General features: G+C 39.1%; 10 protein-coding genes and 1 long non-coding RNA gene across 23 annotated transcripts in view; 6 read left to right on the forward strand and 5 right to left on the reverse strand.

Annotated features, from left to right (window-relative positions):
* rlf (RLF zinc finger) overlaps nt 1-1,240 on the reverse strand; it is a 19,883-nt gene extending 18,643 nt beyond the window's left edge. Inside the window, exon 1 of the mRNA XM_034859212.1 lies at nt 987-1,240. Within this exon, the coding sequence (XP_034715103.1) occupies nt 987-1,166 (180 nt within the window). The 5' untranslated portion in view covers nt 1,167-1,240. The remainder of the gene's footprint in view (nt 1-986) is intronic.
* Nucleotides 1,241-2,155: 915 nt separating this feature from the next.
* Nucleotides 2,156-4,187, forward strand: znf593 (zinc finger protein 593). Its single transcript, XM_034859288.1, has 4 exons — nt 2,156-2,226; nt 2,432-2,639; nt 3,605-3,667; nt 3,797-4,187. The coding sequence occupies exons 2-4, from the start codon at nt 2,440-2,442 to the stop codon at nt 3,921-3,923; spliced, it is 390 nt and encodes a 129-aa protein (XP_034715179.1). The 5' UTR covers nt 2,156-2,226; nt 2,432-2,439; the 3' UTR covers nt 3,924-4,187.
* Nucleotides 4,188-6,181: 1,994 nt separating this feature from the next.
* Nucleotides 6,182-12,829, forward strand: selenon (selenoprotein N). The gene is made up of 12 exons (XM_034859245.1): nt 6,182-6,579; nt 7,277-7,394; nt 7,555-7,685; nt 8,127-8,339; nt 8,424-8,548; nt 9,237-9,374; nt 9,466-9,547; nt 10,070-10,258; nt 10,366-10,471; nt 10,818-10,930; nt 11,013-11,114; nt 11,514-12,829. The coding sequence occupies exons 1-12, from the start codon at nt 6,397-6,399 to the stop codon at nt 11,679-11,681; spliced, it is 1,668 nt and encodes a 555-aa protein (XP_034715136.1). The 5' UTR covers nt 6,182-6,396; the 3' UTR covers nt 11,682-12,829.
* Nucleotides 7,328-7,562, reverse strand: LOC117936370. The gene is made up of 2 exons (XR_004654932.1): nt 7,494-7,562; nt 7,328-7,462 (listed from the first exon to the last, which is right to left on the reverse strand). It is a non-coding gene; the product is annotated as an uncharacterized LOC117936370 (long non-coding RNA).
* Nucleotides 12,405-25,909, reverse strand: si:ch211-15d5.11 (oxidation resistance protein 1). 4 transcript variants are annotated; one of them, XM_034859239.1, is made up of 16 exons: nt 25,783-25,909; nt 24,776-24,992; nt 22,508-22,704; nt 22,157-22,236; nt 20,820-20,960; nt 20,169-20,339; nt 18,637-18,768; nt 18,365-18,549; nt 17,895-18,268; nt 17,649-17,808; nt 16,001-16,190; nt 15,725-15,841; nt 14,564-14,716; nt 14,373-14,468; nt 14,073-14,146; nt 12,405-13,944 (listed from the first exon to the last, which is right to left on the reverse strand). In XM_034859239.1, exons 2-16 carry the CDS (start codon nt 24,874-24,876, stop codon nt 13,809-13,811), a joined length of 2,307 nt encoding a protein of 768 aa, XP_034715130.1. In that variant the 5' UTR covers nt 24,877-24,992; nt 25,783-25,909; the 3' UTR covers nt 12,405-13,808. The 4 variants fall into 4 exon arrangements, with proteins under 4 accessions (XP_034715130.1, XP_034715129.1, XP_034715131.1 ...); XM_034859238.1 differs by having other exon boundaries at nt 20,169-20,342; XM_034859240.1 differs by lacking the exon at nt 20,169-20,339.
* A 606-nt stretch (nt 25,910-26,515) lies between these two features.
* Nucleotides 26,516-32,669, forward strand: mtfr1l (mitochondrial fission regulator 1-like). 6 transcript variants are annotated; one of them, XM_034859274.1, is made up of 8 exons: nt 26,516-26,652; nt 27,479-27,636; nt 27,814-27,921; nt 28,034-28,143; nt 28,593-28,804; nt 30,050-30,431; nt 30,702-30,863; nt 31,018-32,669. In XM_034859274.1, exons 2-7 carry the CDS (start codon nt 27,622-27,624, stop codon nt 30,817-30,819), a joined length of 945 nt encoding a protein of 314 aa, XP_034715165.1. In that variant the 5' UTR covers nt 26,516-26,652; nt 27,479-27,621; the 3' UTR covers nt 30,820-30,863; nt 31,018-32,669. The 6 variants fall into 6 exon arrangements, with proteins under 6 accessions (XP_034715165.1, XP_034715164.1, XP_034715168.1 ...); XM_034859273.1 differs by having other exon boundaries at nt 30,702-32,585; XM_034859277.1 differs by having other exon boundaries at nt 27,835-27,921; nt 30,702-32,585.
* A 12,071-nt stretch (nt 32,670-44,740) lies between these two features.
* On the forward strand, nt 44,741-75,804 carry stac (SH3 and cysteine rich domain). Of its 2 annotated transcripts, XM_034859255.1 has the most exons (12): nt 44,741-45,238; nt 46,441-46,473; nt 48,182-48,515; nt 56,579-56,712; nt 61,298-61,379; nt 61,601-61,707; nt 62,418-62,499; nt 63,411-63,478; nt 67,884-67,981; nt 71,207-71,258; nt 71,950-72,087; nt 74,206-75,804. In XM_034859255.1, exons 1-12 carry the CDS (start codon nt 45,125-45,127, stop codon nt 74,302-74,304), a joined length of 1,341 nt encoding a protein of 446 aa, XP_034715146.1. In that variant the 5' UTR covers nt 44,741-45,124; the 3' UTR covers nt 74,305-75,804. The 2 variants fall into 2 exon arrangements, with proteins under 2 accessions (XP_034715146.1, XP_034715147.1); XM_034859256.1 differs by lacking the exon at nt 46,441-46,473 and having other exon boundaries at nt 44,742-45,238.
* Nucleotides 75,805-79,817: 4,013 nt separating this feature from the next.
* Nucleotides 79,818-81,613, forward strand: LOC117936357. The gene is made up of 5 exons (XM_034859286.1): nt 79,818-79,927; nt 80,028-80,113; nt 80,573-80,650; nt 80,751-80,905; nt 81,446-81,613. Exons 1-5 carry the CDS (start codon nt 79,879-79,881, stop codon nt 81,519-81,521), a joined length of 444 nt encoding a protein of 147 aa, XP_034715177.1. The 5' UTR covers nt 79,818-79,878; the 3' UTR covers nt 81,522-81,613.
* A 957-nt stretch (nt 81,614-82,570) lies between these two features.
* Nucleotides 82,571-96,140, reverse strand: tonsl (tonsoku-like, DNA repair protein). The gene is made up of 28 exons (XM_034859219.1): nt 95,803-96,140; nt 95,620-95,715; nt 94,583-94,725; nt 94,248-94,431; nt 94,000-94,129; nt 93,647-93,818; nt 93,405-93,519; nt 93,135-93,286; nt 92,863-93,015; nt 92,466-92,591; nt 91,509-91,704; nt 91,362-91,417; nt 91,162-91,251; nt 90,658-90,730; nt 90,407-90,570; nt 89,443-89,566; nt 89,102-89,343; nt 87,824-88,307; nt 87,532-87,734; nt 86,893-86,999; nt 86,634-86,790; nt 86,454-86,532; nt 86,054-86,361; nt 85,120-85,291; nt 84,490-84,665; nt 84,273-84,346; nt 83,972-84,105; nt 82,571-83,163 (listed from the first exon to the last, which is right to left on the reverse strand). The coding sequence occupies exons 1-28, from the start codon at nt 95,825-95,827 to the stop codon at nt 82,964-82,966; spliced, it is 4,335 nt and encodes a 1,444-aa protein (XP_034715110.1). The 5' UTR covers nt 95,828-96,140; the 3' UTR covers nt 82,571-82,963.
* Nucleotides 96,141-98,879: 2,739 nt separating this feature from the next.
* On the forward strand, nt 98,880-111,866 carry LOC117936342 (gamma-aminobutyric acid receptor subunit rho-1-like). Of its 2 annotated transcripts, none has more exons than XM_034859250.1 (10): nt 98,880-98,998; nt 104,136-104,186; nt 104,304-104,410; nt 105,335-105,402; nt 105,975-106,198; nt 106,303-106,385; nt 106,984-107,124; nt 107,569-107,721; nt 108,258-108,454; nt 109,910-111,866. In XM_034859250.1, the coding sequence occupies exons 1-10, from the start codon at nt 98,889-98,891 to the stop codon at nt 110,210-110,212; spliced, it is 1,437 nt and encodes a 478-aa protein (XP_034715141.1). In that variant the 5' UTR covers nt 98,880-98,888; the 3' UTR covers nt 110,213-111,866. The 2 variants fall into 2 exon arrangements, with proteins under 2 accessions (XP_034715141.1, XP_034715143.1); XM_034859252.1 differs by lacking the exon at nt 98,880-98,998 and adding an exon at nt 99,128-99,315 and having other exon boundaries at nt 109,910-110,212.
* Nucleotides 108,368-117,388, reverse strand: LOC117936347 (peptidase M20 domain-containing protein 2-like). 3 transcript variants are annotated; one of them, XM_034859262.1, is made up of 8 exons: nt 116,889-117,388; nt 116,287-116,435; nt 115,852-115,994; nt 114,518-114,672; nt 114,059-114,185; nt 113,769-113,876; nt 113,506-113,596; nt 108,368-108,442 (listed from the first exon to the last, which is right to left on the reverse strand). In XM_034859262.1, the coding sequence occupies exons 1-8, from the start codon at nt 117,291-117,293 to the stop codon at nt 108,406-108,408; spliced, it is 1,215 nt and encodes a 404-aa protein (XP_034715153.1). In that variant the 5' UTR covers nt 117,294-117,388; the 3' UTR covers nt 108,368-108,405. The 3 variants fall into 3 exon arrangements, with proteins under 3 accessions (XP_034715153.1, XP_034715152.1, XP_034715149.1); XM_034859261.1 differs by lacking the exon at nt 108,368-108,442 and adding an exon at nt 113,071-113,408 and having other exon boundaries at nt 113,454-113,596; XM_034859258.1 differs by lacking the exon at nt 108,368-108,442 and having other exon boundaries at nt 113,071-113,596.
* Nucleotides 117,389-134,213: the final 16,825 nt, after the last annotated feature.

Raw genomic sequence — 134,213 nt, forward strand, 5'->3', positions numbered from 1 at the left:
ATATATGGTGCCTTCTCAAATGGAGCCAAGAATAGGGTATCAACCCTGGAGACACATAACAATAGACAGTTAAAGAAAGGTACTACCTACATTTAAACTACTTCCGACTTCAGCAGAAAACTTTTTTGTTTAATATCGACACACAAAAAAGCATTACATTTAAACAGAGTGGAAGTTAAAAGTAAATGACCACATGTATCTGCAAGTGTTTAAATACGAAGTTCTGTACATTTACTTAATTATTTCTGTAATCTGATATTAGAAATCAGGATTATCAGAAAAGAGCGCCTCTCCTTTAGCCAGTTAATAAGTGAAAACAATACAACACGGCACATCCGCAACATTGCCATTCCATTTTAATGTAAAAGGGAGCTTGGCTGCGGAGGATTCGACACTATAACCTGAGATACAGTAGCTAGAAACCCAAATCTTGATTAGTTGAATGTCATAACTCTCAAAAATGACCAAAATTACATTTCGCAGTCGCCACTGGACACAAATGAGTAAATTCGGATAAACATAACACGATGCTGCCCCGCCCAGCACACAAGCAAATATGCATATGTGTAAACGGAGGTAATGTCATGTGGATACATATGTTAGGTTTTCCGTTTTGCCCATATGTTTTGAAACAAGACAGAGCTAAACGAGCTGTATGAATTATCTTACTGTAACAACTTGAATCAGCAAACAGGAACATACATCTGCCACTGTATATTAGCATTAGCCCCATTATACTACAGTTAAGTTGAATTGTTTAAGAGTGAAATTATATACATACGTCAATATGACTACAAAATACATAATGTTTATTAGCTCCCTGGTTATAAAAAAAACAACTAAACTTGACCAGGTAGCTAGCAGGCCAGCCGCCGTCGCAGATTAGCTAGCTAGCTAGTTAGTTAGCTTGCAGCCTACAAGGAAAACAACCCTCGGTGAGCTCACGTTAAGCTAACGGTATTTTCGATAATGCATGTACACAGTACCTGACAGAAGTTGTCACAGTACTCCGTGGAAGATGCTATGGATATTTCTTGTTGCCTGAGTACGTCTTCAAAGGCTCTCAGTGTGGCCAACAGGGTTTCCATTGCAACAAGAGTGTCTTCGGCCGTGTCCAGGGCCCGGTCGCTCCAGTACTGCTCTGGTTCGACATTATTCTCCGCCATCTTCGCTCTCCGCCACGGCGCGTATGCAGTGTGGACTGACGCCGCCTTCAAGTGCTGTCGGAATGTTTTTAGATGTCAAAAAACTTAACACATTGCGACTTGTAGAAATGTGATCGGTGTGATTATTTGTAGGCTGTTGTTGTTAGTAACCTAATTCCTTACTTAATGCAACCCTTGGTTCCTAAGTTAGTGTGAACATTAATTGAATTAGCCTCCAGAATGTTAATGAATTATATGCGTTTTCTGTATGCGACTTCTTCTTCCTGTCCTGATATTTCATCATTCATGTAAAGGAACTACATAAATACACATGTGTTACAGGTTGTACTTTTTTAATTGTATACAGCCTTTTGATTCTAATCAACATATTGGCATTTGACCGTTCGAGGAGCACGGGAAGGTAACATGGCTGCAACTGACAAAAATTTACCTGAACTCAGCCACAGAGATTCGGCTCCACTTTGAAAATAAATAATCAAGAATCCCTTTATTAATCCTTTAAAATGGAATCAGGACAGTAAACAAATTTCACTAAGCAAACGTGTGCAAATAAGTTTGAGCAAAACGATTAAACTGTGAAATATTGTTGGGAAATTAATGCTTTTCACTTTTTTGTACTGCTGAAGTAGGCTTCCGATTTACAGTTTCCGATTCGGCAGTTAAGAGGAAATTCAAGGGAAACTTGTAGACCTTGTAGGAGAATTGCCAGATTCTTTTTCATATGTAGACCACAAACGACACATAAAAATAATTGAATTATTCCTATATTGTATTTTTACAAATAGAATAAGGTTTTCACAAATGTAGAACTTTGTTTAAGAATCTTTATCCTCTCTGTGATAATATGGTCCATATTTGACAAGACAGTGGTTTGGGAAATGGACCTCTTCTAATGTAATCTACAAGTTGCCCTTAAATTCCCCCCTAACTGCCAAATCGGAAGCGGTGAATCGTCAAATCTTGCAAAAATAATGGTGTTTAACGCCCTCTACAGGTGAGTAGATATATCCTTTCTTGACCCGGAAATGCAATTCATCCCTCTCTGCTGCACGTGGGGAAGGTAGGTAAAGCTAACTTGATAAGGGTATATAAATGTTTTTTTGAAATAAATACGCTACATCACTGTTTTTCTTGAGTTGAGAATTTCGGATAGGCACACATTTTATTTCACAGGACCCGATTTGGTGACACAAATTAGCAATTTTGGTTTTAAAACGTCTACGTTGGCAAATATGTGTTTTCTGTGTTGTACGTAACGTTACCAGGATCAACCATGGGGAAATCCAAACAAGTAGGAAACCACAAAAGTGACAAGAAAAAGCACATTTCAAAGACATGGAAGACAAAGCGCAGGACTAAAGACCTGGACCAGATCCACACAGACATGAAGCCTGACACGGCAACCAAGCTGCTAAACCAGGACGTGGACTACGATGTGACAGGATGTGCACAACACTACTGCTTACACTGCGCGTAAGTCATCAAATGATCAAAATAAGTCCTGCTAGTGGGCATATGTATGTAGAATTTAAAAATGGAGCGCTGACTGATGAGCTGAACGGGCCAGTGGTGGAAGAAGTACTCACGTCTTTCAAAGAATCAATATCACAGTGTAAATTCATACTGTTAACAAATAAAAAGCACAGCTTCAAAAACTTACTTTAGTATAAATACACAAGTATTGGCATTCAAATATAATTAAAGTAAAAGTACTCATAATGCAGAATAGCACACTTCAGAATAATATGGGTTAGATTCCAATTAGTGATGCATTAAATGTGAAAGCATTACTAATGCAGCTGGTAAAAGTGGTACTAATCTTAACTGCTTTATATACTCCTATGTATCTTAATCATAGACTTAACGGTCTTTGATCTTAATCTACAATGATACAGTATCATTCATTTGAATTTATATTTTGTATTTATAATTTTTGTTGTTGTTGAAAATATGTTTATTGATTTTCAAGAGAGAGAATAAGGAAAGAGGAGAAAGAAAAATAATAACAAAGAACATTAAATGTACTGAACATATAGAACACAGCACATCTTGGATTACAACAATATTCCATGGTCGTAGTAAGGATTGATACTATAAACAAAAACATCTTAATGTTGTATTCATAATTTTAAGTCTGCAAAGTAACAATAATGTAATAACCGCAGCAGATATATCGGACACTGGAATTTACAGAATGTTATGCAAATCCTGAAAGTCTCATCCCATTAGGTGAAATGCAACTTTTAATTTTGGACCTTTGCAGCAATGTATTGTTTCTGTGTTTTGTTGTGTGTCAAATCTCCAATCTTATTTCTTCTGCTGTACTCAAGTTTCTCTTTCAAAAGAGAGCTTGGTCTAACTGAGATCACTTGATTAATTAAAGGTTATAATAAAACAGGTTGTTGCAAGTATGCTTTACACTTTGGCATGTCTTGCAGGAGATATTTCATGGATATGAGATCCTTAAAAGAGCACTTCAAAACTAAAGGACACAAGAAACGGTAAGGCACCATGTGTTTCTATATTATACACTCATATTTATTGGCTGATAATAAATTACCAATTTGTGTCCCCTACAACCATATAGTGGCCAAGTATCAGAGCTTACCTCTTCTTCTTTCTCCATCCAGGTTGAAACTGCTCAGAGAGGAACCCTACACACAGGCAGAGGCAGAGAGAGCAGCAGGTATGGGCTCATACATCGCTCCAAAAACAGTGGAAGTGAAGACACAGACAGTGGAAGAGGACATGGACTGATGAACAGAATTTTACTTTTACAAAATGAATAATGCTTCTAATATTCTTTTGCTGTCACAAATGTTTATGAGTGCTTTGTGAAATGCTTTTCATGTGACACACCTAATTTGTCCGACTCGGTACAGCTGTTAGACTTCTGGCTATTGCCAGAATCAGGACAGCCTTACCTGTTATACTGGGTAATGTAATGCAACATGTACCAATGCAAATATTGAGTATGTGTACAACTGTGTGTACTGCTAATAAACTGTAACATCGAGTGGATTTAGATTGCGGATGGCATTCATAGTGAACTGGACACTGGTTAAGTTTCTAGGGTTGAGACCCCACGACTAGACCTCAAGATAAGCCTAGATGTTTTAGGGAATCAAATTCTGGCACCTGATTTATTTATTTATTTATTTTTTTTGTGAAAACTGGACACTTATACCTAGCCTAGTCATTGAACTAAATTGTCATTTCCTTCTCACTGCATATGTTGACATTGATTGAGAGGTTTGTAACCATCCTAATGTCTTAGATGAAACAATTATAACGAAGAAACACTCTTTAGTTGAATTTTGCACCACTCCTGTCCTATAGTCATACCCTGAAATAAGGGGTCACACGCATAGACTTGATTTTGAAATAAAGGTCAGTTGGAGACCATAGATCCATGTCTCGTTATAGGCAACATCTAATTTATGGAAATAATTGATTCAGTGATTTCTCTGGCGTTGTAAAGGTCTAACACAGAAGGTGTGAATTAGGCTGGAGCCAGCCCCTTTTGTTTTTGCCCATATATTTCCTCTATATGCAGAATGTAGACCTCTAAAAAGGTATAATTGAAATTGATGTATTGTCATTGTAAGATATAACCTTGGCCTCATTGTGGCCATGTTGAAGCCTTAACTTCCAAAAGTAGACCTAAACCTAAGAAGGTAAACCTACAAAAAATGTAGCAATGTGCCTTGGCAGAGAACTACATAATTAAGGCCTGTTAGCAGACATTCCTGGGATGAATGAGGCAACACAAAAAAAAAGATTTACAAAGGCAACAACATACAATACTGTGGTTGGGGAAAGGGATAGGCATACGTATATACAAAACAAATGTCAATGTAAGAAATAATTACCTGAGTACAAGAAACAAAAAACTAAAAGGGGGAGAAACTTAGAAATACAGAAAGGCTAGAGAAAATAAAAGTAACATATATAGCAGCACAAAGGAGAGAGTAATCAAAACCGTAGTTTCCTAGATACAGTATGTTACTACACGTTTGTCATGCAATTTTACTTGACCTGATCTTTTTCAACAAGGAAAAAACAATTTAAAATCATTTATAAATCAAGCAAAGGAAGGCTTCATCTCCACTTACTGAAATGAATATGATATTTAGCCATAAGAATAATCAAATTGACTAAATCTAATTCTAACAAATCTGTAGTATCCATATAAAAGAGGATGTGTGGCAAGGTGAGAGTAGGGATATTACCAGTCCTAAGAGACAGCCAATTATACATACAAATATCTATCGGACCAGAAGCCACAGGATAAAAAAAGAATGTGTCTCATCAGCCACCTCACGAAATACACAAGGGTCTACATCAAATTTAAATATCCTAAGAAAGTCGGCAACCGGATTTTATAAATTATTTTGAAGTGAGTCTCTCTAACTTTTGGGGAAATGGGCCAGATAATGAATTCAAAATGTGTTTTTCCTATGGACAATCCATCCTTATCCGGAACCTGTACACGCAAACCTCTGTTATAATAAAAAAATTAATTCGATTCTTTTTTTTTCTTTCTATTTAAGTGTTGATGATTGTTTACTTGTCCTAATAGCTATCTGTTTAACTTTGAATTTAAACCATTCACTCAGAAAGGAGATTTCCAATTCACCTATTTCTCTAACCAGTTGTTTAACTACACTATCAAAAACTCAGCATCTTCCAAAAAGGTATTGGTAAACTTCCATGTGGAGTTCATGTAATTCTCTCCTCCAATCGGAGAAAGTGTCAAGGATATTAAACAGTGATCAGTCAGGGGTGTTGCTAAAATTTCATATCTGCTTATCTCATTAACTACATTGTCTGAGATTAACCAATAATACAACATTGTGCATTGGCCAGATGAAATGACATGACTGATATGTATAACAGGCAAAAACACGTTTTAATATTCCCCTAAACCGATTTCATCAGGGAAATTGCCATTTAACCGTTTAGGACTTTATTTTGAAAGTAATAACCGGATGTTAAAGGAATATATGACTAACTAGAGAGCTAGTTAAACTACATCACACAGCGGTTGCCAGTAACAGCAGTAGCATCTATGCGCGGTCCCAGGCTACAGGATAACAGAACTGACGCTATATTTGAAACACTTTAAGGAAAGAAAGAAAGTATTCTAGTGATATTTCTGTTGGTTTCGTTTTTGGGACGTTATTCGACGACTATGTCCTCGTCTAAATAGCTGTGCTGGAGTTCGAGGATGGCCGCAGACGTGGATAAAAAAGAGGATAATGGTCAACATTCGCAGCAGAATGGGCACCCGAGTCCGAGCTATGGGTCCAGGATCTGCAGAGGGATCTGGACTCTGCTTATAGTCGTTGCTGTCCCTCTTTTCGCCTTTTGGATCAAGTATTACCAAGATGTCCAGCTCCTCAAGCGTCATGTGAGATCCACATAATACCCTTACACACGTCTCAAAATTTAGCTGTGAACCTAACTTAGTCGTTTTATCTTAAAAACAACTTAAGAACATACAGATGTGTGGTCATGTCACGGTCAGAAAATGCTAATTTAATGTAAGATGCTGTGTTTTATTAAAGTTTGAATTAACTATTCTGGTACATTTTACTGGACCTACACTGTACCGTAACTGTAAGCACATTTTGTTGGACATCATTCGCCACAATACACCACATCTGCAGTTTTTCCCACCCCATGGTATTGTATGGGGGGGGGGGGGTGCATCTGTGTCACAGCTGGTAAAACTAAACCTCTTGTGTAAATCCACTGTTGTTTGACCACAGAGGGTGTATCCAACCTCCCCCCCTGCCTCCATTGTACAGGCGATTAAAGGCACGCATCAGTCTGACAACACATGCTAGGAATCTGTGGCCATGGGGGGGATCTTTATCCAGACAGGGTGGCTGAGGTTGAATAAATGCTATTGCATCAAAGACAAAATACTATATTAACATGAATTTGATTGAATATGAGTTGTGTGCCATTTAAAAAAAACAACATTGGTGTTTCATGTGATCAGACAGCTCCCTGTCCTAGTTTTGATGCTGCATTGACAATCCCTGAAGCGTGTGAAATGACAGTAAGGATCCGTCTAACTAATGCATGTGCCCCTCCAATAGGAAGAGAGTGTTCGAACTCTAGGTGCCGAGGGGCTTTTTCTCTTCTCCTCCTTAGATACCGACCATGACCTTTATCTCAGTCCGGAGGAGTTCAAACCTATTGCTGAGAAACTCACAGGTACATCCATTTTATCTTTCTCTCGGAATGTCCCATTTATTCAATACCTTGTCGTCTCTCAGTAAAACCTCTGTCTCACTGGTCGTCTCTCAGTAAAACCTCTGTCTCACTGGTCACGTCTGACCCCATATTGACTGCTATCCCTATGGCTTCCTCATAGGAATTACACCCCCAGTAGATTTTGAGGAGGAGGTGATCCATGACCCCAACGGAGAGACTTTGACGTTGGAGGCTAAAATGCAGCCTCTGCTGCTCGACTCCATGACAAAAAGCAAGGATGGTTTCCTCGGGGTGAGGAAAGACCACGCTGTAGGAGGTTTATTGTTCTCTGTCTCTCGACTACTGGATACTAAACAAAGAAAATCCACAATCAAGGGTTTTACATATAGTTACACATTTACTGTGATTTCTGAAAGGCTAAACAGTTTTTTTAATTTATTTATAATCATCACAGCTAGACACTTGAGACTATTGGAATGAATGCAATTACCATTCATACATTTTGCAATACCAGTCTCTGTCTGAGTCCGCTCTTTGTCAACGCAGTTCATTGAAAATGTGTAAGCAATGAAGAATTGAATCAATAAAATAGCAAAAAACGTACTCATAATTTTCTTAGACTGACCAAATTGTAACATGCATTTTTGAGGAAGCACATGTTCTAGTTTTGAAGAGTATACTAATGATAGTAAATTGATTTCCTCTTTGGTTATCTGCCTCCTGCTCGTGCAGGTGTCTCACAGCTCTCTGAGTGGGCTGCGCTCATGGAAGAGCCCAGCAGTGCCTTCTTCTTCCTTCCCTGCCAGCCAATTCAGGGCCTTCTTGCCCCCGAAGAACAAGGTGACAGTGGGAGACACGTGGTGGATGATTCCTAGCGAGCTCAACATCTTCACCGGGTATCTGCCCAACAATCGTTACCACCCACCCTCACCAAAGGGCAAAGAGGTATTCTAAAAACTCCTCAATATTTAGTGTTAGGGGTTGTGATCATCACGCTGTATATTAATACCTGTTCTTATCCTGCTTCAGGTTCTCATCCACACTTTGTTGAGTATGTTCCACCCGCGGCCCTTCATCAAATCACGCTTTGCTCCTCAGGGCGCAGTCGCCTGCATTCGTGCCAGCAACGACTTTTATTATGACATTGTGTTCAGGTGAGGAGCAATTCAGGGGGAGACATAAACAACCATAGTGGTGCTTTTTCTTCTTTTAGCTAATTACCTATAGCATTATATATACTTTACATTAGTGGTACCTAATATCAAGCACATACTATGCATTTTAATGTTCTCCCTGGCAGGCAGCCATTGGTTTCAGTGTTTAGTTCAGAAGCAGAGCCTGAGTCCACATTAGTTTGTTGTCAATGTTACATTAGTATTGCAAATTATTGCAGTTTCCTTTTTTGAGTCCGCTGCTGGAGAGAAACTTTTAAATGCAAGAAACTGCCAAATACATACAACATTCTGCGTTTTGATGTTTGACTTTCTTGTCAAGTCTTGCTATGATTTTTAGCAGAAGCCTCCAATACCAGATGTCAGAGTCAGAGCCGTTTTAAAACCTCACTCACATCTGCATCTCCATGTGACATTAATGTAACAGTAGCAAATAGAAAGCTGTCTTAAAGCATAAAACTACCTGGAATCTTTGGGATCCATCAATGACTGATGGTTTGCTTTGGAAAATTGTCGGCAGTAGCGTTAAGTTTAACATTATATAAACACACCACTGCTGGTTTGGTCTTTTAAAAGGTTACACCATCGTCTTGCTGTTACTTATTGACAGAGAACATTTTGATCAAGTCTTTTGATCAAACTCACCTCCTCATTCTGGTCACCTCGACAGGATTCACGCAGAATTCCAGCTCAATGCTGTTCCAGACTTTCCCTTCTGGTTCACCCCGGGGAAGTTCACCGGCAACATTGTTCTCTCTAAAGATGCATCTCATGTCCGCCACTTTCACCTCTACGTTCCCAATGACCGGTAAATCAGTTAAACACCCCGTCACCTTTGTGCACACAGTCCCCACTCAGTGTGTTGTAGTTGTAGTGTAACGTATGCTGTTGTGTGTCAGGTCTCTTAATGTGGACATGGAGTGGCTGTATGGGGCCAGTGAGAGCAGCAACATGGAGGTGGACATCGGATACCTGCCACAGGTAGAGCTGCAAGGACACTTGAGAAAGTCTCTATTTCTTTATTTATGTAATACTCCAGCACTTCCTGATTTACTTCTAGGTCATTAAGGCCGTTCATTAAGGCCAAATTTAACTCATTCAGTAGAATTATTTTCCAATTTAATGTCTTTTTTTCAGGGTTAAATGTTTCCTGTCACTGTTTTGACTTACTGTTCTCACAACATTATGTCCCAATGTAATGTTGGAGCGCAACTCCTCGAGTTAGGGGCATTAAGCTTTGGACCCATTCACTTTTAACTTCAATTAGTCCTCTACATATTTAAAAATGTTCCTAGGCTTTTTTCAGGCATTATGTTTCATTGTGCCTCATTGAGCCATTTTCACTTTTTCTGTGTGTACAGACAGTTCACTGATGACTAATTTCCCCAGAAATATGTCAAAGATCACAAAATAATTTTCCTCAGGAAAAAAAAGTCACATGTTTAAGTTTTTTTTAAATGAGAAGATGCCTTATATAAAAAAAACGTATGAATGTGTTTACAGTTAGAGCTGCAGTCCACGGGCCCATCTACTCCCTCCATCATCATGGATGAGGAGGGCAACATCATTGACAGTCGAGATGGCGGCGGCGAGCCGATCCAGTTTGTCTTTGAGGACATCCACTGGACCTCAGAGATAAGTCAGCAAGAAGCCACCCGACGCCTGGAGGTCACTTTCTACCCCTTTAAGAAGGTAACCACCTGAGAAGCATTTATTCAACACATTTATTCAACACACTGTTGGCTTGCATGCTGTGAGTTTCACAACAATTTTATTGTTGTTATCATACTTCTTCCCAGGTGTCCTACCTGCCTTTCTCGGAAGCCTTCGACCGAGCTGCAGCAGAGAACAAACTGGTGCACTCCATTTTGCTTTGGGGAGCATTAGACGACCAGTCCTGCTGAGGTGAGATCATTTACATGTGGCTGATTTCCCAGCATTGTAGCATTGTACACTGCTATTGATATCTGAGAACATATTTAATTAAAGGCTAACTATCACATTCAAAAGCAATAAAACACACACTTGTTTAGTTTAATACACTCAGCAGCTTTGCAGCTACAGCCTTATTTGGTCTTGTGTGGCTAGTAGCCTGTGTTGGCTAATATTAGAAAACATACTTATTTAGGAAATACTGCTGTTAACATTAACTCACTACTGACTAACTTTGCGGATTTCTCCATGTGTGCTACTGTTACATTAGGTAAGTGTTTTAGTAAAAAAACTTTAAACTTTTTAAACACCTCTGTAGGTTCGGGGCGAACTCTTCGGGAGACAGTCCTGGAAAGTTCGCCCGTCCTGGCCCTGCTCAACCAGAGCTTCATAAGCAGCTGGTCTCTGGTCAAAGAGCTGGAGAACATGCAGGTGAGCAGTCAGGGCAGTGCAAGGTCTAAGAAACTCAGACAGTGATTAGTTGACTGTTTTTAAATATTCTTCTCTTTAACAGGCTGATAAGCAGAACCCTGTGTTGAGTGAAAAGGCCCGATTACACCTGGAGAAGTACAACTTCCCTGTGGAGATGATGTTGGCGCTGCCCAATGGAACTATTGTAAATATTTTACTTTCATATCAGCCTGCAATTTATAAAACATTCAGGACAGTTTTTTTTTTTTAACAAATCATGTTTAGAAGCCCTACTAATCAATACCAGTATTCCGTTTTATTTTAATTAAATAGAATCATTGTTTTCATGGCTATTTTATTAATTTAATTTAAAAACGTATTTATAGGGGAGAAGCTCACAAGAACTCAGTATTAAGTTGATTACTTAACTTTCTTACTTACTTAAACACTTAAAGTATTTCCCACTGTCATGACATGTGATATTAATTCATGTTCATAATCTTTCATTTAAAAGAAGGAAGCTCTTTCCGTTGGTAATAGCAACATTGGTATGGAAAAAAAGTCAGACTAAAGGCTTTCATCTTCTTCCTGCATATGGCTTCAGGTCCACCACATCAATGCCAACTTCTTCCTGGACCAGACAGCCATGAAACCAGAGGAGGAAGTAGCAACTTTCAGCTTCTCTGGTGGGTTTGAGGACCCCTCCACATCCACTTACATCAGCTTCCTCAAGGAGGGTCTGGAGAAAGCCAAGGAGCACATGGCACAGTAATTTGCATGCCCGATAGAGACTGCAAGACTAAACAGGAGGAAATGATTATCATTCCGAGTAATGATCCAAGATAAGGAAAACCCTCCAACAGTCATGTAGACAAGCTTTCTCCTCAGTGTTGGCAGCTGAAAAACGTTTTGGCCTTCTGTCCTCTGTTACTATTTATTTTGGTGTCTCTACTGGTTAGAACGTTTTTATAAACAGCTTTTATATTGCGACAAACAGTACAGGGAAATATTGCTACTCAAACCTAATGTTACTGTCAATATGGTATATTTTAATGAGATGAAAAGCAGTGACAGATATGTAAACACATTTAGATCTGCTCTCTCTGTTTGTAGCTGCTGATTAAAGGTGTTATAAAATGTAGACAGAGACCAACACACCAAAACATCCTCATATATTTCTTCTTTTATATCCCGATGCCGCACGTGCAATATTTAACGACCGAGCGAGTGTGTCTTCCTGCTGCTGTGTGTAGCCAGAGACGGTGGGCTGGTGCAGCTGTTGCCTTTAGTTGTGCTTCAGCAGTTTGTGAAGACGTTGCCCGAAAGCTCTCTCCGGGCGGGGTGACATCTGATGTTATTGCTAAAGCTGCTGGAGGGAACACCCCTCTCCGACTCAGGGGACAAAAGCAGCAGGAAGCGCTAAGCTGTGGCACATAAAGTATTTAATCTGAGTTTGAAACCAAATGTTGAATATTTTGCAGAGTTTCTGTTTTTTAAGATGTTGTGACCACACCAAAGATTTGAAATATGTACAGCAGCTGGATTGCAGCTTGAACAGCTGTTAAGGTTCATATGTACGTAACTTAATGGAACCAATTGGTCATACGTTTGAAAGTAGGCACTTACTACATATACAGCTGATTTCCTCTTTTAGGGTTCCAGTCAAAACAATGTTTTTGCTGGTAATTTTAGCAAAACGACTGGAAATAAAATTTTAAATAGTTACAGTGAAATTTTGAAAAAGGAGATTAACATTAAGTGACTTTGCGAAAGTATTGCACTTGCATGGTCAGCAAGGTTCTCTCCATGTAAAACCTTGAACTAATCGGGGGTAACTTAAGGGGGAAAACAATCTTATTCTGTAACCTACCAGTGCCAACTTTTCCACAGAGGTGAAATAATAAAAACATTTTTTTTTTTTTATACAAACTGAATTGTGTGCTTTTTGGCAACATCTACCACCCACTGCACAGTTTAACAATCAGTCATATAAATGTTTTTAGAGATTAAACGCTCACTTTGTGCTGATTTTTATTAACTAATCTACAATACCGTACAACTTAAGCAAAGTAGATTGAGCTTTCAGAATGAGAGCAAGTTATGGATACAGTTCATGTTCAGGAACTGCAGTGTTGCATGAGACAGCATTTGAAATGTAAAGAGTTCAGAATAGTAACGCATGACAATGAAATCCATTGCAAGTGTTGATGATCTTCAATTGAGAAGCTTTTCTCACAGTGGAGCTCTAAGTGGTCAGTGTTATCTTATGCTGTCTATGACAATAACAATAATAATGAAAACCCATAAAAATGAATTGGTGTTCCAATGACGGGAGTATGTATTTGTTGGACTTCGGGCTGTGTGTGTGTAGTTTGGTTTTCAAAAGAGAAATCTATTCATAAGAAGACTAACATGTTTCAAACTTTCAACTTTAAACTGAACACAGTTATATGAAAGTGGGGACATGCATTACCTTTAAACACAGATGTACCATCATGTTCATACGCTAAATAATGACATATCCTGAAGTTATTGATTCACATTAAAAGTAAAGTGCAGTCTCAGACATGTAACTCACTCCATTCAAAAAGGAGGAATGGAAGTATACAGTTCAACTCAGTTCACAGTTTGGCTGCCAAACCCACAGGAATGAGTCAACTGTATAACAGTCCACCATTAAACCCTGACTCCAAGACATCGAGCTGTTCAAGATCAGCCTCGTTTGGTTCATTTCAGTTCACTTAAACCCACAGCACTTAATCACACTGAAAAATCCAGCAGTTTGTGGTAGATTTTTTTTTACATGGATGCTACCATGAAATGAATGAACGGCTAAATTTGTCTTGATAGTGCTGATCGGCAGGAACCAGGCGACCTAAAGAGAAACCCAGCAGCATCTTCAGGTGAATGTCCACACCTCCAGCTCCATGACTCGGAAGTCATCTGTTTGTGAGAGGCAACAGTTGTTGAAAGTATAGCAGGGGCTGCTGCGACCCAGATACAGATTCTCATCCACCCACAGACCAAAGTGACCACTGCAGAAAAAGAGACAAAGAAAAAAAAATACTTTAGAATTTGGTAATTTTTTTTCCACATATGCTGAATAGACAGACAAAACACAGTTAATTACATTGAACTTGAGGAAGTTGGAAAAACACATTACCTGCCTCCACCAATAGCAAAGGAGTCCAAATCTCCTTTAATAAAGAAGGAGTTCTCTCCAGTCCATTTGAAGCACTGCAAAGCAAATCACCACAAAACAGTTTTTTGTGCCACTTCTCAAACATATAGTAAGAAACAAAAAAGTGCTTCCTTTTGGCACCATGAATTCAGGAAGTGTATTAATTAGAGCATTTTAAGGAAATGTCTTAATGACTTCCGGACATTCTGCGGAAATTTACAAATTGGCTGAACTAACAGAACTGCAGTAACACCCTGTCCGGACGGTTGTTAGGCGTCTCACCTTGAAACGAGGATGCAACATGAAGAGGAATGTTTCTCCTGTGCCGTAGAACGTCTCACTGGGCCGTAGAGGGTGAGAGAGGAAGGCCCCGAATGTCTGATGAAGAAAAAGTCACAGTTAAACCCAATTAAAAATAACAGACACTACAACATCTATAATTAAAATTAGAGCTAACGTATATTGTGTGTTACCTCATTAAGCTCATCCTTGATTACAATGAGCACAGGGGAGTCTGTTGCACTGAGTTTTCTGTAGAGGGACTTGAGGCTAGCGCCGTGACGGGATGTGCTGTAAGCCAGCTGCCAGCTGCGGGCAATTGTCCTCGGAGGAAGCTCCTTACACAGCTGACAGAGAAATAAAGGAGGGGAGACATTTTTTAATTAACAAAAGTGAGGAAGGGAGGAGTGGGAGTACAAACATGTCCAGAGCCTGACATCTAAATCTTTGCAGCAAGCAGCGTGCTTTTCTACTCTGGTCCTTCTGAATTCAACTTAGTGTAGTTGTAGGACAAGTATTTGACTAAATGGAGATGTTCCCCCCCTTTAAAACAGAGCCTCACCCCATAAACTAAGTCTTACATAGAGATTAGTTGTCAAATATTTACACCTGCTAACTCCCAGATCTAGCTAACTGTTAACTGAATAGCTGATGGAACTAACAGGCCATACTAGTTTGCTAATTTATAAACTGTACTATAGAGTGAAAGGTATAACATTTCCTATAGATTATAGTCAAGTAAAGTTTCACAAAGGAAAACTCAACAAAGAAAAATCCTAATCCCCGACAGAAAAGAATCAAAAATAACCTTAATTAACCAACATCATCCCAGATGGTATGTCATTTGAATATGACTAGAATGTTCAAGAAACAGGAAATATGTATCTTTAGAATTCATGAAAAGCACGATATATCTTAAATGCATTAAGTATTTAATTCTGTACAACTATTTTTAAACACATATGTTTCCCCATGAATACCACTACATTTACAACAATGGGCAGTTGAGTTTAATATATCACTTGGCTCCCTAAAATGTTATGGTACAGCCGATGTCACAGTGACTTCCTGTTTACATACATAGTACTTTTGATTGAAAAGCACTGCAGATGTGTCCTAGCAACGGATGTATTCATTTCTAAATTCTCAAAGTCCCGCTGAAATCCCACTTAGTCATCCCGTTTGCAGTCAAAAATCTTTGGAGAAATATCAGAAATGTTCGTTTAAGTTTTAATGGTGCAACATGATTTCGAAAATCACTACTTTGAAACTAGCTAGTAGTTACTAAGACACCCACATGATGGCTTTACAACGAGCTGGTGCATGTGTTGAAGAGTGTGTGCATTGTCACCCACCTCACTGACGTGTGAAGCTTCTAAAATCTGGCTGATTGCCACGATATTACTGAGTCCGTCAGGGTGGCTGTCGATCACCTGGGTTGGCTTGAGCCCACTCTCCTCCATCAACACCATCTGCAAAAAACATAAATAAATGTAAAAACAAACAAGCCAGTGGGTTCTAGAACATTGGTAGGCATAATAACTCATTTCTGTCTTCATATTCCATTTGTTTTGACCCTCCACTTGAAGCAACTTTGTTCACAAACAACAGACTGAAATGAGCCCACTCACCTCCCAGTCGTCCCCTGTGCTGCGGTGCCTCTGGAAAACCTCCTCGTGCTCCTCCTCTTCTTCTTCCTCTTTGTCCGAGATGAGTACAAACTCTTCTTCGTGATGATCTGCCTCCCCCTCCTCCTCCCCTCCATCAAGCATACACAAGTCTGGTCGACTGTGTGAAAGGTAGGCGTACAGCTCGTCCGAACTGCAGGGGGAGAATAAAGCAGTCACCCATGTCACATGGGAAAGACAAACACCCCTAAAAGCTGAGTCAACATGGCCAGAGACATTAGCAGGTATAGCTTTTGAATGTAATGTAGGCCTCAAATGTACTTCAAATGAATACATTCCAAAATTAGTAATTGTAATAACTTTAACTGAGGTGGAGTTTTGGATGAAGTGTTGTGCTCAACAGCTTTTAGGAGGAGTCTGAGATTCTGGAGAAAACTTATTTAATAACTTTTTAATATTGGAGCTCATCACCCAAACATATAGACCCATCAGCCCATCCCATCCCATCAGCGCTCCCTTGGAACGTTAGAATGTCCCAGATTAATCATCCCTTTGCTCACACCGCCTTTCTGTTTATACATCCATGGCATTTCCCCTGTCCTGTGCACGAGCACGAACAGAATAGTGTTGTGTGGCTCTGCCCCAGCCACTTTGTTTGTTTTCAATTTACAGAGCCAGCACTGTGCACAAATGAACCATAGACTGAATAAAATAGATATGAACACATTAGATTTTCTTTCTCCGCACACCACACACGGGACAGTCAGTGGACCATGAGGAGACTGAAGTTGACAAAATGTGTATTGGATTAGAATCGCAGACTCTACCATTAAGTAAAATAGTAATACGACATTATAAAAATACTCCATTACAAGTTACAAGTTCCTGCATTCAAAATTTTTGTTCAGTAACATATAGAAGTATTGGCAAAATGTACTCTTGATATAGTATGGACCCTGTCACTGATATAATTATTTTTGATGTACTAACATGGAAGCAGTAATTTAATATTGGAGCTGGTCGGATGTTAACTGCTCCATACTGTCGGGTGGTTTAATGAAAAAAAATGCATTATTTTTGGAAAAACTTATGTATTGTTGTTAAAAAAAAATCTTACTTTAAAAATCTGAGTGAATCCTTTTAAAAATATAGTGTAATAGTATTAGCTACTAGTATTAGGTATCATACAATATAAATATTGAATACTCAAGTATGGAATATGCAAAACTAAATAGCACTCAGGTATAGTACTTAAGGAACTGTATTTAGTATCCCAACACTGTTAAATAGTTACTCTTTGAATGCCTTTTACAGTGATTCAGTATAACTGATTGTTGATTTATTTTCCAAAAAACTGTCTTTGTACTTTTTGTGTAATGTTTACGGAGTGACGAGATTGGTGGACAGAGGAAGTAAACTAAAGTGATCAATTTGAGCATCACAAGTAGATGGAGCATGTTACTATTGGAGAAAAAAAAAACAAGACTAGGTTCAAACTTTGTACAAGGCTGGACCTTGTATGTGCATGTAGCTTCAGTTTACCATACTTAAAATTGGTCTCTTGATAAGCTACCGACTGCAATTCTAAATTCTTGAAGTACCCCTTTGAATCTCTGGTCTGTGTACATTTCTCTGCTATTCGTTACTGTACCTCTCTTGTGAAAGGGCGAGCCAGGCATCCCTTCTTGGTAAAGTTTTGACCAACCCCAGCAGAAGACCTCCTGCACTCTGATTCTTTCCCGCAGATGGCTGAACCCGCAGTCGCACAAACATCAGACTCCCAGGACTTTCTGCTGATGACCTCCGAGGCACTGAAAGTAAAAAGAGAACAAGGGTAAGGAACATTTAAACAGGAACATCAATCATCTTTAAGACAGATCGTGATTCACATCCTCACCTGCAGTCTGACTCTTCACAGAGGACTTCCCTTTTTCATCAGTGTGCAGCAGCTCCGTCTTCTCTTTACCGGGCACCTCTTGACCTCCACAGCAGAAGGTGGCAGCACTGCTCAGGACAGCCACTCCCAGGCTGTCTACAGACGCCTCTGACAGCACCTCCAGAGGGCTGCTATCAAGCTCCCCCTCAGCCTCCGCCATGTCTCTGCTCTCTGCCTCCTCCTCCCCAGAAACCTCTGTGGTCAGGCTTAGAGCCAGACTGGACAAATCTAATGGAGGCAGCGCAGTTGGGACCGACTCCTCCTTTTGGATTGGGAAGCTGCTTGCTTGGCTTCTGGCTGTTTTCAACTTCTGGAGAAATGTCTTTCCTTTTCTCCTGGAAAAAAGGAAGTGTATTGAATTTTCATGTAATTTGAATCTCTGTCTCTCTGTGTGTGTGTACGTAGTTTAGAAAAAGTGAATCATTGCTGACCTTTGCTGGGACGTGTTGAAGTGAACATGTGAGATGTCAGAGAAGAAGGCGACAGATGCCAGATTATCAACAGAGCACGACAGGAGGTATTCTTCACAGCCATGTTCCTTCACCAGAGCATGTGTCTTACACGGGTCAAAGAATATCTTATTTGGCGTAACCAACAGGATACCTGAAACTACACCCTAAAAGAGACAGAACGTGTTGATGTGAGCCTACAAATGTCTACTGGTGTTGAAATCTGAGACCAGACAGAAGTACTGTACACCCACCTTACGGTCTGTGATGTTGCGGCAGAAAAGTTTAAGGTACCGCATGGCCTCTGGTCCCTCCCCCTGACAGCACTCTGGTGGCAGAGCCAATAAGCAGAGCTGTCCATCAGGCATCGGCACCGTCTCCACATCCTGTCAGCATCACATATTCCATTTCAGCGTAAACAACCAAACGGCCCGTTGTGATAAAATGACGAGTCAACAACAGTTTTCAAAGTTGATTAAACTTTCAAAACTGTTAATTAAGTTCAAATTCAGAATATTTATAGGTTTCCAGCTGATTTTTTTCATCATAGTAAACACAATATATTTGGGTTTTGGACTGTTATTTGGACAAAAAAAAGCTTTTTAAAATAAGTTAACTTGGGAAATTGTGATTGCCATTTTTTTAACTATTTCCTGACATAATCCAAAATAATCAAATTCACTCAAAATCAAGTATCTAATATTCTAAACTTCCTTCTCCATTCACAAAAGGAGCTCAATAATTCCATGTGTATGTGCAGAAAAGACATGAAACTGAAGCTAAACTCAACTTCAGTACATTTTATGTACATTTAGTCCAGTACATACAATTTTGAGAGAGAGAGAGAGAGAGAGAGAGAGAGAGACAGAGAGAGACAGAGAGAGAGAGAGAGAGAGAGAGAGAGAGAGAGAGTTTGATGCTTGCTCACTGTCTACATAGTTTTGGAAACAAAAGGATTTATTTAGGTAAATTCAGTTTGCACTCAGTGCTGTCATGTTTTGATGAACGTATTTTGTTTTGTTGCTTGGAGCCAAGGTAACGTGTTAATCTAATCCATTATTAAAATCTCCCAGCTCATTTTTCTTCACCGCAGCTAATAACTGACTAATAAGATGAACAGACACTAATGGGGTTCAATCTGTATAGCTAAAAATGCATCCCTTTTTTGGTCTATTGATTCTTCCTTTTTCAATTCAAAACATACTGTCAAAATGATCTTACTTAATGTAATTAGTTTTACTTAATATGGGGATTACTTATTGCTGAATTGTGTGTCAAGTGTCACTGTCAAAAGTCATGTCATACACGGTAACCTCGGTACCCACAGACTATACAAACACTTTTATCTTCCTTTTCCACTTTCATTATCCTAGTCTTCAACAGTAATGGAAGAAGTACACAGATCGTTTAGATAAGTAAAAATACCAATACCAATAATAAAGTATTATCAACTAAATCCACCCAAAGTATCACAGAAAAAGGACTTGTTGCAGTAAAATGCCCCATCTCTGATATATTACATATGGCTAGATTGTTTATATTGATGCAAAAATGCATTTTATTGTTGTAGCTGGTTGAAGTGCTAGTTTGGTCAACGTTATCTACAGTCAGGTAGGTTTAGTCTACTCGTTCCCAACCTAGGGGTCAAGCCCCTCCAAAAAGTGATAATATGAGGGGCCGTCAGATATTTAATGGGGTAGAAAAGAAGAAAAAACAATCTTCTGCTACACATATTTGTGGTTTCGAAATTGCAGAATGTGCAACTAAAGAAGTTGTTTTTTCTTACCAGTAGTTTGTCATATTCTGCCTCTGGTGAGGGGGGCTGAGGTTGAGCAGTGAGTGTTTCCAAAGAGTCTGGAACAGCCTTTGCCTCTCGCTTCAGTTTAGGATCAGAGTTCGGTTCTGGTTGAGAGGAGCCTTGACCGGTGGAAGAGTTTTTTTCCTTCGGCACAAACAGCTGCTTCAGAATAGAAGTCATGATAAGAATAGCTATGACACTGAATTAGATACAACCCAGTAACAGCAGTGACTACTTCCTCTTTCTATAGGCCTGCATTTCCCTACTTCTCTTTGTAGTCACATCTTAGCTCCATATTACACATAAGGGTTGTGGATGAGGGGCTAGAGGCATGTTTACAGCTAAAATAAATCAAGTTATGCCATTAAAATGAATAAAGAGTACACATTACATGTTATCAGTCTGACTTTCCTAGAATAGAGTTCTAGGTGGAGGTATTGATTGCCTGAATTGGTCAAAGACGGAGGAACACACTTCCTGCAGCTGAAGTCATAAGACAGACAGGGAACGTGTTTTGTTTTGCAAATCCAGGCAGCAGCAGGCAAATAAACTATTTCCATTCCTTTACACGCATTATATTGACACTTAAAAACTGTGTCACGTGTCAGGTGCCATCATGTGCTTACAGTTGACTCTTACCTCTCTTGGGATGAGGGTAGCAGAAGAGGAGGGTAAATTTGAAGAGCAAATGGAAGGACGATGAGCCATTTTTCCGTCTTCTGCTGTGGTTGTACCGATAAACTGAGATGAGACGCTAAACACCGTGTCCCCAGGGAGACCCTGGAACACAAATGCAAGTAAATGTTCAATAGCAGCTCAAATCTGATCACACAACCGTTCCAAAGAACTTTGTATTTGTTAATAAGGCAGTTTTGCTTCCATCTTCATGCATCTGGCAGTCTATGTGTGGAAGAAATCTTTCAGTTGTACAGGAGCAAATAATATTGAAGAGCTCTACTAACAGCTACTATATCAAATTACTGACAAAAAATACCCACTGCAATTTGTTGTGCAGATCCCACTGCGTTCTTCCTCTCTAAATCAGTTCACACCTATACCAATCAGATCAGATTGGATTTGAACTTGTGAATCAAATGTAGTTTGTGAGTTGAAACAGGAAATTAAGAATCAGTTCCCTAACTGTCATCCACTGACAGATGGTTCCATTGACCTAAATTAGATTACTTGCGCCTGACAGACTATGTGACTTGTGGTTGTGAGTTTGTGGATGTGTTTGAACCTTCGTGTGCGATTGTGTAGGTATAAACTACGTGTGTGTTTGTTTGTACATACAGTATACTCTATATATTTTTTTAACATGCACAACTTACATGACAAACACAAGCTGCTCAAGAGTTAAAATCTACTAATCTACGGTTTACTCTCAGTTTAGTGTGTATACAGTAAATTTGGCAACTGAATATATGGGCTTCCTGTTCAACTCAAAGGTGAACTAACAACAGAAACAATTGCAAAAAAGTTACTGACTTTAAGGAGGAGAAATCAGACTTTAGCACTAAGTAATACAGAGAATATCACTGGCAGATGGAAACAAATGTTTATTGATATTTTACAGTTTAGAAGCATAACCAAACAACCAGCTGAAAATTACCTTTGAATAAACGTCTGGATATGCATTCCTGCGGCTGTATTTGTTGTAGAGGCTCTGAAACACACTCTGTTTTCCCATGGCGTTCGGGAACAGCTCTGACAGCTCTGACACTCTTCTTTGAACTTTGAACGCTCTTTATCAAACTCTTTTATGACCATAATTGTGAAAGAAATTACCAGCCATTTAATGCTTGCTCAACCATACCTCATTAGATGATATATAGATGCAGCAATGAATACATCATCTGTATGTCGCTTCGCAACTTCCCAAATTTGGCTTACTTATCCCCACAAGCTGTGTTCCTCAATGCACACAACAAGTCCAATAACGTCTGAAAAGTCAAAAATAAAAACATGTGACTTACCCTGCTGCGTGTACTGTCATCGGACGGTCCACTCATAGGCTCTTGCTTCACTTCAGTATTGTTAAGTTCACATAAAGTCCCTGTGGGGAAAAATAAAAATCAATATGTCCCACCTCATGAAAAAACATCCAGAGCAAGCGCTTCCTAAAAGGATTTATTCACTTAAGCTCCTTTTCCTGCCATTCCTCTCTGTATGGAAACAACTATATGCAAAGGCATGATGTTGCCAACAGGGTCAGCATGATTATGACAATTATAAAATATAAATTCAAGCTAGAGTTTATCCTGCAGTCTGCCTCTACTTAAACAGCCTGCTCCCTGCCCAGGAGATGTCAAACACTGCAGGAGCACCTTGCAGGTAGTACTGCCGCAGTTTGGGGTTTCTGATGTGGGGGGTGTGGTTAAGAGGCCGGCCCACTGCGGGTTGGTGCTGATGCTGGCTGTGGGCTGCGGGCTCTGTCATTACTTGGGCTTGAGATTGAGTCTCCCAGAGCCGCTTAGCGAACTGCGGAGGCTGAGAGACACCAGGAGGAAGCTTGGAACCCAGCCTAAGAGAGAGCAGAAAAATTTACATTTAAGTAGGTTACACATCTGCTAGTCTCGCATTGCCAGACCTACAGTATCTCCCCAACAGTAAAAATTCACCCTCAAACTAAATTTGGGTTGCAACTATTGTTTTCATTAATGATTAGTCCGTCCATCATATATATTTAATCAATCCCTTAAACATGTAATCCAAAAAAGACCATTATATAATAAAAGTGCCCTTTGCAAATCCCCTGAATCCAAAGGGATGTCTTTAAATGTCTTGTTTTAGATCAGATAACAGAGAAAAGCAGCCCGTCTGCACACTAGAGAAACTGATAGAGATAGGTGTATGTTATGTTGTTGTTAACCGCTATTCAACTGAAATGAAATCATATATTTCTTTTGACCCCAAAAACATAACAGATTGACATTTTAGCATGACTAAATGCTATCATTGTCTGGATGTTTTTTTCAGCTTAATGCTGATAAAAAACTTTACAGTCAGATATTTTGGTGTCACATCTGACCAGGCGCTATCTTTTGAAAAGCATGTGGAGTGTTTGATTTGTTCCTGCTGAACTCTGATTAAGGTTGCTAATATTTTACCATATTTTTAATTTTTTTATCTTATGTCGTGTAACTGAATGTTATTAACAATATACATCAAGAGATTGGAATTGTTTTTGGATATGTGAAAACTAAGCTATAATTATTTTTTACTTTATTACTTCATGTATTCTTGTGTTTTGTTGAAAAAATATTGTGAGTTGGGTTTATTTCAATTATTTTTTTACTCCGATGTTAACTTCTTTTTTTAAAGATTATTTTGCTAGCATTTTTTGCTTTTATTTTGTATAGGACAGCTAAAGACATGAAAGGAAACAGGGAAGGGGGAATTACATACTATAAAGGGCTCCAGGTCGGAGTCGAACCTACGACCACTACGTTGAGGACTAAACCTCTATATATGGCAGTGTGCTCTACCAGGTGCGCAACCCAGGCGCCCCAATGTAGACTTCTTTACACAGCTTCTTAAAATATAGACTTTACTCACTTACTTATGTACTGTAAGTTAATGATGTCATCAGGTGGCATTAGATATTACATCCAAATAGGTTTTATTGTTTGTAGCACATAGCCTTAAATCATTAAGAGAACTCCCTATATGATTTTGCTGAAACCACAAGACAGTAGTACCATAGGATTTATGCCTTTAGTCACAATTTATTTATTGATGACATGATCTCCACAGTCTCTGCTACAAGTTCAAACTCCTGAATGGACACTATTTTCTCAAACCATCGAGTATTTATTAGTCAATGAAATAAAGTTACAAAATAGTGAAAAATGTCTATAACAACATAGTGAAAACCTAAGGTAGCATGCACACACCGGTTACAAATTGCTTGTCTTGTATAACAAACAGTAAAACCCCCAAAGATATTCACAACATAAAAGACAGAGAACAGCCAATCAAACACACATTGCGAATGCTGGCATATTATTTATTAAGGTTCCCGTATTAGCATTTGTTGCTTTCAAACACATATACAGTCTTCATTCAGATTTGATTAACTAAGTTTAAATTATTTCTATACATATACTGCTCCTTAAGGTCAAGACTGAATGCCCATACTTAGAGATAAATTCTATTTCAGGGTGGATTTTTTCACTTTAATAGCAGTAATTCATGGATTAATAGTTTAGAGTATTTGAAGTGTGAATAAATGTACAGAGTAGCAATCATAATCAGAGTTATTTTTAGGGGAAGTGGGCTGCACTCTGGATGGATAGTTGTAGCTCTCACACACATGATGCTCTTTGATGGAATGTGGAGTCCTCCAGTGACAATGAATGAAACCAGCTAATGAAAATGTGCATTTTGTGCCAACAAAACATGTTGATTTGTACTGCACTCTGGCATGGCACATGCTTAGTGGTAATCTGGACATGTTACCCTGAAAATAAAGAAAGACTGAATTGTAGTTTGCTTAAATCTGAAATGCAAATGCCAGCCAAACTCGTCACATGTCTGCTTTGAGCTTTGCCCTGTGTTTTATTTCCAGTAATCCAAGTATTTAGAGGCCTGACCTGGTCTTGACGTTGCCAAAGTAGCTGGTCCTGGTCTTGTCCCTCTGGGGATTGTGGTCCATGGCTCCCATAGTCTTGGGCCTCTTCACAGACTGAGCCATCTTCTGTCTTTCTTTAGGCTGAAGCTGGCAGCGGTAGCAGTGGCAGAAAGATAAGAAGCTCAGCTGGCATCCTTCCTTCTTTTATTCCCCATGCCTACCTTTTGCCCCAGTTACACCTACACAAGACAGTAATTTATAAATTGTGGGCTGGTTTTACAAATTGTACAAAATCTAGGCTGAGGGAGGGAGAAGGGAAGGCAGAACGCCTCGCTGCAGCCACCTGACCCTATAAGGAAGTGAGCTAATTTCCCATAGTGGGACCAATAAAGGATACATTAGACACTTAGCAGAGTCATAGAGCCAGGTTTACAATTCAATTAAACTGTCATTCAATAATGTGTCTAAGCTCCTGGTCCAAGGTTGATGTTGACAGTTTGCACGTATTAATATCTTAATATTTCTATAATACTGTTAAGAAGAATAGTATTACATCTCAATATGTTGCTTCTTAAATAGATCAGATATTGTGTTGTAGTCCTTTGCAGTGCACAGCTGTATTTAGACATGACTATTTTCTTATCATGACATTTAAATGCACCTGGCTACATCATGCAAACACCTAATTTAGGCAACTTATACGGCATTACAAGGCTTAACGTTACACACCTTTGGGTGGTGAAATGTGTGTTTTCTCAAATGCATACAGGGTTAGCCTAGCGTTGTCCTGCATTCTCCAAGAGATCCTAAGATTGCTCACATGGTCATATGATTAAAAGAATGATCACAATTTGCTTCCTGTGAATGCAGGGGGTGAGATAACCACCGTGGAGGAAGTACGCCTTTAGGCGACATTACAGAATGGTCGAGACTGCTGCTATATGGCAGGAACAAAATATGACAACAGAAACTCAAAAGAGATAAAGAATGCATGAAGCATAATGTAAACTGAACCTTATCTTTACTGACCTATGTCTTGCCCAGGGATGGAGACGGGTCGCGGTCATATGAGCGCGTCCTCATATTGCAGTGTTATGATATCACCGCAGACGACAATTACAAGTTCAATATTCAAGCTCCGCCCAGGGCTTAAAGGACCGGCTGACGGCAGCGAAGGCGGAAGTAGTTTGGAGTGATACATCTTGTGTTTTAACTGTCAGGTGTTTTCAGAGAGCTCACGAAGAATTTGTGAAAACAAACAGGGAATTTTAATCCGTTTTTTTGTTGTTGCTCTCAATGTCAAATACATACACAGAAATACACGGCAAAAAAGAAGAACGACAAAGCTATACGTTTGACTGAAGGCCTGTCTGTTTAAAAATTGTATCGGCTATATACATGCCTACTGTAGGCCTACATACACACATGTGACAGACAGCTCTTTGAGGATTGTAAACACTAAGACAGTAGTACAATGGAAAAGTGCAAGTGGTGCTGTAATAAATTATTGCTGGATGGTGTTGATCCACATATGGACCGGTGTTCAGCGTTACGGTCAGCCTGTGGGAAGAAGTCCTTATGTATGTTGCCTTTTTGTTCGTTTATACGCCATTATGCGTACAGATTATTATTTTTTTTTAAAACTTAAAAAATAAAAAAAGTCCAACTTTTTATCCTGCATTTAGCGCTGCTCGCCTCCACCTCTAGAGGGCGCTCTCGTCTCTAGGTTCTGATGAAGCAAGCTCATGGAGCTCCAGCCAATCAAATCCCAGGGAAGGGAGGCGCAGGTTTCCGGCCTAATGAGCAAAAACACAACTCCAGTCTGAAAGACGATGAACAGACGCTGCGTCTTGTAAATAATTCCACGGATAGCTTTCTCAGATACAGCCCTAATCTACTGTAAGTTGCGCTCTTGCAGCATTGATTGCATTTTATGAGGGGCAGGCGAAACACGGTAAAAATGGGGGTGTTAGTTTACTGTTGAGGGTCAACCAGGGGGCCGGTGTTGGTGCTGCTAACGCTAACTGACGGTCACTGTGTACGTTTGTGTTTGATACCCGTAGCTACCGACTAATGATGGAATGAGAGCCATTCACAAATCCCTGCATTAAAGCTGTCTTTCTGTCGTTCATCATATTCAATCAACGATAACGGTAGTGAAATCAGCCTGTGGCGGTACCGTCAACTAAATTAAATGAAGCTAGCTGTTTTAAGTTACCTAACGTTAGCTAAATTGGCACTGATGATTCTTACCCTTTCCTTCATGTGTTGATGTAACGGTTAGAAAAAGTAGCACTGACATTAGCTAGCGTTAGATTGCCGAACCCTTTTAATAGTTTTAATTTAATAACCTTTTTTTTATTGTATGACTCCTTTTTTTTATTGTACAGCGCATGACGTCAAAGATTCTAAGTGCACATTGTCTACTTATTGTAAGATTGTCTACTTATTGTACAAAACCCACATATGTTTCTAATGCTTATGTATGTATTGTCTTGCGTGTGACAGGCTGTGATTTTAACCATTTCTTCTGCAGTAACGTTACTCAGGCCTCTCTTGCAAATATAATTCTGATTTAGCCAGCTCTACCTAACACAAAATAACATTATATCAATTATGATTATACATAATAGCGAAAACTAAGCTAATGTTACAAAATCAGAAGCTGGACTTTGTGTTAGTGGGTGTAATAATGCAGTGTCCTCCTGCTTGTGTCTCCCGACAGGTGCTCTAACAAATCCCTAATTTATATTCCAAGGGGTCACACTGACATGGCCTCTGTCCACTGAACTACTCTCTCTTTAGCCACTGCATGCACAAAGCATTGGTGTTAAACTTTCCAGCGGATGAGACTGACCTACCATCACCATGGAAACAGACACAGTACGTATGTTTCCTTGCAGTTAATGATGTCTTTAACTTGATGTCTTTAACTTAACACTACCTTTCTCCTGGTATTCATGCACATGATGTGCAGGAATGAAAATTCTAGACTAAGCACTAACGTTAAAGTATTATACTCTGTGTAGAGACTGTGTTTTTTTAACATATGCTCCACAGGAAGTTATTCCTATCTGGCAGAATAAGCCTCATGGCTCCACCCGTAGTGTTGTGAGAAGAATAGGTTCCACTCTTCCACTTAGGGCTCCACAAAGGGCATGTTTCGAGGTAAATATCAGATCTATAAATCCTGCACATAATCTTCTTTGTCTATTAATCACATTTCCCCATTGCACTAAAAATATTTGTGTATACAACATTTAACTTATGCATATTTCAGGAACTACCGGGCCTTCCCCGTCATCGACCTATGGATGGCCCTATGGTTCCTACGTTGGCAGACATAGCCTGGATTGTTGCAGATGAAGAAGAGACATATGCCAGAGTGCGGTAAATATCCAGCCAAGCCATAAGAGACAACCACTAAGGTTATGGAGTAGTGCCAAGTCACTAATCTATGACTGCATTATTCCAGACTCTCTAAGCTTTCATCTTATTAGGTGTACATGTGCAGCCAAAAACGTTGCAGTACATTGTTAGAAATCAGGTTTTTGTAATGTTCAGCTCTATGCTGATTTTTGCAGCCGTATGAGGCGGTGAATACAGAACATTATCAATTTAAAGAAGGATTTATTGTAGTGCCATTGGATTGTAATGTACCTATAATACACCGCTGATGCAGTATTGATGAGCACTAAGGCATTTTCGGATGAGTAGATACAGTAAAAGAGAAACATCAGATGAAAGCATACTTCAAAAGCTGGACTCAACCCCCTGATGTTCTGCTATAGTAAAGTTTTCTGTTCAGTAACACTGATAACCCACTCTTCTGTTTTCAGGAGTGACACTCGTCCTCTGAAACACGAATGGCGACCCACGCCTCTCCTGGTACTCCACAGGAACTCATCTGTACCCAACTTTCGCCGTGAGTGCAAAAGGGTGGAAGGGCTAAGGAAGCCTGGGGTGACGGCGATGAATCGTACTACCGCCCTGCAGGATGAGCTCAGCAGACTCCGTGCACAGATAGCCAAGATTGTGGCTAGTGATTCTGGTAGGTAGCTAAATCAAAGTGTACACAATATACATTGTAGATCTTGAACTTGGAATTGGACTTGAGAACTGGTAACATTCCTAACTTGAAACTCTCTTTTACTTCAGACCATGATTCATTAAGCTTCTCAGAGCAAGGTCGATTTAAAATTGCTTTAATGAGCCTGTGTTTCATCACAGGGTTATTGTCTTCGTTTGACTGTGAATCTTTTGTTGCCAAGTTGAATGCCCTGATTCACCTGAAGCTCTTTGGTACTATAGTTCTGTGTGTCACTTGGGAAAATTTAATTTAAACTTATTTTCTGATGTTATCTGAAAAGTACCATACAAGGAACTTCAGCTATCAGATTAAAGCACTATTGTCAACTGAGCCTGCTTCCTAAACTGTTCATTTTCAAGCAATTGCTCATGCAGTTAAGCTGTTAGGTAGGTATTGTGATCCTAGAAGCATTTGCGATTTCAGGGGAGGTTTACACCCATAAATGCTTGTCTCATGAAGAAATCACATACTGCTAAAAGAAAATTTGATTGATTGGAATGTAGACTCTCCTACAGCACACCATTTAAGGCATATTGCCTCTTGGGAGGAGAGGTACTTAAGACAACAATAGCATACCTATACGCAAGCTAGAAATTCACATTAGAAATGGCATTCGAACTCCACATTGACATTAAGGGGCTTATTCTAATGATCTAAACACACGGCATGAATCGAATGGCGCAGGTGCATTTAAGGCATGTCCAAATCCACTTTTGTTAGTTTGTTGGCGGAAAAAAGGATCATCTCACCAGGTGCACAGAATTGTCCCATTCCTTGAAAAGCCAGGCCTCGTTGTACCTAGGCGCATTGCTTTTTATGATGGTTGATTTGCACCATAATATTTTTATTTGTAATCTTTTGCATGTTTGTGTTTTGCTGCGCTTCACTGTGTGTGTTGCAAGCATAGTGTGCGCACGCTGTGCATTAGCCTACGTGCATTTTACTAATGCGCTGTTAAAATAACAATGAAATGCTCCGCCGGTTTTCTTGGTGCGTTACATTCTATTTTACTTCTATTGCTAATGTAACAGCGTTGTGAGCTGGACGGAAAATTGACTGCGTTGGTCTTAAACTAGCAAAGACACTTGGGCCAGGTGCAAGATAGGGCCCTAAGAGTTGTCCTGTTTATTCCTCTCAACACTGTCCAACTTTACTGAATAATTAAAAACTCATTTCTCTACCCTGCTCCTCTTTTTTTTCTTTCAGGCTCAAACCCCCTGACCCCTGACCTGCTCTCTCCTGACGACACAAGTATGAGCTTCTCCATGGCACCGTTCGAGACGGCGCCCTACCAGCCGGCTGCCACGGCAGCTGCTTCCTTTGTCATCAGTGATGTCACGGAGGAGGAAGAAGAGGAAGAGGAGGAGGAGCAAGAAGAGGAAGATGTGGTGTCTGTGGTGTCGGAGCTTGTCCCTGACCCTCTGCCGCCTGTTTCCATGACGGCATCAGCGACCTTTGACCTGGACAGACCCAGCATGGACTTCCGCGAGGCAGAGGAGGATACAGTGTCGCTATCAAAGTCCACCAGCTTTGCTGATGTTATGGACATCCTGAAGGACATGAACCGCATGAAGATGAGCAAGGACAGGTAAGAGTTGTCAGCAGGCCGATAGCTACAAAGCTCAATCTGAATTTTCTTATTTTCTGATAAAGTCATACAGACACGAGAGTATCGTTGGTATCGTTCTTCTTCTCTAACTCTCGGCAAGAAAGCAAATTAGTGTATTAACCCAAATGCTGAACTCTTCCTTTAAAGAAAATTCTTTATTTACGGTACTATTTCTTTATGAAGTTAAAATAACATTATACCCTCTCATACAGTACATGGTTGTTGTTTTTTTGGTGGTCGTCTCTGCAGGTACAACAGAGGCTGTACGTCCCTTAGAGAGGAGGACTCAGCCTCTCTAATTTCAGAAGCTCTGAGGAAAAAGTTTGTCTTGAAGGAAGAAGATACTGACGCTGTGAAACGGAAGTAGCCTGATCACGCGTTTATCGTCAATACCCAATCCTGCGGCTCCATGTAAGTCAGGACAGGAGTTTTTTTTTTAAATATTTTCTATAATTATGAGCCCTTGAAGGAATGCTGTCGGTCATCATTGTCAATGTTTTACAGTTTTAGGTCTCTTGTGGGTTCTTAGCAGTTGTTGTTTTTTTTTCTCCCTCATAATTTGTAGGCCTTTGCCTGTGAAATATGTACCCAAGGATCAACAACCTTGCTCCTCAAACCCGAGGCAATAGCTGTCTGCTAGAGCTAGAACAAAGAAATAATTTCGTCTCGGACATAACCATAAACCATATGTGAACCTCACAGTGCTGTTGCTGTGTGACGGGGAACAAGCAATTCTTGATAACAATAATCACATATTGCATCCAGTTTATTTCTCTATTTATAAAAAAAAAAAAAAAAAAAAGTTTTTATGTTTAAATGTATTTTGAAAAAGGACTCAACAGACTGTTGTCTGGAAACTTACTCTGTGTCCAGACTGATTTAATTTTAGATGCAATTTATTTTGATTGTGTTATAGAACCTTGGGGAGGGGCTGACATGCAAACATTTATAACACAGACTTTGGACTTAAAGTCAGAATTGTCTCTTTTAAAAAGCATATCCATCATGCTAGAAAAAGTGTTTTTTCTCCAGAAACATTGCAAATTCTTTGTCTTCTTTAAGTGACATACTTGTGACATACTTGAACATATTTTATGTACAAATAGAACAGATCTAGTGTACACGTGCAGAGATGTACTGTATCTTATCACAGCGTGTGTGGGAAATAGAACTCGAGATGGTTGCTGTTAATATTTGCATTACACGTCTGAGTTTGGAAATGCAGTGCCATGCATCGTGTACCGTATGTTGCTTGCTCCACTGCAACCTTATGCCTGTCCTCTTGTTGGTGATTAACATATAGAATGATAGTCACTGAACCACAAGGTACTGATTTTGACGCCCCAAGTGAAAGGAGCATTATGATGCAGTTTGAAAAGTCAACTCTGTGGTGTAAAAATCTAAGGAAGTGTGTAAGTAAAATGTGCACCCATCATTGTTTGTTTTTAGTAAGGCAGTGACCAATACAATCTTGTACAGGTTTTTTTGAACACACATCTCCACCCTGTGTAGATTGTTCTAATTACTAGCTGAAACCACCTTTAATGACGCAATATTAAATAGGTGTTCTCAGTTTGGGTAGAGACAACTGATCTATGTGTAAGAGTGCTTTTACATCATTTGGTATGCAGTTTTGACAAAGCCACGGGTAAAATGCTTGTGAGTCCCAATGATAACGACGGATATTCTTGTTAATGCCTTACCACAGATCTATTGCCTGTTCCGAAGCCTGATTTTATTACCATATTAATTGAAGTGCCATGGGTTTGTTGTACTCTGCCCACCGCTCTTTGCATGTCCTTTCCTGAATCTGCCCTCCATCCTCTTTATTAAGAGCCCCATGTTTTTAATCTAACAAACATAACGGTTGTGTGTGTGTGGTAATGCTGAATGTTTGTTCAAAATAACCCGTCACAAGAAAAGACTTGCTGTCATGACACTTTTCTCTCCAAACATGTCACTCCTACTTTGTTTTCATCTGTCATGTGTATGCCTACATGGCTAGGAGTCCCTTGGTCTCGTTTTACAGTGTAAAATATACTTCTATGTTTATCTTTTTGGATTGAAACAAGATTGTGCCCATATGTGTGTCGCTGTATGCAGTGGAATTAGTGGGGTTTTTTTCTTGCTAGATTGGCCCTTGACTTGTCTTTGGGGATTTCTCAATACTAAATCTCCTCATTAGACAGAGTGATGAAGTAGAAACCCACTATCTAAGAAAAACTACTATATGCCAGTTTAAATATATTCACTGAGCGTCTCTACTTAAGATGTTGAACCTTACGCAGCATTCTCTTCCAAATGCATCCCTAGTCCTGATAATAAGTTAGGAGGACAATTTACTTAAGGCTTTTCCACAGAGAATTGAATGAGTTTGTTTCTCTTGTAGAGTTTATGGGTTTCTCACCATTGTACATCTGTTTTGGGTCGTGCCCACCACCACTACCTGTATGTTTAGTTTTTTTTGTGTCATATTGTGACTTAAATAAAGATTGTCTGATGTTTTGAAATTGACTATATTGTTTAAAGCGTGGAAGTCTGTGGAAAGTTTCATTTGTGTTTGCGGTGTCAAGTATCACCACATGGGGGCAGTGCAAGCGGACAAAAATAACATTTGGTTACTGAGCAACTTTTTGCACCCTAAAACTTTGCCATTTTTTACCACACAAATGTTACTCAGACTATTCTACAGATGCATCGGATTTCACCAGTCAAACAATAGCAGTGTTTTCTGTCAATAGTTGGGATTATTAGCTGTAGAGAAAGTGAGATGGGATTGCAGGCCTTACATTCAGCATAATATCAACCAGTGGTGAAAGAACTATTGAGATATTATGCTAAAATGTAAAAGCAATTCCACACTATAAAGTATTACTTTACACATACAAGTCAATATTGTATTTGTCTCCAGCAAAATGGACTACATTATTAAATGTAAAAATGCTTATTATGCAGAATGACACCATTTAGACTGAGTTATTGATATATTATGTTTTGATGGAATACTCAAGTGAAGTACAAGTAGGCCTAATGCAAAATAGTACTTAAGTACTGTACTGTACTTCCGTCACTTATGCTAACATTTTCCCATTTAAGTTGGCCTTATAATGATGTTCCTAGATAAGGTTTATTTGCTTGGAATATAAACTTGCATCACTTTTTTACAGTAACTGTGTGAAAAACATGTAGCACATCTTCACTTAGTCACACCACGGGGGGGACTGCACTTGGGGTACGAGTCCCGTACGCCCGTAATTTCAAGGATTATTGTTAACCCACATTATTTCCCATTTCCTGTTCTTTCCCATGATGATCTGGCCCCTCAGTGAGTCACAGTCTATTTTCTGTGAGAGTCCTTGGCCTACTTTGTCCCTCTTCACCTTCCACAATGGACTTCCTACCTATTTTGGATCCATCTCTGTGGAGAGCTCAATTAATAGGGCTCCATGTCAAAATGAGGCTCTAATAAACCTATAAATACAAGCCTTTAGTTTAAAGGGACATTGACACATTTTCATCATTACAAGACTTGTGAAAAAATTTCAAAGCAGGTAATGGACATAGTGCACTAAGGAAGCCTCTCCATTCTTTGTACTACTCTACTACAATGCTCATTTGATTGGGAATGTCCATTCCGCTCTCATTCTATTTCTATGGTTCGGATTTTTAAACTTGACTCATCAATATTTGAGACTTGTACTTGAGAGAAAACATGTCTCTTTATGCGTTTCCTCTGTAGTTTGCCGAACTCCACACTCACCACATGGGGAAGTAGCCCTAGCTAAGCTCTGTGATGAGTGCCATTGAAGCAGCAAACCTGCCATGTCCCTGAGCCTCAGAGCTTTTTTTTAACAATGTCTCCCTTTGTTGCTGGAAGCTCTTCATAAAAAAAGACCTGTCACTTGAAACAGAAACTTCACTCCAATGTACTCCATGTTTCCTAATGCCACCCAGAGGCACTCAGGTTTCAAGCCCATTTGTTACTTCCAGGAACATTATCATCAGAATCAGAATCAGAAATACTTTATCGATCCCCGAAGAGAAATGCAGTGTTACAGTTACAGAGTAGAAATATAAATAAAAGAAATATAACGAGTGTGGATATGTATGGTATTTACGTGAATCTACACTGACGCCTGACACATACAACAAACAAATTCAAAGCGCTTGTTATTCTTTAATTCTTTAAAGTAACCTTGCCCCTTATGAGGTCAGAAGTTACCTCTAATTTCTCTGCTTTGCCTACCCAGAGAATTTGGTCCACCCGAGAAAGAGAGACATCATGGCTTTCAAACGAGCAAAGTGGCTGTAATTATGCACCAAGGCTGTATAAAAGCGTCAAGAGAGCACCATATCATGTCTTGGGACCTTTAAAATCAGATTTTTACTCATACTGGCAATGAATGAATACAGATTCCCACCCACACCCATTATCTAAAAGCGTATCAGGGATTAAACTTTAGTTGATATGGATGTACTGAATTTTTTTTTGTTACACTCATTAACTGTAAGAAAACACACCTTTTCATGATTTATTTTATTTGTACATTTTGACAACATGATTTTTGCCATTTCCTTCCAAATACAACTTAAATAGGAATGAATTAAAGATGCATGTGCATGCATCACAGTGAAGGAGTGCTTTATTTACCACCCGTTCCTAAAATGGTATTATTTTGGCAGTACTGTTCACTGAGACAATGATTAAATGTTGGAAACATGTTTGCCCCTCAAATAGATTTATTTTCAACATTTAATTAACCACACAGCAGCCTTTCTGACCTTTTCACAATGCTAAATGAATACATTTTGCTATTTGGGTACAAGTACATTTAACTCAAGAGTTTAGTGGGTTTATAAAATGTACCCCTGTTTTAAAATAGAAATGACATGTTTTGGAAAACACCAGAGGAAATACCAGAAGCACCGTGAGGTTCATGATGGTCAAAACAGCTCCCAAACTCTGTCTTCCTCATTATGTGTGAGTGTTTTAGCCAAATGATCCTAGTTCGACTCCAAACCAACTTGACGTGGACAAGGTATTTCAATAGTTTCAGAAATAAAAAACAAATCCCAGAATTGATAAAAATACTACAGCTTTATAGTGTTTGTCTGCGTGTTGAGTTTGAGTGTCATCTCAAATGTTGTATCATAGCAACAACCAGCTGAATGAAGCCAACTGAGAGGATATGAAGGGTCTGGGGGAACACAGCAGCTGCTGCTACCAAGTGCCCACCCAATCCTCCCCCAGTGTCACCCACGCATCTGCCAGCGTCATCAAGACACAAAACTAACACTTATGACTCAGGAACAGCTCCACAAGAGCATGTGGAACTCCATTGTATTCACCATGTTGTTTCTATTTTTAGGCCTCGGTAGTGTTTCTGTCTTATAAGTGGGTTTGCCCTCTAAACATGATTGTTTTGTGATGCAAAGTAAATTGCGTCCATAAGTGGAACTGTTAATGGCACTGTTGATGACGCCATAACGCCGCTGTCATCAACAGCGAATCAAATGTGACACTGCTTTTTTTGGTATTGTGTTTGACAGATGAACATGTTTCCTGTTAAGCAGATTGAAATATCTGTAATTCTATCAAACATCAGACATGAAATTAACTCTTTGCTTAATCTGCCGTTTATTTTGTGCTAAATTCCTCTTACGGAAACTATTTTCCTAACACTACAACATAAGGAAATACAATAGTTTCACATTTAAGGAAATACGCTTATTATTGCTTTCTTGCTGAGAAAAGAGTTTGACGAGCAGATTCATACTATTCGTAAGACTTACCTACAGAAAGTAGGAAGTTACATTCAGCAGCAGGTTATCTTAGCTTAGAATAAAGATTGGACATTGAAACGGCAAGCCCTGCTATGTCCAAAGTAACAAAATCCACCCACCCGCATATTTTGTTTAGAAACCAAAGTGTAACATATTGTAGTTTTAAATGGGGCTATATCTTTACTGGGAGAAATAATTGGGCCACCTGTTTTCAGTTTTTAAGCTAAGCTAAGCTCAAGCTTCTTTTGTTTCTTGTTTTTAGCCATTTGTCTATTTTTGTGTATGTACTTTAAGATCAACAAAGAGCCGGAGTCAATTTATTTTGTATGTGTTCACACTTACTTGGCCATTAAGATTCTGGTTCTGATTTGGAATCCTCATATTTAAAATGACAAATATGAGTGTTGTATTAATATTTCATCCAGCATCCAAAAATGTGAGCAAGAATTGTTCTCCCAAATGTCAAAATATCTTTTAACCGTGACCTCCAACATATGAAAGTAAAAGGTGAAAAAGCTGTGGTATCTGTATCAGGAGAGCACAGCAACCACATATCTGGGGTGTGTTCTTATCCATCATTGTACTCCGTTAATTGGAGCAAGTCATCATATTGGCCTTGTTCCAGACTGCCAGCTCCTCACGGGGGACAATTAGCATTAATCAGCTACCTTGGAAGCAAAATGTATCAAAAGTATCTAAAGGAAATGACAGTCTTGTAAAAAAAGAAAAGGCCCCTAACAGGATTTAAAAAAGCAAATTAGGCAAATCGATGAAAGATGAGCCCAGGTTCATGACTGTTTAAGAAATGTTGTAATAATGCCAATGACGGGGACATATATGCCCATTTTCTTTTCTCCTCTTTCTGTTGTCCCTCAACTCAGAGTAATAAGCTATGTGATAAGAAATTGATGGGGGCTGGTTTGTAAGTCCCAGATGGTACCTCGGTATCAGGGCCTATGTGGCTTCCATTCATAAATGATGGAGTTTCTGTAGAAAAAAACGAAATGACCGAAGCAAATATGCTCTCCATGTACTGTACATATATTTGTGACAAACTATTAATGCATTTAAAGTGATTGTATTACATTGTGGAGATATAAAACACTGGTCATCTTTCATTGCCACAGATGGACGAATAAACAACTACAAGACGTTTGTTACGAAATTGTAATGGCATGGAAATTGTTTTTGGCTGATGATTTTAAAGCTGATGAGCTTTCTGTTCATAGTTTATTGAAACATCTTGACCTGTGTTATTTTGACCCATTCACCCAAATATGGCAAACAAATGTAGTACACATGAGAGATCTTTAATGTCCCCAGGGCTAGATTAACCTGCTGGAGTCTCCGGCGAAGAAATGAGCTCAAGATGCACCCCACACAAACACAACAGTTCAGTTTTTATTGTGCTTTAGTTATTAATTTTACCAAAATATTGACCTTTTTTGAGTGAGATACATATATGATCAGTAAATTATAATAATGCAGGCATGGTTGATCGGGTATAGAAAGGAAACCATATTGGGAGGTTATTGCTTTTCAGATTATTGTTTAATTGGTTGAAGATAATTTTGTTTTCATTCATTTCTATGTTACTGGGAGAATTTGCACGTAGCTCAAAACAAGAGTTGGATCATCTTATTTTACAATTCCAGCTGGAGGAAAAGATAGAAAGCCTGATACAGTGATTGATCAGATGGTGGCAAAGAGGCACAAAGCTGTCACCGCGAGTAAAAAAAAAGTGGGTCAAAAATGCACATTTATACCATACGTACATTTTTCAAAGGGTTAAAAATGAACAAGTCATTCTGTGTGTTCTCAGAGAAAGAACTGTGTAATATGCATTAATCCAAGACAGAAGAGAAGCAGAAAGACTACTGTGCTCCCTTGTTACTACAGAAACTGACGTAACAACCAATAAACCCCCTCTAGCCTTGTTTTATAGGGATTATCAGCACTGTTGGATCCAGTATTTAATAAATCAGTTTGCTTGGCTGAACCACCACGTGGCATAAATAAATCATTTCACTTTAGGCAAAGCGTGTGAAAAAAACACTGGTGGTTACATGAGTCGCATGTTTGATGAAGTCTGCAGCCAGTGAACACACTTTAGTTAAAATAAAGTCAGATGATCTTTGTGTAGCATATTGTAATTCATACATTCCTCTTTGCAACTGTCATGGGACCAGAAAATGACATAGTATGTGTGACATATTCTTCTGTCAACAAATCCAATTTAAAAAAACTCAAGAACAAGAATTAATTGATGCTGTGTTTCTTATTTCTCTGTGCCTCTATCGTTGTCCAAAAACTCAAAAATACATCAATTAGACACTCCTTCGCACCATGAGCTGTAGTTTGGTTTGAGAATGTGTTGAAAATACAAACATTTTCCAATACATTTAATATACATCTTATTTATAGAGTAGATGAGTAGAACAGTGTAGATTGATTAGATTAAAGAGAAAATCGAGGGACATCAAAGCTTTGATACGGATGTGAAAGAGGGTTTGAGTCCTTCACATATGTATTATTTGCTCTTGCATTTGCTGAAAATTACAGTGCCCAATTGTTTTTAGTAAATAAATTTGCCTTTTTCAGAAATAAAAACCATACATTTGTGAGCTGTTTCTAGAGATTAACTTATTCAATTGGAGTCAAAGGCCTTGTGGCAGTGAACCCCAGATAGGAAACTACGTCAGAAAGTATTGCGAGATGGACTAACTCATTTTTGCTTTTGGGCTTCTTATGGGATTTGTAAACAGCAATAGAAAAACACAACATGGAATTACTTCAGCCCTATTCTTTAAACTTTTGTTAATATTTTTTATTGTGCAAATTGACACAATTTCAAGTTTTTTCCAATTCCTCTGGTCACGTTTCTCTGACTGTTTCTTTTTAAAACTATGGATGTATTTTTAGTATGACTATAAGAATTCTTACATGAGACTATAAAGTAAATTCGTAGTGATTTATCCACATAACTCAGTAAACGTCTCCTGGTATACCTGGTACAGGTTCCCAGCAAACTTGGTTTATTTGGGAAAATATGTGGTGACCACAAACAACATTCGATCAACCTGCCTGAGATACCATGCTCTCAGCGAGCCAGAAGGTCAGCTGCTGTTTTTAGTCTCTGCTGTCTCATTTGCTCTGACCAGCTGGACACCAGTTAGGGGGTCAAGCAGTGCGTCACTGGAGCAAATACAGTGATGAAAGAACAATGCTCGAACTTGAACATTACAAAGCTCCCCAGCTTCCTTTTACACTTTTAAAGCGCTGAGGATTCATGAATCCGTAGAGACATGTTGAGACAAAGTCAGCATATTAAAACATTCAATGTTAATATCAACCTGTTCACACACATTTCAAATTTGGTGGCTTTGGGAAATAAACGTATCTGGATACCTTTAAAGAGTTGGATGAGAAGATTAATACCACTCTCTACCAGGGTTTGTGTTCTCATCTTCACTGTCAGATGTCCAATAAAGGCAAAAGAGCCAAAATGTGATCTTAAATTTCAAGAAAAACTTAAAATGTCCCGTAACTCGCACAAAGAGGTTTGTGCCCTGACTTAGAGGTCAACGGTTTGAGGGTGACCTTTGATGATTTCCTGCATGTCTTCCCCCTTCCTCAACTAGCTGTCCTGTCCCTTTAAGGCAAAACTGACCAAAAAATAACGTTAAAAAATATTTGTTTATTTAGGAAGTTACAGTTCTTATATAATCAAAATCTCTCTCTCTCTCTCTCTCTCTCTCTCTCTCTCTCTCTCTCTCTATATATATATATATATATATATATATATATATATATATATATATGTATATGTTTATGTATATATATATATTTATATATTTATGTATATATATCACTTGTCATGTACCCTGCAGAGACTATTCCTAGGATGGCTCATAATAAGACGGGCTAATTAGCTTCGGTTCTTAGGGAATACATTGCTCATTACTGCAACACACGCTGGGACGTGTGTGTGTGCGTGTATGTGTGTGTGTGTGTGTGTGTGTGGGGGGGGGGGGGACGACATTATTAATTGCTAACATTTAACTTTTTTGCTTCAAGATGAGGACACAGAGAATATATTGACTGTTTACACTTTTAGATGACAGGTGTCAAAGGGTTATTTCAACCACATGATATCATTTTATCTCTACGTGCCTCCATTGATTTGCAGTAAATATGATCAAATTGAAGTTTTCATTATTACACTTTACATATTTGCTCTGAAATTATTACTATTAGAAGTTAATATTAATCACTGACAGAACTTTACAGAACTGCTTTGCAATGCCATTTTTGTCATGATCCATATGAATTAAAGAACTGCTGCTGTGTTAAATTAGAAAACAGTCACGGTACAGAAGCTCCACTGATCAAATCGTAATAATAATAACCTCCCAAACTAGAAAGTCACCTTCTCGTACCTTTTTCACGGTGTTGTCTAAAAGTAACTATTGTAATAAATCTGAAAATGAACAATAATTATAAAAAATGGATAGATCATTACTTAGGATTACTACAATCACGTGTTAGCTGATCATGTCTTCTTGGCACCAGAAAACTAATGCAAACACCATGTGTGTGAGCAGGAAACTTCACTCCAAGAATAGCTGGCTTACACATTGAGTGAGTAGCTGAGAACCAATCAGAAAAAGGCACAACTAAGTGTGAAAAAGCTTGATATGGGACTTCATAACCTCATGAGACACACTGAGCAGAAATGGCATGTCTGTGTAGTGTTCCCAAGAAAAAGTAACATCTTCTAACCTGTATGTTGTGGTTTATTTACAAGCAAAAGATCAGTACACAGAAATTGTGGAATGTATTATGGCTTGAACTTTGGAGGTGCAGATCATATTAACAGAAACCATCATGATTTAACAACAAATCATCTTCACTCACAACCACTATCATAACTTGTGTTTGTTTTTCCTAAAGTATTGTGTGACATTTACTGTATAAGGTCATGCCCTTTGTGTTAATAATTTATAATAATTATTATAATAATTATAAAAATGTAACGATGAAATATAAATATTCACTTTTGTTTTAGGGGACCTTCTGTCTTTGTGTTTGGTTGGTGGTGGTTTATAATGAAATACCTTCAAAACTTTATTCCCATTAACCTTAACTCTGTGTTTATGACTAATGAGCTAATGTAAGCATGCTAAAACATTACATTCATTTTTATTTAGTTTTATTTACCAATCCAAGCAAAACACCCTTTCAAACCTTGATTTTGCTTGTATTTTTTAGAGAGAGAAAATAAATTGTTACCGTAAAAACAAAAGGTCACATTAAATGTAAATGAGTATCTTGCTAGGTATTAGATGGACTAAGCGGAAAGTGTTTTTATTTTTTAAATGAATACAACCAGTAACTGTAGCTGGAGATCTCTCTAATCTTCCAAAGGCAGAGATAAGCTGCATATTTGTTCTAACCATTGCAACAGATTTCCATGTGAAGTAAATACTTATGCAGCAAGGTACTCACACAACCAATTACAACTCAGTGGATGTACACACAATACACATCCCCATCAACAAGACTGCCACGCACGTGTAAACAGCACCTTAGACAGCATCTTCAACAGTCTGCACTCAATTCCAATGATGAAGACGTATTAAAGTCTTTTTGGTGTGACATTTCTGCGCCAATCAGACTTTAAAACAGAAGAATAACCATAGCCAGTTATAAAAATAAAACTGAAAACTGTGTCTGGAAGGTCTGACCGTAATTGTCCAAATGGAACTGTCTGATGGGATAAAATGGACTTTCTGATATAATCTGTAGAACAAATTATATGGATATTTTTACAGGCTTTCTCAACTGGTTTCAGGTAAACAAAAGGAAATACCTCAAGATTAGAACAAATGGCAGAGGTCTTTCTGTAGTCTATTAATAATGTGTTGTTTTTACATGATAAAATTGTAAGAAACAAAAAAAAAAGAAAAAAAGCCACTGTGAGCCATGAAATTGCACAACTTCACATTGCCTCGCTGAAACCTCCCATTTGGAATAATGAACCCCTATCGCTCCAGTCCTTTGTGCTGTCTCCTCCATTGCTCCGTCTTCTTCTCTCATCTTATCACGCGCTCCTTCCACTGCGATGGTCCAGCAGCTGAGATAGGAAATTATCATGTTCTCTCTGTGTCTCTCATTCCCTCTTTAACACTTTGCTTTCTCCTCTGGCTTCCTGGCACAACTGGTCATGCCTTTGTCTTTTTCTGCTGACGTGATTCACAGTAACCACACAACCACAAACCACACATCTACAGCTGACCAAGAGGGGTACTGATCCTTTCATCCAACTATCGGCAAGAACGCAAATAAGCGTATTTTTCCAAAATGTCAACTTATTCTGTAAAGCATGTGAAGTCAACTTGTCATTCTTGACTTGGACAGTAGTTGGACTAAAGATTCCCAACTCAGAACAGTTCACATGTTCATGAGAACTAAACAAACTCCATTTGCTCATGAAGACCTTATAAAGCAAATTTCAACAAAGCAGAAAAGTGAGTAAGATTACCTTAAACTGGAATTGTCAAATTGCAACAATGGATTTACTCATGTTCCACTTGTCTATAGATATGTGGGAGATAATTTCCTAAATCAAAGATTCACCACCCCATTCTTTGCTGTCACGTTGGTGTAAATGTTGTTTTTGTTTCCCAGAATTCCCCCAGTTTAGGTGATCCTGTTAGCGAGGCCTACTTCATAAGTTAAATGGGTACAAGGACAGGAGGTATAAACAACTGTCCTCAGTTATTGATCTCTCTCAGAATACATCTAAATTTATAGATGTATTTGGCTTTCGTAGCTTCTTTGGAAGTTATACCCTAAACCTGTCAACTTTGCATTAATAACACCGGGGTATGCACATTCTAAACTAACGTAGCGCAGGAAAAACAACCTGTAGCTTAAACTCTATCACATATGAGACTGTAGACACATGTACATGCATGCCATTACCCAGACAACTATTAGCAGTCATCGCCTCTGTGCTTCATCCACTCTGCAGTGCTTTCTCTTATGTATGACTCTTTAACACTAAATGCATCATCGCCCCCTGATTACTTCATCAGATGATGCTTTTTGATTATGCTGTAAATTGTAGGGAGCTTGTTTATCAGAAGTGGCAGAGGAGTGTCAAAATAACAAATCCACAGTTGTTTAGTAAAGTGTAATCTGATAAAATGATAACTAGCCTCACAAAACAAAAAAGCTCAGTTAATTATTCTTAACATTCAACCAGATTCAAGTCTCATTTCAGAGCATGAAGCTGGGTTTTTTAAGGAGGGAATCCTGTCTGATCTCTAGCAGAAACTGTAATCTCACTCCTTGGGATTGTGGTGGTGTTTGCATTCCTGTCAGTGTGAGCAGGCTGCAGTCTGGCGCCTGCCTCCTTCATCCCACTGTAGGTTATAACTTCAAGGACATCACATCACAGGGAGCCTGAAGGGAGGTAGCGTGATGTATCACTACAGCGAGCACAACGGGTGAGTCTCCTCATATTTCACAGCAAAAGCTTAAGTGTCATAATGTTGTTCAATCCCTAAAGAAAGGCTCATTAATGTTTTAATATATAACAGTGCCATTGTTTTCTTGGTTGCTTCTTGAGTGTGTTCTTTCAGAAAGGATAGGTTTGACAGAGCCAGCAGCTAGCTAGCTGTTTCCCAAAGTCTTTATACTAAACTAATCTAAGGAAAGGATAATGCCTGAAGAGGTGTTTATTATCAGGAATTAATGGACGACTGAGAGGCCAGAACCGTCCGATGTGCAGTGAAGGACGGTTGCCTCTCCCAGTCCATAAACTCCTGATTATGCCTACAGTTGTGAGCTGAAAAGCACTGTGATACAAAGTCTCATAAGTTTAGATGGGCAGTGTACTTGTTGGAGCTTGAGTGGAACAGTCGCCATCCTGTGGTGTTCAGAGAACTAGGCACTAAAGGATTACACTTAGTGTTGTAAAGAAGATATTCAGATTTTAGATGCAGGGTCATACTATAGCCAGCACATTGATTTTAGAACAGCGAACCGGCGTGGTGACCATGTTTTCAGGAATCAGGAATTAATGAACACCCTGTAGCAAATCAGAATTGAGTAGACAGCCAGACCATGGTAGAGCAGGAATCAATGGCCACCCAGTATTGTTAACAATTTAGTATTATTTTAGTTATTTTGTATTCTTAAATGCAATTGTATAGTCTTCAAATCTCAGCCAACTTGATTGAAGTGAGAGACCTTTGCTGTTTCAGGTACAAGTCCATGTTAATTAGACTTCCAGAACATTCTATAAAATAAGTGGATTAGCCCTGAATACATGAAACAAATGACACAACATTGCCACACTGTTAAACATATTTTCACGTAGCAGTGATTCAATTGAACCACTTGGGTGTTTTTCTCAGAGTGCGTCTTTCATATGAATTTTGGGAGGACACACTCGTTGTCATATTCCCCATCCTTCCCTCCCTTGATCGATTACAGCTCCCCGCCCATCACAGTGTTGGCAGTGGCGCGCGGCGCACAGCGTGGATTTGGAGATGTCTTGGCAGCATTACGCACGACAACGCGATAATCGCGAAAGCCTCCTCTAGTTCATTAACTTTCAAGCCAAACCGGACTGCCTTTCAACTTTTGATTTGGAAACCACTCTAGCAGCCTCCCCAAGACGTTTTTATCATATTTTACTGACAGCGGATGAAATTCGTATCTCTCTCATCGCAGCAGCTGCAGCACTGGGTCTGGATAACTTCCTCTCCAAGTCACGGTGACGCCAGAGAAATGGAAAAGATGTAGGCTAAACGGCGTTGTATAATACAAACTCTACAGAGCAACAGTTTTTTTTAGAGATCCCGAAAAAAGGGAGGATGATCCCACCGGCCAGTTTGATTCAGGACGAAAGTGGGGGCAAAGAGGACGAACGGGACCAGGATGAGACACCTAAATCCCCGACGGCGAACGCCAGCCAGCAGGAAACAAAGGTAGGACTGTCGTGTTATATTTATTATTTACCATCTAGACGGATATAGACGGATATGCTGTGGGATCCGCACTGTGCGTTACTCTAACTTATTAATAGGGCAGGGCAAACTAACTTCTATCAACATGACAACAACATCGACTCAACAGGGACCAGCTCCCAAAAACAAAATGCTTGTAAACCATGTCCCTTTTTTCAAATCACTGATTCACTGACTGGTCAGCCTTTTAAAACAGCTTCAACAAACCTTTAAAACTGATTAAATTTAGGGAGGATACCACCAACTGATGACAGTAGGGGACTTCAAAATCAGCTGTACAAGTAGGACAGAAAACGTTTAAAGTGCCTTGAAGAGTGACCACAGACTGATTTTAGTACAGCAGACCTCTTCAGTGTGTAATGCAATAACATCATGATATTGTGTAGTATAAGAAACAACCTTTAGATAAAGATGAACTCAGTCCAAACTCACTATTGAGCAGCACAGTCTTTACATGACTTCAATAGAAATATAGTTTTTTTTGGGTAGGAGTCTATAACCTATTACTAATTGGGCGTTATGGCATTTAAATACTTTTTTCCTAGATCAATAATGATGGACTATTTAAAGATCTTTATCAGCCTAATTGTTGAGTCAGAAGCAATGTGGTCTTAATATGTGTATATTAAAGTAAGTGCCATATGGATTTGTATTTTCTACGTGTGGATGACGCAGGCTGTTTGATAGAGATCCACAGCTGCTTCAGGCGTTTTGCCATCTATGTGGGTCACATGTTGTCCAGAATACTACAATTAGCAGTACTTTTATTGAACTAGTCATGATGCTAATGGATGGCCTGGATAGGACATATGAGACTCACTTTCTCTTTAATATTTACTGTTTGTTAACTTGAGAGAAACAGTTCAAGCTTTTGCTGGAACCATACAGATGTTTTCCTCTTTGTATTGTGTCTAATAAAGCTTGTGCATGCAAGCTTTTACTTTGAGACATTTGGTCACTGGATATTTCAAGAGTCCTTGCTGACATTTCACATTAAGCCTCACATAAATAGTAGTAGTAGTTTCAGGGAGACAAAACAGTGATTAAAAGAAAATGTGTTATTATCCTTACAGACAGTACAAATAGAATGAGTTCCACAATAGGCTGAACAAGTTTTCTACCATTAAGTGAAGCTTTGTTTGTGTTTTTATTCCTCCTTTAAGAATACTGTGAGGCCTGAACATCAGAAGCGCAAGGTGAGCCTCCACTCTTGTGTAAATTGTAGCGTACTGCTGATTTGAGTCCATTATAAGATAACAGCCTACCTGCATGTACATTAAGATACGAGTTGTTTTGCGTTTCGACTTTTACTGCTTTTTAAGATACATCACTTAGTGCCGTCAGTGCCATGTATGGTTTCATCCGCCATCACCCATATTTCTAGAGGGCACTCTTTGTTTAGAGGCTGCATCAGTATATTTACAATGATTTGATTGATATATATATATACATGCCATTAGTGGCTTTTGACTTCTTCTTTTTTGCATTATCCAGTCCAGCCCCCATTAACCCAGCCTGCCTTCATGATAGAACACAGCTCTTATATATTTGGTGCCATCAAACACAGCATGAGCGCCTTGATGCATGCACACATTCCCTCACTTTGCTGATTTAAAGAGATCTTTATTTGTTACCGTTATTTTAGATGCATACAAAAAACCTTACAGGAGAGTTGTGGCCTTCAACATCACATCCTTTGTAAATAAGTACAACTGATTGAATGAAGAAAAAATGCTTGATATCTACAAATGTAGGTATTTAGGGCTAACTGTGTTAACATTATAGTTATTTTGTTGTTTTACCATCATTTTTCCTTCCAGGGTGCGAAAAAGCCATGCAAGTCAAAAAGTACCAGAGGTTGCCAACAGTCGAATAGTTGTATGCTCTACATTCATCTGTCTGTTGTGCATTCCTGTGTGTGGGTGCTAATGGTAGTGAAGGGTCCAAATTGATTTTTTCCAGAGTGACCCGTAGAATTGATTGATCTTCTCCATACCAAAGCTGCAATGATAAGCTCTCTAAACATTTTGTACAGGTGGCAACGATATCAACAGCTAACAATGTATGTCCTGTATGCTGATTCACTTAATTGTGGTATACTTTAAGTCAGGACTTTCATCTGAGTATCTTGGCTCACGATCAGGTTGATGTAAACTGTGTTAGTGTGTGCATATTCATTTGGAATGTCGAAGATCAACCTCTCTGCACTCAGCAGCAAAACAGTAAATCCTCACAGATGTTGACATGTTTAGAGTTATACATTCAAGTCTGTAGTAGTGTGTGCTAGGATATTACGGATAATTAGGAGTCCTTCCCTACCCATCAATCAGCTGAACCATAATCCATTTCTTCAGAGACCTGCAGTCACACACCACCCAGAAACCGAAACCATAAAATCACATTACATTAGCTTAAAGAAGCTTAATTGCATGTTTGAACCCAGAATTAAGTGGGTTTCACAGAGGAGGAAGTACACACTGAGAGGTTAAATGAGGAGCTGTCAATGTGGAGTGTTAAATAGCTTTACTGTAAAAGAGGGACCTAAGGAGATTGATACAGGCTGAAATGGCAGCACAGTGTGTGAGAAATAGTGTTAATGCGATGCATTGCTCCAACCAGGAAATCACATTACCTTCAAGGTAGGGAACCTTGAATGTTTTCCACTGAGCAGTGATAAGCTGCCCCTCACAATGGTATTTCATCAGCCATTGGGCACTGAGACATTTGCCAGAAGGTTTTAGAGACTAAGTTTGTAAATTATTTAGGTTGTTACAGAAATGGATTCACTTCGCTCAGTTGCACTGAATTCTTCTCTCTCTTCTGTCTACTCTTTCCTCATTTATTTTCTGTATTTTTCTCTCCCTTGCTCTATTTTTCTTCAAGTCTTTTATTTCTCGTTTTCAGCTGCAGAGACTCAAGCGCTCCTTGTCCTTCAAGACCAAGAGCATCCGCAGCAAGAGCGCAGACAACTTCTTCCGAACCAGCAGTGATAACAAGATGGAGCTGCTCTCGGACGTGAGCAGCAGCACAGGCCATCTTTGCAACATTGGGATGGCACCACCGCACACCACCAGCCTCCCCATCCCTCCGGTCCCTCCTGCCATCCCTTCGGCTCCTCCTCCCACATCACGCTCCCAAACACGCAACCCGCTGCAGGTAGACTCCGCAGGACACTGCTTCATGGAGCACATCTTCAAGAAGCCCACGTTCTGTGACGTGTGCAACCACATGATCGTAGGTATGGTTACAATGCCTCCCTTTTCATTAGTGTGATCAGAGTTTCACACAAAGCACAGTGACAAGATCAAAGGAAATAGCAAGGTAAAATAACATCATCATCTAATGAACTTTGCAATCACAGCACTCAGAAGAACCTTTTCATAATGAGACCTTTATCAGATAACCTGATGAAGTTATACATAAAAACCTTTCTGTCATCAGAATCAAAATTAGACAGTAATGGATATGCAGTAATATGCACAAATGGTATGGACACAGCAGGATGTAAGAGGTTATTGTCGCCCAAAGCGCTAACCTTTGTTTTATATCTCAAATACCATGTTGTCATCCGCAAGAATGAACACACAAGCCATATCGAAACGCTCTCAGACATTCAATTCTATTTATAATGTTAAATCATGACAGACGTTATCTTAGGACAATTTACAAGTAGAGTAGGTTTAGACCACACTTTATAATTTACAGAAACCCAACAATTCCCCCAAGAGCATGTACTTGGCGCAACAGCGGCATGGAAAAACATTGGACAGAACCTGGCTCTTGGATGGGGGGCAATCTGACACAACAGGGCACCTAACACAGAGCATCTAACTTGACTTGCTGACCAAGGTATCTGTATTCTCCTTTTTTCGCATACGGAGCCAGGTGTTACCATCTGTCTGCTGGAGTGTCAGATAGCACACAACCACAGCAGCTCCTCTACCTATTCTCCCCTTCGCCAGATGTTCCAGCTTCTCTGGCTGCTCCCCTCCGTGTTAATCATCAGTACTGAGGGACCACTAAGTCTTTTGCTCTCAGGGCCTCTGCAGCAAGATAATGACAAGGACTGCCCATACCATCTGCTTAACAAGCCCGCGATATCACAGCTTTTACATCCCCACAAGCATAAAACTCTTTAAGAAACACAGATTTCTGTCATTCAACATGAGGATGGAGGACACTATTATCTTTTTAAAATCAACAGTGTTGGTATTTTCATCTAAAATACATACTGGCTTTGAATGTATGACAACTAGTAAAACCAAAGTTCATCCCACCCTAAAACAGACTTCTACATTGTTTACGACCATTGTTCCTGTGTGTTTTATTTAGCGTGGCCACTCAGGCGCGGCCAGTGGCCGAAGCCTTGAATGGGCCTCTGGTGGTCTGTTGATAATATGAAAGTATGATGTCAGGCCTGCCTGGCCCTGATAGGTGCTGAGCCCTCTGGTCCACTCATGGAAAAAGATGCAGCCTTCTTCTTCATTTTTATACTTTAATGAGAACACAGTGTGGTCAGCAGCAGAGAGAGCGAGAGTGGACGGTGGTTTTCTGTGTGTGTGTGTGTGTGTGTGTGTGTGTGTGTGTGTGTGTGTGTGTGTGTGTGTGTGTGTGTGTGTGTGTATGTGTGAGAGTAATGAGCTGCGATGGTGCTGTTGGAGTCAAAGGGCAGCACACAGGGGAGGGAGAGAGAGAGAGAGAGAGAGAGAAAGACATAGTTGTTGTTACCATGCACAGCAGCAAGATTCTCGCACAATCTTGTAATATTATCGATATAAGGAGCTACTGCTGGCAGCTTTTTTTAAATTCAATTATTGACAAAGAACATGTTAAACATAAAAAAATGTACAAAAGCAGAACATTACAGGGGATTAGATAATAGACATGAACAGTGCCTGAAGTAGCGGAAAAAAGGTGCCGGGACTCTCTTGCATTGGCAAATCATTGTGACATTTGAGATTTCTACAAAAAAATAAATCTAGGAGATATTGCTGGCACAACAACATCTTATTGTTATTTAATTTTAATATTATTTGCAAGTGACGGGAGGCTGATACATGTTTCGCAGCCCAGTTTGTTATCTTTAAAAACAAGCCAAATGTTCGTGGTGCAAAAAGACAGAATTTGGTCCCTTGACCAAGAGTCAGTCCATCCATGTGTTTTGTTGCTCACGTTATTGTTGACGTTGGTGTCATTGGCTATGGTAACGTTAAGGTTGGTAGCTGCTGATTCCTCATTAACGCTAGCTGTTCCGCTCACATCAATGTTAAGGTTAGTTTGAAGCTCATGAATCGTACCTGATGTTTCTGGTTGGACTTGGACCTCTGTTGACGTGCCTGGCTCTGGCGCACATGTTCTTATGGTACCTTTCTGAAGCCAGGCTGACCTAACGACTTACAAACTCGACACACTTCTTTTTAGTTTCTAGATTTTCAGCAGTGAATATTCCCTTACGGTCAGGCCGCAGGCATCCAACAGTTTTTTTCTGAGGTAAGTCACTTGGTGCCCTCTGGGTAGTGTAGTTTATGTAACTTTAGGGTCATTCCCAATTTCTCTGACATTGATGCTTTTTCTGTCAGTGGTAGAGTACGGGCTACATGTGAGAAGGAGCGGTATGCAAGAAAAAGTGTTGGTACGCTTGGAGTAAAATGTAGAAGTGCTGGTACTACGTACTGGTGCGTAACGGCCTACTTTGAGCACTTGACATAAATCATAAATCAGTTCACAAAAATGCTATACTGTCTAGGGTACTTAGATTTAGGGTTTTTAGAATAAAGGATGGATGTAACGTTAAGTTTTATTTGGTGTTTTAAAAGCTACTGGTTTTATAACATTATGTGTACAAAAAAAACTCACTGTTGGTTCTCTCAAGTACAAAACTAGTGTTTTAAGTACAGATTTTTGTCTCAACCTCTAGATACAAACCTGAATAAAATACAAAGATAGAACACCTTAAACCAATATAAAATAGCATATAATTAGAAAGGATATTGTGATCTGAAATGGAATATATTCTCATTTTACTTCTCATTGCATAACCAATGCCACTGCCAAAAGGTTCTTTCATCTTTTTGATACAACCTAAACACCCTCATACATAGATTAATACCAATATGCCAATATTGCGAAAGGCAGCCATAGGAACAATAGAAGCATTACACGTGTTTCCTAAGGGAGGATCTTTTATTATATAAAAACCTGTACAAATGAAATGTGTCATCCGTAATAGAAGTGGCTGAATTATATTTTAGTGCTCACTGACTCACTCATTAGGTGTGCTAGATGAAGGTAGAGCAGTACTACGTCAGTCAATATTTAATAGAGCAATAAACATATTACAATTTTTTTGTTGGTGTTCAATTTTGGTTTTACCCTTGTACATAAGAGACTAGCTCATACACTGCGTTCAGGTGAGCTATTGTTTTCCAACATGCAGTAAGGATAATAAAATACAAATACTACCAATAATTATGAGAAATTTACTTAGACTGTCATACACAAGAGAACTGTAAATGCATTTTAACAGTCAACACTTTATCAGTTTGGCTTTGCTTTGTCGTGAGAGACACATGAGAGGAGACTCCTTTTAGTATGAAACAAAAAGTTAAAATTTACAGTCTTTTAGGCTGATATAGCAAAGGTAAAGCTACTAAACACACACAGTCTACCACACACGTTTTTTTCACTTACATTGTCTGATTAGGTCTCTTCCCAGGACTGTGTGTGCTTGATGGACATCTTCCTTACTCTCCTGCACCTGTCAGGACAATACATCCACACAGTTATTATTGTTTTTACATCATAGAGTTAAGCAGAAATTCCACCTGACTACAACCTGAGTATAACTAAGAAGTGTCTTCAGTGTGCACCTTTGACCACATGCTCCTATATTAATTCCAAGGTTATTAGGTTAGGTATTAGGTTATTATTAGGTTTTTAGCATTCTTTTTTTCTTATCCATTACACGGGCCAAACACTATGTGCAGTGGGTGTGCAGCTTGTGTCCATAAAAGCAAATATCTTTGTGGTTAGGCTCACAGTGAGTTGGTTTTACAGGTATAAAATGCTCTGATCGAGTACAGACTGTTGCTGAGATAATAATTACAGTCCTTGCAGCAAATGGCTTATTAAATAAACATCTACATGAGTAAATGGGATGGTTATTTGTGGCTGACAGCGGGTGAAATATAATTTACTGGGCAGTGTTGAAAAAATATTCACAATGATTTTAGGTTTGGAACTTATGTAACAAATTTCACAAGAGCTAGGATAATACTTTGTAAAGTTTTTTGGAAAAAAAGAATAAAAAATATTACTGTATGAGGGATATATGCAGATGGAAATCACTGAAATTTAGGCTACTTTCAAAAAAATATCCCTGTCAGTCAGTAATCACTGATATCCTGCATCAACTTTTAGGGGTTAAAGAGTAATCTACTTACAAGATGCCTTAAATGCCTCAAATTAAGGCTTCCAAATCTGGAAACCTGGATTAATTCATAAAACAAGTTGATATTTAAAACAAATGAGAGAGTAATATCACTTGATTACCTTACATTCATTTTGATCCAAGAGAGAAATTAATCTGGGGGTCAGAGGTTAAGGTTGGGTAGTAGACAGAAATGGCTGTGATGCTAACCAAGGTTATACTACATCTCATTAAGACACACTGCCTTAAGACACATTATGCACAAACATATCAGACACTCTCTTTGACTCCTACTATGTAAGAGGTGTATATGTCATAGGTCATGTTTTCTCTCTCTGTCACACACAGGATAGAACAGTGATAAACTTGCCCTTCCAATGATACCGCATTGATTCATTTCAGTGTTACAGTTGACACCTGACATTGTCTGCCATGTCTTTAAAAAACACACACCACTCACCTGTCAGACACCCCAGTCAGTTTATGATGCATTAAATTGCATCATATTGTGAAATTTATGAAATTTCAGCTGAAAAGTTCATATAAAAATGAAAGAAAGTGATATGCTAGCGGCATGCAAGATTAGGTTGTGAAAATTATACCTGCAAAACATCAGCTTGTTGCCACAGTTAAAATGTTAGCATGCAGCTCTTAGTACAGTATAGAAGAGATGCCAGCATGGTTGTAAACTCTTAGCCTAAATTAATGTTATCATCTGTATCCTATACAGTTAATTTCAGAGATCTCAGAACAGTTTTACTCCACCTATAGCAATGTATTCAGCATTTTAATTCTCCAGATGGGGAAATGGGTTTTTCAGTGGTAAAAAAATAATCAAAGGGCCGTGGGAGAAACTGGTTAATGTCTGCAAATAAACCAAAGAAAGCTGCTAGGGTCAGTGTTTTGAAGGGGCTTAAGAAGAAGAGGAGGTGGAGGAATTATTGTCTTGATGAAGGTTATTTGCACAGGAAATCAGGAGGCGTGAAGTAAGAACGGTGGCTTAATGGATCAGTAATGTGTGGCTATTGTGAGAAGAGTGTGCAGTGAGAGAGAAACTGTGGAGAGAAAGAGTGGGACATTAAGAGAAAAAGACTGTGGGAAAAGAAATTAGAGGCAAGATGAAGAAGGTATAGAAAGTCTGGAAGGAGTCTTTCCCTTTGGTGTTGGGTAAAGGAAGACTATGTTTCAAAAGCAGAGTAGCTCAGAAAGCAAATGCCAGAGAGAGCAGCACTGTCACTCACTTTCCCCACAGCTGGAATGCCTTAAGGCCCTGGACTCTTCTCTACCCCCCCTCCCACACACACACACACACACACAAAACACACCATCTTTACCAAGCCACGGCTTAAGGATGTGAACAATGTCACTTTATTTTATTTGCCTGCTGAAACACGGTGGTTTGTTACTTTCCTAGCTCTTAAGAGTTACCATGGAGGCCTTTCATTATTCCACCATGTTGGAGTGAGTCAGCTCAACTAAGCCAATCAACAACTCCTTGACTTGAAGGGCTTCATTCACTTCCTGCCCCTGTTTATTCAGAGAGACGGACACAAGAACTTGAGTCAGGTTTTTTTGCCATAGAGAAAATGTTTGCTGACCTGAAAGAGATTTAAACTCTAAGTGGTTGTTAAACAACATCATTAGTTGACATGATTTAGAGTGACCTAAAAATTGGTGCAGGTTTTTCTCATTGCCTAGTCTCCCGCTGTCATAGCTGTGGCAATCTGTGTGTGACCGACGAGAGGTTCAGGCCGGGATCACATTTCTCCCGCTTTCCATTTCAGGTTAACTAACTCTGCAAGCTCTCTTCAAGCAACACAAGAACTTTAAATGGGGAATACAGATCCAGTTTTCTACTTATTACTGAGTTCCCGTCACTGCTGCCCAGCTCCAGATAGCCATGACACATTAAGCAATGTGAAGAGGAAGCCGAGATCTTTTCCCATTATTGGCTAAGTAAATGACACACGGGGGGCTTTTTTACCTTGAGTACATAGTATCTTGTGTTTGCTGTCTTGTATAGGGATCAGCTGGTGTTCTACTTGGTTTCATGTTTACAATCCAGTATTACCTCTGCCAGACTTTCTTCACCCTTGCTCATTAAACTAAATATGCTGTTTATTTTTAGGGTAAACTGGTCTGAAATGCTGACAGTATTTGCTTGCCACTATGCCCATTCACAAGCCACAAAAACAATACACAACTTGACAATTGTGAACAAGGTTGAAAAATCTGTGATGAAACTTTTATTTTTGTGCTCTCAACGCCCACTGAAGTGGATCGATGAATCCTTTGCATGTCCATATTTTGACAGACACGCATTGCAGAGTATTGGCCAGAGCAGGGCACGTGCTCATTGATTTATCAATAAAGAGCTGGAGGTGCATAGCCGCCAGACTAAAACTAATAACAGCAGTGGGAATTGGTAACACAGTCCTCTCTCGTTAATGTGGAATGACTGAAAGTGGGGCTTTATGTGTAACACATAATGGTTTAGAGAACATTTGTCTTCTCTGTTTTATTATCTTGTTTTATATCATTTGACAGATACTCAACTTAAAAAGAAAACAATTTCACAGTTTTAGATATTTGGCTTCCAGAGTCCAGTAACAGCGGGCTCTTATCTTTTCTACTAAGTTAAAGTCAGCCATTCCGCTCATTTAGCAATTATTATAATATTTATTCATTATTCCATGTATTATTATTATTATTATTATTATATGTACTATTATTATATATACTATTATTATATGTATTATTATTATGATTACTTTTATTATTATTATTATTAAATGCTGATTATTTATTGACATCTGGTTTTTAGGCTCTGGCTACATCATTCCCTGTGTGAGTGATGATAGCTTCCTCCCCAGGGGAACTCAGTCTCAAACCCTTCAGATGCATGCTTATGCAATTCTATGTGAACTTTTTGTTTTTGTTTCTGCCCTGAACAAGAATATGGTCTGTGATGCTTTAAGGTCTAGACATACAAATCTTTTCAATTTTAAGGTTAGGAGCCTTTTGAATAGGTTATCTCAAACTATTTGCCTGTTCGATCTAGTGACTATCTTCTTGATAATCCAATAAAAATGTAGAAAATTAAGTAAGAAAAATGTTGGATTCCCCCCGCGCTGACATAACACACCCTTTTTGGATTTTGTGCATGCATGCACTTACTGCATGCATGCATTCCTGCCTATTCATTTCTCAACCTTTTGTTGTGTTCCTTTCTTTCACAAAGCCCCAGCTCAGTAATTCTCATTAAAAACTGTATTGAAGCAATCTGTTGTTGCTGGCATGCAAGCTTTACTCTGTGCCAACACATTTCTCTTTACAATCACCACCCCGAACAAGACTCTCTTTTTCATCTTAGTTTCCTTATCTATCTCTCTGTCCATATTTATTTGTTTCTCATTTCACACATCTCTGTGCACAAATGTGCACGCACATGCTGAATCTTTGCTGTTGCCCTGTTGCGTAACTTTGGTTCACAAAAAATTCAAATTAATCTTGATTCATTCCAGCAACTGTGAGACACATTGATAAGTGAGGCTAAACCGTAGATGTTTGAAATAGTTTCACATGGGGGAGACAGCACTGGCTCAGTTACAGTCCGGTTGGTTCAAATGGTTTTACAGAAGTCTACATTTTGTGTGTCGCGTTTCACATGTCACTTCACAGGTTTTCCCCAATACATGCTGGGAACGACTCCAGAAATTCTGGGCTAGAAATAAGTGTGTAAAGTCAATAAATTAACAAATGAAACAATGTTCTGAACAATATTTTCCATTTGCTATGCCTATTTGTGTATACTTTGCTACTCACTTTTCACCTTCCTTGAATCAGTTGACTCTTTTCTGTGTGTGTATCAGGTACAACAGCCAAGCATGTGGTGTTCCTAGCTGGAAATACAGCAAAGCACGGCCTCCGCTGCAAAGCCTGCAAGATGAGCCTCCACCACAAATGTGAGAATGGAGTGGGACAACAGCGCTGCATGGGCAAACTGGTAAGATACATGACACAGAATAATGCAAGACATCAGTACATGACATACAGTAGACACAACATTTGTCTCCTTGTTGTCAACAGTTTGGAAGATTCTGATCTTATTACTGATGTCATTATGATAGAAACCAAAACAGCCATATTACAATTGGCTGTTTCCCACCAGAATGTGCTTATTCAGAAATCACACTTTATGTGTAAGTGTGCTGGTACATCTGTGACCACCATCCATCCTCGTCATCGTCCTCATCATCGTTATATAATCACTCTGTCTGTCCGTGTGTTACATAATAGTAATCCAGCTCAATATTTACAAAAATGCAGCCGAGTGAACCTACCTTTCTCTGTAAATTTTGCTGTGCTGCGTCAGCATAAACCATTAATAGGGGATCAATAAAATCCCCCCGAAGCAGCTTCATAACCCCTATTGAAAATGTCACACGTAACAGTGTTATGATTTGTTTAGAATTTCACATTCTCTTTATTAACATGGATGTAGAGCCAGTGAAATTGAGAGGTGTGAAATAATATTTGGCATGATTATTACATCATTAATGATTCAATTTCAGTTTTTATATCACTAGCAGAGGCAGGGAGCTTGTGAAAACCTTTCATTATCACAAAAATGGGAGGTTGGCAACATTGATGGATCATAATTATACTGAATAATTTATGCTACGGCCACAATTCGCTGCTGTTGTTACCAACTTATTCAATACTTTCCTTTAATAACTCCCATAAACATATACTGTGCTGAACCTTTAATAGTTGAGGATATTATTGAACCCTTTGGGCTTATAAACCCTTTCCCAAACCTCACTGAAAAACCGTGGTCAATCTTAAAATAAGAAATGCAACTGTAAAGTTGCTTCAAGAAGCAAAAAAATCCATGAGATGCTTTAATTATTTTTCTCTGCTTATAAGCTCTAAATGGGAGCCATAACAGAGGCAAATTAACGTTAGAGCTTATTGTTCGATTTCACGTTGACACAAAAAGTCAGTGAGTTGGGGGAATTTATATAATAGTTGGTTCAGTTAAAAAGTCAGATTTTCAGTGTTACATCTTCACACGTCAGAGGTAATGACCTTATACTGTAACCATCCAACTTAAAAATGTTAGACTGAGATCGAGATGAAGCCCTGTTACCGCCAATGTAAATCGTCTCCCTCCCATCGACACACTTCCTGTGGTCCTGTCCTCATTTTTGGGTGATGATAATTAAGCTTGAGGGCTATTATGTGATTCACAATCATCATCACCCTTCATCATCCATGAACCTGCATTATAATGAGACCATTTGGTTTTGGATTTGCTCCGTTGGAGAGGCCTGCATGTTTTACTGCTAAGGGTTCAGTTCCACCAGAAAAGCCAGCGCCAAGAAACGTTCATCGCTTTTACTTTCACAGCAGTCCAGCAAACTGGCAGTGAGCGCTGACATGGGACTCTTCTGTCATTCACACACATCCCACACTGTAGAGAGAGAGAGAGAGAGAGATAGAGAGAGAGAGACTGTAACACTGTCCACTCAAATTCTGTGTGATTATCTACCTTTTCTTACGTTATTTCATACAATATTGGTTACACTTTTCCTTGAGAGATTTTGGCTGTAATTAGTTAAGCAAATTTGAAGTAAGTCTTTGTTAATCGGCAATATTAAATGGAGACGATATGAAAGTAATACTTACAGTGTAGGCAGCTTTTTTCCTTTACCGTCGTGATGTCTTTCCACTAGATGCCTGAGGGATGAGGCTTGAGGATATGATCAGCTCTCAGGAGTGGAAAATGAGGTTGAGAGGTCAAGCATAAAAAGGGAAGTTTCCCCAGTGGAGTACAGCTCTAAATTCGACTTACTCTAAACTTGGACACTTCTGCAACTATGCTTGTTTCTCTTGGCTTGAGAACCCTTTAGCAAAGATATCAAATTACCTCATACTCTGAAAGCATGAAACCAGTGTATCACTATTTCTTCATCAGGTTTCTGTCTATCTGAGACTGTGACGATGAATTCGTAAGAAACGTGGTTGACGTAACAATACAGTACTTCACATTTAGCTTTGGCAACAATTATATATACTTTAATTTATACTTACTCTACCGGTCAAAAGTTTTGGGTCCCTTTTAAATTTCCATTCCACTCCATTATAGACAGAATACCAGCTGAGATCAGTTGCATTGTTTTTTAACCAGAGCAGCAGTTTTCAGATTACATTATGTGCTTACATAATTGCAAAAGGGTTCTCCAATGTTTCCTCAGTTAGTTTTTAAAATGATAACAAATTAGTAAACATAATGTGCCTTTGGAACATTGGATGAATGCTTGCTGATAAAGGGCATTGCAGATATTGCATTAAAGATCAGCCACCCACTCAGATCAGCTGGTATTCTGTCTGTAATGAAATGAAATGTAAATTTGTAAGTGACCCCAAACTTTTGACCAATAGTGTATGTTTACAAGGTTTTTTCAGCGACTCTGTAAAGGAATAGTTAGATTTTCACTGTAATTGTGTTTTTTAGAGGCAAATGGTTTATGGTTGTGCATACAGTTTGCAAATACACTATGTTTCTTGCTCAGCTAACAATAGCTGACCAGTCACAGTAACAGAGTTGATTTGGCCTCTCCTGACACACACTTTTTGTTAAGATTCAAGCTTGACAGCTCCTCCTGGAAGCTCTTGAAACAAACATGAATAATAATTCAGATGTGTCAGTTAATGTGTGAGTCACTGCTTGAGCTAACACTCTCAGTCAGTAACCAGTGAGAGCTAAGCATCTACCACATATTGCACTAGCTCTGCCGCAATGACACAATTCAAAAAGTAGTTTTACGGATTCCCAGTTATTTGTGATGAAAATTATTATTTACTTAACAGTTTTTTCCCATGTTTGCAGCCACAGCTTCATCCAGATGTTTCCTTGGTGTCCAGTGTACAATACTACACTGTGAGATAAAACAGCAGTACTTCTCAAGATAGGAAATGGGCAAACACACTTTTACACTTTTACAAAGATTGATTGCAGCTATATATAATAAAAGTTACTTATTTCCCAAATCACAAAGAAATGTGCAGATAACCATAGGAATGTATAAAGAAACTTTTAAATAACTGAACATCCTCAACTGTTTTATGTGTGGATGGGTGCTGAATTCTCAAAATGAAAAATCCTACAGAAGTTTATTTATTCATGCACAGATGTTCTCTTTCCTTTGAGTGTGCAAACTGATAATAGTGGGTTTTGTTGTACAACTTTCTTGTGCTTAGTAGCAATATGGTTCAGTGCATCTTGAAACATACGTGCATGAAAAAAAAAATACTTTGAGTTCTGTCCTCTTCAAGGCTTTTGTTTAAAAGAAACATGCATATTGTTAATTAAAGACACTTAAGAAAGACGTCCATGACTTTCCCCTAGATTTCCCCAAAACCTAACCATGTCTACAATTACTGCTGTCACAACATCAGTGTAGTAAATGGAGTCATTGAAAGTGACAGCGAGTTTGTGGTGTCTTTTGTTTAGCCAAATGAACCACCAAGTCTTCTTGTTTTTACCTTTTTCATAATAAGCATTTCTCAAGATAGACCTGAAGAGCTCAAGGGTTGCTTATTTTAGCCGTCTCATCATGAGAAGTGTCAAATGAAAAAATTAATCACAACTGATTAGCGATGCAGATTTCACCACCTGCCCCCCTAAACAAACTAAAAAAGGCAGTCCTCCAACACTGATCCAAAGACAATAACTGAAATAGATAAATGTTTATCTAGAAATACTTCCAGAAATCAACAACAGAGAAAATTTGCTTAAAACCTAAAGATATGTACATTAATCATTAATATTAATCATTAATATAAATGATAAATGTTTTAGGGCCTAGGGAGATGGGAGGAGGAAATGACAGGTAGATAAATTACGACTGTGACTTTAAGACCATTTTTCGTAGTTGGGTCCATGGCAGTGGACCACCGGACATCTAACACATTTTCTACTCTGTATGTAACAAATCAGGTTTTCATTTATGATGATCATGCACAATTTAGTCGTTAACATTTTTTCATTTAAATAATAATGTGCTGAAAGTTATTTAAATTGAGCGGAACTAATGTTGCACCATCTGCAGGGTGGTGCAGTACTGAGTGTAAACTGGGTCTGACGTCATTTTGTAAACAACAACAGGCCCTTCAGCATCTGTGTTCACTCCACCCTTGCCGTTGTTTTTGATGTTGGCGCCTTTCCGGGGCTATTAGTGTGTCTTTTTTATTACATTGCTGCCATTCCGTTGCTATAAACACACTTCCTGCCACTTCCCATTAACAGATTCTGTAAATAAATGTAGCTAGCTGCTGTGTTCTGGTAACATTCAGCGTTGTTCACTTCACATTTAGACAGAAGGACGTGCATTGCAAGGTGTGTTTACAGGCGCAGTGACACACTGCTCAACTATATCTCTGTCAATTGAGCTCAGAAACATCAGACTAAACAGAGATATGTGCAATATTTCATTGTCAGGGTGCTGTGCTGCCTGTGGTGTTGCATATTTATTTGTCTCTATTATCTGTTGCTTTTTTCTCTTTTCTATATATCTGTCCATCAGCCAAAAGGCTTTCGGCGGTACTACAGCTCTCCATTACTGATCCAGGAACAGTATGGCTGCATCAAAGAAGTCATGCCCATCGGTGAGCAGCTTACATCTCCACAATAATTTCTCTTCTGTGTAGAATTGCATACCTTAAAGCAAAAACTATACTCCACTTTTTCTAGAACCACCTTTCCACTTGAGCTGTTTAAGAAGATGCACCTACCTGTTTTTTAGTATTGTAAATCCCAACATGCCTATCCTGAAAGTGTAACATTTGTTTGCCGTCAGCTTTTATTATGTATTCCTTCTTTTCCAAAGCCTGTGGCAATAAGGTGGACCCTGTGTATGAGGCCTTGAGATTTGGGACATCGCTGGCACAAAAGGCCAAGAGGGCCAGTGGCTCTGAGTCTCCACACAGAAACTCGGTAAGAAAAGACAATTTATAATGTTGGATAGTGTTTGGTCACTGAAACTTTTAGTTGCATTTTTCCTATTTCAAATCTTCTCTTTGTTAAGATATAATGCACATACAGGTTGTCACAAACCAATTCATTTATTATGCTTTTTATATTTTGTCCCTTTGCAACGGACATGCTGTAGCTGATGGTCTAAATAGATACTGCCACAGCAGGCCTGTAAACACTACCAATAAAGGCAGTCTGGTCCAGGCAGCGATGAAGGGCAATGTCAGTGTGCTGATTGTACTGTACAGCTACACTCTCCAGCCTCCTTTCCATCTCTGTGTGTAATACACAAGGAAATTTGTTTGTCATAGCTTATCATTTTTAGTGTAAGCTAAACTGTATATGCAGTCTGGATTTGTATGCCTTTGTATGATGACATCTGAAAGCTGTTGGGTTGGGGCCATTCTGTCCTGTCCTGTGCAGCTGTTAGTGAATGGGTGTGTGTGTGTCGATGAAAGCTCACAGAGACAATGTGATCCCAACAGGGGTTATGATAATAGTTTCCAAATGCTACACTACGGATTTCTCTAAAACAGCTGGTTCGACTGTGCAATTGGAAACATTTTCAGCTGGTTTTCAGCTCAGAAACTGAACTTAATCCGTTTATCGTTATCTAACGTTAACTTTCTATCCATCTAATCTGTTTTATCTCTTCTCTCTGATCTCTGCAGACCAGTGACTTGGATAAGGTTCCAGAGGAAGTAGTGGCTCACAGCAGTAGGCAGGAGTTGTCGAGAAAACACAGCGATGATGGTAAGTATCTGTTGCGGTACATTGTGTGCATCTGGATTACAGCCAGGTAGTGACACAGGGAAAAACACACTGCTATTGCTCTTGCCACCAGGGAGTCTGAGAAGTTTGCAACATCAAATTCTCCTCCTGTGAACCGTCAAATAAGGTTCCTCATTGTTTTCATCTGAACTAAACTCCTGCCTCTCTTTTTGCTCTCTCTTTTTGGAAAAAACCTAAAGAAACTTTGGACTTTTCTTGTTTTATCTGCATTGTGTGTAGCTCTTGATTTATTGGTGCTTGGGTTCTTTGAGATGCACAATAGTCTCTGTAGAAAAATGAAGGACATTGACCCTTCACTATCTCGATTATTCACTCTTAGCAGTGAAGGCACAACGTCAAACAGGCGCGGCTACAATGCTGCTGAGGATGAACTTCCTCCTGAGCATACCACCTGACCCAACAAAAGAACAAATTTGTTTTTTGCAAAGGCCACATGTCGGCATTGACACTGCTTTGTTGATAGTGCATGGGTTAATGAAAAAAGACTATGGAAATGAAAAACAATCTTCAATTAAATGGTATGGATATTTGTGAACTAAGTGACATTTTTGGTGACATCTTTGATTTAGTGCCAAGGTTTCCAATTGCACACAAGCTAACTTGTAATTAAACCAGTTATGAAATTTGCCCTTTTGATTCAGCATTTAATTAATCATGGGACAAAATATCATTTTTTACCAGTTTTCTTGCAAAGTCCTAAAAGTAGCAAAGACATCCGTATGCTTTTCGTAATGTTATTATTTGTCCAACGTATAATTTAACACACATTGCAGCTTTAAGGGGCTGCAAGAAGGAGTATTGAATTTTGTCTTGTTTCGTAAAATATGGTTGTTGATTAACTGTAGTTCTTCTTTTTTTGTTTTTCTTTGCAGTTTTCACAGTCATTGAGAACGGAACCCAACATTACCTCCAGCCAGAAAGAAACCCTGACAATTTTCCGGTAAGAAACAATTCCAGCCATCCAATTGTTTTACATTAAACACATCTAATGCTGACAAGTCTGTGTGTGAATGAATACAACATACATGCCTGATCAGTTTTTCTAACATATACCTGCAGTTCAGTCCTGTCAACAAATCAGACTTTCAGATCTTTTGTATTATGGAGGCAACATGTAAAGCAATAGGGTGATTACAGTAATGTATCCATTCTAGTGAAAACCCTCTTTATCTGTTGGTTCTTTTCAACAAAATAATGATCCCAGTAAATTTTAACAGCATGTATACACAGTAATTAACTATTTTTTAGATGAAAATGTACCAAAGATTTAAGGAGCAAAAATAATAAACTGTTAATTATAGAAGGAAGAATGAGAAAAAAGTAAACTTAATGGCCCTCATTTATCAACCTAACGTAGAAACCAGCGCAGATATTAGTGCAGAAATCATCTTACAACAGGCTTTACGGGGGATTCAATCATCAATCAGAGCATACTAATGGTCGTACATTGATAAATGCAGCGTCTGGAAAGGGTCGTAATTTAAATATCACGCCCCAATATATTCTCAGTTTTGAGGCCTCCCCCCTACAGTTTACGACATGGCCAGACATAATCTGGCTAAAAAGCGGCACTTTTCAGAGGTGGGGATTGAAACCCTGACATCTCAGTTTAATTTGCAGCAATGTGTATCCTATTTGGCAGCCTAAAAACTGGTGTTAGGCTGTAGGAAGAATGCGGAACAGAAAGAGATCACTGATGGAGTCAACAGTGTTTCCGTATAAATCGTACTCCAGCTGAAGTTTACTTAATTTATACATCCTTGACATATGTATACTCCTGATAGTAATATATAGGCTTATATTGCAATCTCTTAGGCCTACATGTAGGTGTACCTATATTTAAATAAACACACGGTAGCACAGTTTATGCAGTGTTTTTTTCGTGAGTCAGAGCCAGGCAACAGCTGTGAGGGAGAGCGCATGTCCTCTGCAAGCCAAAATACGTCAGTCAATGGCAGAAAGAAATCGTTGTGCCACTTGTGGCCATTGACAACACTTTAAAAGACAAATGAAAAACTGAAGAATACATAAAAACTGTTGCAATGTGTGCCTCATCATGTTTCCTGAATTGAATACCATTGCCAAACATGGTACCTTATGAAAGCGAGGAGTAATATACTGTGTGTAGCCCCCGGTTGGGGCTGTCCTGGACACTGCTCTCTCGGCATCTGGCTCCATCACTACATTTATGGCACCCTCTTTTTCTGTGCGATGTTCTGCAGAACCCCACAGGCCCAAAAAAAACGTTTTCTGGCGTGTACAGCAACTCTTGTTAACTTTTCTCCTCACTTTTCACGATGGTTGTTATTCTGCTTCTTGAACTAACAGTAACGGGCATTATTGGTGCAGTCTGAAAACCTCTGAGAGCAGACTCTGTCCACTGACCATTGCCTGAACTCTTTGTGGTCACTCTGAGAACTGATACCGAGCCAGTCTTTTCTGTGTCCATTAAGCATGCTGCTCCTTGCCCCTCGCATTTATCCTCACTGCTGATTTTCCCAGGACTCTGAAGGAAAAACTTCTCTTCCTGCTGTAACAAATCATACCCGAGCTGACACGACCACTGGCCTGTGCTGAAGAAGAAAAGCCTTACGTAAAGTTTGGATCTGTAGCTCTGGGGGCTCAGTCTTTCAGCAACTACTCTCTACAATGTAGATGCAGTGCTAATGGTGCAAAATTCATGCTTGTGAGAGAGAAAAAGGTTAAACCTCTATGAACATGTTGGCACCACCTGCAGAGTAACAATGAATATTTCATGGGCAAATTTTAAAACTGCTCTATTCCTGCATATATTCCATAATGGGTTTTGTTGGTGATGTGCTTTAAGCATTAATGTTCTTTGTAAACAGTTTTTATGTGCAACCGTCTATCCTGTTTGCATTTATAGTTTAACAAGTTTATCTCAGTTGTCGACAGTGGAAAAAAATACACAGATACAAGGCAAAAAATACTGACGTGCACAAACACAAACTATCCTCCGCAATACAATCTAGCAGTACAGCGCTTCCTTTCGGGGAAAAGTCTTGAAGTGCATTGTGCTGTGTTATCAGGTTGGACCAAGCACAGCTAACAGAGGGCTGTTTGTCTGTCGCCGACAGATGGAGGCTCTGCAGGGTAATGAGCAGAGAAAAATGCTTGAAAACTGCTTCTTCGCCAGAGAAGGAGCCTCCAATTTTAGATGAGAGACTCACACGCACACACTGTCACACACAAGATCCCCATCTGTTCACACTTCCCAGGTTTTGTGTTAAACTACCCAAGATCAATTGACAGTAAAATAGTCTTCCCATGCTACAGTATGATTTCTTTTTGGATTCTCTGATTGAAAAGTTTGATATCGTAGTAGGTGGTGCTCTTTTCGTTTGTCTGTGCATTTAAGGCAGCTTCTGTTTATCCAAACAAAATTCTGGTGCTTCTGTTGTTACCAGAAGGTGTAAAATGTTAGCCTGACGTCGTCATACTCAGATTGTAGTCAGAATATTAGTCTGATACTGCTCCATTGGGCTGTGATTATTTGCCGTGTTTCAACCAAACCAGGAAAGAAAATGCCTCTGCACTCAATTGGATAGACCTACAACCAGTCAGAGCAAAAGAGTATGTGACGTATGTTGACCTTTTGCCAAATCCTGTAGGAAGGACGGCCAAAACAATTTTGATTGAAAAATGCCTTGATTACGGTTCTCTGCTCCTCTTTTAAAATGAATGCGCTGTCGATATTTTCTATAACAGACGCAATGGTGGAATCTACACATATCAACTCTCCAGTGGCAGCCGCTTTGTTGTAAACGTATTCAACCCAAGCCCTCTTTGGTAACGTGGTTGATACCGTTACTGTTTATCATCTGTCCATCATCGTATAAAGCCCGCCCTAACAATTTCATTTGTCCGAACAGCTCTGGTTTGAGCACTGTTGCTCCACAACGGAACAAGTCCAGACCGAACTTCCCAACCTCAAATGTTGTGGGTAAGTTCGGCTGGCATCCAGGCTAAAAAATTGTATCACCATAGCCTCTCTAAAGATATTAGCTAAACATTAGCTCCTACAGCTGCACCAATCAATATTTTTATAAACTGTTGGATCAAATGACAAGATGTAGTGACTAGTTTGTGTATATAATGGAGCATTTAGCTGCTATATAGCAAGATATTATTCTCAGGAGTTGGGGGAGCAAAGCAGTGCCAGAGGGAGAGTGAAATGCAACATTCACAACATGACTCCAAATTAAAGCTCCTATTGCTCTGTGTTGGCTAGATATGTATAAATAGGCAACTGTTGGCTAACAGGTTCACCATAAGAAGTTTATAAGGGAGTAATATTTTAAGCTTGTTCGCAGGTTGTTTTACTACCCCTAAGGGGTTACATCTTACTGCACATCAGTTACTGCAGATTAAAAGGAATGCACACTGCTCTCCTATTTCCCTTTTTCCATTTTTCTTTCACCACAATGTCCCTCACTACATATACAGTACGGTCTTCTTTTCCGATAATTCAGTTACAAAGGAGGTTGTTATCTCGAACTGCCCAACCTCTCATTCAGTGCTCCATGCTAGCACAGCATCGAGAGCCTCTCATGGCCAGCGAGCAGCTCTTAGTTAGCTATAATGGATTGCCAGTGCTTGATGTTGTTGTTTCACCCAGAGGCCACATAGGCAGTTTGCCTTGTGGCTGCAGTTAACTCAACTCATCCATCAGCCACATTGGATGACGCTCAGGGAGACATAAAAGACCAGAAACAATTCTTTTTGAGAGCTATACAGCACCACAAAGATGGCCAATTCGGCTGCTGTCTATCAAAAACAATCATTAGTGCATCTTAAAAAGTAATTCTCATATTTTTTGGCCATAGGCAATTATGCAGGAACAAGTTATCATTTTGGAGGGATTTCAGACAACAAGAAAATGCCCACCAGTTTTCTGAGCAGGTGTGAAGAGCGCCAGAATGGTGGCGCATTTCCCTTATAATTGTGCTCACACTTCAATAACAACTTCTGTCCTGTTTAAACTTCCTGAGCGTTCATGAAAACCTGATCCTGCTCTCCCACACATGTTAACGGTAGATTAAAAGAAACAGATTGTCGAACAACTTAAGTGGCTCCCCGGTCTATCAGTGTTCTGTAAACAAAGGCTTCTTCTGCATATGTGAATGTCAAAAGACTATTTTAAGATACCACTGCGAGAAAAGTAACAATAGAGAATATGGTGTTGTGTAGTATTTGTGTGACTGTGAGCATTGTTTAACTTGTCAGCGTCAGCAAGGTTTTCTATTCCCTGAGACTTCTTGAAAACAAAATCTGTATTTTTATGTGTTTCCGTGGGTGTGTGTTTGTGTGTGTGTGTTGTCTAGATGGAGCATCTCCAGCTACAGAAAGATGTCCTTAAACTCAGAACCTATGTGGCCTTGTTCAACTTCACTGCCCAAGACAGCCATGACCTGGAGATGAGGTTAGTGTACACATACACACATCATTCTAATCCAGAAAAAAATTAACTCTTTTGATACATTGTTATGCTATTCAAAATGTTCTGAAGAAAAGAATACACAAAGAAAACTAGAATGGCACTGGGAGAGCGCAGTAAAAGATAATTTGTCTATCCGCCCCGTGATTCAGATTCTGCTTACTTAATCTTAGGCCAAACAAATATGTTCCTAAATATTGCAATTACACTTTTAATGATCATTACTTCTTTGAATATATTTGGATTTTACATCAGTATTCAGACTCTAGCGATAAGGGGAAGGGGGTCTATTCTCTTATTATTAATTACCACTATCATCATAATATATGATTAGTTGTATATGCAGAGAAACACAATCTCTGTGTGATTTGTTCGTGAGATTCATTCACTGACGTTACAACAACGTTACAACATCAATCATGATCTTCATACATGTTGCACCTGTCAATTGCAGTTGCTCTAAACTTGCCTTGCATGCTCTGTAACATACATAATGTAAATCTCCAAAAATAACACAAAAAAACTCAATCATATTGTACTTTATGCTTGTACACGTCATACAATCACAAACACACGTGTACACAAGGTGTTTCATTTACGTTGGGAAATAGGGTGACATGCTGGTCTGAAAACCTCTCTTCCTCTGTGTCTATATTCATCTACTCTTTAATGTCAGTAAGTTAATAAGTATGTCTGTGTTTTATTTTATATAATCGTTGTATTAAGAGCACTAGAAGTCAGCGCATATACGTAAGTTTGCAAAACTAATTAGCTTCCTCTTTGTAGGTAATGGTCCTCAAAGATTTAATTCTCTGGGGTGGCCTCATTAATAGTACCTATGTGTGTGTTCCATGATGTCTATTAATATCAGTCAATCTCACGTCTTCTTGGATTTATCCCGAGAGTCTTTGGAAAGTCCATTTAGAAGTCCATATATAGTTTCCATTAGGCGTACAAAGTGTACCAGTGGCTACGAGGGAATATATTGTTTTTGAATGCTGGCAAAAAACATATATTATTTTGGTTATACATAAATTCTCAGAAAACATACAGAAAGAACTTGAACAATGGCCACAAAAGAAGGTAATTTAAGGGTTAGGGTCTAGGGTCTGTCAAGTATATCTAATGTTACTAAAAGACTAGCAGTGAGGGTAACCATCTTGCATAAATATAAAATGTAGACAGTTGTAGAATGAATTTGGGAAACTGTGTCTTTAAGTGCAAAATGCAGCTGCTGCTCTCCGAGGTTTCAAACATACAATCTGAACACAACCGAATTGCTGTGGTGATGTCACACCTGGTGTTGTGGCTTTGGCAGTTGATTAAAAGCACCTGTTGTGTCGTCACTGATTGGGTTGTGGCTCAATTGCTTAAGAGCTGCTCAGCTTCAGTTTTCTGTCCTCTGGGAATCAGCTTTGATTTACTCTTTGAAACACTGTAAAATGAGAAAGTTTGCTCTGGTCAGGTTGGCTGGTGGGCTATGCTTGGTTTTGGCCTGAATTGGTCACAAACAATCTCATTTTGGAGCAAGCACTACACTAAAATATTTTTCTTAAAACATTTGAGGCAAGGCATAAGGCCTCATCTGCAACCTACTTTGCAATAGGCCTGAGGAAGAGAGTATTCATCGTGAGCAATACTTCAGGCTAAGGACCCATTTGCTCCTGGTACTCACAGAAATCCTCCGATGATTTAAGGATATGAGAGTGCATTTGTTCTTTCCCTCTTTCTCCTGCACACACACACACTCATGGATACGGCTGTTCAGTTGTCAGGCTTTTTAATATTCCTTGACTTCTTCTCTTGGTTTCCCTGTTCACCTGCGATGAGGCACAAAGTTCAACAAGCTTTATTTTAAATGTATTCTCTTATAAAAGCCTACATAAATATATTTTTTTTTCTCCTTGAGGTTTCGCTTTAGACAATAATCAAAACATCAAACGCTTGAAGACATAAAATACAAATGAAGGGGAAAAGTGAATATTTAATCAAAAGGTTTAATTTTCAGTTTAAGCAAGAAAATAAGGTTTTTGACTAGTTTCTGTGGCCGCCACATCCTCTGATTACATTATTACCTTCAACTTTGTGGTGATTGTAATGATGAAGAGTTCTGCGTTTTAGAATATGGAATCAGAAAACCCACTTTCTTTTTTGTCTTTTAATGGACAGTGATTTCACAAATCCTTTGTTCTCCCTTTCATGGCTCACGTTTTCGTGATTAATGGGATTTTTAAGGCACAGTACTCAGAGGGCACGCTCATACAATAAATATGTTTACTGTGCTGCCAACGCAGTTTTTACAACAGTGAGTGCTACGCTGTTCCTCAGCTACAATAAACTCGGAGTCAGGGTGAGCATTTCCAAGCAAAGGACAGACAGTTTTGTAATTGAGCCACAAGAGGAAGAAAAAGGGGAATTGCGTAAACGAACATTTGGCTCAACTATGCTGGTCCTTTTTTGTTTTTATAGGTCAAATTTAGCCGACGGCTTTGAACAGATGCTAGTAATTATGGTACATACGGTGATGGTGTAAAATGATTCATACGTTTCCTGGACAAAGAATAATTACTCACAGCAAAGGATTAAGGTGCATCCAATCAGAAAATAACCAAACAACTTGTCTTCTGCTCGACTATACAACATACCATTTATGAACAGGAGGACCGTTTAAAAGAGATCAAGTGTTGACAGAGTTTAACAACGAGTCAACAATTTCAAATAGAAAGGCTTCTTATTTTCACCCAATAACTGTTGATTTTGTTAGCTAAAATGATACATGTCACTAGTAGATTTTGCTAGGTAAGTTAGTTTAAAAAAACTCCATCTCTCCAGATGACTTTTTAATCTTTCCAGCTGTCTCATTTTATATTCCAACGAGAAGCATGTTACAGTGTTAAAAATGCACTCGATTGGTACAATATCGCACTGAAAGACAGAAGCTAGAGAGAATCCAGGATTCACATCTATAAATGTTAACAAAGGTTATCGACATTTTGTTGCAGTTCTGTATTGGTAATTGGTAATGGATTTACTTCAAATTTGTTTGTAGACATGTATCACTAAAGCACAGGGCTAAGGTGGGTCATTAATACCTGCTTTGTAAAGGAGCTCTGTTTCAAAATGTACATGGAGTTATCCAACAATGCAGATGAGAGAAGAAGAACTTTAGTTTTTTGAGTAATTTCTCTTCTGTTTCCCTCTATATTGCAGAGCAGGAGACAGAATCTTATTGGCTGACGACTCCAATGATGACTGGTGGAAGGTAGGTACGATTCCAACATATTTAATTTAAAAGTAGTGACATGGTTCATCTAAAACTTTTTCTGGGTTTACAATTAGAATTAACCTTCCAAGATAAATCTAAACTAATGTTTGCAAGTTAGTTGTTGTCAGTTAACAAATAATGCTAATAGCGTTGTGTTTTCCAGAAAGCGCTTGATAAATTACAGGAAGTTAAGCTGTAAATTATAGAAGCGAGGCAACAGGTCGCCTCAGGACACAACTGCATGACAGATAAATTAGGGAGACAAAAGGGCCTTTACGTGACTGTACAGACACAGCCGGCTGCCACCAGACCATGAAGGAACTCATCACGCATTTAAACTTAGTTTCTGTTCTCTATATGGCGGTAGATAAACAAAGACATCTGGCATGTTTGCACGACTTCACCTGATACATCACCTGCAAGCAGTACAATGTATAAGTACTGAAGGTGAAGACATATACTGTATCCTGGATCTTTGTCTTTATATCTATGTATGTACCAGGTAAAAGCAATTATAATAAAAAAAACATAACGGGTTTATGTACTTGTAACCAACATAACCCCTGTTATTTTTTTCAAGGATTTAAACAGTCACTGAGTTTAAAATGTTCTTGTGTACTATGCAGCTCTCCCATGTGTCAGCTGTTTTCATATTTGATGTTTTTTTCTATTTTTCTTTTCTTTTTAGGGGGTAATTGAGGACAGGATCGGTTTCTTCCCAGCAGCCTATGCTCATCAGGTGCGGGTTGAAGACCAAGTGTTCAGGTGTACTAGGACGTTCATTGGCTGTAAGGAACAAGGCCAGATCACCCTGAAGGAGGGACAGGTACAGTGCCAACCTTATGAGGATGATAATGATGATGATGATGATGATGATGATGATGATGATTAGGTAGATGTTGAATATTTTTAGTGAAAAGTCTTCACATAAAGCCAGGCTTGATAGTAAAATAGTTTATTTTTATTCTAAATTAGCCTCTGCGTTATTCTAGGTTGTCTGTGACAACTTCTACATCTGAAAGGACTCTGCCTTCTATTTCTAGTTCTTCTTTAATTATTGATGTATTATCAGAGCATTACTGGGTATTGACCTTTTGGGAGCTATTGTGTCTTTTTCAGCTATTAAGACACTCAACATAACGCATGCCGCAAGAAGCAGAATGCTACCCAGTAAAGCTGTATATTAAAAACAACATACGTAAAGTGTATTTTAATTGCAAATTAAATTATTTGTTGTATTATTTGAAGGTTTGTCATAGGTCAGTTTTGCAGAAATGTATTGCATGGATGTCAAATTGTAGAGCATTGTTGCTGTTTCACCAACCAACCAACCAACCAACCAGATGCTCAAGTATCAAAAGACCAAACAGGAAGAAGAAAAACACTAGCTGACTAACATCCTTGATGTCTGCAAAAGTGGCCTTTTTGAAACACTGGATGTCAGAAATGTTTCAATTGTACACTCTGGCTTTAAATGAATGCATGTAAGAAAAAGCTGCAATCTTTTTGTACATAGAAGCCTTTCAAAACCTGTCGGATTAACCAGAAATTACTTGGTAATCCAGCTAAAAAAAGATAGTTTTCTTAGTTTATAATAAAGTGACTTTTTAGAGATGAGAAAACTTTCACCAGACAGTAACGGTTTGTTGTTAAGGTTAATTGCCTGCCGTTAAGAGCCACAAAGACAAAACAAAGGATTAATTTAGACCAAATATTAGCGGGGTTGATCACATGAACGTCCTTGTCATTATGTGTTGGAGAAGCAATGACCTTTATTGTGTGGACATTAAAATGTCCACATTACACCTGTGTCTAATTCATGATCATACCCCCGCCATTGAAGCACATCAGATTCACATCATCCAGCAGTCCTTTAGCCAGCTTATTACCCTTCTGCAACTCCCACGTCACCTCTTACCTCTAGTGACTCTTCCCTGCATATGCTTGCTCACTGAATAGTTTAACTTGAGTTGTCTGATAGAGGATCCCTCTTAGAAGTTACCAGTAGATTAGCATGTTGGCATAATGGCTGTACTTAGATTAGCTCCCCCTTTTTCCACAATGCTTTCCAGGAGATGATGGGACTCAGAGGAGACTAAAGTAAGCAACCCTCAGTGGAGATAAAACCACTGAAAACAAGATGATTCTGTGACCTGCTGCCCTTCTTTGCCACAAACCCAGGGGGAGATTTTGGATTGTACTAACCCTAACCCATGCAAAGATTATGTGTCGTGGTCCATCTTGAGGGACTTTATGTGTTGATATAAAATAACAGTATTTATTCCTCAGAACACCCCCTATCATGTTTGGATCTCAGTACCCACAATCAGTACACTAATCATGTCGATATTATTAACAGTAGAAATTGCAACTACAGCATCATCATCGTCATCATCATCATCATCTTTAATGTAATGATAATAATAAATGAAGCAATTATTTACACTCCAGATGGGCAACACAAAACACAAATCTTTTGATATAAAACGTTAAAAAAACACCTCCAGATTACTTGTAATAAACCAGTAAAAATAAAAAAAATTAGAGACTAATGCACATAGAAACAGGGACTAGAGAGACAATGATAAAATGGAAAGTTATGTTTTGTTTTGTTGAATATGCTAATGCTAGACGACATGTGGAGCTTTCATGTGTCATAAAAAGCTTTTCTGAAAAACATATCGGCAGAAGACCATGTAGCTAGTAGTATGTAATGTACTAGAAGAGTTTAAAATCTACCTTAAAAACGGACAGGTAACCATACTAAATGCTTGCCTAACTTAAATCTTGAGAACGAGCTCCAGACATATAGGACCAATGGTATGCCACCAGTGCTATACGTTGTTTTGACCAACTGTTTCATACTATGTTTGACTACTTGTTCACTGTACTTTCATTCTTGGTAGTTTTTAAATTAAAGTAAAATTTCCTTTTTTCTCCTTAGATCTGTGTGAGCAGTGAGGGCGAACACAGTGGCTTCATCAGAGTGGGGAGTGGAAAGAAGAGAGGCTTTGTGCCCTGTGACATTCTAGAAATCATCTGAGACACTCAGAATTAAGGGGGGGGGGGGGGGGGGGGGGGGGGGGGGGGTTAGAGGAACTGTTGCCTGGAAATTTGGAGGGGAGGAAAGTGAACCTGCAAAATAGCTCCAAGAGAACAGTAAAGGAGATTTTATAAAAGTACATAAAAGTGATGCTGGCTTTGACAGTGATGAGGACTGTTGTACTCTGTTGCAGGTCAGAGTCTCTGTCCCGTACTTTACTTCCTCTCAGCACAGAGGAAGATGCTGAACTGGCAGACTGTTTGTTGTTTGCATGGAGACAGGAAATCACTGTTTTACTGGACTTGACTTCATTTCTAGAGCCAATGTGTGTGTTTCTTTTCCCCTTAGTTTTATTCTGTTACAAGCTGTTTATTCTGTTACAAGCATTTTTGGAAAGTAAAACAGCTTCCTGGCTGTTTCAGACAAAAAAAAGGAAACAAACACTTAATACAATGATTATTTTTCAAGGTTTTGGCATACACAATGACATTCCCCTTACAACTTGTTTAGTTTCCCATGCTAAGCATGTTTCCTGCTTTTATAAGAAAAGTAGTCTGCAATAGACGCCGGAGTGTCTGATCATTTTGGATGACAAAACCCTTGGTCTCAGAAAGGTAATCTGAAATACTGAATAAACATATACAAGAATATTTACTTTCTTTGAAGCCTCAAATCTCCCTTAAAATATGGTTAACTCCTACCTGCCATATAGCTTTCTGCTACACAGTCCTATGAAATAACTTCAAAAGGTTTCCGTTTCCGGTTTGCGGTTCAGGTGAGAAACTGCACATCAGATGCAACAAAGAGATGCGTGGGAGTATTTTCAGAGGAGTTTGAAACAATCAAAGACTTCAGAAATTATCAGTGGTCTTCCAAAAATACCGCCCTCATATTCCCTGGATTTATAATGTCTGACTTATTGTAATTAACAATTTTATTTAATGGTGACGGTAATACATTGACATCAACATTAGAATCAGAAGCTAAAATTAAATGAACATCTGTGGACAGTCTCCATGCTGCAGTATCTATTAGATTTATCGTTTAAAGCTTGTCTTTTCTTTAATTTTCTCTCTTATTTGTCATTTTTGTCAAAAGATTCACAACTTCATTGCTATAAAAGTGAATGAGAAAGTACATCTAGGATAAAATCGGGACATTCATGATTTAATGATGGTGGAACCTGCTGCATGGGGATGACCTGTGAACAAATGACGGTGCCTGTAAGACAATGAAACATTTCTACTTTGCGTGTTGACTTTAAACGTGATCCCTCTCGTGTGATTCTCCTCTTTCTCAGCCCTAACGTTTCAGAACAACACTTCTTGTTCAGATTCTGGTTAAGTTTGTTTTAAAGAGGTGTTGCATCATAGTAGATGTAGTATATATCTCTTATAGGGTTGTTCTGCACTGAAACTTGGCTTTGTTGAATGTCCAAGAAGTCCACATTGTACATAATGTACATACAAGATTAAAATGTCTTCTTTATCACAATAATGATTTTTGTGGTGTCTCCTCTTTCTGTAAAGAAGACTTTTTTCAAAGAATTGTTTAAAAAAACACATGCCTAATATTTTATATACTGTGTTCTCATCCGGAATGTTACTCATTCATCCGTCTGTCAGCATGATTCCTTAATTTCTGTCATGTTCTCTTTTCTCTGGTGCTCATTCATTTGCTATTGATAATAAGCTCATCATTCGCTCGAGTGGGCCTACCAAAAATTATGCATCATGCAATTATCCTTATTACAATGTGATATAGTTGCCAGTAAAAACAACTCAATTGTGACTCAGTTATTAACAAACCTATCTTCACAGCAATATAGACAAGTAATGCACCAAGATGCTTTTATGAAGTTATAAATACAACATTTTCTTTGTTTCAGTTTTCACATCAGTCCATAACTCTTAATGCCAAAAGTTATGCCTCTCATTATTTACTAATCATGGAAGCACACAAAAAATCTAAATGAATTTTAGATGTTGTGAAAGCTAGACCATTGGCAATCACTTTGCAGGTTCACTAACTTGGTTGTGTTATGCATTAACTCAGAGGTTTTCCATTTTATATTCGTTAGGTTCATTAGGATTTTTGCTTACACTGTTATCCAAAGCGTAAAAGAAACTGTAAACTGTCGTTTCCAGGACACTTTATGATCTCTTCATCTCACAGCTCATTAAGTCTTGCTGGTTTAGCCCCAATTCATCTCCCGGACCATCTGACCAGACAATCTGCACAACCTGCAGTCCACCATGAGAGTCTGGTTCAGACTTTTGAGGCTTCAACAGCTCCATTAAGAAATGTTTTCTGGAAGCACAACCCAACTATACAAGTTTTTTTCAAGGCATTTTTCTATTTCAGTCCTTTTTCCTTTCTGTGTCTGTACAATGGCACACACCAGGCCTTCACTGCAGGGTGCCAACATGTCTCAGAGAGTTGATTCTACCACCACCTTTTGGTTCATTAGAGTAACAGCAACATCTCGTTATCGTTGAGCACTACAAGACTAATGAAGAGCTGATTCTGTAATGTTCCAGTGCAACAGCATCTCAACTGCAGTGGAACAAGTCACATTTGAAACTTTCACACATTCACCACATGAGCTGAAGTTGTGAGTAATCCAAAGTTGGCCCAACATAAGAACTCAAGTAGAAATGATTTCTATATTAAAGTTCAACTTAAAGCTGCAGTAATCAATATTTTTAAATGAATGTGAAAGCAGTTGCTTGTATTGGTAAGCCACAATTATAATTACTAGCCTACATACTATTGTCACCTAATTCTGCAGTTCCTCTTAGCTCTAAGGAGCTTTATAGCATCTTCCACCTCATTGTTTCAGTTGTCCCACAACTTTACTGGTTTTAGTTAATTCTCTCTACTCTAATCAGTGTTGTTTCCAGACACATCAAAGAGCAGTTTCCATTGAAAAGAAACTCTAAAAACCAACTGTACACAATCTGCCCTGCACCAAACAGAAGACATAAACACAATGGAGCATCTAGCAGCTAAAGAGACACATATTTCCTGCAGAAATTAGAGACACAAAAAAACAGAGCTAACATAGAGTAGATACTGGTCTTGCATTTGCCAAGAGTTCAAATGTACTATAATGTTGCTCTGTGGATGCTGGGTGTGTACATGGGTAATTGTTTGCTAACACATAACTTCATTATGTGATAAAATGTTAATAATGTAATTGTGTTTACAGCTTGTTTTGCTAAGTAGTCAAGTAAAAATAAATGAATGCCAGTTGAAGTCGAAAAAACCTCACTCTTGGTCAATGGATCCATTTTTTAATGGACTGTATCTCCAAAGTTTTGAATGGGAACAATGTTTTTTATGGATTAGACTGTAAAGGGAACATGTGGGATATTCCAGCATTTCAATATGTGCAAAAGTGACACACAGGACATGTAGCCTACATCTACTTATTAAAACAATTAAATTAAGTTAAAAATGGTTTCCACGTCTCATAGTGTGCGTCTTAAAGAGTGTATAGATGAACTGTGAAGTGATTTAAGTGTGAAGCAGGAAGGAAACAGACAGCCTTTACCACATTGTTGGTGGTGGTGGTGGTGTGAAGACATTTGAAGAAATGTCCATGATCATATTTTGCTTAACCCCTCAGTGAATTGCACATGTGAACAAAACGTAGCAAGATGTTTGTATTCAAGTTAAAGTGAACTGAATTGCAGTGTACAGGTCAATGTGTTTGCACTGCTTGCTTAGTGGAACCATAAAGGTTGACACACATAGTTTCCTAAAGCACATTTTTCCATGTTAACACCCACAAACCTGCTCCACTATTACAGGCTAACGTCAGGGTTTTTTTTGCACATGAAATACTTCTTCAAGTTGAGTAAGGGTGAAATTATACTTGGTCACTAATTGGTTTAACACTAAACCCATCAGCATGGCGCTTTTGTGGTCTTTTAACAATGATCAAATGCAGTTGCAGTGCAATTTGATCACAGCATCTTTTTTCATTGATCTACCTAGTGGCATGTGAACACACTGACCCAATCAGTCCACATTTACCACTCAAGGATATTGTATCTTTAACAAAAATGTTCGGTATTGCTTTTCTGAAACAAGTTTCAAGTCCCTGAAAGCTGATTTCATAAAGCATGCTGAATGCAGACCACTGATAACGATTATTTTTAAAGCCACATGCAAAAAAAGTCTGATTCCCAAAGTGCATCATGCAGTTTGCTTCTGCCCACGTCACTAAAATCTTCTTTTGACTGCACTTAACATCACCCATCTCAAAATAGAAGACCTGACAAAAGACAAGGATTACACAACATTTTTTATATTTCAGTGTGACTCTCAGCACTTACGATGTGAGGGCCTTTCAGTCTCTAAGCAAGTGTGACTAGACCCTAACAAACCTATTAAACTTAAATTGCATTGAAATCAAAGTGTGAAGACAACATAAAACAGGCTTTTCTTTAGCAATTAGTCATTAAACAAAGTCCAATGAGACCACAGCAGGAATGCTGGTACCACTAGGCACTTTGTCACTTCACTCTAATGACAACAACCAAAAAAACACAGTTTTACCTACTCCTTCTGTAAATATAAAATCATCTGTTTGACTGAGATATCTATTTCTAGGAATATTGCCACCAAACAATGCTATAAAACAGGCTGGCAGTTTGTGTTTGGTACTGAACCCAACTGCAATACTCTATGTCTTTTGATCATTTTCTCTAATCTGCAGATTTTACAGTGCATAATTTTACAAGGGACTTTGTTTCTAAGAATGCTTGTTATAGTTCAATTAAAAAACACCATTATTTTGTACTTTGATGGAGGCAAAATTGCTGAACAAAAAACAGAAATCTCATACACAGTAATAGTATAAGAATATGTTTCACAGTGATTTGGGGTGAGTAGACGCGTTGAAGTTACTATAATATTAATGTATATAATTGTAACCAACTATTATGTTCACTTTCACCACTATCTGATGAATGATATAAACATCTTTGTTACTATGTGATGTGGAGTTATCTTAAAGCTTTATCTACAGTTCCAGATCACAATTTAGAATAAATGAGTAATGAAACATCAAAATGCTTGAAGATTTTCATAAAAAAATTTGTCCATACAGTCAGCCCTGTTCCCAAGCGCAACATCACTCTTCTCTATTTAAGGGTGACCCACAGGAACTGATCAGTGATTTTTGTTTCAATTTGAAAATGAAGATTTTAATCTGCAACAGATTAGATTGTAGTCTTTTATGCTGAAATGTCAGTGCTATGAAGATAGTGAAGAATTTTGGTGCAAAACTGTGGCTCCAGTGCAACATTTCCTTGCCAAAGAGTGAGTGCATTGACAGGAAAATATTTGAGTCAAGGTGAGTGGGTGGGGGTGTGAAGAAGGTTGTTGTGATGGTGGTCCTAACAAAACCACTTGAGGGTGTGTGCACGCTGTTGGTTGTGGTATGAATTTCAGTCTGTCCAAGCTTGCATGGGTGTTGTTGTGAAGCCCCTCCTCTCTGCTGTGTATAAAAGATGTGTTATCACCAGACACAAAAACACACACACTCAGAGATCACCATCAGCAATGGAAACATCTTCTGTCCTCCTTGTGTGCATTCTGGTGATATGTTCAGGTGTGCTATTTTTTGATTGTATAACATTGTCTTTATCATGGAAGCTAAACCTAACTCGTAATGGAAGCTGTTTAACATTTTTTGTTTTGTCACTTTACAGTCTGGACAGTCAACGGTGGAAGCTTCGAGGTCAACATTGATGACAAGGAGCAGGTGGAACTGGACATTTCTGTGAAGGCCAGCAAGGTAACGTAAACACGTTCATGGTCCAGTATTCAACACTAAACACTAAACTAACCTTAACACCAACCAATCAAACCTTTAACTCGGACTTTATTTTTGTTTCTAGCCTAAACCCAACCTGAATAAACTCAGTGTCATGATCAGTGGTGGCAGTAGTGCTTAGATCTTTAGCTTAAGTAAAAGTAGAAACAGAATTTACTTAACGTTTCAAAAATTAAAGTATTCATTCTGCAGAAAATGGCTTGTGGCTCATGTAGTATTAGCCTACTTCAAATTTTGAGAAATACAGTAATACACACTTAAAATATCCCAATGTGCGCTTATGAAAAATGTGTTCCTAAGAAAAACATTTATTAGTTGTTTAGTTACTGCTAATTTAACATTTTCCCATGACATCAAGTAATATTTTCAGAAGTCATCCTTTTGCTAAGTATTGAAAATATGTGCCACTTTTATTTGCAGCTTCCAGGTGTGTGCTGGGTGTGCAACTGGGCTTTAAAGAAGGTGAAGAAACAACTTGGAAGAAACGCCACTAAGGAGGTAAAAGAAAATGTCTTAATGCCTGACATCTGAGTGAGCAGGATGATCCAGTTGTGGTGCATTGTGTTATGAGCAATAATGATAATGTCTGCTCTTACAGAAACTGACTTCAAAGTTAAATTCCATCTGCAACCAAATTGGCCTCTTAAAATCTCTGTGCCGCAAGTTTGTGAACTCACACCTACCAGAACTAATTGAGGAGCTCACGACCTCTGATGATGTGAAAACAATCTGTGTCAATGCTGGAGCCTGCAAGTGAGTTACCAGCCTGTCTGCACAAAGTCCTTCCACACATTTCATCATTCAGATATTGTTCTCTTCAGGGACAAATCCTCTTTCTTTCAACACAAAGAAACTACAAGTTTCACTTGAGTATTTCCAATTTATGCTACTTTATACTTCTACTCCGCCACATTTCAGAGGAAAATATTGTGTGTTTTACCCCACTACATTTATCTAGACATATGATCCGTACATCACACACGACACTGTTGTAGATTAAACTACACAACAAGGTTTGAGATAATTAGGTTTCACCTCGACCAACTACAATATTAAACCACTTACATATTAACATTTCTAACATTTCTAACAATTCTTCTAATACTTTACATACATTATATTGGTAAGTAACATCTGCAGGACTTTGACTTGCAATAGAGTATTTTCAAAGTGTGGTTTACAATTTTTAGTAAGTAAAGGATTCAATATAACTTCCACCGCTGATTCTCCATTACATTTGATAAATTACTTGCCTTACTTTCTTTGCCTGATATTCTTACGTACTCTCTTCAGGTCAAAGGAGTACTTGTACCTGCACTTCGATCAAATGGACGAGGACACACCTATTGAAATTACTGAATATTTTTAATATCATACGCATGTACAATTCAGGTGCAATTAATTTGTAAGAAAAACAAAAACCACAATTGTTTCAAAAATCAATCAATAAACTCTTTCAGCTTTGTTTTTGTCTTAACTTTGTGTTTGCAGTTATCCTTGTATCTTGATATATTTTACCATTTTGTATCTGTGCACAAATTCTTACAATAAATGTTTGCATTTTAAATTGTATGAATATTCTTAAGTCAGACTTAAAGGGGAATCAATCAATATTTGTGACCATGTGCAATTCTATGTCAAAGTCAGAAACCAGAGAAGTAAGTCTTAAACAAATTTAAAGTCGGGAGCTTCTCCAAAGACTGATTTTGAGGACCCACAGAATATTTTTCTTGTTTTTTACCCAAATAAGCTTTATTCTGTTTTTACTCTAAAAGCAGTGCCCACCAAAGGGGTAACCAATCTACACCACAAATGACAAAACGTCTGTAGCCAAAATCATTTTTTATGATGTCAAATGACTATTTTCTCAATCTATTTCTACCATAGAGGACAATATTTGCTAATTTTAGCTTTCTGTTAGCAATATGAAGTACTTGGAAACAGAATACTGCATAGCTTTTGGATTTATCAACACTCCACTATAACAAATTGGATACTGCCAACATGCTTTAGCTTAATTTATAGAAATAAAGTTGGCCTAAAACTGACATATGTGATGACAAATTAATTTGTAAAATAGGCATAGTGCATAGTGAACATTGACACACTTGGCTTGGAACTTTCTTACAAACCTTAAAAACTAAATCCTTTTAACATATTACGGCCATTAAGCAGGTGCTAACGACATGCAAACCTGCACACAAAAAAACATGATTGTTATGGGATTCTTCAGACATTTATGTTCCTAAGAGGATGAATCTTGGTGATCCCTTGACTTTTCATCAACTACCATTGTTAGTACTTAGTTGTGTTCAACATTGTCAAGCAAAGGATTAAAACGTTAGTTACTCAGGAGGATTTCTTTTAGAGTTTTTTGAATCTCTTCATAAAGATTTAAAAAAAAATAGGTTACTGAAAGAAAGAAAAACATCATGAGTCACTTTTATTTTATTTTTTTTACATATCAAATCATACAGTAATTCAGTGGATACATCATGACACAATCACACTGCTACACATACCAAACTTAAGACTTCCACACAGATACATAAATACGGAGTACAAAATACATGAAACATATAAGCCATTTACACAGTATGTCCGAGGATGCCATGTCACTGGTGGTTCTTTTAGTGCAGTTTGTTACCTTTGAAGATGTAAGAGTGCAGCCTTAGGTGACCACTGCTTACTGAACTAAACCTTAAAAGGATAGCACCCTTATTAAAAAGAAGTTCTGTTTAGGATTTCCACATGGCTCAAAATTTAGTCAGTGATGTAAGATCAGTGAAGTACATTTTATTTTCCCTCTCTTCATGAGGAGGCTGCAGCAGAGAGCAGCCACTTGCTGTGGCGGTCAATGAAGTGTCCATGTGATGGACTGCTGTCCCAGCTCTGCTTTAAGGTCTGCCTGTCCAGCTTGTTGAGTCCCTGAGAGCAAAGACGGAGATCCTTGACCAGCTCTGACAAACCATCCAGACCTGCACTGTCCCACGGACCAGTCACCTCACAACCTGTGGGGGAAGCAACAAGAAGCTTATTTTGCCCCATCCTTGTATTATGGACTACTCTACTAATAATATTAAAGGTCCAATTTGTAACATACTGTATGCACTATAATTAATCCAAAAAAGACCATAATAAATCATCAAATTTTAAGAAAACATGCTAAGTTGAAATACTAACTTTTTTGATAACAATGCTAATGTCAATATTTTCTCCTTTTGAAATTTTCGTTCAGCGAGAACATTTCTGTTTGTGTTTAGGCTATGTGTTGTTATCAACTTGCCCAGTATTTACAGCCAGGCCAGGTTGCCAGATATTCTTGTAAAAACGTAAACCTTGCACTCTACAGCTGTAACGTTAGGACAGCCATGAAAGGAGCAAACAAACAAACTGGATCAACGGAGACAAATTCTACCCGACCTTAAAATAAAAAGTTTGTCGTTTCAAAATGTTTCAAAGTTGTGTAACCAGAGACGTAACAAACCCCGCGGAAAAAATTGGAGAAGTATTTGATGGATGGAGACAGCTTAGAGCCCAAAAGGACACTGAGTTGGATAATTTCCAAGTTATACTTAAGATATTTTTCACATGTATAATGGTAATGTGCCAAGGCAAAGCAATCAAACATGAACGTAAACAGTGTAGGTTTTAAATAATGTTCACGCTAACAATCTCTAACTATTTACAATATACTTTTTATGAGTAAGAAAACACTTTCAGGCCATTTATTAGGCCTCAATGAGGATAAGACACGGTGAATGTGCACCTCCCACCACTAACGTTATGACCCATCCACATGCACACATACATACATACCCTGAAGGTTTAGAAGGGTCAAAGGTCGACAAGCCTCTCTGAGAGAGATCAGGATGTTGTGAAGTCCTGCTGCGGTAACAGACGGATTACCTGAGAGGTCCAGAGTCACCAGAGTCGGACATGAAGGAAGGCACCTGGAAGGAGAAACCAAAAAGTTAGAGAAATATAATCAGAATTCTAAATAGATGTTCATCAATCATTTCATGATATTTATGATTTGGTTATAATTATGATTGAAATGATACACATTCTCACAAAAGAATTCAGTGGTACACACACACACACACACACACAAGCTCACCTAGCCAAGGTGGCTACACTGCTGTCTATCAACCCGTTTGCAGCCAGACTCAGGTGCGTCAGTGAACACTCACCCTACAAGGAAAGAGAATTTCTTTGCTTTGCTCTTACTGTATGTACAGTTACACTTAAAGCTTTCAAACAATCCACACATGCATGATATTTGTATATTAAATTGTTTGTGTGCAGAGTACAGAACATGATTTATGTGCGTGTACTTGTGACAGGATTTTGGTGAGGTGTTCCAGGGCCGGGTAATCAGCCGGACCGCTGCGGATGGCAGACAGGTCTAGGTGTGTAAGACTGTGGAGAGGCAGAGTCCTCAACACCAGTTCAAAGCCAGTGGAACCCAGTGCATTGTGGGATAGACAAACTGATTTCAGGTGGCCGGTTCCTGAAAGATAAGGGTATTAATTTAGTACACACACACACACACACACACACACACACACACACACACACACACACACACACACACACACACACACACACACACACACACACACACACACACACACACACACACACACACACACACACACACACACACACACACACACACACACACACACACACACACACACACATTAAATGCTACAGTAGATTCTATGTTGGATCCTGATACAAAATATTGGCAAAAACATGACATTTCATGTAGTTAAACCTCTCAAAAAATATGAGGGTTTGATTAACAGACACGTGAGTTCAGACCTTTATTGATTCTGCTCATCACTCACTACAAGCTCTAATTTGAAACCTATAAAAGCAGACAACTGTATCTATCCCATCAACTAACCTAATAGCTAAACATCCATGAAGTACACTGGCTCTGCCTGCCAGAGAGCTACCTGTCAGAGCGTTGGCTAGCAGCAATCGATGCTGCTGTAGGAAGCGAGCAGTGAAGCCGCAGGCCTGCAGAGACAGCTTGGCTAACAGAGGGCAGCAGGACAGCAGACAGGACAGGGCCTCGGACACACCATCCCCCAGCTGATTCATACTGAGGTCAAGCTCCTCCAGGCACTGCAAGAAGAAAACAAGCACAAACAGCAATGTGCGTGAGAAAAAAAATCTTGACTAAATTTAATTTGAATTAAACTGATGGCCTGTCACTCTCAGGCGCGATGAAGAATGTTTGTGACACTTCAACACAAGGGTGAAGTGTGATTTCCGTCTCTAAGCAAGTGTGAATGCACTTTAACACTCTGCATTACACTTACACGTTCTTTAGTGGAAATAAAGTATGAGGACAACCAAGGTCAATGTGCCACCACAGCAGGATCATTGGTACCACTAGCAGACACCTAAGTCAGCTCGACCAAATACCAAGAACCCACCCTTAAACATAGAACTGTCTTTTTGACTGAGATATCTATTTCTAAAAATCATGCCCCCAACGCACATAAAAATAAGCAGCATAGCAGTTTGTTTGTGGTACTGAACTCAACAGTAGTACTGCATGTCCTATTATTATTATTATTATTTTTATAATCCACAGATCTCACAGTGAAGACATTGCTTTGGTGGTGGCAAAATTGCTGCAGCAGTCTGACCAGCTAAGTATAAAAAATAAAAATTGAAAATATTATGTATTGTGATTTAGGGTGAGTGTGTTCTTCAAAGTAACTTTCTATTAATGTATCTAATTTTTAACTAACTACAATTTAAATTTTCACCACTATCTGGATCCTAAAAGTGACCTTATGGGACCAAATTATCTTTAAAAAGGCAACACTGATGACAATAGTTGAAATAAAAGCAGACTCGCTCAGCTGGGCTGTTTACCGGAAATGCCGGATGACTCTGTCCCTTTAAAGCATTTACTGCCTTCTCCAGCCCTTCCCCCGTAATGCCATTGGCAGAAATGTCCAGCAGCCGAAGCCGGGGCATAGTAATTGTTGTGGCAACCAGTTCGGGGAGAAGGTCGTCATTGAGGCGGTTGCCGGAAATACGCAGCTCGATGAGGCTGGCCTGCAGTTTTAACGCACGCAGGAGCGGGTTGAGAGAGGACGGAGCCAAGCTGAGGCCGCACACTGACACAGAGGAGCTCCCATCCTGCACCTCACACAGCCGGGTGACACGCTTGTTCTCATCTGCAGGGAGACAAAGACGTGCTTACTGATGGGTTGTCAAAATGTGTATTTCTGTTTTTGTGTGTAATTGTGTTTGTGTGTGTGTGGCTCACCCACTGCCAGGCTGTTGCAGGCCTTCTTGTAGCGCTCGGGGAGAGGAGGAAGATCCCAGGAGCAAACTTCAGCCAGAACCTACAACGACAACTTAATTCTTAATTCTGTCCTGGTGAAAATAAGTCAAAGTAACCTCAGAAAGGCACCTTACGCAATGGCTGTCCTCAAACTGGCCTCACCTCTTCATTGGTGTGCAGGACAGCCAGCAGCAGGTCCTGGGGTGAAAGCAGAGCACCTTCCTTCTGCAGTGAGAGGCGAGGCAGGAGGCCACATTTCTGGTAGTAACGCTGAGCGGCCTGCTCACACAGCCATGACACGGTGCAGGAGTCTGCCTCACTGGAACACAGTGGAATGAGGATATGTATAACAACTGGCAAAATACCAGTATGGCACTGGTTACATTCATTCCTATAAAAAAATAGTTCTATACACACCAACCTTTGCGGAACTGGAATGAGAAAAATATCTTCCTGAACTCTGACCCTCATTCTGATTGGTGGAGGCTGTAATGTAGGCATGGGAGCAGTGTAGATTCGAGCTGGGGTCTGGAAGAAATTGAGAAATAAATAATAAAAAAAAATACATGTAAGCAAAACAGATTAGTTTCTTTAAAAGGGAACTCCACCAAATCCTGAAATTAGATCGAGACTCAGAACAGCAAATGCTGAAACTTTGAAAAGTTATGATACAAATTCACAAACTCAGTTTAGATTCAAGGTACAGCTGAAAGTATTAAAGCTGCAGCAATGTCTTAAAATGGCACCTTCTTCTTGACTGTCTCTCTCTCATTTACCATTACATTCATCACTGCCTAAAATTAATGAAAAAAAAAGAGATTCCTGACAAATGATGTTCCACTTATGCCCCCTCGTGGTGCTGAAACATTAATAATTGTCTAGCTGCAGTCAATGTAGTCCTAAATAAGTCATGTGAAATGTCTTTCTGAACTTTAAATATGTCCTTTTCTAGGTACATTACCTTTGTCCAAGGCAAATAATAATGTGCTTTTTTCTAGATTAGACTACATCTGTAACTCATCAGAATAAAAAGCAGGATCCAGACATATATTTTTCACACCTGACTGTGTATTTGTGGGGGTGGTGGTGTCTCAGGTCTCATTTCCTCATCATCTGTAACCGTGGGGCTGTGTGACCGGTTGACCTCTCGTCTGCCCAACCGGACCATCCCTGGCATCTGAGTCATTTTGACCTGGTGAGGCTTCAGAGTGCCGTTCTTCTTCAGAGTGAGACTCCTGCTCGAGCAGGAAGGAACTGCAGAACCTGAAAGAGAAGAGAAGCATGACGAAGGTCAAATAAGCAAAGACATCCGGAGTAAAATAAAATTTAAAAAAAAGAAGTCAAATCATTACCTCTGCAGGTTTCAGAGTATGTGTGCCTGTTTTGACTCCTTGCTGCTGAAGACAAGGCAGTGTCCTCCCCTCTAATCCCACTCTCATCCACTCGAAGCCTCCTCTTCTTCTTTGGCTGGTTTTCCCCCAAATCATCCTCCAGCCACTCGTCAGCCAGATACTCATCCTCAGGAACCAGGGCTGATTTGTTGCTGGTAGAAACAGCTGTTGTGCTGGAGAACTGAGGCTGTGAGAGACCCTGGAGAAGCGTTTTGGCGCTGCCTAAGCCTCGAATGGCACTGTGGTACTCCTCTCGTACAAAGACAGATGGCGCGGGAGCCTCCCTGACACTTTCTCTACCCGAGTTGGGAATTGGGTTGGCTTCTTTAATTGCGGGGACTTCCTTTTGACTCTGGGCTGCTGGAAAGCTGTGTCGAGGGCGGACGGCACGGAGAGGACTAACCGGGCTGTCAGAGTCGCTGTCATCTGAGGAGCTGCTGTTATTCTATGGAATACATCATACATACAAATTACTTACAGTAATTGTAGAAGTATTAAGTTTCAGAGAGACAGGGTTTCTCTAGGGTCAACCAAGTTAAAATCAAGACTTTTGAAGGCCCTTTTAATATCACATAGAAAGCAATTGAGTACTTGTTTCACCAGCCAAAGTATGAAAGTACGAAGGAAAACCAGTAGAACGACATGGCCTACAAGGATTTGTATCATATCACATCATTTTCAGTACATCCCCGAAGTAAGTTATAGTTCATAATTATTAACAAGAACTGGACTCGTATAAACAGCATTAAGTATTGATGGATGGATTAACCAATTAAAAATGATTAACTAATTAATTAAAACCAGGGCTGTAGTCAAGACCACCTTTGTCGAGTCCAAGACAAGTCCAAGACCAGGACTAGTCGAGTCCGAGTCAAGACCGAGTCCAAAGAAGTTAGAGTCCGAGTCAAGACAGAGTCCAAAGAGGTTTGAGTCCGAGTCAAGACCGAGTCCAAAGAGGTTTGAGTCCAAGACAAGTCCAAGACCATAGAAAAACAGTCTCGAGTCCGGACTAGAGTCCAAGACCGGACTCGAGTACTACAGCCCTGATTAAAACCGACACTTGGCCATTAACAGTCAAACTTCTTTCCTACTGTAGCTAGCAGTACTGACAGTGTTTGCTACATGAATAAACAGCCTCTTTATACTTTATAGAAGTTTAAAAGTTCATAATCAGATAAAAAAACATTATAGTATTAAATAGTTGTATATACATATCATTAAGCAACTGGCAGACATTACCCCATAGAGAACAGCAGCCTCTGTTCCTCGGGCTCTGTGTCGCTGTGTTGAGCTGTTGCTCTTCCACCGTTTGGGGCTGGCAGCTACTGCCTTCACCTCTGAGTTCCTGTTGGTCCGAGGCCAGTCCTGGCTGGAGGAACAGCCCCTTCCAGAGGACACCAGTGGCTCTGAGTTCTCAGCATCAAACAGCTGGCTGTCCTGCAGGGCGTCGAAAGGCTTGGCTGGGGCCGGAGCAGCAGGAACTGTGTTAGACAGAGATAAGTGGGGGGGGAAATGAGAGTGTGAAAGAATATTTAAAAGGCAAACTGAGGCTAACGGTTGTGATGATGTAAGGAGCTCACCTCCCCCTGCAAGCGCCTTCCTCAGCAGTCTCTCTGTAGCGATGCACTCCTGCTTGGTGTCCTGGTCTAACTCTCTGCTGTACGTCCTCTGCCACTGACGCAGGGTGTCCATGGCGGTGTTACCCTAACAGGTATAGTAAAGCATTAAACAGATGCACACACAGATTTAGTTTTCTAGGGGATGTGGGTTGAAATCAATATTACCAGGCAGTGATTTTAACCCCTTCTGGAGTGACTATGTCTGTTTGTTTTCAGCCCTATCTAAGTAATAAGAAGAGATGCAATCCCCTGCTATTTTTCGGAAAACTGGTCCAAGTTAGGAAAAGAATAATTACAAAAATTGAATTATCAGAAAGCTTCTTTTTTTATTTTATGTGGAATTTGCATTACTTGGTAAAAATACCAACAGAAATGTTGTGTAAGGATGATATTTATTTAGTCAACATTTTAGGGATTTCTGCTCTGAAACTTGTAACAAGAACATGATGGTTACAGGAATCACGTCTATGCCTCCACGACTGGAGCAAATGACATTGTCGCTAAGAGGAAGTTAGATATGGTTTCACTATACTTGAACTTAAGACATAAGAACTCCATTCATTACATAAGACAAGAATATTTACCATCTAAAGTTGTTTTTTTTACTAAATGAGGCCCAAAATGTCTCTTTTTATGCCTCAAGCTGTGTTTCTGAGATCATCAGCTCAGCACACGGTGTACCTTATTTGTTTTGCTCCATGTATTTAACACTGTCACTAAAACCAAGTCCCTCTGTTGCTGTAAAAGCAGCCAAATTCACATTCAGAAACATAGATTTAAGGAGGTTGCAACTTTCTGTGATAGACAGAATTACTGTGAAATGATTACTGGTAAATATTACTAACTTAGGATCAAATATTTTTCCTGCAGCATATCATTTTCTATTACAGAAGCATCTTCTCTAATTTACTAGGGGCACACACACCTTGGAGTTGCGTTGGGAGACAGAAGCCCCTCGTTCCACCAAGAGTCGGGCCACTTTTAAATTGCCACAGGTGAGGGCATCATGGAGAGGCGTCACTCCCTCGCATAAGGGACCCCCAGGATCATTAACGTTAGCGCCGCGCTCCAGCAGCAACGCTACAACGTCTGCATGATTGAAAGGTTTTAGCTAGTACAAATACAACTTTAAAAAATTAAATTAAAAATGAATACAGTTGTTATAAAATTAGTTACCATAGTGACCGTGGTTGCAGGCCTCATGAAGAGGAGTCCAGCCACAATAGTCTCTGGGGTTAACCGGGTGACCCTGACATACACACAAGCAGTACATCGTTAATGACTATACATACAATCCAGGTTTGTTTTAAACTTCCATCTTCATTAACATCACTTTGATCAATATGAATGATTTAAGCAGAGAAAGTCTCTTCTTGAAGTTGAGTGAAATTATGGGTTTCTGTGAAGTGAATACTTAAACTTAGGCAAGAAGCTTTGTTATTGGACTTCTGCTCAGTATAGAACAGTAAGTTTACTGTTTACTGAGGATTTTATTTTCATCTGTCGGACTTTTGTAGTATCTCAACACCCCCAAAGTCAATAAGATAGTGAAATGCAGCCATGAAATCAGACACCACACTTTCATTATGTTTTGTCTTGATTTTGCTTTTTTGCCGCATTTCTGATTAAAAAAAATAAATACATAATATCTTAAAACAAGATGAATCTTGTTTTCCTCACCTGTTCCACCAGATACTGGACCTGCTTTAGGTTTCCATCTATACACGCTCTGTGCAGAGAGGTCTCGCCCTTCTCGTTCCTCTTGTTCCACTAAAGCGGGAAAAAAAGATACAAAAAGAGTGTCGGGTAAAACACTGAAGACATCGAATACAAAGATGAGACGATTGCTAGTGCTTAGTGACAACTATTACATGACTCACCCTTCCTGCCTTCCTCCTTCCTGATACCATCTTTTCATAACCCTCCAAATCCTCATCTAGAAACCATGAGACAAACATAGAGTGGCTTTGGGAAATGTTCAAATCCATTTGTTTGGAGAAGTCAAGGGGGCAGAATGCCAGTTCTACCTGAGTCTGAGAGAACAACATCACTGTCATCCAGAGGTTCACTGTTGTCCATCTCATCTTCCTCCTCTTCACCGTCGCTCCCGTCTGGACTCCAGCCCTCCGCAGCACACAGCTCCTGCAGCCTCGCTTCAGTGTCATCAGCCTTGGAGGAGCCGAGTCGTCTCTGGGACGCCAGCCAAAGCCTTAACACGCGCTTCTGTAAGAGAGAAAGTGAGGACTCATACACTGCATCTGTTTGAGACCCTTCCCAAAATAATGTAATGGTGTTTGTCCACTACATGGTACCTACTCGCCTCGACTCTACTCTACTCGCCTTTTTTGTTTTACCACTTCCAAAAAGTCCCTGGTACTTGCTAACTGGTACTTTTTTTAGTACCACCACAGTCGAGGTTCCAAGCGAGCTGAGGCGATACTAAAAGGTGACGTGAAACCTGCAGACTATTCATTGGTTGGACAGAATCGTCAGTAATCACCATTGCTAGGGACACACGGGGGGGGGGGGGGGGGGGGGGGGGGGGGGGGGGTGTTGTGTTTAAATAGTTTAGCCTGCGGTGGGTTTTATTGCTGCCTCCAGTTTCTTTTGAAACTAAAGTTGTCTTCTGACCGTGGCAAGAGAAAACAACAGACCTTCGACGTTCTGTGTGCGTGTCGCGTTAGGTCACGTCAGTTTCCTGCGCCGTCACTAGGACGACCAGGCAGTTGCCTCATGCACGGGGCTGTACTAAATCTCCAATGGTAAAGAAGAAGGACGGGGCGCCCTAGGTCGAGCCGAGAAGAGCGGGCACCGTGTAATTGAAAAACACCATGACGTATTGTTCTTTAACAAAGTAAATGGATTGGCAGCTGTGTAAAAAGGCTATCGCGCATGAAAATGCTCATCTTTTTAAAATCAGTTAAAGTACAACTTTTTCTTATCAAATTCAATTATCCAACTTTCAGCAGCTCATTCCAGCTCACCTGTAGTCTGTTCTGCCCAGACTTGTGGGCGCAGTGTGCGGCTGTGCTGTAGCTGCCGTCTACATCCTCGAAGGCACAGCCGCTCTCCTCCTGAGCTGCCGCGATGTTCAGCCATGTGCTACACTCCTGATATAGACACATACAAGTGATTAAATTACATGCAAGAGTTCTAGTTATAATATTGTAAATTATGTTGGACAGTTGGGCAATCCAAATTAAGACCACCTTCCAAAATCTTACAGATGAACAGCTGGTGATATTTTTTATATTCTTAAACCATTACAATGTATATTATATACATGATTTACCAAAAATAAAACCTAAATAATTTAATCTACACTCCAAATCAAAAGGAAACAGATAATGCTGGGTGAAGATCCATGTAGTGCATGTATACCTCAGTCGAGCTGCCCTGTCGTAAAGCCAGCTCCTGTCTGTGGTGCTCCAATGCCTTGCTGTGCTGTCTCAGGTCTGCGTAGGTCGCAGCCAGGGACACGTGGATGACAGCCAGCTCCCTGGCAGGCTTCCCCAACGCCTCAGCGCCCTTTAGCTGCACCACATAGACAACAGAGCTTAAAACAACTCATATTTCATGTGATACACTCAGATTGGAGAACAGCAAAAAGGCAGTGAATATTGGGTGCTACAGTAAACATAAAAAAGCTTTACCTGAGCTAGATATGCATCCAGAGCTTTGCTGTAGCAGCCAACCTTACAGTAAAGGTCCCCCAGCTGTTCTGCCAGCCCCACGGCCTGATGGGAGCTGAGCCTTTTGCCCTGATCCTCCCCCAACTCTTCCTCCAATTTACAGCCCTGGTCCGCTAGACAATTCAAACAAATCACACCAACAGCTCAGCTATCTTGGTGAACTTTTTTTTTTTTAAACTGAATACAAATAAGCAACAAGACTGAGTGGATAAAACAAACTTGCTCTCTCACCATATTTGAAAACTTTCTTCACTGCCTGCCTGTCCAGTGGCTGCTGGGAACCCAGTAAAACGGCTTTCTTCAGAGATCGTCTAGCTGCTACAAAATCCCCCAGAGACAGCTGCACCTGTGGATAAATGTGATGGAGAGGCACTAATTACAAAATGTACAGCCACAATAACCCAAACTGGGTCAGCTGGTTGACTGCAATTAGACTTTTTTTTGCTATGGCTTTCTCTAGAATGAGTTCCTACCTTGCCAATGCAGTGAAAGCACTCGCTCTCACTGAACTTGTCTTTGATCTTCCTTGCGCACTCTTTGGCCTGTTCAAGGCAGCGCACGGCATTAGACAGTTGGCCGTGACGGAAGTAGATGTTTCCCAGGTTAAAGTTTGCACGGTAGAGATCCTCCAGCAGCTGACTCTTCCTTTACAGGATCAGATAGGAGAAAGCACAATTAGCAATATTTTATGACCATCTTTTTAATAAACACTTACTGTAAGTGCCTATTGTTACACTGTCAGTGTACAATGAGACTGTAGAAAAGATTCCATCTTCCTAACTGAGTTTTTTACATTATAATAAAGTGCAATTTAAGATGCTCTCACTCTGCAATAAAGACACTTCGTCGGATAAACTCGCTGCAACGTTTGGGCTCCCCGAGGTGATCGCAGACCAGACCAAGATTGAGGAAGAGACGTGCCTTCATCTCACTAATCTCTCGCCCTGGCACAGTCCCTGGAGGTAAGAACAATTTAAAATGTAAGAACAAACAAATAACGCAAAACGTACAGGAACTAGATAATTAAATATGCTCCATAAAATGCTTGCGGATGCAAACAAGCATATAGCAGACCTTCTAGACGGTCATCCACAATGGCCAGGCTCTTCCTGAAGGCGTCCTCCGCCTGTTCCAAACTCTTCCTCGATTGGTCTGATTCATAACGGAAGAGGTAGGTTCGACCAATAGTGGCCAGCGCCCTTTGCTCCTCAGCATGATCTCTGACAGAGCGAGCCAGGTCCAGGTGACATCGCTGGTGCTGAAGAAGTGAAAACACATAAATACCCTTACATTTTCTCCCCTACATTTGTATCATCATAGTTCGGATGTAAAGCTTTTAAATAATTGGTTTAATGGCCACAAAAGCTTGCAATGCAGCAGTTTTTAGTCAAGCAGACCAATTTACTTACTTTCAACGCAGCCTCGATGTTCCCCATCTCTGCGTAGCACTCGCCTATCTTACGATGGGCCACAGCTCGTCCAATCACATTGTTTAGAACCTCAGAGAGAGACAACTCCTGCTGGTGTTCCCTGATGGCGGCCTCGTAATCACCTGAGATACATGAAAAATAGGTAGGAGGATGGATGAGTATATTTAGAATATTCAGTAATCCAGAAACACCCTTTACCTAACTTGAAATAATAAGTGAGAAGTGCAGAGACAGAACAACTGGTAACACCAAACTGAGGGTTGAATCAACAAGGAGGCAGCAGCAGAATAAGAAGACAGCGGTGTGTAGGGCTGTGAACTTTCAAATGTATGCAGAAGCTCAAAGTTGCTGATTGAAAACTGCTTAAACTTCACCAACTTGGTCCTTATTTTGTGAGGTCATCGTGAATAAATGAACGTATAGTTAGTAAATGCACGCAGGCTGAGTTTGCAAGTCACGTCTATTGAAATCTTTTCTTTAAATTTCACAAAATGAGGAGTTACTCTATATTAGGGGGGCATGATATATCGACTTAATATCGTTATCTTGATATCACGATGCACAATATTACATTATCGCAAGTGTCACAATAAGTATGCAATATTGTGTTCATTTTGTACCACGTGATGTGTGTGCGGTTTTTGACCGAGTGACAGTAAACACTGCGGAGCAGTATACAAGTCTCGCTATGCAATATTCATAGATTCATAACAATACAGGGACTATTGTTAAGAATCTATTTGTAATTTTACACATGTTTACAAATATTATAATAGTTATCGATATAGCAATATCACATTTTGTCAGTCCATGTCGTAACCCTCTATTGTTTAAAAACTTCTAATCTATGTCCTTATGTACGTGTCCACTTCCTACCTTACCTTGTGTAAGACAAATGCTTCTGCACAGATTCCTGATAACATACTCGACATTCATTTCAACAGTGTGACCTGCTACAAGATATAAGTGGGACGTTAATGCTTTCAGCCCCGATGGTCGCCGTATTAATCACTTACCATTTCTGGACAGCAGCTCTCCTAGCTGATTGCAGATGTTTGCTTCCTCTCTTAAGTTTTTGCTGTTCTGCACTTTGTTCTTTGCTTTCTGCAGCTCTGCAGAGTAATCAAACATGACGTGTGTTAACTTTACTAGTGTAAACAATTAAAACAAATCAGAAAGCAAGTGAAAGTTAAACTTACGTTTTATCTCCCGTAAAGAGCTCATCCTGATTTAGCACTGATGGGAAACAGCTACGTTAGCTAACATACAGCTGGGAGGAAATAGCAACGCAGCGCGCTTCACTTTAGCTTAGCGGTAATTGCCAAATCTTAAATGAACAAATCAATCATTTTTCACGTCATTTTTACTGATAGACATCTTTTCTGGTCCACTGATGTTATCGCTGTCATTTACGTAACCGATCGTGTTCAATGTCCCATGAAACAGCGCAACACAGAGATGATTTCAGTAAACAGTTTTTGGCTTTAGCTATCAGTAAACTTTGCATTGCCCCGCCAGTACTGCGCGACCCAATGATTTGAGTGCATCAGCATTGGGTCGTGGTTTACCCTGATGTTAGTCTGTCAGGCGCATGTCCCGCCTCACTCAATGGGATTAAAAGGTGATGTGTTCAACCCTGACCGTCTGCTAGAATTTAGCCTTTAAGAATAACGTATGTGATTTGTTGGCGTTATTGTGGACAATGTATAGCATGAGAACAGTCTTTACCTGTCTTTCTGACAGACTAAACTCAGGGCAGATTTGCACTTTTAAAAGGTCTACCGTTTATTGGCTAATGTCGGAGCGTGACGTAGTTCTACATAGAAACATCAGTGAAGAGTTAGTCTAAAACTTGTCCTTTTTTTTTTAAAACTAGCTGTAGCATATGCACTCAAATCCCACGCCCAAAGCTACAGTACATAGGACTGTCTCGACGTAAGGATGCAGAAGTAACAAACAGCACAAGAGCTCATGTTGATGAGTAGCTGCTGGTCTGACTCTGCTGAATGTGGGCCAACTCAAGTCAGCCAGGTCAAAAAGGTAGATGATGTAAGAGACCTAAGGTGCTGATCTACTTTTGATGGAAATGTTCAGATCTAAACCCAATGTCACATTGGCACGTCGATCGAGTGTTAAGGAGAACTGAACTGTTGCTGTAGCAATAGAGATAAAGATTTTGGTTTTGCTTTGACATTTAATATTAGTAGGTTGGGAGCCCATTCCTGCCAAGGAGAAAAAAAAATCTAAAAGAATTTGAAAAGGTAGAAAAAAAAAATTACAATGTATCATAATAATGTATGACAGAATAGGAAGTAAGATATGTAAAATCTCATAATTATTAGAAATCAATCGATATATATCCATGGCCATTATAGTTGGCTTATTTGAGTTTATCCCACATATATTGGAATTGGTTTATATGTGGGTTTTTATGTAGTACAGAAGATATGTTCCAAGCACAAAAAGCCTGACAAGTTAATTTTTTTAAATGTCCCACTCACTGTACCTATAGCTTAGTCACAATTGCTAAATAACCAAATTTTAGGGATCCCCATCAAACATGTTTGTTTATGCTAATGACTGTAAAGATACGCGCTCCACTTCTTCTATGAATTGTCATGCACTAATAAGTCAATATTATTTTCCATTAATTCATGTTTTCTGCAGAAGTCACTGTGTGCAGACTTTTCTGTTTGTGGCATGTTTACGTTGAAAAATAAATATCGGCCAAATGCTGATATTGTGCAAAGAGTAACTGCTATATTCTAATAAACTGGGTTTTTGCTTCCAACTAGTGGTGACAACATGCTTTTCCACTACCCTGTAAAGCTGTGATGCTACATCAAATCTGACAGTACAAAAGACTAACACCTGTCTGACTTTAGTTAATAACATGTAAGTGGTTTTAAGTGAGTTAAATTCTCTTGTATGGCATGCTCGAGAGAGGTTTTATTTTTATTCCTTATTTAATTTCAAACTCAACCTCTGTGTAAATCTCAAATTGTATTTGGACACCATTATTAGGTCCACTGTAATTAAGTACAGTTACTAAAAGATGAGCGTTTAAATCAAATGTTATAATAAGAAAGAGGACATTGTTTGTTGTGCAATTATTACTTTCGCTTGGTCAGCAGGACAACTCTAATGTAGGATCCACAAAAAAAAAGAAGCTTAACATACTTACACCAATTTTCAGACTGACGTCCATGGAGCTAACCCAAATTCATGATCTTATAATCCAACTGTTTAGTCTGCTAAAAAAATGGACACATGGCCGGTGACGTCAGTGCTGAGATGTTTTTCGATTGGCTTATTCAGACGGACACGTCTTGACAGACAAATAGTGGTGCAGCCTCTTATGCATCACTAAACAAACAAAAGCACCAATTATTTATGTATATATATATATATATATATATATTGTTTGATGCAAATTGATAAAGGGGGATTATAAGACTGAATGTATGTAGTCCTGTGTTTTTTATCTACCATTTGGTAAAATAAATAAAAAATCATCATTAAAGGTTACTGTGAATATTACAGTCAGCTGCTTATTTTGGTCTCTTGTTTGAAAAAAACTCTGTTGGCCTTATACCTGGTGGATTTGACCTAAAAAGTAACCTGTATAATAATAATTTGGAGCATCTAAAAAGATTCCCGGATCTGAGGACACTGAGAAAAAAACAACTCATAAAACCCTACATTCACTGTGAAATCCTCCAAGCACCACCAAGCAGAAATGCAGATGTTTTTTTTTCTTTTGGTAGAGAATTTTGGCATGCCAGACATGAGACTCCCACAGCAGAAGGAGCTGAGAAGCCTTTCCCATCAGACACAGAGCTTCCTCTCAGCCTCTTTGAGTCTGCATCTCTAAACCATTGACCTTACAAATGAGCGCACCGCATCATTGTGAGAATTGGTGTTTCTGGGCGGTGCAAAGTGGAGTAGAGCACATCAGGGTGCAGGATATCTGAGCACAGCAGAGCACAGAGAGGCAGGCACATCCGCCGCTGCAGGGATCAAATCGGTACCATCTGACGCTCAAGGATTTATGGGTTTAGTCAAAATTGCTTTTCCCACTGTGGAGATTAAGCACCGTAGGATGTTTTCCACTCAGGCCGTAGAATAGCTCAGTGTAGCTGATGCTGCTGTTGCTGTTTTTTCTCCCTCTTGTCGGCTCCGGCGCTGAAGAAGGGAATGTCTCAGCAAGGCAGAGTGCTCCGAATCCTTGAGGGGAGTAGATTCTGACTGACAGGAGAGGTTCGTCCTCTGGGGAATGTGAACCATGCAGGTGGATGCTGTTCTTGTGCTCTTCTGTGTTTGGCTCGCAGGAACAGCTGGGAGCTTGGCCCAGTCAAGGGGTCACAAGCTGGAGATCTACAACAAACAGAGCAGGTAATGTCAAAGGAGTCACAGACACTGGATTGCATGTTTTTTATCAGCTTCATGATGTTCTTAAAAACCTTTTTTTGAGATTAACACAATGTTGGCCAGTGTTTCCTGGGTCACCTGTGCTGCTCCCTCCCCCTCTGAAAACAGACTTATTCAGACAGCAGATTGGAAAGCGGCGAGAGAGAGAGAGGGAGACCTAAATCCCCACATCTATTTATGCACTACTAGGGAATGCTGTGTTCTCTTGCCCCACAACTGCTGCAGGTCGGTTAATGACTGTTTTCCCCACTGGCAGTGGTTGTAGCCAATGTCATTTCCAGGTGATTATTTAGGCTAATTGCTGCCTTGTTAATGCGTCCCATGGATTAGATGTTTTAGTCGGGGACTGAACTAGATCTGAGAATCATTCCTTCAATTCTGCATACTATTGATTGAATTGGATTTGACATAGGAAGGAATTTGAATAGAAAGGTTTGTGTTTGTTAGTTTATTAGTTGAATCTGTGCTGTTAAGTGCAGGGAGCACTATGTGGAGGGACAGTCTGACATACCCGTGGTGGAAGAAATGTCACATTTACACTACAAAACTTCGTCTTTTTTGAAATTAGAAATGCAGATGAACTTGCTGATAATCATTATTTTAATGACTCAGTTAAATTGGGGGTACATATTGTGGCATGAAAACACTTTATGAGATTGATCTTCTGTGAAGAAAATGGTATTTAGAAAGCTTATGGCTTGTGACTGGGAGGTAGAGTGGTCGCCCCTCAACCACATGATTGGCGGTCCGATCCCAGGTTTCTCTGGCCACATGTCAAAGTGTCCCTGAGCAACACACCAAGTTGCTCTATGTATAGTTGTCCAATTAATACTTAGGATGGGTTAAAGTTAGTAATGACATTACACTACATTGTAATGTGTATACGACATATTAAGAATTATATTGTGTTCGTTTCAAGTTTCTTTTTTAAATACTTAGCAAAATAACCAAAATATATTGAGTTTACTGTCATATAAGACGAAGAAAAGCAGCTTACATTCACATTTGCGAAGCAGGACTTGTAAAGATTTGACATTTTTGCTTTAAAAAATATGATTATCAAAATAATTACAGATTAATTTTTCTGTCAATTGACTTATCTGTTAATATATCTAATAAGAATATCAGATGTCTGATCATTGCTGTTAAATGCAGGGAGGAGCAGCCTGCATACCTGCAGTGGAATTTATTTGGCTTTGACGCAATAAAACAGACAAAAAGCATCTTAGTATGTGACACACATTAGAAATGCAAATGTGATCATTATTTCAGTAAGTAGGTTACATGTTTAAAGCAACAGCTGTATGGTATTTAAAAATATGAATGTTTAGATGCACGGTAAAATTGTCAACAAGACAACAAATTTAAATAACAACCCCATATGGCTTTGAACAGCTGGCAACTGATGTAAACAGAGAAATAACTCACTGGGACGGCAACTAATCATTATATTCATTATCTATGAATCTATTGATTTGAGTTTTTATGATAAAATGTCAAACAATTATGGAAAAAGGTCCATCACAATTTGCTAAAGTTGAGGTCTTAAAATGTCTTGCTTTATAGACCACAGACCAAAACAAAAGGAAAGGTAACTGGTAGCAAATCGCGACATTTGAGAAGACGGAACCAGCAAATGTTTGGCATTCTCTTGCAAAAAAAGTCAGCTACGTCAACACCTTTAGAAGGCTCTGAACTTGTTGAGAGCAACGTGGGAATATACAGTAAATAAGGAAAAGAATGCAAATGTTCTGTCCAAAGAAAATCAGCAAAGAGCTCAACCATATCCTGAGGTCTTCAAGTAAGAAACTGTCTGCATTCATCTCTAGGGAAGATGATACATTTTTCCCAAGCAGGCAAAGTACAGCGTGGTCGCCTCATAATGCTATCAGCGTTGAACGATTTGCATTAATATATTCAGCAAACCCTGTCAAATCATATAATCCCTCTGCCTTTAGATACAGTATCACCTTCCATGGTGTAACTGTTGTTATTTATAGATTAGAGGAGACATTGCTATTAATATTCTCCTCCATTTGAGTGACATATATGTGTTTGATATTACATACCTGCTGGTTAACATGTACAGTACATTATGACAAACGGTCAGAGCCAATGACAGGGCAAATCTGATTTTTCGAATATGGGTTAAACAGTTCAAGTTGTCTTTTCTAAAGCTGAACAATCCTCCGTGAAATTACAGTCTTTTAAAGTCATCATCTCAGCCCTAAGGTGATTGAGATGATCATTAAGCATAAGAGCACAATCGTTCATCATGCGTGGTAAATCTTCAAAAGGCAAGAAAGCTCAAGTGGCAGAAAAGCTGCATTGTAGTCTCTAAACACCAGTGTTTTTTTTAACCCACTAGTTAAAAGTCCTCTCACGTCATGTCTTCTCTTTGCTACGACACACAGTCTGAGAATACAAATTAAATTTCAATCTGTTATTGCTCTTTTAGAAGCAAGGGAACAATCTCATATACCTATGCTGAAATTGAACCTTTCTTCTCCCCGTTTCTCTTCACCCTCATCCTCCTTTCTTTGAGTGTGAAATTGCAGAAGCGGCTGGATGCTGCTGGCGTGTGATGTGGGAGTTTTCACTCTATTACTTACATTTTATTTTCCTTCACTGCCTTGAGGAAACAAGCACACAAGAAAACATCTGAGGAGAAAACCCTCATGGGGGTTTAAAGGATAATTTTGATTACAAGCCGGATGATTATTGGGACAGAAAAACACATTTCAATGATAAAACACATAAACATCTAAAGCGGGGGTTATCTATGGTTTAATGGCTTACTGCCAGTTTAGGGAGCCAGCATATGATTGAGGACCTCACGGGTTCAGAACATAAGGTATAGCTCCATCACTGAAAGGCTTACAGTTTTGTGAGATGCTTACTACTTGCCTGTGTTACAGTTTCACTACTTTTCATGAGATTTGTAATGACTGACTGGTGGAGAGATAAGCTTTGTTGAAACTGTTCAACCTTACAGTTGTGCTCTTCACCTATGAACTTAATCTCATTATAATGTAAAAATGTATACTTTATTAATCCTCCAAGGGGAAATTACAATCTACACTCCATTGTCATTACACAAAGGCCTGAATAACACACACATGCTCAGTACCTGCACTATACGTGCACTAAATGGAGAGATGTCAGAGTGAGGGGGCTGCACATGGGAAGGCACCATGAGGAGTTGGGGGTTCGGTGCCTTGCTCAAAGGCACCTTGGCAGTGCCCAGGAGGTGAACTGGCACCCCCAATGATGATGATGGTTATTATGATTGTTATTAATGATGTTTAACACTAAACTCCTTGAGCTGTCTATCTATTCTTTATATGTCCCCGGAGGTTAGGGGAAGTAGCGTTAAAAGAGTTGATGCATTTTTCTTAAGACTTTTCTTTTTTCCTCGGCCATACAGCATTTTTTCCGTGTTGGCTTTTCCATCTCACTTCCACATTAAACTCCCGAATTGTCCACCAACATTGCTAACGTTAGCTAAACAGCACTAGCGTTGAAAATAGAATGTAAGTCCTGCAACAGGTGCCACTGGTCTCCAAACAAACGCTTGTTAGTGGGGTGAAGTTTGACGCAGTAGTGTTATTAAAAGTGAAACTTAGGGCCGTCATTGGCCCACAGGCCACACTTTAAGCACACTTGATCTAAAGCATACAAACTGTAAAAGTAACTCATTAAATTCAAAGCACCTCACAGTAACACAGGTGGATATCGCTGTACATAGCTAGCTACATATTTAGTCAAAACATAGTTCTGATTTATTTATTTTGCCATATATTTTATATATATATATATATATATATATATATATATACATATAAATATGTATATGTATATAATAATATTGATATTTTTATAAACCGCCAGGTAGCTTAATTTACAATAATGTTATGTTAAGTTATGTTTTGTATTAATAATCTTATTCTGAAAAGTAACTAGACCTTTCAAAAAAATGTAGTGGAGTAAAAAGTATAAATTAGCATAAAATGGAAATACTCAAGTACCCTCAAGAGAGCAGTACTTGTAGTAGTAAATGCACTTACTGTAGTTGCATCCCACTATCTATATACCAATGATTTATGTTTAAAATAAGTCTAAAATTGCATACTGTACATGAATGCATCCAGAACGACCTTTGCAGGAATCGGGTCCAGTAACCCTGATGCAACCCCTGCAGCGATGCATGCATGCAGGTCCATGGCAGAGCAGAGACAGTGTGAAGACAGGCGGTCTACTTTGGGGTGTAGGCAGGCAGAGAGGGGGATTGGAGAGGCATTTCTGCCAAGAGGATTAGGAACCAGCTGCTGGAAGGACACAGACGAGTAGCCCCCATTGCTCATCAGAGCTCTGCAGCTCGCCAGTAAAACCCTCTTCTCCCCGTTTCCTATTGCATTTATTTTTGTTTACTTTCAGTCCCTTTATCCCTCCCCTGCTTTCTCTCTCTCTCTCTCTCTCTCTCTCTCTCTCTTCCTCTGTGGTATTTCCTTGATGCATGTCAGTGGTTGTCACAGGGATTTGTCCATGTCTGTCACAGCATGCTCTACTCTAATAATCCATTTTAGGGTTTGTGAAAAAAAAAATCCCCTACCCCTGTCTGTTTCTGGCCTGAAAAGCGGCCTAAAAGACAAGAATACAGAGGCAGCCTTCTTGAAAGGTGACACCAGAGAAGAGCTTCCTGACAAGGAAATGCTCTTTTGTCCTTCTTTGGAAGTTAGAAGCGTAACTATTGCCCCTACTCTACCACCCTGTAGATTTAGGCTTTAGACATATTAATTTCTCTCCAGCCAATGATTACTTTAATCATTGATTAATCTGCTGATTGTTTTTTCAATACATTTTTAGACTGTTAAACTTCATTAGAAAATATTGAACAGTCACTACTTTAGTTTCACAGAGATCAAGGTGCTGCTCCTATGTAGAGCATGGCTAAATGCAGAGGACAAAAAGTTTCTGTGTGTGTAAGTGTTTAGAAATGACAGTAAAGGCACCTTGAACCTTTAATGTTGTGTTACTGCTACATGTGATAGATGTTCTCATTTATTTATCTATTTATTTATTACTCTTGTTAACCAATCAGGTCACGAAGAGAGACCAGAATGGATGGGGGTGGTGTTAAAAAAACTGGAAGGTGAGTTTTCAAAATCTTTGATTACATTTTCAAAGTAATATTGATTCTTTGGCTAAGTCCTTTGGACATTGAATCAACACAGCATTTCTTTTTCTTTTCTTTTCTTTTTTTTTACAGCCCAATTTACAAGCGAAGTCCAGACATGACAAAATCTTTGATGACAAAATCTGAGCAACTCCTGAGAATAGAAGACCATGATTTCACCATGAGGCCAGCGTTTGGAGGTCAGAAAATGAATGTTACTTCAGATTCAAGTGCTTTTAAATAAAACAGGCTTTATTTGTAAAGCTCAGGCGTGCTGGGGAGGCGGCACGCTCAGCTGGATAAGATGTGTGCTGTGGTCATTGGTTTGGGTCAAACTGTAACTATAAGCTTTAACCTCTTGGAGATAACACCATCCATGCAAGCTGTGCAAGAGTTTCCAATTGCAGCTCACTTTCTGTGCATCACATGAGTGTTAATATATGTCTTTTGCATCATTACTGTATATAAGATTTCATGTCAAAAAGACACACAGGCTTTTGTTTTACTAAATGACAGCAATTAAATATATTTATAATCCTTTTGGCTGTCTTTATTTATTTATTTTTTCCGCCATTTTAGGCAAATTACCACAAACACAAGAGCTGTATTTAACTACGAACAATCAACCATGGGGCTTTGAAGGTCTTTTTTTTATGTCGGACTGTGACTACTTTTTACCACACGACAATTGATGTTGAAAGCACACCAAGTGCGTCTCGCAGAAACCTTTCGCTGCGTTTAATTTCAAACATCAAGTGTGTCTCAGGTGGAAGTGGAAAAGAGAGCTGGATTTCATCTACTGCTGCATCAACACTGACTCCATTTCTGTGACCTAATTGTATTTGTGCATTATTTGAGGATGATGCAGAGTAGAAAGAAATAAATAGGTCAAAAGTAGAATCCCAGCCAGACTGACACAGTCAAGGCTCTAGCAGTTGCTATACAATTATGGGATTGGGATTGTGTTCTTTTTTGGATTACAAAATTTCTTTTTCAAAACTAAAGGGTCAATCAGTCTCTCTTATGGTCACCTTGACTTTTTTACCCACTGTCACATCCAAAATCAGGAGGAGCTCAACAAGCTTCTATGCAGGGAAATAACAACTAACATGAGTTTCTTTCAGGTCCTCCAATTCCTGTTGGAGTGGATGTTCAGGTTGAAAGTCTGGACACCATCTCCGAGGTGGATATGGTAAGTAAGAAAGTATTCAACTTCTAGTACTCCACTGCATATCATAGTAAAATATACTTTTAACATCACGTTATGTGACTTACTTATCTGACAGCTAGAGTTAAGATTTTACATTAAAAACACAAGATATAAAAAACACAATGTGTTGCTAAAGATTAAACCAGTGGTTCCTACCTACCTTCTTAGATGTTTATAAGATAGCTCTTGGTTTTAAATGATCTAATATTTCACAAAAACAGAAAGAGATTAGAGAAAGGTCTCAGAAAAGTAACATATTTGTGTATCAGAACTGTATTTTCTTTCTACTTGTTGATCATCTCACAACCCTTCAGATTTATCTTGAGGCCCCGACCCCTAGGTTGGGAACCTAAACAGCCTAACTGTATATAATGTAAATAAATAGCACAACCATTGCTATTACTTTGATTCTTTCAGTACATGAAGCGGATAACACTTTTATTTAGGTAACATTTTGAATGCAGGACTTTTACTTGAAGTATTTTTTTACATTGTTGTATTGGTACTTTTACAAATGTAAAGCATCAAAGTATAAGTTTCTTTTCTTCCTGTAGGACTTTACCATGACACTTTACCTGCGTCACTACTGGAAGGACGAGCGGCTGTCGTTCCCGAGCACCAACAACCAGAGCATGACCTTTGACAGTCGCCTGGTGAAAAAGATTTGGGTTCCTGACATGTTCTTCGTCCACTCTAAGCGCTCTTTTATCCATGACACCACAACTGATAACGTCATGCTGAGGGTTTACCCGGATGGCAACGTCCTCTACAGTCTCAGGTAAACACATAGACAGGAGCTTTAACTTAAGCCAAAAACTCACACTAAGAGATCCAGTGGCTATGTTTTTTTTTATAATACAACAATACAATTTTTCTCTGCAGAGTCACTGTCACTGCTATGTGCAACATGGACCTCAGCCGCTTCCCTCTGGACACACAAACCTGCTCGCTGGAGATTGAGAGCTGTGAGTGGATTCATCAAAAAATATGACCAAATATTTCAGCAAAAAAATAACATGTTTTCACTGCTAACACAGTGATCCATCTAATAAGCAACACCATCAGGTCAAAGTATCCTGTTGACTCATGGCCTACTATCTGAAAAAAGTCTGGATTTCCGTGAAATCGGCTTACATAATCATCTTTCCCAGTCCGACCTCTCTGACCTTTCTTCTGGCGCCATTAACGTGCCAAACGCTTCACTATATCCAAGAGTTATCGACATTTACTAAACACATTCACACTCTTTTTCCTTTCCATTTTTGATACTACATTTGCACTCTCCTCAGGCCCAAATGTCAAGTTTGCTCGCCAGATATCTCATGAAATCTCAGATAGATCATGTCATGCCTCTCCTCTAGTATCCCCTTAGCTCCTATGTTAGTGAAGCTCTAAGACTCAAAAATCAGATGGTGTAATGTACATTGCAGTCACTAGGGACGGCTGGTGGTGCTTTAGAATTGCAGTCTTGTCTTGTTAAATCTGCACACATTTTGCTCAGACCAAGTTTATCCTGATATGGTTCATTCCAGATGTGCTCACTTTTACTTCTTCTCCCTCCAGATGCGTACACAGATGACGACCTGATGTTGTACTGGAAGAAAGGCAACGAATCCCTGAACACGGACGATAGAATATCTCTGTCCCAGTTCCTCATCCAGAAATTTCACACCACCACCAAGCTGGCTTTCTACAGCAGCACAGGTACTGTAATCCACAACACAAGAACGTCTATTTTATACAGTAAACTGAACTGATTATGCAAATGGGACAAGTGTGAAGCAACTTCACTGAATCTCCTTTTACTTTATAAGCCTTTTCCGACTAAAGGATTGAGTCTTCCTTACATGTCCTTTTGAATACACCAAGAAGAATGTACCAATATTTAATCCTTACAGTGACAAAATGAACAACAAAATGAATCAAACTACTGCCAACCACTCTCGGGCTGCTGGAAAAGCTAATGTGACAGCCCTGCAGCCGTCTTATAACCGTATTCCACATTCCAAGAGCAACCTGAAGCACAAAAAATGGTTTTGCAACCTATCTCTTCCTGCCACAATAGCTGGGAATCTCTGCTTTGAATGTTTGTGTGGCGTATCGGCCGCTAACACATGACAACTTAATGATGGTATTTCTCCTCACCAGGCTGGTACAACCGTTTGTACATCCACTTCACCCTGCGGCGCCACATCTTCTTCTTCCTGCTGCAGACTTACTTCCCTGCTACTCTGATGGTCATGCTGTCCTGGGTGTCCTTCTGGATCGACCGTAGGGCCGTCCCCGCCAGGGTGCCACTAGGTAGGATAGAGTTTACTTCACAGGGCATGGCCTTAGCAAAAAAAACTAGCTCTAAAAAAAGCAAAGTGCTTTTTAACAGTGCAGTGGTTCCCAATCCATTTGATTCAACTTGCAGCACCTTGCCCCAGGTTGTCTATGAGCTCTGAAATGTTAAATGAGTGATTTAACACAGGTTCTGGATTATGGCTCTCATATAAGGAAACATTTGCCCTGCTGAAGTGTATAGAGGAAATCATGTAATACGTCAGTCATGTGTTTTTTTGTCCTGAAGCTGAGACTGACCTCTGACCCTTCTGTGGAGGTGGGAGAGAAACTACAGAACGTTCCTACAGTGATTAACAAAATACTGAAAAAACAAATATAACATTAAAAAGGAAATACAGTAAACAAATAGAAATATATATTGTGGCATCACAAAATTAAAAATATCTCATCTACAGCCCTTTCTATATTTAGTATTTAAAAGTTTTACCTTCCCGGCCCTGTGATACGCAAGCTCTCTGATGTGACTAAACTGTTTGCGTGTTTTACTCCAGGCATCACCACAGTGCTGACCATGTCCACCATCATCACCGGGGTCAACGCCTCCATGCCGCGGGTCTCCTACATCAAGGCAGTGGACATTTACCTCTGGGTCAGTTTTGTCTTTGTCTTCCTCTCGGTGATAGAGTACGCGGCAGTCAACTACCTCTCCACTGTACAGGAGAGGAAAGAGAGGAAACTAAGGGAGAGAGTAAGTGTTATTTTTATGTGACTTTCCTGTGGTTGTTCATTGCCTGCAGTTAAAAAACACAGTTAACTTATGAAATGTTGATCTTTTAATGTGTTCACATAGAAAGTTTAACATTACCAAACCAGTGTAATAATCTCTATAGTTTATGTTATGTATCTTCTAAGGAATAACTGACGGTCAACAACATCCAAATACATTTGCCAGTTTAATATAAACGGAAAAGCCGGACATCTTTACAAGTTAGTTACTTTCCCATGTCTCTTGCTAAAAACAAATAATATTTTGTCTATGGTCTTTCTTAACTAGAGTCAACATCCAGTCAACATATCATACTCTAAATCAGAACAATCAATGTAATAGCGCCTCCTTATGTAACAGTAAAAACTGATTTATTCTTATTGAGTGATTAATCTAATTTTTTCATACAGATTGTAAGTAATGTGTGTGTGTGTGACCACCTCATTCTCTTCTCTTCTTTTTTGTGCAAGCAGAAATGAGGAAGCAAATGCTTTGCCAATGTTTTCCCAAATTATTATGTCAGTTTAACTGTGCTACAAATATTTTCTTCTTTTATAATGTAGTTTTTCCCCTAAATTGAACCCTAGCCACATACCTTTGAATCTATGCATTGGACATATCCTTATCGTTCTTGCAGTTGTAGTTTAACCATCTATCACCCACTCCACACAATTTGTTTAAGGTTTTAGTTGTATATTCTGTTGTGCATTTTAACTGGGTTATTCATCTTGGGAGCTTGACATTTTAGTGTGCAGAGAGCCTCTTCTATTTCTTTAGCACGTTCTTTTTAAACATGACCACCTGACAAAACACATACGGGTGGAACATCATAAAGCTGATATGATTTTAAAGCTCTCTCATCCTGATTTAAATTTCCTAAATATGAAATGGTCTACTGATAAAATATGTTTGCAACTTGTATTAGCTGCAGAAATGAAATAGGTTCTCATTAAAAGCAAGAAAGCAGACCGCTACAGTGAAACAGATATGTTGATAGCTCTATCTAAGTCAACCCAGGACAAGATTGACCTGATTTCATATTAAAACTATTTTACAAATTAACACATTTCTAAACGGGTAGAAACATGAATTAATACTTGATATGTGAACTTCCAGTAAACAGATGAATATTTTTCACTCTAAGCTGCCCTCGGGGCTATGGCAAATTCTGGGGCTACAGCTTGTCTACTATATTGCTATTCTTCATTTGCCAACTGCTGCAGCATATGGAGCCATCTACCCCTTAAGGAACATTTCCATCACAAACATCCTTGTATGAATGTTTTATGCCAAAGTTATTTACCGGACCAGAGTGTGCAGAAAAATTATAAGCATTTAACAAACTGATGTCTTCATATTCTTTCTTTTGTTAATGACTTTACAGAAAGTAACATTTACAATAAACAGATTTCAAAAGCTGACTTTTTACCTCTCTAGCTGCCGTGTACATGCAGCATTGGCAACCCTGATGAGATGATGATCGACCCCCAGATCACTGGCTATGGGTCCATGGATATAAACAACACAGGGAATTATGGGATGCCTGAGAACGGTGGTCGCCAGGATCGAATGTTGGCCCGGGTGTCATTGAATGACCCGCACATTGCAAGCCAGGTGAAGCCATCCAGAGGCTATGTGAACATTTGGATAGACACCCACGCCATAGACAAGTACTCAAGGATTGTGTTTCCTGGAGCGTACATCCTCTTTAACATCATCTATTGGTCCATCTACTCGTAACCAGGGATGCAGAAGTAGAGTCTTGTGAGAGTCGTTAATGATGAGACTCCAGAAGCTTGGCTCATTTGTAGAGGAGCAGGAAAATAGCATTGCATTTGATGCTTTTCAGACCCAGAAACTGCACTTAAGATGCATGGGGACAATCGTCAGATTGGTAACCATTGCCTTCTCAACCCAGCCCCTTAAAACAGAAGAGTTTATAAATGAGCTACTGACTCACAGAACAGTCATTGCTGTTTTTCACTCCATCAAATCGATGTGGCTTCATGTTGTAACTATCAGTGCAGGTGATGGAAAGACATTTGGATATTTTTGCCTCAGGACTTACTGCACAGTGAGACGCAACACGGAGCTGTGCATTTTAACTCGGCGACATTTCAGTTCTTGATGCAGTGACTCTTTGACCACATTTTTAAAACCAAAAAATGTGAACTGAAAACCTCGGCTTATGAACTTCAGTTGACAATCAATGGCAAACTAAAATACTTTAAGGAATAGTTTGGCTTATTTGCATTTTGGTAGAAAGTTAGATAACAAAATGTATACCACTCTCATGTCTGTACAGTAAATATGAAGCTAAAGCAAGGAGAAGGCTAGCATAATACAGCTAGCCTGCTCTATCCACCTACCAGCATCGCTTAAACAGGCTTAGTAATTAAATTGTCAAATCATATATTAGTTACTTTGAGAGAGAGAGATATATATAAAGTGTGTTAAATAGGCTTATGTATTGTCTTGTTTCAGGTGCAAGCCCCTGAATTGAATCAAGTTGAAATCGTATCGTGGCTTACTTTATGATATCAGTAAATATTGTACTGTTGCCCATAGAATCAATAAAATATTGTATTGGGATCAAATGTGGGATTTCCACCCCTAGCAGGCACATGGTGGCCTTAGGACCGAGCCAGGCTAGCACCGCCTAGCTGTACAAACATGAGAGCGGTATCAATCTTCTTTTCTGACTCTCGGCTGAGAAAACTATTTAGTGCCATTTTCCAAAATTTGAAACTATTTCTTCAGAAACCTGCTAATCTTATTATTCTTAAAGCATGTTATTATGATTCAGTCTGTGTTACATTTCTCTTAATCTTTGTTTCAATGCAATTATTTTGCTGTGAAGCTACTTGCTGCGTTGCATTTATGTGATTTGATAAAGTAATGGTATACAGGCAAAATAATGCATTCTATTTAAATCACAAATGTAAAATATATGTTTAGTAAATCCCAAACACTGATTATGGTATTGACTTTTTTAAATGTCTTTATTTCTTTTTCTTTTTTTTTATACAACTGAAGCTCATTTCCTCTTGTTTGGTGTTGTGAGGCTCTGAGATTCGCTGTGACCCGTTAGTTGCTAGTTTAATATGTTGATAAAAGATATTTAAAATATATTTTGGTGGATTATTACAATAAAATGACCAAACCCACAGATATTACATTTGGTAAAAATGTTTAATGTTTTGTTTCATGAAAATGTGATATTTGAGCAGAATTTAGGTGCTGGACAACACAACCACAATACTGTACATATTAAATCTCCATGTTACACATTTAGTATGTATAAATGTAAATGGATTGAGATGCATGGCTGAATATCGCTTTTATTCTGAATTTTGCTTCTGCAGACATCAATAAAAATCTGCCGAAACAACCTATAATGTCACGGTCCCAAATTTGTATCCCATTTTCCTGCTCTCTTATACAGTATATTTAAAACAGTGCTGGAGGAAAAGCTTTCACAGTTTTTAGACACTGGATTGCCACTAGCTGCCAGGTCTCTCTTCTTTCTATAGCACAGCTGATGAGCTTTAATGCCAAATCATATAAGCTGCATAATCTGTAATACCATTAACAATTCACATGTGACGTAAAAAGATATAGATATACATCATTAAGCCAATTTTCTGATTTCTTACAGGCAAAACTGTAGATTATGTTGAAGAATGATACTTAAAAAAAAAAAATTATCCTAGTAACATCCTAAAGGACAAGTTGACAATTCAAACTTTGTGCACCATAATCTTGCAAAAAACCTTGAATAAAGTCATCACTGCAGAACACATGAAAATGATAAAGCATAAAAGAGATGTTGAGAACCTGATTTGCCACCACATCTGTGACCACTCAAGGGAAGCCAAGGTTTTGAATTGACGTGTGCGCTGGTGAAAGCACGCCAGAAATCTAAATGAGTCAACAGCCCAATGAGATTGCTGCAATACTGTTGGTACAATTATTCACAGTACAACAAGTCACAACTACAAAAATAATAATGTGTAGGCCTTTTTTATTGTGGTTCTTGATGTGCTCTTGGTTAATGGGCAACATCATCATCCTAACACAATTAATACCTATATCATCATTATTAAAATAATTTTAATAAAAACATCTGGCGACCCGTCCCCCGATGAGCGGACAGTGATGGATGGATGAACAAACATCTAAAAACAAAACTAGGTCTACACCAATGCTAGCAACTCTGTGAGACTGTACTTAAGCACAGCAATGCTAATTGCTAACACATCTTAGTTTAGCGTGCTGACATTTGTTAATTAGTACTAAACGCAAACTTCAGCTAAGATGTAATGCAAAGGTAAAGGTTTGTAATGTGATGTTAAGGTTTTGCAGGTATCTGGTCAAAACCAAAGTATTGTAAAAAATAGATCTAATAGTTACTAAAACAGAACCAAAATCTTTAAACCTCAAAAATCCAGCGGGATCACCAGTTGGTCTCATAATCTGACTTTACTGTAGAGCCTTTACACTCTACATTACGTTACACACTTTCACTGGCAATCACATTGTGGCCACCCCCTAAAACACCTCTGCTTTATCGCCGAATTTAATTCAAATAAACGCCCCTGCTGGAATTCAGATAGAATGTTTAAGGCACTTCCGCATTTTCAGCACATCGCCGAACCCGTCTGTCTGTCCATTCATTTTACAGTCAATGGGTACCACACCTAAGTTGGCATCGAACCTTGGCAAGCACCAGTTGACAACACCATTTCTAGTCTATTGGGAATGAGCTTGTCCAACTTAATGGAGGTATTTGAGATTTGCAGAGGCCCTTGTTAATTTCTTGTTTTACAGCTCTATCCTTTAACCATACAAACTACCGGTAACCATACAAACTGTTGGAATTGCTGCTAGCCAATATGTGCTCTTGAGGTAAAGCCCCTGTCCTATATTTATTATTAAAGTCAATGTATGTATGAACTGTCAAGGCTGTATCACTGCTTTCTAGTCATTACTCATGTTTCAGTTTGGCCAGTCTAAAGTCCTCTCTCACTTGCCTCAGCAGAACAGGGCAGCACACCACATCCACAGCTGTCATAGCCAGGGCTTTGGCTGTCCTCAGGGTGAACAACTGGGCCTTTTCAGCTCCTGGCACAAGGAAAAGAGTGGAGGAGGAAAATAAACCATCTAAGAAAATTAAAACTAAACAGACCAGCCGAGTGACCTGAAAAGATAATGATGGCTGAAATCGTCTGATGGTAGTGCAAATCAATTTAATCATGAGAAACATCTGCTCCCAATAGACACCGAGCTACCATACCTGCTGCTTCGGTGTATTCCTCAGTGTGGTTAAACGCGTCGGTGCAGATGTAGAAGAAAGGATGGATGCCGGGGACTATGAATGATACGTTGCCAAAGTCTGTAGAACCTGCCAGATAATTATAAATACTCTATGAGACCGATTCTTTGTTGATTTAGTAAACACCTAAAAAGACAATCTGTGGGAAAAACACCAGATTGCTGATAAACTTTACATTTCTTCTGCACAAAGCAGGGACAGTAAGAGCTAATTATGTCTGTTTCTATGATTTATTTTTTATTTTCACATACCAGAGAAGTTGGCTGGCTGCTCTGGAAACTGAATCCCCAAAGCTTTTCCATTATTTTCATACAGGTTTGCCAGTGTGGCATTTGGCAGAATGCTATCATAGCAGTCGGTTGGATAGATTATCTCCACCTGAAGGCAACCCAAGTATACCATCATTCATAAAATCTCTGGTACAAAAATAAAGATTACTATCATATATCAACAGAATATTGAGCCCAATGCATGCTTTGTGATGTGTTAAATTTGGCTTATGCAGACGCAAGCAGCCTGGAGTTAATGGTTAATTATGTAACAATAGAAACACTTAGAGCACAATTACAGGAATTTGTTTAAAATGTGTGCTGTGTAACAGGAGAGGTAACTCAAACATTGCATTTCCCAGCTATTTTAGCAAACATGTCTTCTCTTACATCTGGGCCTGAGGGAAGCGAATGGAAGAAAACACTTTTAGGTAAGCTTACTTGGCAGCCGGTGGCAACGGCAGCTGCCCTGAAGCAAGCCTCAGCCTTGGCCTTCAGGTCACAAAGATCCTTAACCAGCGGGGTACGCAGATAAAATTCTAGCTCAGTGTAGGCAGGGATAATGTTGGGCTTCTCACCTCCATGTTTGATGATGCCTGTATTGGAGAAAATGGGCACAATGGAAGATAAGAAGGAATGCATCCACAACAAGAAATATTCAGGTTCAATTGTGTTATTTCTGATTTCCATTGCAGATCAACGATCCCTCTACATTTGAAAGCCGGATGTAAATAAGTTACAGATACAGTTACATCGACTTTTGATGTCCCGACATGAAGGCCTACTAGCTTAATGTCAGCACATCTGAAAAAAAGATTATTTTTTTTTAAATGTGGTGATTTTTATTTTCAAGTCACTGTCTCCAGACATGTAGAGGATGGGATAATGGACATAAAATTAGCGTTTAGGTAAGTGTGCAGAAAAAAACACACACAAAAAGAGCCAAAAGGGGAAAAAATTACATTTTACATGATAATAACTAGCCAAAACACATATAGGGTATTCATCTACTTTATCATATTACATTTGACCACCTCATGATTCATATTCTAAGGTAATTCTCCACCTTCAAACATGACTGAGCATCTGACATGGAAGATCACTGTGAGAGAAGGTGACTTTCACAGGCATGTTTAAAGCTTAGGCATGGAATGACTACGAAATAAAAACCTCAGTATAAAAACATTTTGTTAAAACTTGTGTGTGACAAATACTGTATATGTCAAAATCTAACTAACTCAGATTTATACTTTTTTTTTTTAAACCACGCAAGGAAATGTACATAGAGCTTCCCACCCCTACCGATGTATACCAATCAGTTGATGACCACATCAAACCTCCACGCACCTTAAGAAAGCTCTCTGATTTTTTAGTTAAAGTGACTGACATTCATGCCTGAATAATAGCTATATGATGCGCTTGATCCATGATGATGAAGACACAAAAATAATAGACACTGTGGCAAAAATAGCATTGTCAGTATTTTAACAAACCCCCAATATTTCCCAATTTATTTAATATTTCATGTTTTCAAGGGAGCTAATGTCTTATAAACAGGTCGTTCTGTTTCTCATGTCGTTCGCACCACGTACCCTGTGGTTGCTATTCTCCTTCAATTAGTGTGTCGGTGGATGAATGCTGCTTAGTTGTCATGGAACTGTACAGTAGATGTTTAAATGTTCCAATGTACATTGGTAGGGATCCTCTCATCCAGGAGAGATTGTTTTGAATGACCTCTGAAGCTCAGCTGATCACAGTTCCTGTCTGTTCCTTACCGTGAAGCCTCCACTCTGGTTTGAGTTGCTGTCTGAGTGCAGAGAGATTGTTGTAAGCCAGCACAGCAGCATCCAGGGCATTCACTCCCTCCCAAGGGTATGCAGAAGCATGAGATGCCTTCCCATGGTACTTCACTGACACCCTGTGTAACATCAATGTAGAGTGTTAAGCGTTATCTGAAATATGTACAGGTTAGAGTTAAATAGTTAAACAGTTGTACACTTTTATTGCCAACTTCTATATATTTTAAATGATTTATTCTTATATTCTATCCTATTATTACATGTATATTGTATCCTGTTATTTCATGTGTGCGGTGTGTCTGATATTTTGCTGTTACTGGAATTTCCCATTTTTGGGATCAATGAAAATCTATCTATCTATATATTTAGAGGACACAGGACAAGTTGTGAATTTTTGAAACAGGAGCTTACTCATTGATTGCGACACAGGGCAGGAAAGAAGCATCTTGCTGAGCTGGGTGAGCCATAAAGACAAGGTCGATGTCAGCAAAGGCTCCTGCCTTGATCAATTGATTTTTGCCTCCTATATTCTCCTCTGCAGGTGTTCCTAGAACTGTTATCTAGTAGAAAAACGTGTTTATTTCAGTCATTTGACTTCTTCACATCAGCTCATGTGTGTCATTCTGGCCAAAAAAAGACAACAGTTTTCAGTTCATAGTGGCCTAGACTATACAAACAGTTACAGTCTCTCTTTCTCAGTTATTGGAAGTGCAAATGTCATTTGTGTCTGGCCTCACAGAAATTATAGCTAGCCTATATTCATTGGGGATGTTGACAATTTTTGTTTTTTTAAATAAGGAATAAATAAATACAAATAAAAAAGTACGGTATGTAGGATACGAATAGTTTCTAATATTATGGTCTAGGCTACTGTAGCCTAAATGTTTCTTCTGGCTGCTGTCTGTTGAAGGAACGGAGTCACATTTTGTGAAAAGGAATCATTGGAGGAGTTGACTGAAAGACAAAGTTTGGCGTCTGGCTGCTTTTTCTTAAACCTACAGTTCACTGGTTACCTTCACTGGTTCAGGGAGATCAGTCTGGTTCTCTAATGCAGCTTTCAGCCCCAGAGCAGCGGCAGCTCCCACCTCTGCTATCAGGTTATGCCCGCACGCGTGCCCGATGCCTGGAAGCGCGTCGTACTCGCATAAGAACCCCACGTTCAGCCCCGGCTGCTGCTGCCCCTCCCCGCCACCGACTGTACCCCAGCTGGCCCGGAATGCTGTCGGTAATTTGTAATGACTTTCTACCGTCCATGTCTGGTCCTGAGAAAAAAAGCGGACCAGCCTGTCGTGCGCGTGTGTCTCGTTTCCGGCAAGTTCCGGTCGGCTCCAAATGTCCAGACTCAAACTGTGCAGCTCGTCTTTATGTCTGTCTATGCAGAGCTGCAGAGAATCTTTCATCTGCTGTCGTTTCTCCATGTGACCGGTAAGTACCGAGTATTGTCCATAGACAGTTAAAGAAATGGACAGTCAGATCCCGCGTTACTGCGCAGCCTCAAACTGAGCCTGTGACGTAGTTGTGACGTGTGCAACGTGTCTGAAAGTTCTGTTGCTGTGCCAAGAGAAATCTCCATGTAAATACCATAGACCGTATATGGTAAATACTCCAATTAGAAATAAGAGTTCTGCATTTCAAAACTTACCCAACTAAAATTATACAAGTATTAACATCAAAATATACTTAAATTAAGTATAAAAGCTCTTTATGAAAAAACATATATATTAAATTACTTTAATGCAATAAATCAAATCAAATCAAGCTTTAATGTCATTGCATTCATACATTGTATTAAAACAGGTGCCGCTCCAGATCAGTGCTTCAGATCAATAAGGTGTAAGCATCCCTGATGTCGCAGCTGCGCTAAGATATATAGTAGCTAGATAGTAGAAGTATAAAGAGCGATACATTGGAAATACTCAAGTCAAGTACAAGTATGTCAAAATTGAACTGCCGACCCCCTTTATATGAATGAAGGTAGGTTAAATAATACCCTATATGAACATAATTGCAGGGCTGCAATTATTTGTACAGTACAAATGTACACATAGGTGTGTAGGTCATTGCTTAGCATCTGTACAAAGTTTGTTGAGCTCCTTTCACGCTTTTCAAATCGTGTAAAATGTTAAACTGTAACAAAGATATTTAAAACAACCCAAAAACAATTTGGGTTATTTTGTAATTTCTTCCACATTTTCCTTGTAAATGCTTAGTTTTTTAATAAGAGGTTATTATTTTGTCTTTCTATTCTACCTGCTGATAGTAGTGATACTTTACAATAAATAAATAACAATACAATGAATTAACATACATTACAATACATTTACATTTACAATAAATTTCATAAATCATACCTTATATCAGCCTATGTGCTGTGCTGTATTAAAAAAGAGAAAATAGAGGCTGGGACTAAAATCCTTCTCCCATCTGTCTGTTACCACACTAGAGGGACCCAGAGTGACATACTTTGGTAGAAGGCTACTTCCTCAAATGCTTCTGCATTTAATTAGCCTTGAAAACAAATCAGTATTCTGCTGCGTTTCACGTTACCTTGAACATTTGAATGCATTGGGAATGAATAGAAAACCCTCAAAACCATCTTGAGCATATTTCATTTCTTTATTAATGTATGGATTGCCTGCAGCTTCTCAGATGACTGTACACCTGTAGCAAGCAAACAATGCTTTCCCCTTGCTGAGGATGAACTGAGAGCTTTGTAAAACAAGGTCACTTAGCGCCAAATGAATAAAGACGAAGCCCCACAGCTGTAACACACTATGTGTGTGCGTGCGTGTGTTCGCGTGTGCGTGTATGAGAGAGAGCAGGTGTGCTTGTATGTGTTTTCTGCCTGTATTTGAGTTGGAGGTTAATTGGGGGCGGTTGTCAGTCACAGGAGGAGACATGTCAAACAGCGCTCAGCAAGCTGACATCTGACATGGCCTGTCTGTCAGCTCACTTTACGCCCCACCGGTGACACCCAACATTCTCCATTGTGTATCAATTAAGTGACATTGAAGGGAGGCATCCATGTGTCACTCCATTGTCTCATTGAGGGATTCGCCTGTGAGCATGTGTTACATTTCACATGATTCAGCCTCGTGTATCTGTCAGTGCTTTCACAAAACTTGGATTTATTTTGCAGGAAAGTTGGTTTAAAATGGTTTTAATTGATTACAAGGTAATTGTTTCAACTAGCACATCACATGCGCTGATAAAATCCACATCAGCTTAGAGGAGGAAAAAAAAAAAACTGCCCTAAAGGTAGAAGTAAAAGGGATTGCATCCCCTGAGTGATGCGACAAATACAACTACCCATGATGACTCTGAGCTCCTTGGAATATTTGGCGTTTACGCGTTACTAGTCATCAGACCCACCTGGAAAGATGAATGAGTTGTGATATTCGCATGAAGGCGTCACAACACCATGATGCCCTTAAGGAAGGCTGACACACATGTCTGGAGATAAAAACAAACGTTGCTGTGGCCTGGATACAAGCGGCCAAACTGGGTTTCTTCAGGAGGGTGGCTTAGAGATAGGGTGAGAAGCTCAGTCAGGGTGAGAAGCTCAGTCAGGGTGAGAAGCTCAGTCAGGGTGAGAAGCTCAGTCAGGGAGAGAAGCTCAGTCAGGGTGAGAAGCTCAGTCATCCGCGAAGAACTCTGAGTAGAGCCGGTACCCCCGATTCAATATGGTTGCACCAAGCTAATCTTTTGTTTACAATAGATTCCTTTGCCGTTGCCCATAAAATAGTCCAAACTGCTTGTTCAAGACAGAAGACAGGACGTTTGAACTCACTGTCAATGAAAATTTTACTTGATGGTACTTTAAGAAGTGTTTTCTCATAGAACACTAAAGATTTGTTTGAAGGTTGTCAAAGCGTCAGAAAAAGCTTTTCTGGGTCACTTATAGCTTGAATAAATGAACCAATTGCCCCAAATTGTGGTTGTGGAAAAAACAGAAAGACGGAACAATACCCAATTGAGCTTTAATCTCATGGTAAATGTGTCTAACTCTTTAAGATAAAGCCGTACATTCTTGCAACTTTTCATCACTGGTTTTATTTCTTTTAGAAAGTCATTTACAAAAAAAGTCTGACCCTAGTGGGGCTCACAAAACCTGGGTTGGTAACCACTCCTGTAGCCAATTTACTACAAAATCCCATATCATTTACATCACAGCTAATGATTTTGCAAACCATGCCGCATTGTTATGTATTTCATTTTTTATAGTTCCATTAATTTTGGTATGAAAGGATTGGCAGGCTGTTTCATGTTATATGAAAGCTATATTACCAATTTTGACTTTTCATCTCACTTAGTAATTCATAAAATGTTGATACACCATTAACATGTTTTTATTTTTTGTTTTCTTGCATGAATGAGCTTCCATACTAGCCTCAATTTCTTTTTAAATATTTTTTCCAACCTGACAAATATGAACCCTGAAAAGTTGTTGATGAGCCTGGTTTTAAACATGAGGTTCCAGCTGACTGAAGTCAGTCGTCTTGTCTTGTCTGTCAGCATCACTATCACACAAAATGCACCCTTAGTGGAGTACCCGGAAAATCCAGCCTGCAAACGTTCGATAACGCACAGCAAGCTGCTGGATAGTTGGAAAATATCACCCGAGGGCCTCAGAAATGTGAGTGCATGTGTGTGTGGGTGCATGTGTAACTTGACATATGTAACAGTCCTGTTTCTGTCATTAATGTCACATCAGTGCACACAGTGTGCCTCTGTGGTCTCTGAGCTAGAATACATTAACAACTCAGGTTTATCAAGTCGTCCCTCATCTTCAGGCGGAGGGGGGGTGGGATGGCACTGTACAACATTTGTTCATGTTTTCGTGATGGTTTATGAATCGAACATACCTTCAGCCTGCTCTCTAAATAATGTACTGAATGTCTACCAGAAAACATCTATGTTTACACTGTCAGGGTTTATGGATGTGAATTACATGAAATTTCTTTGAAATCCTTAAAAATTATCCAGTGGATTACTGCTTCATATTAAGTAATTCCCAGTTAATAAAAAGCTTTCACAGTTGTTGTTGCTAACACCATAAAAGAAAATCCTCTGGCACACAGACAGGGACACATTTTCTCATCTTGGGTTTCAAGGGACAGGAAGTGATTAGTTTGCTTTATTGCTGTGCAGAAAAATAAACGGGAGATTTGGGAAAAGAGCTTTCTTTTTGTTATCCACACAGGGCAAAAAACATTTCAGTGCAAAGTTAAAATGTCTCACTGAAATACAAAACCTAGAATGCTGTTTGAACAGAAAACATTTTTCTCTGTCTTCGGTCCGAGTTGTATATTTTCCTGTGTGTCCACACAGATGCCCTCGCTGTTTCAGAGGCAGTCCTGCTGTAGCAGTGCCCTTTCTTTGTTTGACGGCGCCGAAAAGGCTGCTGTCTGCCCTTATAACATCAACCTTTGTGGGCAGTGTGTTCAACAGTGAGAGTATGAGTAGTCCGTCTAACCACAAAGGAGACGCGCTCAGCAGGGTGTGTGCAAAGTGGAGCTGTAGTGCAGATTTAAACTCTTCCTGAGTTCTTCTGCTGGTGTTTTGATAGCGAAAGCTACAAAATAGTTGAAATTGAAAAGCTCAACCCAGTGACAGATGATAAAGTGATTGTGCAAAACAGACCACAGCTTAGCCTGAATTTCATACAACCCACATGTATTACATTTGAAAGGTTGAAACGCTCCTTGGTGAGTTCTTGAGGGGGCAGGATTCATTTCAGTTTTCTGCTTCAGAGAAGGGAAGAAACACCTCCTTCTCTTCAGAGGCTCTCTCAGCTCTGATAACTGCACCGAGCAGAAAACCGTTTGATTAAAACATAGACTGGGGGGGTGGGGGGGGATTATAGATGACTGGGGGGCAAAAGTTTGAGAGGACTGAGGGATCAATTAGGGATCCGTGTTTGTCTCTTATAGTGAAAAGGTTTGAGAAAGCACTAGAAAAATATCAGTTTCAACCCTTTAAAAGGGGCAGGAGGGACACTGCTGCGTACGAATAAACAGGTTTGACAGTATTTTTGAAGCATAGCAGGAGCTAGGCCCACAGCATGCACACTGGGCAGTTTTTTCATTAGAATAAAAAGACAAGGCACTAAAAGTACAATTTATCATCCTTCTTTCTATAAAATATATGTGCACATACCATGTTTAAAATTATTTTTAATAATACCCTTGGTCTAGGCTAATAATTTTACAGGTATTGCCTGTGTGTTTTAGTCTTGACAGAGTTACGCTAAGTGTCTACAGCCATGCTGTAGGGGTGGGTTGAACTAATGTCGGAGTTTAAAGTACCAACACAAAGAAAGCGTAAGGGAATTGATATCCAGCCAAAATGAGGGATATATCTGGCGGAATTTTGGCGGCACCAGAACAATCCCGGTAGTGAAAGGGCGTCGTAGACTATTTAGTAAGTAATGTTCAGTGTCAGCATACTATGATTTACTAACAAGCACTAAAAATCCATATATATTAGGTATTTGGTCCTAAATCAAAGTGTTGGACAAATTGAAATGTTGACCTGAGTATGGTGCTAGACTAAAGTTATAACAATTCATCCTGAGGGGTTGTAACACATTCATATGTGATAGAAATTGAATGGCAATCCTTCCAAAATCACATAACTCAGTATGACTGAGCTTTCTCTCTCTCTCTCTCTCTTTCTCTCTCTCTCTCTCTCTCTCTCTCTCTCAGCCTGCCCTTCCATCTTGTCACATTCTCGAGCCAGCCATCATGTCAGGGAGAAAGCTTGAGTGTTAATTGGAAGCTCTCCCACAGGAACTCGTCTTCCGTGTCCTCTGTGTTTATCGGCTAATGCGAATGCCATGGCTCTCTTGGATTCGTAGCTACTCCTGAATAATCAACGTGCTTAGTATTCCTTTCAGACTCTTGTGACCTGTTGTGCGTGAATGACACTTAAGTATTCAAAAAATGAATCCCCATCTGACACAACTGGATTTATTGTTGGCCTACTCTCATAAACACAGACACACTTTTGTTTTTCCGATGGTTCCTCTTTTGCATGCAGAGTTAAATGAAACCAGCTTTGATGTAAGCCATTTTCTGACACATGTAGTTAAAGGAATAATGTGACATTTTGGGGAATGTACTTTCTTGTAGAGTTAAGTGGCAGATTGATACCACTCCCGATATGTAGTAATATCTAAGCGTAATTTTTCAAAAATGTTTACTATTCTTTTATATGAGCATATTCAATGATGGTTGATCCCGAAAATAGTATCATACTGGCAAGCACAAGATTAATATTTGAGACTCAACTCATTGTAAGATGACAGTACACACAGTTGGTGTTTGGCCCAGACACTCATCAATCAAGTTCCTCTGCTTGCCTGAGAGGTGTAATTTGCATTTAAGTAATTATAACAGTTGAAAAGTTGGATTAATTTCAAGCTACAAAGATGTAACTTACTTTACAAATATATCATGCAGGCCCAGAGGTCATATTTCTGAAGCTGAAAAGTGACATCTTTGCACACATGAATTACACCAAAGAGTCGAGAGTGAGATCGTGTGAGCTCATGAAATTGCTTTTGTCTAATTTGATTTTGTAGAAGATAGTGTCTTCTCCTCATGAGAATTTTTCATTTGTTTTGATATTATGTTTGATGGAGATTAAACACAGCCTGGTGTGTCTGAGTGATATTGAGTTTCAATTTAGAATTTTTTTATTATCCTCAACCTGTTGTTGATTCAAACAACACGAATCAATGGCATTTATCAAACAGACCCATTTTTAAATATGCCCTACACACACTGGTATTTTCACTTTACAGGCGTGATGTCAGTATTTATAAACTAAATATTGAAATGGCTAAACATTGCAATAGATTATCTTATATAGATGAATACAATAATAATTCAAATGTAAGTTGCTGCAGCAGTAATTTACACAAAGACTGACTCAACAGCCATTTGATTACTATCATAGACTCAACCTTAAACAATCAGACAATCATCGTTCAGGATGTGAAGACAGGGTTTCTCACCACGGGATGCCGTTCACAGCCTCATTAAAATGGAAAGCAGAGTCAGATATGGAGTCTGGTGAGAAGAAATGTTACCCACCTTTAAGTGATCACTGATTATCCTTACAGAAAATAGCATAACAGCTATTGACAACAGCTTGATTTAAAAAAAACACACACATACATACACACAAAATGTGTCCAGTGAAGACCCTCAGCTTCAGCTCATGTATCTTCCAGATAGTTTTTCTTTATGTCTTTTTCTATTATTATTATTATTATTATTATTATTGCTGCAGTGTATTTTTATAGCATTTCTTCTCTTGTTAAACATGAAAGCGTACAACGTCAGGAAATTATATTGCACCCCAGCCATCTTTTTTTGTTGTGATGCACATGCTTTGTGTCAGGCACAGTTTATAGTATAGCAACATTGTGTTCTCTGTATTTGTTTGTAGAATGAACATTGTATTGTATGGCTTGATAAATGCCCACATGTTTGCATTTTAGGAGGCTGTCTCACACTTCTTGTTTGCTTTCAGCTTCAAAACATAAGAGAGACAAAGAAAAAACAGCGAGGCTTTCACACGCATCCAACCACTCCGTCCAACCTCCTGCCACTCCGCTTCCAACTCCCCTGTATTTATCTCTGTTTAACATCACTGAGGTTATTTTCCAGGGCTGTTGTATTTTGCCAATACAAAAAAACTCTCTGGGAATGAATAATATGTAGTTTTGATACAGAAGCATTGTTGATGTAAGCAGCAGTAGCACAAAACACAAACTCAAAAATAGAGCTTTTGAAGTATTCTTTATTGATAGAATTATTATGCTTCTAACATTTTAGGAAAATTACATTAAATAAAAGCCTTTAGCCTTTATTTTGTGAACGGTATCAATGTTAGCTTTCTAGAACAGAAGCAGTTGGCTGTTGGGACAGTAATGACACCTAAAGACGAGTTGAAAAACAAATCACTGCTAATATGTTTACTTCTTCCAATGATTATAGCCAAAAACCTGGCAGCTTTAATAATGTAATATCAGGCTATCTGTCCCAAAGCTCCCAAAGCTCATACATCAAAGAAATAATCTATTCACCTTCTCAGATGCCACAGACCTCCAAACAGGAACTCTCTATCACACATCACACACACACACACACACATTTGGCAAAACAAACATGTTAAATGCACACGAAGCTTCATTGAATTTGAATTTTGGAATCCTTAGAAAATGAAATAGATAAAATGCTGATTTCATTCTAGGAACAGGTGTTGTTGCGTGACACATCATTAATCAATCAAAACTTAACAATGAACTCCTGACTCTGGTGGTCGTGAACTTTAACCTCATCCACAAACGTGCATTTCAGAGAGACGGATGAGGGTTGAACCTGCATGAACCCGAAACTGTGTTAAACTGCTGAGCCAAAACTAATATAACACGTCCCCTGACATGACTCATATTCTGAGAAGAGGCTGAAGCAACTTGCAGACACAACAGGACAGTGTATTTATATTGGAGAAAGATGTTTTCTGATGTATAACAAAAATTAAAGGGAAAGTTTTGCGATGTTTTACAATTTTTTTAAATCATATTATTGTCAACAAATACCATCAAAAATGACCAATCAAACCAACAATAAATTGACCCTCCTAGTATTCACTGTGTAGCCGAAACCTGATTAAACTCATTCTTCTGTGCCATAAAGCTCCACAGTTGTCTATAAGCTATGAACAACACTGTTGCACTGTGTTCCTTTATTTTCAAAGAACATGGTTACTGTGGTTTATTTTGATAGAATTTCACATAGACCATATTTATGCTATAAGTACTCACCAAAGCATCAGATCTGTGGCTAAAAATTATCCCCAACAAACACCTAATTTACTCCTGTTTGCATAATGTTTGCTACATTGAACATTTCTTTAAACCATTTGTTTTGTTTTTCACCCTCCGTTTAGCTCTGTTTTGGTCTTCTAATAAGAAAAATTCCTAGCTTTGTAGCTTCTAAATGCTTTATTGTGTTTACCAGCTAGTTGCTAACTTTGTTAATCTGCTGTTTGGTGTTAGAAGGTAGTGTACAGTGGGTTTTTAGAGCTTTTTCACTGAAAGAAATTGCACTAAGAGCAGCATGAGCCAACCAAAACCACAAAGCTAAGGTGAAGTGCAGAGTTGTGCGATAATTCTTCTATAAGAGTCATTTGATCCATTGATTGTTTAAAAATATAGATAATAGTAGATTTCATCTAAAATGAAGAAAAATATAAATGCTGAGATTTCTACTCTCTGGTTTCCCAAGAAGTTAACACTGAAATATTTTTTTTAAAACCAATGTGTCACCATGACCTTAAATTGCCACATAGACTGATGAAATGGTAAGCATAATAATATAATGTGTCATTTTAATGTATCCCCCAAAAGAAGTACTGGCAACTGGCACACAGCATCAATAAGCAAAGAAAAAGAAGAAAAAGCAATCTAGCCTGAAGGGTTGCAAAAATCCTGACATGTTGACAGACCCAAATAATAACAGTACCTGAACGCGACACATTCATCCACCGCTTTTCAAATATCATCAGACCAACTGAGGATGACTTCTTTTGTCCCCTCTCAGAGTCTCTGCACAGTTTAACACTCAAAGAGGCACACAGACACACACACACACACATACGCACACACTGGTGTAAGCCAGGTGACCTTGTACAGCAGTGTCGCCATGGTGATGCACCAAAATTATTAACAAAGAAACGGTACATCTTTTATAATCGCTCGTCTTTTAAATCAGAAATAAGAGCGATAATTGTTCTTGTCACAGAGGAAACGTTCTCTGCAGGGCTTCACATTTATTACTCAAGGGTTGGATGAGAAACATATGCTGATAGTGCTGCAAGTAACAAACTAATCAGTGAAAGGAAAGAAAATTTTCCTTTCACTGTTTATTCCAATAGGAAAAAGTCCCTGCAGACACATTACAGCTTAGAGCAAGATGAGAATAGTAAGCAAAAAAGTTATAAGTTAGAAATCACTTTACTTTATACTCAATACTGATATGTTCTGCAATACAGTGCCGACTGAGTGAGTAATATCCACAGATGATGAGAGGTTTAGCCCACATACGTGTAAGCCTGAATTCAATTAAGCCACAAGCTGTGAAGTGATAAGAAGTGGGGGGGTTATAGGTATAAAGTGAAGGAATCTACTCTGTTCGCCAAGTTTAGCCTGCTGGCTGGCTGCCAGCAGGGTTGTTTATGCTCTGTGGCCATCAATCTATTTTCCAGCCCAGATGGCTGGGATCGCTGTAGGAGGGGAGAGATATGAGCTCTACCTGACAAGGATTATAATCAAATCTGTCTTTAGCCGACAAAACCGGCTTCTTTACACACACTTTACTCATGTCGTCACGTATTGTACTACGGTCAATATCAGCTCCTGTCCAATTGATGACCCTGCAATACACCTGGATGTGTGAAAATGACAATGATAAACAATAAGGAATCTTACAGTTGTGCATGTGTCAGTACTGCATTAAATAAGGCTCAACAACACACATTGGTTTGTGTTCAAAGCATTCCTATACAAATGTGTCTAGCCAAGAGCCCCCCACAAGGCTCCTGGTTTATCTGTCCACATTGATGATTTTGTGGACAACAACAAAAGGTCATAAAGACTCATTGCAATTTCCTTGAAGGTTTCCTGGAAATGACTACATGTGACTTGGAATCAGTTTTAAGTTAAATGAAACTGATTTCTGTAGTTTGTCACTATGTTTTCTCTATAACTAATAGTGCATTATATTTTGCTACCTTCAAGAAATTATTGTTTATTGAAAATCCCCACACAAAAAAAAACATTTCCCAAAATTATGACTTACACTTACAAGACACTCACTTTATGCATTTATAGAAGTTAATTCTGGTTTAAAGATCACTAACCTCACATGAGTCACACACTGCTTTTACACAGTGAGACAAAAACATATCACCAGTAAGATTTCTTGCAGTGGTGGTTGTTCTGGGATGGCGTACCAGATACTTTCCTGACTTGGTTTGGATCTATATAACTTGCAAAGTGTTGTGTCAAAGCAGTTAAATGTCATTGGGAGTTGAAATGTCCTCTGCAACTAATGTTCATCTTTGACCCAGCCTTTTATTAAAAAGGTCTCGGCATACAGTTGCCCTGACACTTTATTCAACCTCCTGTAGCTTTGCTGTGTTGCCCAGACTGTGCTTGAATGCTGTGTTTATAGATTATTGGATCAAATGATTTTCTTATAATTGCGTGCACAATAAATATTAATGTATCCGTTTGCCAGAAACGATTTTTTTGCATGAAAGTGGGGAGGCAGTAATAGCAGGTTCAAGGGAGGACAACACATATTAAAAGATTGAGAAGAAAAGGTTTTATCAGATGAAGGTTTTATTCCTGTTATGAGTCAATTTTGGTTGTCCTCTAATGAGTTCGCACACAACCCACATCTGACCAACAGTCAATACTAATGCCTCATGTGCTACAAGGAAAAACACTTGTCAACATACATCAAGAAAGGACCAAGTCAAACTGCTCTTTACTGCTTACCACAAATACATTTAGACTGATTGACAATGTGTAACATGTTTTAAATATTTAGCTGTCCCTGCAATATGCAAGCAAATGCACCAGAACCAAGGCATATTTTTCATCTTTCTTTGTGACAAACCTTTTCGTTGCATGTGACTTCCTCTCACTGCAGTGAAAGCATTGAGCGAGACTTAAATAAATGTAATGTATGGACTTATGTTATACCTCCGAACTGACCAAGAAACATAAGAAAGCAAATCTCAAACCAATTCCAGCTCTTTGTTCTTTAATGTCAGCTTAGTTGTGGTGGGTTCTTTTCATCTTGTGATAAAGCTAAAAGCTTAAAGTATCTCTGTGATGAAAGATTTTCCGCTGGGACCTGAGCTCACTCTGAATCTGTTTGCTCGATCCATTTGCCAGTAATGGGTGAATAAACATGGTGGAGTGAGTAGATGAATGGATAAGTACTATGTGTTGGGTATGAATAATTTTCATGGGCGTGCTCGGTAGGAATCCAGCTCAAACTGCTATACGTGAATATGATTCAAAAAATAAGCATTAACTAGCCACTGTGCTGTACTCTGTGCTGCCACAAAGGTCACAAGAGAAGGTTCACTTTCTTAAAAATATTTTCCAACAATGTAGTTTATAAGCAAGTCTGTAACGCATATCTTTTCCATTTTTTTACAATGAATCTTAATCTGTAATGAAATTTTTTTGATTGTTTGTTGATGGACTGATTGGATCAGTGTTGCTTTTTACTAAGCTACTATAACCTTTCTCATTCAGTATTTTGTAAATAAAGAAAGCCATGCCACATTGCATCTCTCCATTCAAATGGCAATACCAGCAATATACTGAAGAATTAAACCAGCAATGCAACACTTAAAATACTTATTTTTGTAAGGATTAAAAGTAGCTATAGTCAATATTTTCTATAAACATTGGACACAGATGCCCTACAGAGCATCTTTCAGCTCATAGTTTTGGTTTTGGTTACTTTCCCGTTTGCTTCACTCTTCCTTCTCTCATACGTCAATATTTTTGAATGCAGAAGGCACATGTTTTCAGTAAATAAAGCTTTGACAACTTACCTAGCAACAAATGGCATACAAAGTTAGAGACACGTTGGTGAACATAGTGGAGCAGCTATAGCTACCTCAGGAGGGGGTGGATACCTAATCAGAGCTAAATGGAGAGTAATTATTGGACTTCATCAAGTGACCAGAAGCATGACTCCAAATGAAAGCTTATGTTGCTCCATATCTGCTGGATGTCAACATAGGCAAACCAGCCATTTAAATAAAAACACTGCTTATTTCTAAAAACCATTATTGTAAGTAAGAAAGATGTGTACAAAAGTAATGATGAGGTGAGCAGCTCAAAATAAATTAAATTTCACAATACTTCTTCCTCCTAACAGATGGGATTACCGATGACCGTTGGTCTCATGGCAGTCAGGTCCATTCGGGGTTCTTGTCAGTCTCTGCAGCTCTACAGCTGGGTGTAGCGCAAATGAATTATTATCTGGCTGTGAATCGGGCCCTGCAAGTGGATTCCAGATGAGGTGCTTGCTATTCTGGGTTTCCGCAGGGCTAAACTACTGTAGGCACCAAATCACTCTTCCTCCTGAAAACCGTGAGAAATAACAGAGAGAAACAGATCATCTGGGTTGTGATTTGAAGCTCTGCTGCCTGAGTAATTCATCTGTGCCTTTAGCCTGTAGCGTTCATTTGCATAGTGTTTGCACAAGTGAGCACTCACTGAACCACCTGCTAAATATTTGTGATTACCACTGTGTCTGGCTGAGATAAAAGAAACGGTCTGCACATGACTAAATGGTGCATGAAGGAGATTCTACCCACTGACCGTTATGGTGGGAGTCTTTCTATCCTGTAAAAAGAAAATCCACCACATTCTGCAATGGAAATTCATACATCGCAGCTAATCAACTTGCTCGATTGTTCATCAGAAATAAAAAGAAGTGCATTGAAATATAATGACAATTTAAATGTATTTAGTCTGTCATTTTATTCTGGGATTTGTGGTGTTTTGATAGAGACTGTTAAAAGAAATTCAGTCACAGAAGGCAATAAGTCACAACTTTTTCCTTTTCTCTGCTGTGCTGTGAGGAAGCTGTTCCCTGTACTGTTCCTTGCACTGAAAATCTGTCCTGAAAATATGATGCAGTAGACAAAGATGATGGGAAACTCACACACTTTAATTACTCCACTTTATTTCTCTGATGTCTTTTCGTGGATGGGGAGTCGTTTATTCAATTATTAAAAAAGGGGAAATCATTAGGGGTATCATTAAACACCTTTGATTTGCCTAATGAAGCCAGGTTGATACATATAATTGTTTGATGAAGTGGCTTTCTGCATCATCACCTATCATCAGATGAAGACAAATGCAGAACAATATTGACTTTGGTAAATATTATATTTAATCTTTTTCTCTTTTCTTTAGTTTTTGAATTGATGAATTGATTTAATTCTGCTGTGCAACTGTGGCTACAGCATGTCTCCAGCTGGGAAAGGAATAGAATGTAGAAGTGGCAGATTAGGAGACTATGTTTAGTTTAGTGTACAGTCACAACCTCCTCCCCTTCTCTATTTATGCAGCCCTCTTCCTCCCCACTCTCTCCTATCGTCCAACCCCTCGACACAAGCACATCGGAGAGCGCCTGCTTTAGAGTCTCATCTGGGAACATACTGTGTGTGTAAAATGCTTCTTGCTCTTTGATTTCACAAAATAAGTGATTTGTCCCTCAGAATGCTCTTGTGTAATTGCTAAATTGACTTTTATTCACATGTTTTGCATGTAAATGAATCGCTTGAATGTGACCATTTTGGAGGATTCAAGCCTGTGTGGCCTGAAAGTAATGATTTCACAATGTAGGCTGCCACTCAAACATCAATTGACTGCAAATGGAAAAGGATCTATATTAAATGAGATGCATTATGTTGCTTTTCATCAGAAATCCTGCAAAAAATCAATCACTGTAAATAACTTGCAATATTCCCTACCACAGACAGATGGACATGAAACAACAACAGCCTCCCATATCTGCACGGCCAACATGGTGGAAGAGGATTTAGAAAAATGTAACTTCTGCATATCACTGTTAGTTTTGCGGAAGCCTTTTGTCATCACAGACAGCTTTGTCTTTGAAATCCCTCCCTTGTTCACGGATGCTTTGGTGGGAATGACACTGAAATATTGATGATAATTATTATGATGGATGTGGATTGCAAGTCCCTCGCCCTCCTGCTTTGAGAGATAATAGATGCTGCTTTCAAGCCAAAACCACAAACAAACTTTACCCCGATCAAAAGGAAAACAGAAGTTGCTTTAAATATAGCTAAATTAATTATAGATGAATTCCACAAACAAATGTCATTAACAAGATATTTCACTTACACTGTCTGTAGTGTACATATTGCATATACTGTTCTGTGATCAATAGCTGCTTGACTTTGCTTCAAATACAGCATAACAAGTGTTCAGTAATATGTTGGATGATTCCTCGGCCTCTTCTGTTCTGCCAAAACTGGAAGCACTGGCATGATGTGCACAGTCTTTCATCGTTTTAATGTTGCATCGCCAAATGTCATGTATTTCCACAACAAGATACATGTAATTTAGGAGACAGCTCTGCTGGGAGTGCATAGTGGAAATAATTGCGCAGCTGTGCAGGACAGGAAAAGGACTCATTCATGTGACCTCAGTACATAAATAAATAGTGGAGGATATTTAGAACAGACCTTCAGTAGCACTCTGGCTTTAGAATTACACAAATAAATTCTGTATGGTGTTTTTTATTTTTATTTCACTATAAGCATGATCACACTGTAACAAACTACAAAAGCAGCAACTAAAGAAGTATTAACATCTTTAAAAGCGGCAACACTACAATGTAAAAGATTGTGTACAGGTAACAGTCCTGCAAGAGTATCCACAACAAAATGTACTTTCAAAATCAAAAGGGAAAGTACTGTGAAGAAAGGCTATTTTCAAACTGATATTAGGACTCATTATGCTTCATAGCCCATTACTAGTTTATTTTAACTGATACATTGACATGTAAGCATGGGAAATGGGATTGTTGTTGTGCTGTGACAATTTAATTATATGGATAATCTGATTTTTTTGCAAGATTATCATGTTTTATAGCATCATACCTAATATGTTATCATATTATAGTCTATTAAATTACTTTTTCTAATTTTAGAAGAATTAATTATGCATTTTTTTTTGTAATATCACAGACTCAGTTGTAAAACATGGTTAAATACAATTAACTGTTAAATGCTCGATTGGTGTCGACAATATGCTATCTACACAACCATGCCCCTCACAAATACCAACTCCCACAAGTTTATTTCTGTTGTTGAAGTCATACAATAATTTGTTCATGACAGAGCGTTAAATTGTATTATAGTCTGTCCCTTTGTGGTTTTAGAACATCTCACCAAATGAATGCAGTTGAAAATGAACCAGCTGGCTGACACTGACACATTTACAGAAATGTTGATTCATGTGTGATGTCCTTATAAAAGAAAGAAACAAAGTGAAACTGACTGTCTAATTGACACAAAACATGAACAAATTAGACTGTGTTGGAGGACATACAGTACATTTCTTGAAAAATGAATATATATGTGTGTATATATTTGTGTGTTCATGCAACCAATAAGACAAAGCAAGCACACATCACTCCTAGAAGCATCCGCTGACCCCTAACGTGCAATATAATGACGAGGTCAATCTACTTTATCTTGTGCAATTAATACATTCACAATAGTGCAATAATGCAATTTATTCTAGTGTTACAATGCTGTTATCCCCAATTAGATGACTTTGTTAGAAATTTGTGTGGAAATCCATCGCCCATTAAACTGTCTGAGCTCCAATTACACGAGATATACTTCACAGGTGAGTTTGTATGAAAGCATAACTCTCATCAAACTGGATCCAGGTAATTGCTAATGTCCAAGCTGAACCTCTTTCAATTGCCCAGAACCCATCAGTTCCCACCCGGGTTTCTGTCATGCTGCAACAAAGAATGTAGATAAACATGAACACTAAATCCACCACAAAAAACTAAAACACAGATAACACAAATGCACACCCAAAACATTATCAGAACATTATTTAAACACATTTTCAAAGAAACCGTTTAGATCCTTTTTCCCATGGACACTTCAAATGACCCCGCCCCTCCCATACAGAAACGAACGTCCTCAGTTATCTCTCCTTAATAGGTCTGTGCACTGCATACTTTAAAAGCTGATCATAACAAACAGCTACTGCGGTTTAGTAATGAATGTGTTTTTAACAAAACATGTAAGAATAAGTAGTGACCACTAAAACGTTTAATTACAGCTAAATCTGGGTTAATAGTGAAATGTGTACATGTATTCTTGTGCAATACAAACTTATTCTAGTAGAAAATCATATCGCATTTAATTTATTTATGTTGGAACCTGCGTTCTCTACTGTGGATGTGTGTTTGCTTAAGTTGTTTTTGTCTTTGGGATGCTTGTACTTTTTATATGTATATTTTATATTTCAATTAATATTAATATTGTTGGGACACTGCGCACAAAAAACACATGGGTTGAAGGCTGGACTTCATGTCTTGTCCGCGACAGCGGCTATGCTCTTGCATAAATAGCGTGCGTGTGTGTGTGAGCGTGTGAGCGTGTGAGTGTGTGTGTGTGTGTGTGTGTGTGTGTGTGTGTGTGTGTGTGTGTGTGTGTGTGTGTGTGTGTGT

Source organism: Etheostoma cragini, chromosome 20 (genome assembly GCF_013103735.1).
Source record: "Etheostoma cragini isolate CJK2018 chromosome 20, CSU_Ecrag_1.0, whole genome shotgun sequence".
Lineage (NCBI taxonomy): Eukaryota > Metazoa > Chordata > Actinopteri > Perciformes > Percidae > Etheostoma > Etheostoma cragini.

Bases quoted from the DNA above. Each gene is read 5' to 3' on its own strand.
- LOC117936347 (XM_034859261.1), bottom strand. From the start codon at position 117,293: ATGGAGAAACGACAGCAGATGAAAGATTCTCTGCAGCTCTGCATAGAC. The intron at 115,995-116,286 runs GTAAGCTCCTGT...GATGTTACACAG, and splicing joins CCCTGTGTCGCAATCAATGA to GGTGTCAGTGAAGTACCATG. The intron at 114,673-115,851 runs GTAAGGAACAGA...TCTCCAATACAG, and splicing joins ACCAGAGTGGAGGCTTCACG to GCATCATCAAACATGGAGGT.
- LOC117936357 (XM_034859286.1), top strand. From the start codon at position 79,879: ATGGAAACATCTTCTGTCCTCCTTGTGTGCATTCTGGTGATATGTTCA. The intron at 80,114-80,572 runs GTAACGTAAACA...TTTTATTTGCAG, and splicing joins TTTCTGTGAAGGCCAGCAAG to CTTCCAGGTGTGTGCTGGGT. The intron at 80,906-81,445 runs GTGAGTTACCAG...TACTCTCTTCAG, and splicing joins GTCAATGCTGGAGCCTGCAA to GTCAAAGGAGTACTTGTACC.
- mtfr1l (XM_034859274.1), top strand. The intron at 28,805-30,049 runs GTAGGTAGCTAA...TTTTTCTTTCAG, and splicing joins GATTGTGGCTAGTGATTCTG to GCTCAAACCCCCTGACCCCT. The intron at 30,432-30,701 runs GTAAGAGTTGTC...TCGTCTCTGCAG, and splicing joins ATGAAGATGAGCAAGGACAG to GTACAACAGAGGCTGTACGT.
- stac (XM_034859255.1), top strand. From the start codon at position 45,125: ATGATCCCACCGGCCAGTTTGATTCAGGACGAAAGTGGGGGCAAAGAG. The intron at 45,239-46,440 runs GTAGGACTGTCG...TCCTCCTTTAAG, and splicing joins CCAGCCAGCAGGAAACAAAG to AATACTGTGAGGCCTGAACA. The intron at 62,500-63,410 runs GTAAGTATCTGT...TTTTCTTTGCAG, and splicing joins GAGAAAACACAGCGATGATG to TTTTCACAGTCATTGAGAAC.
- tonsl (XM_034859219.1), bottom strand. From the start codon at position 95,827: ATGAGCTCTTTACGGGAGATAAAAC. The intron at 86,791-86,892 runs GTTGGTGTGTAT...ACTGTGTTCCAG, and splicing joins CTCATTCCAGTTCCGCAAAG to TGAGGCAGACTCCTGCACCG. The intron at 86,533-86,633 runs GTGAGGCCAGTT...TTGTCGTTGTAG, and splicing joins TCCTGCACACCAATGAAGAG to GTTCTGGCTGAAGTTTGCTC.
- LOC117936342 (XM_034859250.1), top strand. From the start codon at position 98,889: ATGCAGGTGGATGCTGTTCTTGTGCTCTTCTGTGTTTGGCTCGCAGGA. The intron at 98,999-104,135 runs GTAATGTCAAAG...TTAACCAATCAG, and splicing joins ATCTACAACAAACAGAGCAG to GTCACGAAGAGAGACCAGAA. The intron at 104,411-105,334 runs GTCAGAAAATGA...AGTTTCTTTCAG, and splicing joins CATGAGGCCAGCGTTTGGAG to GTCCTCCAATTCCTGTTGGA.
- znf593 (XM_034859288.1), top strand. From the start codon at position 2,440: ATGGGGAAATCCAAACAAGTAGGAAACCACAAAAGTGACAAGAAAAAG. The intron at 2,640-3,604 runs GTAAGTCATCAA...CATGTCTTGCAG, and splicing joins CACTACTGCTTACACTGCGC to GAGATATTTCATGGATATGA. The intron at 3,668-3,796 runs GTAAGGCACCAT...TTCTCCATCCAG, and splicing joins ACTAAAGGACACAAGAAACG to GTTGAAACTGCTCAGAGAGG.
- si:ch211-15d5.11 (XM_034859238.1), bottom strand. From the start codon at position 24,876: ATGGCTCAGTCTGTGAAGAGGCCCAAGACTATGGGAGCCATGGACCAC. The intron at 18,769-20,168 runs GTAAGAAAAAAC...TGATGCTGACAG, and splicing joins CAGAATATGACAAACTACTG to GATGTGGAGACGGTGCCGAT. The intron at 16,191-17,648 runs GTACAGTAACGA...CTCCCCCTGCAG, and splicing joins CTCGCCCTTTCACAAGAGAG to TTCGGACGAGCTGTACGCCT.